At 41.4% G+C, this 126,063-nt stretch overlaps 9 protein-coding genes across 17 annotated transcripts; 5 read left to right on the top strand and 4 right to left on the bottom strand.

The window, feature by feature from the left end:
• Positions 1–9,806: 9,806 nt before the first annotated feature.
• Positions 9,807–18,056, bottom strand: ccp110 (centriolar coiled-coil protein 110). The gene is made up of 14 exons (XM_077734453.1): positions 17,906–18,056; positions 17,320–17,479; positions 16,546–16,737; positions 15,273–16,206; positions 14,718–14,839; positions 14,480–14,618; positions 13,941–14,053; positions 13,757–13,873; positions 13,170–13,271; positions 12,905–13,021; positions 12,373–12,443; positions 12,206–12,271; positions 12,026–12,082; positions 9,807–11,219 (listed from the first exon to the last, which is right to left on the bottom strand). Exons 2-14 carry the CDS (start codon positions 17,464–17,466, stop codon positions 11,144–11,146), a joined length of 2,253 nt encoding a protein of 750 aa, XP_077590579.1. The 5' UTR covers positions 17,467–17,479; positions 17,906–18,056; the 3' UTR covers positions 9,807–11,143.
• A 604-nt stretch (positions 18,057–18,660) lies between these two features.
• Positions 18,661–21,428, bottom strand: LOC144208527 (uncharacterized). Its single transcript, XM_077734428.1, has 3 exons — positions 20,855–21,428; positions 20,317–20,445; positions 18,661–20,243 (listed from the first exon to the last, which is right to left on the bottom strand). The coding sequence occupies exons 1-3, from the start codon at positions 21,416–21,418 to the stop codon at positions 19,404–19,406; spliced, it is 1,533 nt and encodes a 510-aa protein (XP_077590554.1). The 5' UTR covers positions 21,419–21,428; the 3' UTR covers positions 18,661–19,403.
• A 436-nt stretch (positions 21,429–21,864) lies between these two features.
• On the top strand, positions 21,865–24,354 carry rnps1 (RNA binding protein S1, serine-rich domain). Of its 2 annotated transcripts, none has more exons than XM_077734493.1 (7): positions 21,865–21,987; positions 22,628–22,774; positions 22,872–23,030; positions 23,109–23,226; positions 23,303–23,456; positions 23,571–23,712; positions 24,036–24,354. In XM_077734493.1, coding segments are annotated over exons 1-7 (828 nt in total). In that variant the 5' UTR covers positions 21,865–21,985; the 3' UTR covers positions 24,142–24,354. The 2 variants fall into 2 exon arrangements, with proteins under 2 accessions (XP_077590619.1, XP_077590618.1); XM_077734492.1 differs by having other exon boundaries at positions 22,869–23,030.
• Positions 24,355–24,771: 417 nt separating this feature from the next.
• On the top strand, positions 24,772–30,460 carry LOC144208512 (arf-GAP with dual PH domain-containing protein 1-like). 3 transcript variants are annotated; one of them, XM_077734411.1, is made up of 11 exons: positions 24,772–24,959; positions 25,163–25,293; positions 25,463–25,554; positions 26,332–26,414; positions 27,335–27,447; positions 28,130–28,276; positions 28,403–28,486; positions 28,562–28,624; positions 28,693–28,764; positions 29,391–29,619; positions 29,690–29,967. In XM_077734411.1, exons 1-11 carry the CDS (start codon positions 24,869–24,871, stop codon positions 29,716–29,718), a joined length of 1,134 nt encoding a protein of 377 aa, XP_077590537.1. In that variant the 5' UTR covers positions 24,772–24,868; the 3' UTR covers positions 29,719–29,967. The 3 variants fall into 3 exon arrangements, with proteins under 3 accessions (XP_077590537.1, XP_077590535.1, XP_077590536.1); XM_077734409.1 differs by lacking the exons at positions 24,772–24,959; positions 29,690–29,967 and adding an exon at positions 30,057–30,460; XM_077734410.1 differs by lacking the exon at positions 24,772–24,959.
• A 29,149-nt stretch (positions 30,461–59,609) lies between these two features.
• Positions 59,610–63,226, top strand: LOC144208830 (transcription factor Sox-8-like). Its single transcript, XM_077734854.1, has 3 exons — positions 59,610–60,174; positions 60,329–60,609; positions 61,042–63,226. Exons 1-3 carry the CDS (start codon positions 59,744–59,746, stop codon positions 61,704–61,706), a joined length of 1,377 nt encoding a protein of 458 aa, XP_077590980.1. The 5' UTR covers positions 59,610–59,743; the 3' UTR covers positions 61,707–63,226.
• A 23,155-nt stretch (positions 63,227–86,381) lies between these two features.
• Positions 86,382–88,093, top strand: LOC144208731 (dexamethasone-induced Ras-related protein 1-like). The gene is made up of 2 exons (XM_077734729.1): positions 86,382–86,734; positions 87,427–88,093. Exons 1-2 carry the CDS (start codon positions 86,464–86,466, stop codon positions 87,948–87,950), a joined length of 795 nt encoding a protein of 264 aa, XP_077590855.1. The 5' UTR covers positions 86,382–86,463; the 3' UTR covers positions 87,951–88,093.
• Positions 88,094–88,428: 335 nt separating this feature from the next.
• On the bottom strand, positions 88,429–89,188 carry med9 (mediator complex subunit 9). The gene is made up of 2 exons (XM_077734789.1): positions 89,028–89,188; positions 88,429–88,904 (listed from the first exon to the last, which is right to left on the bottom strand). Exons 1-2 carry the CDS (start codon positions 89,108–89,110, stop codon positions 88,685–88,687), a joined length of 303 nt encoding a protein of 100 aa, XP_077590915.1. The 5' UTR covers positions 89,111–89,188; the 3' UTR covers positions 88,429–88,684.
• Positions 89,189–91,373: 2,185 nt separating this feature from the next.
• LOC144208531 (ubiquitin carboxyl-terminal hydrolase 22-like) lies at positions 91,374–104,606 on the top strand. 6 transcript variants are annotated; one of them, XM_077734432.1, is made up of 14 exons: positions 91,374–91,909; positions 92,326–92,358; positions 96,499–96,631; positions 97,502–97,615; positions 98,141–98,242; positions 98,362–98,528; positions 99,399–99,558; positions 99,793–99,901; positions 100,360–100,518; positions 100,846–100,972; positions 101,611–101,702; positions 102,726–102,788; positions 102,904–103,053; positions 103,651–104,606. In XM_077734432.1, exons 1-14 carry the CDS (start codon positions 91,790–91,792, stop codon positions 103,691–103,693), a joined length of 1,572 nt encoding a protein of 523 aa, XP_077590558.1. In that variant the 5' UTR covers positions 91,374–91,789; the 3' UTR covers positions 103,694–104,606. The 6 variants fall into 6 exon arrangements, with proteins under 6 accessions (XP_077590558.1, XP_077590556.1, XP_077590557.1 ...); XM_077734430.1 differs by having other exon boundaries at positions 102,886–103,053; XM_077734431.1 differs by having other exon boundaries at positions 102,726–102,790; positions 102,900–103,053.
• Positions 104,607–107,166: 2,560 nt separating this feature from the next.
• LOC144208532 (somatostatin receptor type 2-like) lies at positions 107,167–110,090 on the bottom strand. Its single transcript, XM_077734437.1, has 2 exons — positions 110,005–110,090; positions 107,167–108,660 (listed from the first exon to the last, which is right to left on the bottom strand). Exons 1-2 carry the CDS (start codon positions 110,008–110,010, stop codon positions 107,545–107,547), a joined length of 1,122 nt encoding a protein of 373 aa, XP_077590563.1. The 5' UTR covers positions 110,011–110,090; the 3' UTR covers positions 107,167–107,544.
• Positions 110,091–126,063: the final 15,973 nt, after the last annotated feature.

Here is a 126,063-nt window from a genome sequence, read left to right as displayed (position 1 = left end):
TTGTTCCTTCCCAACACTGACACGAGGTAAAACAACTGTCTTTTCCGCCCCTGAATGCCCCATCGTGTTGCGTTCAAGGCTGGTATGCAGAGTACGCCTGCAATCTCCACAAAAACACACATGCGAGAAACCCAAGTGGAAGAAACATGATGCGTAGCGGCAGACGCCTAGGTGGTCCTCACGGAGATGGAGGGGAGACGCCGCCGTGGACGGGAGTTATGTGGGAGGGAGACTGTCAGCTTGTCTGTGTCAACAATGAGGGAATAATTGGCCTCTCACAGCCTAAGGATGGAGGAGGAGGAGGAGGAGGAGGAGGCCAGGCTGGCAGGCTGGGTGGGCGGGGCATGACACCGCCATTACGTACAATTAGGCCAACACGGGGGTCAAACGGGAGGGGCGGGGCAGATTAAAGAGCGGGCTACTGGACGGAAAGTTGGCGCTGGGGTTCTGGATAGCGTCAGTGGGGGGAAAGAAGAAGCCCCTCCCCTCCTCGCTGACCTCTCCCTAATGTGATAAACATTGCCAATCAATGGAGGAAACGGGATGGAAGTCAGCGTGACCTGGCGATGGGCTTCAAAGGGGGCGCTCATTCCATGTTTACGTCCAACACACACCTTGATCTTGTTGGACGGACCCCGCGCCCGGGGGTGGGGGGCTATGAAAGGATTCAGAGCGGACCTACCGCGGTAGGACGTCCGGTCCTTTGCAAAAAAACTAATAAGGCCAAGGACCATAACATCCAAGACAAACAGACTCGAGATCAGTTTCTTAACAAAGACATGTTACCATGCTCAATAAGAGTTGTCCACCTAAAAGGACCTAATCTGGACTATGATCCTATCTTGTACTAATACTACATTGACTGCTAACCACTTTAGCTACTTTTGGATACTATCTTATACTATAGATTGCATATTAGTTACTTATTTATATGACTTCAGCTATGACATTTTACTACAATTGTTCGACTGCGATTATAAACACAATTAAAACAATACTTATATTTAAAGGAGTATTAAGAACTAATAAAAATAGAAGCTCAAAAAGTGCTTGGTTATTGATTGCGTTCATTTTGATTATTGATTGATGATCTATTTGTTTGTTGTTGTTATTTAAAGCTTTAAATCTCATGACAATAAATTCAATTCAAAACTCCTGGACTTGAAGAATCTCATTACTCGGGGTCTCGGGATGAGACGGCCCCCTGAGGAGTGGGCGGGGCCAGCCTTCATCCATCTATCTCCCCTGTCCGTCAGGCCTTTTAAAGCCAAACTCCTGACCCCCCCCAGCGCCACCTTGACCACCCCAACCTGACAAATCCTCAACAACCAGGTTCTCCCTGTCCCCCTTATTCTGTCCACTGCCCTTCTGGTCGTCCCCTGGACAACAATCTCCGTTATCTCTGTTCCTTTTCCTGGTGTTTTTTTTTCTCTCTCTCAAAAGGTACAAAGTGTCTCCATCCATCTCCCCCGGCGGTGACCGAGCACCTGTCAACGAGCGACCTCCAACCCATGACGGATGGACGGCCGGTCCCACAAAAGAGGCCCGCTTTTTTTTTTTTGCGTCCCCGCCTCGAGTCCCGCCTCCGGTCTGCTCCGGCTAAAACGAGCTCGGAGCCAGTCGGCCAGACGCGATCCAACGTCTCGGGCAGAAAGCCGGGCCGTTTGAAGAACAGATTCTTGACACTTGGAGGCCAAATACACTACATCTCATTGTCTGTAAGGCATAACTTCTTTCTGCAAGGCCTTCCTATTGGCAGAAAAGTTGTCCAATTTGAACCAAATGGGAGATTACTCTCATTTGAGGGAATATATTCCAAAAAGTCATCCAGATTGGAGATTACTGGTTAAAACACTGGACATTTACTGGCCAGAAAATATTGATGTTGTTTCTCTACCTTCCTGACCAGATTTCTTTTTCTTGGCAACCTGCCCGGTAACACAAGTTTGGATATTGTTGTCATATGTAAGACGTAACCACAATGAGCTAGAAATCTCTTTAATAATAATTGTTATTATTATTATTATTTTAGAGGGCTGTGTGAGGACAGTCTGTTAATTTTCTGTCCTCACATGAGTCATGAGGGTGGGGGGGAAACTGGAATACCCAGATAAAACCCACTCAGCACCACAGAAAACATGGGGATGGGTCAAAAGCGACCGGGGATTGAACTTTAGTTCTCAGAACTGCGAGGCCAAACCAAAATTTAAAAAGGATACTACAAATTATAAGCGGATTTGACTGCTTTACATGTTGGTTAATTCCTCCAATGCCATTTTTCTTGTTTTTGTCCATTCTGGATGATTTGAATGCAATTATTTTGGGCCTTTTTATGAGGGTTCCAAACAGAAGGCAAGCAGGGGTGCTTCAGGCATGCTGGGGGGTGCTGATCCACGCCAGCTGGTGTTCTCTTGGGGTCCCCCGACTTCCTCATCACGTCATCCTTCATTGTCCGTCATCGTCCAGCGGTTGAGATTTAAGAAAAGAAATACCTCAGCAACGCTATCCAACTCACTCCATCTTAATCCATCCTATTTTGTCTTTGGCATCCCAGCATGCACCACTCTGACCCCTAAACTGGACATACCCAAGTTGACACCAGGCAAGACCGGACGATGAATCTATTTCTCCAATGAAATTGAACATCTAAAAACTAATAGAGTACAGGTGTCAAAGTGGCGGCCCGGGGGCCAAATCTGGCCCACCTAATCATTTTGTGCGGCCCGGGAAATTTAAAGAAAAGTCCTAATTGTCATTTTTTAATCCATTTTTCTGTGTTTTTAGTTCAAAAATAATTTTGTAAAATCTAAAAAATATGTATAAAAATCTCAAATAAACAATGTTTTAGATCTATAAAAAAATGGAATATTCCGGGCTTTTAATCCGGTTCTTTTAATCCATTTATCCAAAAAATAATCTAAATATTATATCTAAAATAGTCACCCTTTTGTCCCTAATACACCTTTAAACATACGTTTTATTTTGAAATATAAATATAGTTTAGACTAGCCGATTGAACAATTCCAAGCCGACATCATCACCGCTTAACAAAAGACGAGGAACAAAAGCGTGATTCCTTTCAAGTCAACAAGAAGAAGAAGAAGAGGCCTTTACCCCCATGCGGGCAGGGCACATGGACCCATCACTCAATCAACAACACCGGGGGTCTTTGATGTGCCCTCAAAGAACCCAGCATTGTGGCGGCGGGGTCCGTTCTCGGCAAAATGACTGAAATAAATCCACGTACACACGTTTCAGCAAAAGAAGCACCCGCATACCATCAAAAGACGAACCCGAGGGCCATGGGAAACCTTGGTGCAAGAGTGCAACCGTGGGCAGACGCTTGGGCAAGACAGGCTGGCACCGCTCATTCACCCCCGAGCGACTCCTCACGTCTGTGAGGAGGACACAAACCTCCCCTTCATCGCTTCTGTGTGAGATTGGATGCCAGTGGAGGAGCTACACTGCTAATCACATGATGGGGGATGCTAACTTGATTTAGGAGGAAGGAGGGGTCAAAATATTACGAGTACGCCACTGGTTGCAATAGTGTATTCTAAGCACTTTTTTTACACTATCTATTGCTGAAAATAATGAATGATAAAAGCACTTTGGAAATCATTCTTTTAACTTAATGGCTGGTAGAAATTGGTTGCTCGAAATGGAGTGGATGTCCAGACAGGTCATGAAGTACTGAAGTACTGAAATACTGCAAATAGTCCCAAAATAGTGCCTATATATGGACAGCACATTTACAAAAGAGTCACATTTAATGCTTCAGTACTGCAAATTCCTAAACTTAAATATAATCAAAATATTTCTCAGACTAGAAGGGAGACCCTGAGTAAAAATCACAGCATCAAAAATATGTAAAATGAAGACAAAATATATATGTATATATACATAAACACCTACTGTATTTTACGGACTATAAATCACAATTTTATCATAAATTGACTGGGCCTGCAACTTAATTCTTTTCTTTAACCACTGACCAAATGTGGATACTTTTAGACTATAGTTATCTGAAAACTTTTATGTAAACAGATGCTTATTCAGCCGTTAATATAGTTACTTTACAAAAACATACACACACATATGCACTTACGAGCAAGTTACATTTCTGTATTCTTTACGACATAGTAAAAAAAACTGCTCTAGCATACTAATTTGTCACCAGAGACTAAAACGAAACATGATACGATACAGCGATAATTATAAAATAAATATACATCTCATCGGATAACCCTTTTACAGTTTTGAAGCTAGCCTTCTCTGCTAACTCATTCACTAATAACGTCAACTAATCGTTTTTTGCCGTGCTAGGTCTACATTGTCTTTTCCTGTGTCTGTATTCTCACCCTCTCGCTACTGTGACGGTGCAATTTCCCAAATACCCGATGAATAAAGTTATTTAATCTAATCTAACGTTAGAAAAGTGCTGTTCAAGTGTTTAGAAAAGAGCGCCTAGCAGTCCCATCTTCGGTGAATGGTCGTCTCTCAGCATTGACGGCGGTTTGGAGACTTTGCTGTTTGCCCTCCAGCGGCCGCGGCTAAAAAACCGAACCCATAAGAAGCCCTCCGCCCCAGGCGCCTTTGAAGCCCCGCCCTCCCGCCGCCGGACCGCGGGTCACGGACGCCCTCGGAACCGCTAGCTCGGGTCAATATTGATTCTGGGATTATTTCTGGAAGGATGAAATCCCGGGTGGGATGACAGAAGTGGATGACATCAAATAAACGCGAGCAACTGTACACCAAAAACGCTTCGTGAATATTTAGTATTTGCTTGGTCAATAAAAAAAAAAAAATCATTTCGACGGGCTTGTTTTGGGAATAAAAACGTTAGCCCGGAATAGCGCCCGTTCCATCCGGGAGGAAGCCGACGGCGCTTTGGGGTCGGAACCGATGGTCCCGTCCCCCCCACTGGGTGGTCATAAAATAAGGATGTTGGGCGAGAGTTCAATTCCACGACGTCTCAATTATTGTTCCCAGGTGGGGGGGGGGAAGGACCTCCTGGCTGGGAGCTCAGGGAATTTCTGATTGCTTTGAAGCACTCGTAGATTAGTTACGCCATTTTCTTTCCTCTTGGATGGATTACAAGCAAGGGAACGTTGACTATATCCGACCCCCTCTCTATTTTATTTCCAACTTGTTCTATTCCTAAAATAAGACAGTAGGATTACTTGTACTTTTTTGGGGGGGATAATTTTTTGAAGTATTTGACAAAGTTTACAATTATCCAGAATCTATCAACGTGGTTAAATGTTTGGAGGCCCACTATTGAAATTTATACGACTTAACACATTTTTGGGAAAGATCTATCCACAAATATCCCTCAAAGACTAAAAAATGGCGGTACGGCAATGCTTTATGAGCAGAAATGTATTTATTGTCGAATATAAATACATAATTGTCAACTTCGGCCAATTGTTTCCCTTATTGATGAATGCAATTCCTCTTATTAAGCGATAAAAAAACGTACAAATACGGCGCATATTTATGCACTTAAAAGTCTAACTTTATCTACAAATTTGACAGTGCGCCTTGTGTATGCACTCAAAATTCTGCAGATGTCATTGTATGACGATGACATCTTAACTCTAAGGGTACATTGCTTGCTGGTGCGCTATATGTAAATAGTAAAAAGGGCAGAAGTGACTAACATTAGCAATCAACGATGAAGTTTTCGTTGGGTAACAGTGACCGAGACGAAAAGGGTCCAATCAGATTGGTTTTACAAAAAACGTACTTGAAAAAATCCTGTACAAAAGTTGTTATACGGCGTACACAGTTCGAAAACTTATAAAAACTGGAAAAATCTATAAGTTGACATGTATACAAGTAGTTGTCTTGCTATTAATTTAGCGATAAGCCACTCAGCCATACAATATCACCCGCACTATGATATGGCGCCATTTTAAACAATAAAAAATAATGTTACGTTAGATTCCGACATGGTTTTCAGTACATCTTTCTTTGGAAAGCAGAAAAACAGAATGGCCGCCTTTACAGCTAACATGTTTCTATCATTAGCTGGATGCCAACATTTGTCCTTTTACACACCGGCCAGAGTGGAAAAAGTCCAAATGGGGAAGTTGGAAAGTATAACCACAAGGATCCAATGCACAGGACGAGTATTCATACACTTTGTCTCACACACACACACACACACACACACACACACACACACACACACACACACACACACACACACACACACGTGTTTAGCGCTAGCTAGCTCGCGGCTTCAGTAGCGCTAAATTAGTACAAGCGTCCATCAGAAACCCCGTGAGTCACCAACTGGAAAACTCTCACGAGCCAAAATTGATATCCGTCAAATTTTGTCATTTTTCCGCCGCGTGGGAGCGGAATGGGAAAGCCTGGGTGACCCCCAGGTTTTTTTCGGGGTTCAGGGTAAACAACCAGTCCTTACATCTCTTCTTTAATCTCGTATTTAGTAGTAAATGCGCTCTTTTTGGTTAATGGAGAGGTCGGAATAAGGTCAAGACAAAAAGCCTTAAAGAGATGAAAGTCTGAAAATATGAAGACAACATCAAGAGACGTGCCTCGCAGTGGTTTTTGCATGTGCGGGCGAGCCGGGTGGCTTGTAGTTTTGCACACTTTATAGCTTGAAAAAGCACTAGTCGCTAATGAGTTTTTTGTAAAATAATGTTAAACTCAAAGACAGGCTGTCCAGAAATGTGGACATCATATTTTGCAGTCATTTTGGCCAAAATATTAACAATTAGAGTGGCTTACAAATGCAAAAATGTTAAAATCAACCATTTTCCAAACCACATCGTGTTGAAATTTCTGTTTAAAAATGTTTTTTATGGTCTAAAAAGACAACAACAGGCTGTTGATGCTCAGATAGACAAAAATAAATCCCATGTGAGTATTGGTCACATGCCACAAACTACTAAAAAAGACGACTTATACTCCAGAAAATACGTTTGACGAATTTACTTCTTATTGTCAAACAGGTGGACAAGTGGTGAGCGCCTTAGTCTCACATTTCTGAGCTCGAGGGATCGATCCCAGCCAAATCCTCACTTTGTGGAGTTTGCCTAATCTCGTGGGTTTTCTCCGGGTACTCCTATGTCTCAAAAAGACGCATTTTAGGCTAATTGTGAGCTAAATTGTCGCTAGGTAAGAATAATCGATTGTGCGTTGCGATTGGTTGGCCACCGAGTCAAGGTGTCCAATGTCTGGCATCTGTAGTATGCTGGGATAGGCTCCGGCACCCCCCGCGATGGTAAGAGGTTTGGGAAAATGAAGGAAATGTCGCTTTTGAAAGATTTGGTGATTGAAGCAGTAGGGCAGGTGGCTTCCTACTTATGGTTGGAGGAGCGACGGTAGCCAGAAGGATTTGTCCCAAAAGGCTCAGCCGTCCTCAAACACCTCCAGCAGATCTGCAAAGAGCATCTGGAGAGGTGATAACACCCAGAAGAAAGACGGCAAAAAGATGAAAGCGGGACCAGCTCGGCCTGCAGACATTGTTGTTTCATGCTTTTCCCATCATATCCACATTTGCGGACAGGGGTGGAGGCGGAGCCTGTGTTTTTTGGGTGAATCTTACAAGACGGAGAGTGGAACGCCAACAACGGCTCTTTTAACGGAGGAGGGAGGGAGAGATATTTCAGCGGTTTTATGCCAAACATGCAGTGACATGATCGGAGTACGAGGCCGCTTTTTGAACCCACTCCTTGCATTTTTTTTCAGTTTTTTTTCTATCTTCGTTAACTCGAAGTATATACCGACCGGTGGGCAAAAAACAAGAGGAAGACGCTAGTTTTTAGTTAGCGTACTTATGGTACCCACAATTTTTTTTTTTTAAATATCAGATGGTAACGGAGTGACAATAGTAATTGTGTCCTGAAAAATTATCAATTTGTTCGAAATATGGTTTTTAAAAGGGTCATTATTGAAAATAAGGTTGCCAGTTTTTTTTAACGTAAAAATCCAGTGTTTCCGATTTTTTAGGGCATTTTTGTTCATTTTAGGGTCATGACAGGTCATTTTCTATTTGATTAAGACACCAGGTCAAAAGAAATGCTTTCTTAAATCACGAAAAAAATCTTACAAATCTGCGAAGGAAAGACACTACAAGTATCTATGCCGAGTCATGATACTAAATACTAAATAGCCGCCATTCCGTGTGTACGTTTGTGGGTAGTGTGACCCCCCCCCCCCCCCCCAGTCATGGAGACACCAAGACAGATGGCATCGATACCAATGTGACCACACACACAAGTGACAGACACGGAATTGACCCCGCTTTTGACAGCGGCATGAAAGACGATGCACAGAAAGAGACGTGGACGTGAAGACGGGAGACCAGTTTAGCTTGTTGCCGTGCCGTTTAAAAAGCATCATTCCAATAAAAAAAATGAAAGGAAAGCCACGAGCAACAGATGATTGGAGCTTCAAGACAAGAAGGAACTTGATAGTACTTCGACTCCTCTATCCAAACTATGTGTTGGCACTGCACGAAGACGGGAGACGGGACAGGATGTTGTGTTGCGTTTGGGCGCCCTCTACGGGAAACTAAGATATGGAAACAGAGGGTTGGAATTCCAGCACGGGTTTACTAGCGTACGGGTGGCCCACAAGTTATTTTTGTCTTTTTTGCAGCTGATTTGCTTTTGCCTATAGGCGGTAAAAAGTACACACGAGAATTGCATTTTACAAGGCAACAGGCAGCGATTTAAGATCATGCTTTTCTTATGTGGTAGTGGTGGGGGTGGTAGAAGTAGTAGTAGTAGTGTTGGTGGTGGTAGTAGTAGTGTTGGTGGTGGTAGTAGTAGTAGTAGTGTTGGTAGTAGTAGTAGTAGTAGTGTTGGTAGCAATAGTAGTAGTGTTGGTAGAAATTGTAGTAGTGTTGGTAGTAATAGTAGTAGTGTTGGTAGTAATAGTAGTAGTGTTGGTGGCAGTAGTAGTAGTGTTGGTAGTAATAGTAGTAGTGTTGGTGGTGGTAGTAGTAGTAGTGTTGGTGGTGGTAGTAGTAATAGTAGTGTTGGTGGTGGTAGTAGTAATAGTAGTGGTGTTGGTGGTAGTAGTGCTAGTGTTGGTAGTAATAGTAGTAGTGTTGGTAGTAATAGTAGTAGTGTTGGTGGTGGTGGTAGTAAAAGTAGGGGAAGTATATGAGATATAATTTACTTTTATTTAATTGGATTATTATTAGTAGTAGTAGAATTTAGCAGTGTGCCTGCATGACAACTTGACTGAAAAAAACGGTTCACAATAAATAGGATAACTCCTCCATGAATACAATTGCAAATCAAGAAGAAAAAGTCATGACCAAATGGTTCAATGAAGCATCGCATTTTAAATGCAATAAAAGCTTGACAAAACAGCCAATGTGATTTGGCTTGGAGCGCTTTTGCCCTTGATTGCGCCCATAGAATGGCAGCAGATTCTTGCCTAAAAAGGCTCATGAAAGGTCGCCAGAACCGAGGGAGGGCAAGTCCAGGCCTGCGACTCTAACAAGCGGGCAGAGCAAATATTGACCAGGCGCCACGTGGAGCCCCACTTTCTCAGACCTTCTGCACGCCGACCAAAGACACGTCGGCGTCAAACCTGTTTGGTTTTCCGCCTCAACCCACCGCACTTCCTCAAAGTATCGTTCTGTTTAGGAAAAAAACTTGGGAAGACCAAAGTACCTAACACAATCGCGCTCTTCAACATCCATTTTAGCTTCTCAGCTTTGTTTGCACTTGTCAGAGACGAAAAACTACAATTTTCCGCAAAGGACGATTCTAAAGAATGATTTTGCATGTTCATCATCATTTTTTCTCCAAAATGACTTCACATCTGATTGAATCATTTATTATGATCATAGAAAACATATCAAATTGACATTTGAAAAGAACCAACCACGTCAAGATGTACACAGATTTTGTGCTAATTACGGTACAACTTCTAATTTAATGTATGCTGGAGTTTTTTCGTCACATTTACCGCATTTCTTCATAAATTATACCGGAAAATGAATTGCAAAATTAAAGCATATGCGGTATATTTATGTATTTATATTTCTTTGTCAGTTGCTAGGGAGATTAAGGCCACATAGTAAAGGAAAAGAATAAAAAAGCACTTTTTGCATGGAAAAAGGTCTTAAAATTCAGAGTAAAATAATATTTCATAAATAAAAACATCAGTGGTCAATCGATAATAAATAAGTCATAAAATTTGTCATATTTTTCTGATCTATTCCCACTCCACAACTGAAAAATCGGACTATTGCACCCTATAATAATAATATTTAAGATGCACTAAAGTGCCAGTATGTAAACAAACATTCAAATTTCATTGGGTGATAAATTAAGACATTCATAAAAGGCAAATTTAAAAGATATCAAATAGAAACAAACAGACACTTAAAGCCCTTCAAAGCTTGACATTTTCAATGTTTTTTTACCCCACACTATTTTATATGTCTACTTTGATATGAGAAATATTTACGTACCACTCAATAAAGGCATTTGTATCTTTAGGCACATTTCATATTATACTGCCATAATTCTCAAAAAGCGCTGAATATTATTCACGCAAGCCTTTTTTTTGGATAGCACACTTATTGAAATATTTGGATATCAACTTTCAACACTTGAAAATGAATTTAAAGTATGATACACAAGCGTATGGTATGATACATATTTTCATTTAAAATATTTATGGAGGTTTATGAGGATGTAGAAATAAAGCGGTACAGTATTCCCTCGAATATTGCGGTTAATGTAGGCCGCAATAATAAAAAAAAATTGTTAAGTAAGGTCACCCCTATAATAACTATTTTTGTGCTAAATCCTAGAAGCAAGAATGGCTTCTTCTTATGTGTTTCGGCATGAATTTTAACATTTTTATGACCTTTTAAACAAACTAAAACATGTATTTATATATATTTCTTCCGCTTACGAGTTTCAGCGTGGATTTTCTCATTTTTAGAAACTTTTTTTGTCAAGTTTCAATAAATAATGAGGAAAAAAATCATCGCAAAGTAGTGAATTTGCGATAATCGAGGGATTACTGTATTCTTAACATTAATATGATGCGTGATGTGTTTGAGTTCCCGATTCTAGTGAGTCTTGGGAAAAGTGGTGTCCCCCCCAAAAATGACGCGGAGTGATGTGTTTGCCACCTGTTATCCCAACGAATGTTGCTTCTTCAGGTTGTCCATCCTCTTGACTCTCGCTTCGGGTGTCTTTTTGTACCAGCTCCTGCCAGAAGATCAAGAATCAGTACCACAATCTACACTCATTTTATTCATCCACGTCCAATCTATTATTTCTTATGCACAAAGGCCTATAAAAAGTCATGGTACGCAATACTGTGGTCATCATCGGCTTGACCGGTCGCTATCAAACCTCCAAAATGGATTGGACGCCGAGCGCCGTCAAGGGCACTGAAGGACGATTAAAGGCTATTGGGGAAAAACTTTAGTGTTATTGAGAGTTATAAAAAAGGGTATTATACTGTATTTCTTCTTAATGATGAAAAAAAAAAAACAATTGTAAAAAGAAAGACATTTTTTACAGTGTAAAATGCACCAGATTACAAAGCACATCAATGTGCTGCATTGTACATTATTTTTTTGTCAAAATATTAATCCTTATCTGTTTATTATTTGCTTTTGTTTAACTTATGGGTTTGAGAAATGCATAATGCACATTGTGATCACTTCATAGGAGTATAGTATCACAAAATTGTGCTAAAAATGTCAATATTTCAGAAAAAATTAAGACTTTCATGGCTCCTTCGAGTCTGAAAATCATGGCAGGTATAGAAAACCTTAAAATGGAGGCCTACAAGAACCATATTTGGATAAACTATATGTGATTGAGCATTTAAATAAATGTAAGCCATGCCCTTAGGGCTGAAATCCATTCATTTCATTCAATGGCCCGGCTCAAAGTCAATTAAAAGCATAAAAACATGGCGAAATGATTAGCTAATGTTATGACATTATAGACACTAAAAGCTGCCATTCATCGTGGGAACGAATTGGAGGGAGACGTCAACTCACCCTTGGCGGTTGAACTGGCTCGGAACACTTTTGGGGACTTGGTTGGACTTTTGTACTCTGAGAAAAGTCAAGAAATTGGGACGGATTTTGGGGTACGGGCAAAGAAACACAAAAAACAAAGAGAAGAAAGGGTGAGTTGAAGAAGCAGCTTATTTTGAGGAGATATTTGTGGAGGATTACCTATTGGGGGTGGGACTTTTGGGCTTCTGCGCCACTTTTCGGGCCTGGCCAGGGGACTCCCCCTCCCTGAAAGGGAAGCCGTGATGATGTCATGCGTGCTTGACTTGATTATTACTAACATAAACCATTGGAGAAATGTCCCATTCAGACTTTTGTTTGTACATTACCTCTTTTTGCGGTCCAAAGATCTTAATGTGGCAGCAGACACTATTTTCTCCTTTTCCTTCTTGGCTTTTTCCTTCAGAAGGAACACATAAAAAAAGCAAGTTTACAAAAGTATCTTTGTGCGTTGCTGCTTTCAAATGGTCCCTGGTTCAACAGCCCACCTGTGTTGACTACTACTACTTATTATGTGAACTCATTTATTTAGTACAGATTGTTTGATTATTTATGTATTATTATTTTTTATTGATTATGTACAGGTTCGTTTTTGTTATTTGTTTCACTTCACTACTAATTTATGTTGTGGACTACTTATGGAACTACTTATTTATTTAGTACTTATTCATTGATTATTTTTGTCAATTTCTTATTTGTGCACTTTGTAAAGAAGCTCTAAATCTCATTATACATGTACGACGAAAATAAAAGCATTCCATTTGACTCCATTTCGACTCATTTCGACTCCAAGCGACTCAATTGAACTTAACTTTGAGAGAAGCATAACAAAATGCAAACAAAACGGCACCAATTAAATACCATATCACGTTGCCTCTTCTCAGCGCAGAGTTCCCGGTCCTGCTGCAGCAGGCCCATGCGATCCTCCAGGGGGATCTCAAAGAAGATCTGGTGGATGTCATAAAGAGCCGCACGTAACTGCAAAAAAAATAGTGTAAATTCAACCTTCGATTCTTGCCGATAGTGTATCAATCTATACTCTGGCCAGTATCACCATATATCCCGATTTCAACATATCGTCACAGACCCCTAGCGAGCACCCTTATTGCCAACGACGCGTTTTTACCTGGGCTCGAACCCTCCCTTGAAGGGAAACATCCTGAGCCGAGATGGTGGTTTTCTTCTGTGGACCTTCAGTCTGGAAGGAACCAATGAATTCTTGGGTGTCCTGAAAAAACAGAAATATGTTGGTTTAAATCACGGGTCTCAAAGAGGCGGCCCGGGGGCCAAATCTGGCCCGCTGCATCATTTTGTGCGGCCCGGGAAAGTCAATCATGAGTGGCGAATGAAAAGTATAGATGTATATTACAATTCCTGATTCGTCCCCATTTTAAATCAATAATTGTCATTTTTTATTTTTTTTTTTGTGTTTTTAGTTCAAAAATCATTTTGTAAAATCTAAAAATATATTAAAAAAGCTCAAATAAACATTGTTTTAGATCTATTTAAAAACTGAATATTCAAGGCTTTTAATCCAGTTCTTTTAATCCATTTATTAAAAAAAAATCTAAATATTATATCTACAATGGCCCACGTGAAATCAAGTTGACGTTAAAGCGGCCCCTCGAACCAACCCGACTCTGACACCCTTGGTTTAATGGATGTAAATGTGGAATTCATGCCATTTTGTATTTTCCAATGTGGCGTCCTTACCGTAACAGTCTGACGCAGATGTTGAACCTTGTGCGTTTTCAGCAGCCTCCGCACGAGGAAGCCGCGGGCGATGGCGCCCACGCGACACAATGCAAGCCGCTGTTCGCTTTTCGGAACCTGCCGACAAAAAACGCTATTGTTCAAGATGGGAACAAGGAAGGGCTTTGAGGTACAAAATCTTGACCTGGTTTAGCCTGGCTTGAGGTTTGGGAGCTGCCCACGTCGACCCTCCTCGTAGGTAGACCGGGGACTTGGCAGAAGGCGAGGTCACGTTAGGACTAACGGGACCGGGGAAACCTGGAAAAAATTATGGGAGATGGTTCATCTAAAGCAGGGGTGTCAAAGTGGCGGCCCGGGGGCCAAATCTGGCCCGTCGCATCATTTTGTGCGGTCCGGGAAAGTAAATCATGAGTGCAGACTTTCTGTTTTTGATCAAATTAAAATGAAAAGTATAGAAGTATATTAAATTTCACGATTTTCCCCCTTTTCAATCAATAATTGTCATTTTTAATTAATTTTTTTCTGTGTTTTTAGTTAAAAAATCATGTTGTAAAATCTAAAAATGTAATAAAAAAAAAGCTAAAATAAACATTGTGTTAGATCTATAAAAAACTGAATATTCAGGGATTTTAATCCAGTTATTTTAATCCATTTATAAAAAAAAATCTAAATATTATATCTAAAATGTTTAGAAGTTTAGAAGTGAGGACTCCAATGCGATACCTGTACTTTGTCCTGGTTTCGACGTGGATGGGCTCAGAACTGGAAGCAGCTGGTTGGTAGACACAGACTTCCACGTATCTTGGTTGTGGAGCTTCACATGTTCCTGTTCCCTCAGTATTCGTTCAGTCTCTTCAAGCTCCTTTAATGGGAAAAAGATGTAGTGAGCAATCAAAAGATTCTGATCCAGGAGAATTGAGGACATGTTTGGAAAGAATGTAAGGTTTCATGATGTGCTCACCGTGAGGAGGCGCCGTTGCTCTTTTTCCTGCTCGGCCAGGAGCAGCGACATTTGTAAAGCGTGTTCCTCCTGCAGACGCCTTTGCATGTCCTCCAGAAGTTGTGCTCGTCTCTGCGTCTCCTCTGTTTGCCAAAAACATCAACGCGTTAGACCAAGGATGTCGGACCATTTTAGATATATAAATATATATTTTTATAAATGGATTAAAAGAATTTAATTAAAATCCCTGAATACTTATTTTCCAATAGATCTAAAAACAATGTTTATTTGAGCTTTACTGATATATTTTTAGTTTACTAAACTATTTTTGAACTCGAAACAGAAAAAAATGATTTAAAAAATGAGAATTATTGATTTAAAAAGGGGGGAAATCTGAAAATTTAATATACATCTATACTCTGTTTTAATTTGATCCTAAAACAGAAAGTTGGCGCTCAAGATTGACTTTCTCGGGCCGCACAAAGTGATGCGGCGGACCAAATTTGGCCCCCGGGCCGCCACTTTGACACCACCCTTCGGACGCAATTTTCAGTTTTTGCTAAGCCCATCACCTACCTAGATTTCCACGTGCATCCACAAAATTTTTGAAGGAAGTCGGCGAAATCTCGTTTGGAGAACTTCGAAGATCCTTCCTAAAATTGACTTCAGGGGAAATGGAAGGCCTTTGCTGATAGGCCAATGGATTCTCGACCCTCTTTGAGTTGCACCAACTGGAAGGCCGCATGGTGACTCCGCCCATGAAACGAGGCTTTCTTTCTTGGCTGCGGTCGATCCACTCCAATTGGTCGCCATGCAACTGGCCGTCCATGGTATGGCAGCGCCTTCGAAACGCCAATGACGGACTGACAAGGCCGTGGCTTTCAGATGGACTGGATTTTTGGCTTCCAACCCTGCTAAGAAGACCAAGACCGTCGTTCGAGTCCAAGTCGAGGCAATCTGGCGATCTTGCGGCTCCAGAAAGCGCTTCTTCCCAATCGGACGACCCGGTTCCTTCTCCTAAAATTCCCGGGAACGCCATATGCATGTTCCCCGTAGAAAATGGCCGTGGTTTTCGTTTCTGAAACAAGGGACTTAACCTGGACTCTGGAGTCGGGGGTCCGATGTTCTGATCGGAAAAACTCTGGGACTGTTGTGGTGGAGGCGTGTTCAGATTTTGAGGGAATCTCATTTTAGGAGAGCCAATGGGGCTTCGGTGCAAACTGAAACCGAATTCAATGGTGTTTTTCGGACTAGATCGGTCTTTTTCCAAAATGGCTTCCGGGGATAGTTTTGGTTGTTTAAGAAGGCTGTCTGTGCTGAATTCTTCTTCGTCGCTCTTTTCTTCTATTTCAACTTCTGCCTGGTCCACTAAACCGTTGAGTATTGGATCAGTTTTCTGAAGACCAGATCCAGACTGTGTGGGAAGTCCTGGAAAGCCAGTTATCAAGGTGTAGGCAGCCAATGGTGTTGCTTGGGGACTCTTGGGCATTTCTATCGTGTCGTTGGATATCTGTTTTGGGATTAAAATTTGTAATCAGTATCCCACATTTCCTGATTTTCTCCCTTTTAAACCAATCATTGTCATTTTTTCATCCATTTTTATCTGTGTTTTTAGTTCAAAAAACAAATTTTGTAAAATCTAAAAATATTAGAAAAGCTAAAATACACATTGTTTTAGATCTATAAAAAAACTGAAAATCCAGGGATTTTAATCCATTTATAAAAGAAGAAAATCTAAATATTATATCTAATATGGTCCAGCCCAAGTGAAATCAAGTTGACGTTAGAGACGGAAGAAAAAATACTGGATGTCCACGTTCTAACTGGGACAAAGGTGAGTTGAACTTACCGTCATAGCTGGTTTGTTGCTGTCTTTGAGGTCATTATTATCCAGTGGAACCAAACCAGACCCGGTGCAATTTGTCGGTAGGTCTGGAACTTGGCCTGAAGGCTTGGTCTTCTGCCTTGTCCGCTGTCGTGTTTCCAACTGGACAGCCCTGCGCCTGAGGTCGCACATTTGTTGGCGTTGCTCTCCATTCAGCTGGAAGAGGGTTCGAATTCTAAATTCAGTCATGCCTAAAAATTTTGCATGTAAACTACAATGTTTGTTTCTCAATAGCTAGATAAATATAGATAATATCAATATAAATGCATCGACAATGTGTCAAAAAAAGCCTGATTTGACCGCCTGCAAGGAACCATTTTGGGTATGTGCCAATACCGCTAAGCATCTTGGGAAATGGTGTTCATAACAATTGATTCAATGAGTCATATACCTGGACCTTAAATATTAATTAGTACTTGGACAGTATTTGTATGTGCGAACTGGATTTTTCCTGTCATCACAGACTAGATGTGATGCTAAAATAGTTTTAAGCTAGTTTTTGGACTTATTACAAAACATTTTGTCCCTTTTCCGTACTTAAGCTGGTTGTCGAAACAAAAACTCGGTCTTCATCAACAGTTGTTCTTTCATTCCCAGCCAAGCAATGATGTGATTAAGAATTCAGAGGTCACACTTGCCACATGACTAAGCTTCGTGTCTGTCCAAATGTTTAATTCATATCAGGTATACTTTAACGTAAACAGCTATGAAGGCCCAAAATGTTTGTTTGTTTCTTACCAGAGGGGCCAAAACAGCTTTCCCACAGTAGAGGATGACGGATGAGTACGTCACGGGCGTCTCACATGTCCTTTTCTTGAATTTGCCCTCCTCCTGGAGCGTGGAAACACTTCGTATGCAGAATTTTTCATAGTTTTCCATCCACATCGCCACCGTTGGACTGAAAATAGAGTTGTTAAAGTCAATGTGGGACTGCAGAAATGACAAAAGAAGGACTGTCTGTTTTTAGTGATGTTCATCACACTCATCAAATTCCTGCCATTCCATGACTGAGGCACCGCGCATTGAATGAGAATCTGCAGGCTATTATCTGATACATTCTTTTTAAAAAAAAAAACATGGCCAAGGTCAATGATACTCAATGCCAGGTCAAACATTTCACCGTAAATCAAGTTGTATTTCGACTGATCACCATTTTCTAATTCTCATATTTACTGGAAATGTTTCAAATATTAAATGCAAACTTTAACAATCGATTTCATGAATAAAAACATCAAGTTTATAGCCATTTTAGCATGCTCATCAATGAATGATTAGTACAGATGCGCACGCATGACACGCCTGATTCACCCATGCAATTGCTTACCCATTCTAGGAAGAAACGTCGACGATGATTCTTCTTTTTGATGCAAGTTTGGTATTTGGTGATAATAACTCGGCGATTTGTGTTGGATGGGTGAAAACGAAGCGATTGTAGTTATTTAAAATCTCCCGTTTGTCTTCGTATTGCCGGTGTGTCCATCACTGGCGTCCACCTCTTCCGGGCTAAACAGCGCCTCCTGGGAACAGAATTCAGGCCGCGTTCCAATACACTGTACTCACAAATTGTCTATGTAAAAAATTAAACATTTTGCAAGTTTGGCAAATGGAATTTAAATACATTTAAAAGAGTTATACTATAAGTGTTTACTTTTCATAAATTCACATGCATGTACTACAAATTACTCTTTAAAAATACAAAAGGAGATTGGGGTTAGTAAAGAAGACAGCAAAATGGAACGCGCCGTTACCTTATCTACATGGCACAAAACACTAGGACTTAGTATATCGTATTTTAGAAATATAAAATATATTTTCATAACCAATAGCTTCGGAATATTTGTTACATCGATAAGCTTTGGTTTCTAAAAAAATAAGTTTGTTTTTATATATAAATATGAAATGACACATTTTGATTTGGATAGATACTATTTAACTATCAATATATCCCAGCTAGCTTCGACGTTTCAATGATAAACAACTATATTAAATCAATTAATGAGTATTATTTTTGGACCAACAAGGAGGGCATGTACTGCCAGTATCCATGTATACACTGGAAGAGCTTAAAAAAGACTTCATTCAGTCATCTGTTTTAATAAAAGATTAAAAACATTAGCTATGCTACATATGACTTTTCATTCAACCATAATACGCATTACAGTAGAACCTTGTAAGATTTTAGCTTTGTCCTTTCCCATCGGTACAGAAGGCACCAAAACAGCAAAGGATGGGGGTGCTTGATAACCTTGTGTATAGCAGTCAGTGTATCAATGGAAATGCCAAGAATGGAAGCCCACAATGCTCTTGTATTTACACATTTGCATGTGCCTGCTGTCCACGATAAGGACACTAAAAGCTTTAGCGCTGACTCATCCACATTTGAAGTGAATTGGACATTTATTATTGTCAACAATAGGCAATGAGTTCATTTTTAATCACTTGCTTGTCATTTTAGGATACTTACTGGTCATTTCGAATCATTTGATTTAAGGTTTTTTTTGGGGGGGGTGCTTCTTCTTCGTTTGTCAGTTCCTGCAGATTTTGAGGTATTTTGAGCCTCCTTATTAACTCATTGGCTGCCATTGAAGGCACCATTTTGGACGGCATTGATGAAAACAACATCACCTGATTTTGATCTGAATCTTTAAAAGCTCATAGGATTCCAATCTTTTAAAAACAAATGATTGGGTTGGATTTCCCATCATATCGGGGACATCCCTTATTCAATGGGTTGATTCCATCTTTTTCTAAACAAATTCCCTTAAATAAATACGTAATTTAAAAATAATAATAATAAAGGATACAAACTTGCTACAATGGGTCTAGGGTCCTTCTACCTTGATAATATTGAGGTGTTGATCCTGCGTGGACACGCTACAGTCTTGAAGATCCCTTCCCGAACAGCCGCTTTGGAAATCTGCCGTTTTAGCTCCGCCCTCTCGGAACACCTGCGCGTGCGAGCGCTCGTAAGCGGGCGCGTACGACTGGGCGTAGGGTGCAATCAGGCAGTTTTGGCGAGGGTACGCCTCCGCGTACGCCTGTTGAGTTTGTGGCGGGGTCAGAGTGAGTGGATGGTCGTCAACGGTGGCGCCGACTCCGCACGGCGGGTAGCCGTTAGGGCCCTCTGCGTTCAAAATGGGCTCCAGATTCTCCAGCGAATCGTAGGTGGGCTGCATTTGCCCACATTGGCCGAAGGTGACTTGGCCGAAGTTGAACGCGCCTTGGCCGTACGCGGAAGACGTGCTGGGAAGACAGGAAGGGGACGGAGTTTTGGGATCCTGCGCTGGCCGGGCGCAGGACCCCGCTTTGGCCGCTAGGGTTTGCAGGGTGCTGAGAATCTGCTTTTGAACATGAGTCTGCTGAGCCTGCTCCCTCTCCATGCGGCTCTGCTGCTCCGTTAGCATCTTCACCGCTAAGCCTAGCATGCGCATCTCCGAGCCCAGCGTCCGGATTTGTTCCTGGAGTCCGCCCCTCGCCTCCTCGCCGCTTGAGGGTGGGGCGCGGACGTTGGCGGGAGACGAGGAGGCTAGAGGAGGAGGCGGCGCGCGGGGGAGGAGCCGTGTACCGACTCGAGGGAGAGCGTGGAGGGAACGTGTGGAAAGACCAGTTCGCTGGGGGATGAGGCGCCTTGTTGTGCTCGCGTCTGCGTCTGGCAACCCGCTCTGCAAAAGAAGGAAAACCAGACCCGCTTATTAACCTATATTGACATCCAATGCAAAGTATCTAATTTCTTGCCTTCTCTGTGGTCAGATCATAATGTGTTGATGCTCCAGATGATGATTGTTGTTGTTGTTGTTGTTTTTGTTGTGGTGATATTCCAGCTAATTCCGATCTTTGGATATCCCGCCTCAATAATGATGTTACCTGGTGGAACAAAAACACAGGAATTTAATATGCACTCATTTTCTGAAGTGTTGATCCTCACATGGATCACATGGGTGTTGCAGCCAATCCTGGGCAAGTTTGGGCTTTAGGCGGGGCATACCTAAGATTGAGTGCCAGCCAATCACAGGGCACAATGAGACAAACCTACCTGTCAGAATTTTTTTTTTTTACTATTCCTACAGGGCCACCATTTTGTCAAATGACCTAAAATGATGTCACAAAGGTGCTGACCCAGTGATGTAAATGTCAACAAACCCATAGTTCATACCCACAGTCCATAGACATGCTAGTAAATTGCAAATATTAAATTCCCTGTTTTTATGGCGGCACAAATTACTTTTTTGTTTATTTTCTTTTACAACTGTGACAAGAAAAGATAAATCCCCACCTTCATTCTGTGGGTCAGCGCTTTATCCAAAATGCGTTTACGGGCGGCAAGCATGGAACTAGTGGCGGGGGAAGGAGTCACTCTCCTCCTGCTGAAGGCCAGGGACGCCGTTCCAGGAGAAGAAGTAGCGCTGGTTTCTGCTCGTTGCTGATTTGGCGCCAGAGATGTGACGCTCACAATCTGGACGTCGTTATCGTCGGCGCTGTTTTGCCCGCCCCCGGATGTTTTGCCGTCTGCTTCCGTGGACGCCTGTTTGGCGAACTTGGTGAAGCCGGCGCGGTGCGAGGCGTCCCGTAGCAGATTTTGCAGTCGTATGTTGCTCCAGCTTTCCTGTAGACCCCCGACTAGATTTTGCCGGGGAGCCGGGGGTGCATGGTGGCCGACCTCCAGGGGGCGGACCCTGCCCGGTCGCCTGCCTTGGAACTCCCGGAGGAATAGGTAGATAGCTTGTGCAGACACCTTGATGTTCTCCAGCTCCAACACAGCTTTTATTTTGCGGAAGCTCAGGCCGGCTTTCCTCAGCTCCACCACTTTGCGCTTGGCGGCGTCGTCCAGGCGACCCATGGCGTCAATGCTATCTGTGGAAAACAGTACATACAATGCATAGGCAATATGAGATAGGAATAATATGTCTAAAAAGTGTAAAGTCATTTAATTCATCTCTTTAAAACAATACATTATTGTTAGATTAATGCATTTACAGCTAAACAACCATGTTTCCAAACGCATTGCATATGAAAAACAAAATAACAATGAACATATATGAATTAAGGGAACAAACGTGCAATAGAAGTACGGAAATATTTACTAGTAGTACTAACAGAAAACCTTGCTTTCTTGTACAAACATCCGAAACAACGATAATTTTGCGTCACTCAACACTACAATAAGATAAAGCTCACCTTGTGGAGGAAAGAATGACTATTAATGAGTTTGGAGAGGGGTTTTGGTGGAAAATCTGCTACGGCGACAAAGCTACCGTTGTAGTTTCATCCAGGAGCGCATAAATAAACAAATGAGTTGTAAGTGGCGCTCTGTTAGGGTCGTCACTTCCGGATCAAGTCGTCATCAAAGAGCGACTCTTGAGGCCCTGCAGTCGCCCGGGATTTTTTTTCACCTGAATTTAACAAGATGTAAGTTTACAATTATTTTAAATAGTTGCATGTGATACAATAACATTATTTGCTAGTGTTTAGGGCATCCAACCATCTACCATGGAGCAGAGTGTTATATATACTTAATATGTCGAGAGTTTTTGCGATTTTACGGCAGCCCCGTGGTGTCCGCTTGCCTTAGTCGAATCGGCCCTGATGAAATCAATGAATGGCGGCGTTTTTTCCTTCTTCCAAATAACATTTTAAATCCCCATCTACTTTTGATTTCGAGGATTTCTCCACTCCATGTGATCACTGTTTACATCCGATTGGTTGTGAGAACTAAGATAACAAAACCGAATTCTGGGACAAAGTGCCGTCGTGCCGTGTTGTGAAGCTAGCTCGCAAGCTAGCACATTAGCGCCTGCCATTTATTTATGTTTAAACATTTTAAATGAATTTAAATCAACTGCTGCCTAAACACGATAACGAAATAATACTATTAATAACACTTGGTTATAATACATAGATAAGCATAACAAAAAAATATATTGTTTTCTTGGGAAGTTGTTGCCGTTTAATGCTTTCGGGGTAGATTTGGAGCTTCTATAAGAGCGACATAAAACTACAGAAATTGGAAAAATTAGGAATTTTAAGGCCAATTTCATGTTTCTTGTAGGGCTCCATCGCCCACCAAGCGAAAGGAAGAGGAGAAAACTAAAGAGCGGGGCAAGGAAAAGTCTGCAGCCAAGGATGGCGAAAAAGACAGAGGTCGGGATAAAGCCAGAAAACGCCGCAGCGCGTCCACTGGAAGCAGCAGCAGCAGGTTTGAAGTCCACAAGTTGTTTTTAGAAGGGTAGAATGGACAAAAACATCCAGATTGGCCTTGTTCAAACAATTTCTTCTGGCACATTTTCCAGCAGCAGCTCCGGTTCCAGCTCGGGCTCATCCAGCGGCTCCAGTTCTTCCGGAAGCAGCCATTCGGGCTCATCTAGCTCCAGATCTTCGTCGTCCTCCAGCTCTTCGGGCTCGCCCAGTCCTAGCCGGCGACGTCATGACAACCGCCGTCGCTCACGCTCGGCGTAAGTGGCTGTTGATCTTATGGACATGTGTTGGTTTGTGTTTTTTTTATCACTTTCTCACAATTATCAACACTTCAGGTCCAAAACACAGAAGAGGGGAGATGACAAGGATAAGGACAAGGAGAGGAGGAAGAGAACCCCCAGTCCAAAACCCACCAAAGTTCATCTGGGGAGACTGACTAGGAACGTCACCAAGGTTGGCTTCCCTTCGCCATAGATCTTCCAGTATTTGGAATCTATACAATATTTTTAACGTTTATCACCACTCGCAGGATCACATCCAAGAAATCTTCGCCACATACGGCAAAATCAAGTCGGTGGAGATGCCCATGGAGCGACAAGTGCCCCACATGTCCAAGTGCTTCGCTTATGTGGAGTATGAGAGTCCCGAGGAGGCCCAGAAGGCCCTCAAATATATGGATGGAGGTGGGTGGAGCTTGGGTTTAGGGTCTTGGGTGGGCAAACTGGTTCTCAAGGGCCAATGCGGATGCAGATTTTTGTTCCAAGCGACGTCCAATGTGCTTGGGTTTTTGTACGCAGGTCAAATTGACGGACAGGAGATCACGGCGGCCGCCGTGCTCCCCCAGAGGGTGCGTCCTCCCCCACGCCGCCTGTCTCCCCCTCGCCGGATGCCACCTCCGCCGCCCATGTGGCGACGCAGCCCACCGCGCATGAGGAGAAGGTGGGTTTTGATCAAAATCTGTTCACTGGAATTGGATAACCTGGTACTTTGGGAGGGTTAAAAATGAAAATGTTTCATTGGAATCAATGCAATTTTGGGGGAATTGCTATTATTATTTTCAGGTCACCTTTTGGTTGATAGCGGGTCAAATCATGTTACTTTTGGGGCATTTCTGTTATTTTTTTTACAGATTTTGTGGCATTTTTCAGGTGATATGTGGCAACCGGGGCAATTACTTTACAGATTTTTTAAATATATGCATTAAATGTTGCATTCAGATGATTTTATTTGTCTTTTTTTGTTTCCATCCGACTTACCACCAGGTCCCGCTCACCAAGGAGACGTTCCCCCGTCCGCCGCCGTTCCCGTTCGAGATCCACGGGGCGCAGACGTCACCGTTCCCGTTCCAGCTCCAACTCGTCCAGATAAACCACTCGGCTGTTTCCAGCACCATTTACAATTTCCATTTTCCTATAACAAATAGAAAACAATTCAAAAAGTTAACATCTTGCTGTTGTGGAAATTTTTCCCTTTTTTTTTAATGTCATTGTGAGTTTTTTTGTCATTTTTGGATACATTGGTCCTTTCGAGTCAATGTATCGACTTTTAGGTGGTTGGAAAAATAAAACTTGTTCAACATCAGCACTTTCTTTCCTTATAATTTTGTCAAATATGAAATTATTTATAGATAATTGACTGCAAAAATCATAAAGTATTGAGGTAAAATGTCCTTAAGATATACTACACCAAGGTCCTGCAATATTTAGGATACACTCAATTGAACAAATGTATAAGTATAGCACATTTTAACCTACTTCTATAACTCCAAAGCCCTTAAATTGTAACCAATACTAATTTACTATCATATTTGGCTTAATTCTTCCTTATTTTAGTCATGCAAGTGATTTTTTTTTGTTTAATTCAAACATACCACGGCGTTCCGTACAAAACGCAGCAGTCCCGTGCGCATGTAATACACCATACTGGCGCTAGGAGGCTCTGCTCCCTACGAAAATTAACTATGCAATACATTGCCATAGTGTGTGTTTCATTGCGAGTTAAATGTACCTCATCCTTCCTTCCGTCTTCCAACGCACCGAGTTCGGCGACGTCTTCTTGTCGTGCGGGACTTTGGCACGTCTTAGCTGGCAAGAAGATGTCTTTAGAGAGAGAAAAAGGCAGGAGGAGAATGATGGAACTTTTGGACAAACCCGGAAATCGAAAGTGTGCCGACTGCGGAACGACAGGTACACTCAATTGATGAATGGGAACTTATTTTTATGAATTGTGGTCCTTAACCATTTAAAAATAAAAAAACAAAACGTCCAAAAGTATTTTTCACTAGCAAATCCAATCCAATATGCCTAAAAAAAGAGCCAATTATTCTAAAGACAGCCAGTTTGGGGGTCATTTTGGCCCATTTTTAGCTGATATTTCATTTTTTTGTCAGATCCAGAATGGGCATCGTATACTCTGGGTGTTTTTGTATGCCACAACTGCTCAGGCCTTCACAGAAACATCGCACAGGTCAGCAAAGTCAAGTCTCTCCTATTGGACCCTTGGACTATGGACCAATTGGAGGTTAGAGCACTTTTTCCCCAAACCTTTTGAGCTGTGGACCACTTTTTGCATTAAAAAACACCACCAAAACGTCTCATTCCAAACTCTATCGTCTATATGTGGCGGATGGCGTGCACGGAGATAGTGTATCATTGGTAAACATCTTATTTGTCTTCCTTCCGTTGTGCAGTTTATGGACTCTGTGGGAAACCACGCCGCCAAAGCCAAATTTGAGCAGAGGGTCCCCACTTTTTACTACAAGCCCTCCCACAAAGACTGTGCGTAAGTGACCCCCAAAAATGATCATGTCTTCTACTTTAGGTTAGATTAGAACTTTATTTCATCCCGTATTTGGTATTTGTTTTGGTTGCAGTAGCAAGACAGATATGAGACACATAAGACATTGTAAACCTAGTTAGAAAACTGGAGCCAAACAAGTCTTTTTTAAATTAAATGAAAATTTAATTAATTTAATTCCATTTAATTCCACTTAATTCCATTTAATTCCATTTAATTCAATTTAATTCAATTTAATTCAATTTAATTCAATTTAATTCAATTTAATTCAATTTAATTCAATTTAATTCAATTTAATTCAATTTAATTCAATTTAATTCAATTTATTTCAATTTAATTCAATGTAAGTCAATGTAAGTCAATGTAAGTCAATGTAAGTCAATGTAAGTCAATGTAATTCAATTTAATTCAATTTATTTCAATTCAAAATTTAATTTGAAATGTAAAAATAATAGATTTTCATTGTACATACCTGTCAATCAACTTTTCCAATCGGGTGGAGTCAAACTGCAACTTTCATTTGATTGATGTCATCTCTCTGTAATCCAAGAAGGTAAAATTCTTAAAATATAACCACAATAAACAACTATTTTGATCTTTTTTAAAGACTTATTGTCAAATTTGAGGCTTTCATCACCATCTCTTTGAAATAAAACAGAAAACTTACAATACTTATAAATATTCTCTTATTTTTTCATTGAAAAACATTGGTCAAACATACACAAAAAAAACATTACATTTAATTCAATTTCCCACACACAGACTTTTGAGGGAGCAGTGGATTCGCGCCAAGTACGAAAGGAAGGAGTTCACGCCCGCGGGGGTGCAGGAGCCCTACTCGGCAGGTAACAAAAACTCACTCACGACATGCTTTTAACTATTAAAAAAAATGGGTGACATATAGTCTGGAAAATACGGTATTTTGCCAAATCCGTGACGGGTACTGCCTTCTTCTGTCAATAGAGCTTTGTTTTGTATTGTTGTGAAATGCGTCAGACAGGAAGAAAGTGCCTCTTTTGTGCCGCCATTTTTGAGTTATTAGTCGCTAGCATCATTTCCTATGCTGGGAAATGTATTTCAAATGTTATATTTTCATCTTTTTGCTGCTATTTTTCATGAAAAGGCTTCTTTTCTTTGAGGGGAAATCACATTATGATTATGGCTTATTTTATGACTTTCGTAAAAACGTGCGCCCCAAAATAAAGAACATGATAGTGTTTGTTTGTACTTTTTTTTTCTTTTTTGTTGTGTCGCCTTTTGTGGTTGAAGCTCGGGTGCGTGTTGGGCAACGATAAGGCGTCTTCCTGCAACGCAATTTCTGCTCACGGGCGGAAAGAGACCATGAGAAGAAAATAGTTTTGGTTTCATTGAGGAAATGAAATGACGTCCAAATTGTGGATAGGAAGGACAAACAAAGTTTTATCAATTTTTATCAAGTTATCAAGATTTGAGACGTCCCGGATCCGATTTGATCGGAAATCGGGTTCAATTGCGTCATTTTCGGGGCAAAAAAAATACATATATATTTAAAAAATGTATTTATTTATTTATTTTTTGAATTTTAACCCATTAATTGCCAATAGTTGGAACATAAATTGCTCTCAATGGCATTAAAACATGATCACTCAATGCAACTTCTAATATATTTTTTGTTTATGAATACAAATAAGTCACTAATCCGGAGCTATATTGCCAAAAATGTGCATTAGCTAATGTGTATGATGCTTCATTAATCCCGCCCACTTTTTGTTTCATGGTACATCAGGCTACCGGGAGGGGTTTCTATGGAAACGAGGACGGGACAACGGGCAGTACCTGAGGCGGAAGTTTGTCCTGTCCGAGAAGGAGGGGGTGCTCAAGTACTTCAACAAGCAAGACGTTAGTAGTCACTTTCTGTCTTTCTTCTGTCGTGGGGGTGTCAAACTCTTGTTTGGGGGCCGCATTCTTGCTAACTGACATCATTGGTCCTGAAAAAAGAACATCCGCATGCAGTTTTGAGTGAATTGGAAATCTGTCATAATCAATAGCTTTCATTTAAGGGTACTTACGGTCAATTTTGGATCAATTCCATTTGATTTTGCGGGACTTTCTAGTAGACGATGGCGCGGTGGTTAGGGGGTTCGCGTGTTGGCCTCGCAGTTCTGGGATTCTGGGTTCGAATCCAAGTCGGTCCACCTATGTGGAGTTTGCATGTTCTGCATTGGTTTCCTGCAGGTAGTCTGGTTTCCTCCCACATTAAAAAAACATCAGGGTGTTGTCCCTCCGCCTCAGTCATCTGGGATAGGCTCCAGCACCCCCTGCAACCCTGAGAATAAAGTGGTTTAGAAAATGAGATGAGACGAATATACACATACAGTATGATTGAGCTACATAAAGTGCCCGTTAGACAGAAAACGTTCACGGGCCGGATCGGACCACCCCAGCGGGCCACTTTCGGCCCGCCAACCCCACCTTTGACACCATTTTGTTTTTATTTCTCAGAATTTTTTTTTTTGCAAGACATTGCTTGAAAACGACAATGAAGTGATTAAAACAGTCAGGATTTTGTTTTTCTGTCCAGGCTCGAGAACCCAAAGCCATCATGGACTTGAGTACGGTAAACGCTAGTTTCCAGCCAAGCAAAATTGGCACCGCCCACGGCCTTCAGATAACTTACTTGAAGGAAAATAGCACCCGCAATATATTCGTTTACCACGAGGATGGCAAGGTGAGGCCAGGCGTATCAATATATTACATTTGAAAGCCATGGCTTGTTAAATATGAATAGAAATATGAATATCGGCAGGTCAGGTTTTTCCAAATTCTTTAGCAATTTTCATGTCTTCTCATGAAGGAAATGGTGGACTGGTTCAACGCCATTCGAGCAGCCCGGTTTCACTACCTCCAGGTGGCGTTCCCAGGAGCACCCGCAGATGTTGTAAGTCCATTTTGCGTCCTAATCGGGTCAAAAACTTCTCTATGTTGCATTTTTTTGCATCTTTCTGTTTTCCAGTTGTCGTCCAAGTTAACCAGGAACTACGTCAAGCAGGGCTTTATGGAAAAGACCGGTCCCAAGGTGACAGACGCCGCTTTGTCAGTTGTTGTGGGGTTCAAAATGGTCATGGGGCTTATCTTTTTGGACAGCAAACTCAGGGTTTTAGGAAGAGATGGTTTGTTTTGGACGAGAGGAGGCTCATGTACTTCAGAGATCCGCTGGTGAGTACTTCACAATTACTTCCTTCCTTACTAGACTGTAATACTTTGACATACGAGTGTCTCAACATATGAGAAAATGGAGATATGGGGCAAGTTCAGAGTATTTTTTTACTGTCTGTACAGAATAACGTCCCATTTTGGTATCGAAGATTATAACCACTACTACATTTGTTATTATACATAGTGAATTAGAAGTATTTTTTCCATTGTGATATCCTGTTTTTGATGTTTTTTAGAGGTTGGGAACGGAGTCATTTGTATTTACCGTATTTTTCGGATTATAAGTCGCAGTTTTTTTTTCATCTTTTAGTGCAATTTGTGTGAAATTGTTAACACTTATTATTTTTATTTGAAATTGCCTTTCAAAATGACATGTTTTGGTGTTGGATTTTATCAAATACATTTCCCCCAAAATGCGACTTATACTCCAGTGCGACTTATATACGTTTTCCCTCCTTAATTATGCATTAGTTGTTGGCTGGTGCGACTTATAGTCCAGAGAATACTCTAGTTATGTTATATGGGAAAAAAATTATTTGAGATACGAGTGATTTTTATACCCGAGCTCGTATGTCAAGGCATCACTGTATTTCTCCGACTCTTAACGTGACAAACCACCTCGCCAGGACGCCTACGCCCGAGGCGAAGTGTTCATCGGTAGCGAGGACAGCGGCTACGGCGTCCTGCCGGGCCTCCCGCCGGGAATTCAGGCCTCCCATTGGCTGTTCGGGATCACCTTAGCCACGCCGGACAGGAAGTTCCTTTTGGCGTGCGAGAGCGAGCGAGATCGGAGCGAATGGATAGCGACCTTTCAGACCGTGGTGGAGCGACCAATGCTTCCTCAAGACTACGCAGGTATTTTACCGTCGCTGTCTTTGGTGGCCACTAGGGTGCGCTAGACTGAAGGTGTTCATTCTTTCCACAGTGGAGGCCCATTTTAAGCACAAACCGTGACTTTTTGGCTTTTTTTCGAAGAATGAGTCAACTAACAACACAATTCTTCAGCTATTTTGGTTAGCAAAATGCAATTTGTCAACAATTTGTAACTACACTTTCTTGCAGTATTTCTACTCTATTGTGTTTATTTATTCAAGTATTATTTGAGGAACTGTCAACAATTTCAACAAAACGAGTTTACCAAATGCTTGAAAAAGTTTTTTTGCCAAGTATTTCTTTTTGAACAAGTATACACATTCAAATACTCTTTTGTGTTTTTCTTGTATTGTGTTTTTCTTGTACATCTTACCGTCCGAGCCCCAAAAGTTGAAGTTTGCTTGCCTAATTTTTTGCAGGTACCGCCCCAAATCATTTGCCAACCTTCCGTGGCATATCGCGAATGACAGCTGAGATTTATTTTGCCGGCTTGGGCAGCTGTCACCGCGGCAACAGCTGGACGTTTAGGAGGGAACACGTCGCCGTCTTGTCATTACGAAACGGGAGGCGCATACTTACAACTCATTTAGGATAGATAACATGTTTAACATTGGATATATTTGTTTAAATGGAACAAACCAGAAAGAAAGATTTCCAAATAATAAAGTATTAAAGTACGGAAAACATCTAAAGTACCAAAAAAATGAAATATACTTAACAATTCAACAAAATATATTTTTTAAGAAAACAAACTTCTGTCAAAGTTAAATACAACCGAATTCCCGGGGCAGCAATTCATTTGCCTACCACTAGAGGGAGACAAATGACCACACTCTCACAACTTCATCAAAATACTGTATCATATTTCCTTCACTTTCTAATGTACAATGTACAAATGTTTTTTAACCAGCTTTTGCTAAGCCGTATGCATGCAGGCCACTGGTTGGTTTACGTGGGCGGAGTCAGGTGTCCCTAAATGTTGGCTTTAGCGCCGTGCAGCCGTCTGCAACTGTTGATCTCTTGGGAGCGAGTCGCCCTTTCAGAAGCCAAGGGAACACCGCCATCCCAGCCGCTACCCCCCCTTGGCAAAAGACCGCCCTTTTCCGGACTGGTAGTGCCTGGCACTGCTTGGCTTCCCGAGGCATCAGAAAATGTGCGAGAAAAACTGCATGCTGGAAGTACTCCACGTTCACATTGGGGACACGGATTTTCCATATGGGTGCACACTATTTCTTTAGTTGGATACTATATATTTCATATTTTAGAGCATTTTGTTTTCATGTACAGTAATCCCTCGTTTTTTGCAGATAATTTAGACCAAACATGGCCACGATAATTGAAAGACAGCAAATTATTATCACTACATGGCATTTATTTTGATTTTACTTAACAATTGGACCCCCAAAAATGAAGATTTGTCTTTATTTTATTTTATTTTCTATTAAAAAATAAATAAAACTAAAAATGTATATTCATTAGCTGCCATCCCTCCCACTTCAACTGGATTGGCTGCCTGGTCATAGTCACATGACTAAAGGTAAAAATTAGCTGGTGGCTACAATCTTACATATTTACATATATATGTTCATTAACATGATTATAAATATGTTTATTAATATATGCTGACCCTTATCAAATAAATACATGAATTAATCTACTATCTAATTCAAAATTTCATACAATAAATCTCATTTGAGCTCTCAAAAATGACCCTAAATGACCCAAAAAAGTAAATAAACCACCATTGACGGCAAATGTAGAGCAAATGAAGCAATATTGATTCACTGCCAACCCTCCCACTTAATTGATTTGGACATTTACTAGCAAGAAAGTGTTCCAAAATTTCCCCGAGACCGGATTATTTTTTGGGCAATTGAATTGGTCTCACAGTATGCTCCCCATTTACGACTTGGAGTGGACGCCACGTTACGTTTCGGGCAAACGTCAATTTACCGTCAAATTACTTCGGCGTGCTGCGTTTGAGGCCTTTTTTTTTAGCCGCTGGGGACCAATCCAAAGCTCAACATTTGTCAGCACACTGAATTTTCTTAGCGGGCCGCCGTAAAAATGACAGGTTTTACGAGCGGTCGCTTTCCACACACGTCATTGCAGCATCCAAAAAGGCTCGCTCGTAAGGCTTTTAATGTCGGCGGCGTTCCTCGCCATGGGGTCCGTCGGCACTATTCAGAACTCTTGAAAATAATATGACGTTCCCGACGCTCCCCGGAGACTTCAAAACAATCCAGACGTTTGGCAGAAATGAGCTAAGCGGAGTTAGAATTGCCTAATTTGGCCTCCCTAAAACCAGCCTCCAATATCAGCCAATCATACTACACTACTTATTTACTTAATTACATTTAAATCTAAATAATAAGTTGGCATTTTCTATTGTCAACATTTTGGAAGACAAAAGGAAGAAGGATTCATTAAGATAAAGCTGCAAATGGATTTTTTTTCATACAGGAATTCTTTCTGACTCGTTTACTATCCTCTACTGGACTGGAGTGGAACTGCATTTACGTGATTTTTTAATGCTAACATGTCTGGGTTCAATTTCCGCATACGTACCGATTTTGTCGGAAGTCTTCCGATTTCCAAGCACAATCCAGATTGATTTCCCCCGATTTCCAAACGGCCTCGCAAGACTCCGCCCCCTGAAAAAAAACATCACAATAATAAATATTTAAAGTCCCAGTACATAGATATTTAAATACAATTTTTACTACATTTGTCATCTCTCTAACAAATGATACACCTTTTGGCTGAAAAACAACATTTTCCAAAACACATCTCGGAAATAATCCGCCTAATCTGCGATGTTTCACAATAGCATCAGATTGCGTTGCCGTGGCGATCATATTTATGACCTTTATGGCTCATGTTTAAAAAAAAAAAAAACTATTGACCTACACAACTGACTGAATCACTCAACCAAATTTTCGGATATACACTATTCAGCAAAATGATGGATTGGACGCCGGGTGTCAGATGGCACTTTGACAAAAAACACACACACACACACATCTCGACAAAAACACACAAATGGCAGTCGCGAGTGGGCACCAACTGGAGCCGGCCGGCCGTGGCGAGCGGGAATAGGTGTGAGCGGGAAAAAGTGGCGTGCCCGCCCGTGTACGTCCGTCCGTCCGTGCATTTGTGTGTGTGTGTGTGTGTGTGTGTTTTTGTGTGGGTGAGCGACTGTGAATGTGTGTGTTGCGTATTTGTGGAGTTGTTGCAGTTGTGACAGCTGGGATGAGGGAGTGGAGGCGGTGTGTGTGAGGGGAGGGAGGGGGGGAGGGAGGGAGGGAGGGAGGAGCTGCCAACAAGACCAAGTGTCTCTTTATTTTCACCACACGCGTCTTGTGTGAGCGAGTATGCGTGTGTGTGTGTGTGTGTGTGTGTGTGTGTGTGTGTGTGTGTGTGTGTGTGTGTGCGGGTATGCTGTACATTGCCTTACATTGTGTACATCTGTGTTTAGTGGATAGTTTATTTAGGGTCGGATCGTCTTTGGTACTATATAGAGGAGAAATCAGACTGCTGTTTTGGTGAAGCATTCCTATTGCTGGCACAAAATGTCCCAGTCAAAGTAAAATGGCCGACTTTTTACAGTTTTGTCTTGAAACGATAAACACGTAAAATCGTACTTCTACTTACAAATGGCTCTAGGTATGAAATTTTCAGGTTACAACATTTTTTATCTGCCAATGAGTGACTCGAAATATGAAAAAGATCCGTTATTATATTTAGAATTTCCTGTATTAAGCAAATAAAAACTAGAAATATGCAACATAGCACATATTTTCAAGCACACACGCACATAGGGCACACGTAAAAGGTAAAAAATGTACTACAAAGTAGATGGCTTTCAGGCTATTGCCTGGCCATCTGGCGGACAAACATGGGTATTACATAGGATTAGAAAATCATGTCAGAGTTGTCGTTTCCCGAAACACAAAGAAGGAATTAGACACTCAATCGGTTTGAAGAAGGCGAAGGAATATTTGTGGTTATTCTTAAAAAATGAGTGGTCGACTTTTTAAGAACGTTAAAACCAAAACGTGCGGTGGCGAGTCCGTCAAAAACCATCACGATCAGTGGCCTGAAATGAAGTTCCGCCTTGTGGTTCTCCTGAGGCCAAATGTGTGGTTCCGCTGACCCGCTCAGCCGACCGTATACATCTACTTCCACGCCAGATATTTTGATGGAGTAAAGTTTCCTCATTTGCACTTGAAAAAAAATCATTTCCTCCCAAAATAAAAAATGTTTCAGTTTCATGGTTAACATAAAAACTCTGCCCCAGCTTTTTGCAATTGCACTGAATTACATTGCACTTTTGTTAATGGTTAAAATAACTGGATTAAAAGCCCTGAATATTCAGTTTTTTTTATAGATCTAAAACAATGTTTATTTTAGCTTTTTAAAAATATATTTTTAGATTTTATAAAATATTTTTTAACTAAAAACAGAAAAAATGATTAAAAAATGACAATTATTGGTTTAAAAGAGGAAAAGTCAGGATATATAATATACATCTATACTTTTTATTTGAATTTGATCCTAAAACAGAAAGTCGCCACTCATGATTGACTTTCCCGGGCCGCACAAAATGATGCAACGTGCCAGATTTAGCCCCTGGGCCACCACTTTGACACATGTGGGTTAACCAGTTGTCATTTCCAAATTCCCTGTCAACCTAACATGCTTCAGTACTGGCAAAGTTTTTGGCAAAAGCAAAACATTTTGATTGGCCCAATCCAGGCGAGGTCACGCCAGCCTCGGCCGGAGCCCCGACGGCTGCGATGAGGTCATCGCGCCGAGAGGATTAAGGCGGCGACAACTGGCGCCCAAGCGAGCGGGTCGCCCTCGTTTGGGGTCGCTCCTCCTCGCTTGGCGCTCTGGTCTTCTCGCCATTGGCCGCTTTCCAGCGCGGCCAGAACCGCGGCGCGAAGCCGCAGTTGTCGTCGAGTTTTTTTTTTTCACGGGGGGTGGGGGGGTGCTTTTACTCGAGGACGAAGAGATGAGGATCGTCTTACCGCGCAAACACTCAATTATGCAATACTTTGATGATAAATGGAGATCAAATTGGGATTATTAGGCAGACAGATGCCATGTGGCAGGCGGTCAGCGGAATTATTCGGGGTCGCTTGGCCTGGCGCTCCAAACTCATCCCAAAATTGCACATTTTTCCGGTGTCTGCAAACTGTAACTTGCCTGCTGCCAGAAACGGCGACTCGTGTTCACTTACATTTCCTTTGATTAGGCCCTATATATTTAAAAAAAAATACAATATATATGTATATATATACACATACAGTGGTACCTTGAGATATATGCTTAATGTGTTCCGGGACTGAGCTCGTATGTCAAGTTACTCGTAACTCAAATGGATGTTTCCCTTAGAAATTAAATAAAAACAAAAATTAATTGGTTCCAGCACTCTAAACAAAACATGATATTGGATTGGAAAAACATATTTTTTGGTTCTAATTTGCCATCTATTAACAAAGTAACAAATAACTAGTGGTTTAATAGTACTAAAATGTGTTTAATAGTACTAAAATTAGACAGATTTGAGGGGAGGGAGATTTTTTTGCATGGCAATGCGCTTGTAACATAACAAAATTTAAATAAAGTTGAATTACGGTACAAAAAACTCAAAAATAAGTTGAATCTAACCTTGCCAGTGCCATTTGCACTGACTAACGGGGAAAAAAAAATATATTTATATATTTTGAGTTATGAGCACAGCTAGCTTGTTGGATGCAGATTTAGACAATGTGGCGCACAAGGCCGCGATTTTGAGCGACTGCTTTCCACCAAAAGATTTGTTTTCCATCACGCAGACAGAAAGATGGCCACATCGACATCCCTCACGCGGCTGCATAACATCTTCGTGACTAGCCTTCGCCTTCTTCTTCATTGGGATTTCCTTCCACGGCGGCCAAACACACAACAAGAGGCTTGGCTTCCAAAAAGGGGTGCTAAAGCTGTACCTGGAATCACTAAAAATGTTTTTTTCTGTCCATTTGGGCTGAAGAAGGAGTAGAAACCCCCCAAAAAAGGCATCCTTCATTCCTGGGGACAGGAAGGACCACGGCCAGGGGGTGCCGGGTCATTGGGCCACTTCCTGTCCGGGTCACTGAGGTCATGGGTCATTAGAGGAGCCACCTGCGTGTGATTGTCTCTCTTTTTGCTTTGGGTGAGTGCTTTAACCTCAATGGCAGCCAGGTGGGATGTTTTGTGGGAGCTCAACACAAGAAAACACAAAATGTCGTCATCACAAGAGCCAAAATGGCTGATATATTGAAGCCATATCATAATAATGGAGAATATCAGGCAGTCCTGAATTTCATATCTGTGAAAATCCTAAAAGGAAATTGTCAAACACGTGTTGGGACGCCCCCCGAAAACAACGGAAATTGTTCCATGATGCCTCGTAGGTCAAAAGGTCAAAGACAACAAGAAGTCATCAATTGGCTTAATTTTGGGAAGTCAAACGCCAGAAAAAGTCAAAGATTTGATCCAATTTTGGAGAATATTGGCTTCAAGATAAGAATGGATAAATTGTAGTCCTTCTGTGGGGACGAGTATTGGAAAATAAAATTTTAAAAAAGGATAAGTAAAAAAATATTCACCTTTGTTGACACCAAAAACTCCAAATTTGTCCTTTTTGTTTGTTTTTGACAATATAATTTATGTTCTATACTCATTTCTTTCATTTTACAAGAATATAAGAGGGTAACTTGGACTTTATAGATAAATAAAGTATTTTTGGTGGGCTGAAAATGATGAAATTTTCCTGGAAATACTTAAAATAAGGACCCCCAATAGCCAATCAAGATCTAATCTTGAAAACCTTACCCAGAATTTCCCAAAAACTTCATCTTAGTCTTGACCTTGACCCCAAAAACTTTAGTCATTTTTAACTTGAGCAAGTCTTGAGTGCAAAAAGTCTCGAACCCAGAACAGTTTGGTTCCTGTCTAATTATCCCCATTGGCATGAAGTTGAGCCATCAACGTCGACAGGCCGCCAAAGTGACAAAAAACACGTGGCCGCGTCACCTGTTCATGTCACGGCCAAATCGCCACGGGGAGTTTTCTCGTAAAATACAGTCAGAATCGTATTGAATTGTCAGACGGGAAAGCGTGAAGGAACGCATTAAGCTCGTATCTCAAGGATACCATCGTACATTTTTGCTGTCCTTTTTTGCCATTTTCTGTTTTTGTCATCACGGGCAAGTTTCTCCCGCAAAAAAATCCGAAAGAACTGGTGTGTATTTCCACATTTCACGTCTGTTCCAGTAGACGTCTTGATTTTGAAGGCTGAACCCAGTGACGTGGTTGGCTGCTTTTCCACAGCTGGAGCGTGAGACGGACGCCCCACGTCTTCAAACCGGCGCCTTTTGGGCGTCTTGCCAAACACCTTTCCACGCTAGAGGCGTTTTAGCGAACCACGTCCGTCTGTGCCCGCTGCTCCGACACCCTCAACTATGGCTTTGAGCGCGTAGTGGTTTGTTTTGGTTTGTGTCGAAATCACTTTTGTTAAAGAGACTCAGAATTCAGACTGACCATCGAAATACATTACATTTCCAAATGACAATATTGCGCAATGTTGTTTTTGACTGGAACTGGGCAATGCTGATTAAAAAATGCCCCAAAACTTTTGGCCAATGTTGTATAATATACATTAGTACTAATAGTCATATCCAAATCTGTCCTGACTTCCAACATCCAGGTTTTTGGGGAATCTTTTCAGTAAATTCAGTACTTGTAATGCTATTTATAACTAGGTAGCATAAAGTAGGTAATATACAGTATATTATATTATAGAGCACATTTTTTTTGGGCCACAATTGTCTAATATGCAGAAGAAACAGTCATCCAAATCTGTCCTGACGTCCCTTTTTTCAGAGTTTGAATGAATCTTTATGGTAAATAGTGTATTTGCAAGGCTAGTTATACTAGGGTAGCATATGACAGTTTTTTTTAGCTTTTTTGTATTGAAAAATCTATCTGAAAATCTTTTCATTTAAAACTATGTCGCCTATATTAATAATAGTCATTGTTATTAAAGTTTTTTCAGCAGGAATCATAAAAATCTCCAAAATATATATATTTTTTTGACCTAATGTGACCAAAATTTGATGTCTTCGGACCCTGAACAAAATAATGTCATGTTTTTAATCACATATTCATATTAGAAAAGAATAAGCAAGAAAATGACTGTTTCCCAATTTGAATATTATCATATTATCATCTATAATTCAAAATGCATCATGTAATTCCATTTTATTCTTATTATAATACCATCTACAACAAAAACTCTTGGCCACAGTTGTTAAAATAAACAGTAGTAATAGTCAAATCCGTCCTAACTTCCCTTTTCCAGTTTTTGGCAGAATCCTTTCGGTCAACACTACACTTGTAAAGCTACTTATAGCAAGGTAGCATATACAACAGTCATCCATACAAACATCCCACATTAAGAGAGCCTAAAATTAAAACAAAATAATAAAAATGTCAATTTGCAGAACCAAAAGAAGCGCCTCAAAAAACTTTTTTATCTATAAACGCTCATTTTTCTTCCTGGATCTACTTAACCAAACATTGAACATGTTAATAAATAAGTGCTTTTCCCAAATCTTTAAGGGTAGAAAACAATCGTCCAAGTGTAGCATTTTGCCTTCTTTTCATGATCAAAGTCAGAAAATGACGATCTGATGTCCCTGAAAACTGATCCTGGGCCATTATCTTAAAAGTGCGGGTTGTGTGTGTTTTTCGCAAGTATTTTCCTCCTGGATCTCCTCAGAAAACAGTCGGTCGGCTGCTGACAGTTGGAGATGCAGTCAGCCGGCAGTCGTCTACAATTGGGTCAAATTAGAAATTGGAGTGCTTTCCCTTGTTTCCACCAATTATCAGATGAGTCCCAAAGACTATCCTGAGAAAAGCTACAATTTTTTTTTTTAGTTTTTGGCGCCCATGTGGTGCGTCCGGCTGTCTGGTGACAAGCGCTAGCTAAAAGAGTGGTTGCCGTAGTGATGCTTGGGGGATCACCGACGCTAACGGACAAATGGACATCCGGGGAAAAAGCTATTTGGCGGTGATACTTTGGTTTTTAACTCGTTTGTTGCCATTTAGACAAAATTAGAACCAAATTCGGTTAAATGAGATGAGTAAACTCTTACTTTAGACACTTTCACTTCAAGGTTGACATCTATTTGAGTTGATTGGTTACATTTCAATCAGATATTATCTTATAAATGGGTCATTTATTTTTATACAGTCATACTTACTTTATACTCTACTTATGAATTCCTCTACTTACAAATTCCTCTACTTACGAATTCGTCTAAGTACGAATTCCTCTAAGTACGAAGATTTCAAGTTAAATTTTTTTACATCTGCTAAAATACAATATTTTATATCACCAAACTATAATTATGCATTCTTTAAAAAACAACAACTAAAAACTGACTAAAAAAGACGTAAAAACTGGAAAATGCTAAGCTATGCTACGCCAAGATGTAAATTTTTTTGAGTGCAACTTTCATAGTCATCAGTTTTTGTTAACATATCTACCAAGTACCAAAAAAATAAATTTAAAAACAACTTTTCTGTTGTTGGACCCTCCAAAAACTAAACCCTCAACTCCCATTGGCTCTTACGCAAAGTGACATTTGCGCACACCCGCCGTAAAGCTGCCAACAACAGACACCCGAGCCACCCCGCACACACATGTGCGTGTTCACGCAGCTGCACATGCTTAAGCGCCGTGCGTACATCTGTCCATAATGTATCCGTCAGTGGCGCACATCTGTGAGTCGATTGGCCTGCTGTCAACTCTCAGCTGAGCGCAACACGCTAGCTAACCTGCTGCTAACTCCTGTTTCAGGCCTAATTTTGGGGTTATTGATCCACTCGCTGCATTTGATTTGACGACAAAGCTGAGTAATTCACATTCAAATTGCTTAAGGGGTTGGGAACCTATGGCTCCAGAGCCACAAGTGGCTCTTTGGATTGGTGCATACGGCTTAACAGATGTTGTATAAAGATACCTCTACTTACGAAATTAATTAGTTCCAAGACTTTTCGTAACTTGAAAATGTTGTAAGTAGAAGTGTACTTTATATGTAAATTCTCTAATTACTCCCACAACTACCGACTAAAACTCTTCAAAATTGTTCACCTATTGCACATTAGCAATATGAATGCCACATTTTGGTTGTTTTTTAATTGGCTGAAATTTGAGCAGACTGATTCCAAACGAGTGTGAACCATTGGTTTTCTAATGATGCTTAACGGCGTACAGATTTCCAAAATGTAACACGAATCACCTATTTTTATGCCCTCTTTAAGAGGGGGAGGAGCTTGTCCTAGACAGGAAGTGATTTTACAGTCCCAGGGCAGCCTCAAGTCATTACCTGGAACCCGGCTCCGGCTCGGGCTCCGGCTCCGACTATGTCATAAACAATTACTTGGATTTCAGCGGCGTGCAGACTCATAAACACTCTTGTGGGAGACGACACCTGAAGTCGTTCTCCAGCCGCTACCTCATTGGACAATTACGTTTGCAAGACTTTTCTGCCTTTGGTAGAAGTCACATCCATTAAAAATGGCAGACACAGTCCAATTGGGGGAATTACAAACGAGTAATTTTCTACCTTAGAACGTTAGTTTTATGTCCACGATAAAATGTGACTAAAAAAAACAAAACGAGGTAGCATAACTTAAAACTTAAAGTCAATCAGTTTGACTTGTACACGTTTTCCATGTAAAAAAAGCACCACAAACTCAAAGAAATATGAAAATAATCAAAACTAACTGTGTCAAATAGAGGATTTATGTTATGTTAAGCTAACTCACCAGCAAAGGGAAGCATGAAATCCTAATTAAAATCTGTAGTTGAGTTTAAGTACATACTGTATAACTACAGATATTAAATGTATATCTATATATTTATATATACACACTCATACATACAATAGTATTACTTCAAATTTCAAGTTAGCACAATCCAACTTAAAACTACTAATCTAAAAATCATTTATAAAGTCCACACTGGCAAAGCATTTCCATCTAATTATGTCCAATAAATCTAATAATCCAAAACACAGCCGTTAGCATTTAATGGCCGCAATTTGGGGCGCACTTGCATTTTTTTCTGCTTTTACGCGTATACTGCCGTCTTTATCGACGACGACTCGGCTAATTGCGGCGGCCACCATTATTATGTCATTTGACTGTATTTAACCGCGTTATGGCCAACGGAGAAGCACGAGTATGTCATTGAATCGTCTGGTTGAGCTGATAACGTGCAATTTATGCTCAACCGCAGACAGAACATTTCAAATTTGGGAAAATGTCAAAAACTATCAAAGGGGAACTAAAAAAAAAAAGAAATAAAATAAATATCAAGCATGTCTTAAAACTTATTGGAGGCTAAAATGGAATTAATAATATTTGAAGGAGGTTGTAGTACAGAAATACATTGTGCTTCTAGTGTATTATGATGTGAGTAAAATTATGCATTAATAAATAGTATAGAAAAAGTACACTGTATTTTTTCGGACTATAAGTCGCATCTGAGTATAAGTCGCACTCTTCAAAATAAAAGGGTTCATTGTAATGTTTGATGTGAGTAAAATAATGCAGTATTTCCGAAAATAAATAGTATAGAAAATGTACACAGTTTTTTTTTCGGACTATAAGTCACACTGGAGTATAAGCTGCACTCTTCAAAATAAAAGTAAAATGATAATTTGCATTTTTTGGGGTTAAAGTCTATTTATTCATTAGAAACCAATAAGAAAAGTATTTCATAGTTTTTTAAACAACTATAGCCTAAAAACGTTGGTCAGAGTGAAAAAAATGGTAATATTGGTGGATAAAAAGACTATAATCATTAGAACTAATTGCATTTTTCAAAAATAAACAATCATTTTATACCATAATAACAATAATCAGTCACCCATTCCTCATTAGCTTTCAGTAAAGATAACTCTCATCAAAATCCAAATATTATGCAAACACTCCAAATTAATGATGAAAAGGCCTCGGGGGGGCGAAGTGAGGGCGAGCGTGACATGTGCGTAAGGTCAAGGGTCAGCCAGGGCCCCCCCCTAGGCCCTCCCATGCCGCCCCGTTGCACGCAGGAAGTCCAAGTGTCATTCCACGTGGCTTGAGCCGCTCGCTAACGGTCCCACAGCCCGCCGATGACCCGCTTCTGGAAGCCATAAATTGCGGCCCACCCAGATAGGGAGGCCAGGGGAGGCCAGGGAGGGGCGGTGGGGGGTGCACGACAACCCCACTCAAATCCATCACATGCAAATCTATAACATTATCCGACATAAATCAACAACAGGGGGTGGAACAGCTGATATGGCGGACAAACCGCCCGTTGCCGCTTTGCCTCTGCTATCAGAATGCAAATATTACCAGGAGGAAGTCATAAATTTGTCCACAACCATGTTAGGGAAAGTGGATAGTGTGTCCGCCTCACAGTTCGGGGTCTAGGGTTCAATTCCCGGTGGGTTCTGACCTTGCTATGCTAAGTTGTCTTTAGCTATGAGTGATTTTTTGGGGTCTTGGCTAGACACCAACTCAGGGTGTTTCAAGTTGGCTCCAGCACCCCCCGCGAGCCTTGTGAGGATAAGCGGGACAGATTATGAATGATTGAATGTGATTGTTATTGATTTTAATGACTTGATAAATACAAAATAGCTCTATTTTTATCATTTTTAACATATTGAAAGGCATTAGGGTTTTTTACGTATAAACTGCATCTCTACTTACAACAAAAATTCAAGTTACAAAACCTTCAAAATTCAAGTTACAGAACCTTAAAATTTCAAGTTACAAAACCTTAAAATTTCAAATTACAAAACCTTCAAAATTCAAGTTACAAAACCTCAAAAATCCATTTCTAAAAACATGAAACCACTGTAAAAAGTACTTTACAACATTTGTAAGAAATCGCTCAAGCTCCCATGACAAATGTGCCAATCTCTCAACACACCACCCTTGGAAATCACCATTTTCCACAACCAACAAATGTTCTTTCAGCTAATAAAAATGTTTATAAATGCCTTCCTTTTAGCCCCAACACTTTTTTGTCATCGCCCTTTTTTTTGTTGGGAAAAAAACAGAGTCAGGCTTATCCACCAAGACGCCTTTGGTACAGAAAAGATGCCCGTCGGGTCGTCGGCGGCGGGCAAATAACAGTACGCCGACTGTTCCCGATCCCGCCCCAGACGCCGTTAATGACCGGCGACATGGCGGCAACAAACTCGCGGGCCAATGAATGCGAGGCCCGACTTGTTGGGGCTCTGGGTTCTTTTGGCTCCCCCACAGGGGCCTTCATTTAGTGGTGGCGGGGGCCAAACAGATGTGCCAGTGGTGGCGGGCACCTGTAGCGCCCTGTCAATGGCGTGGAGGAGATAGTAGCACTTGTCTTTGCAGATGGCTGAAATAGGCAGCTGATTGTACGCACACAGCCACACAGCCAGTCACACATCATCACAAGGCGCTACGCGCACACACACCTGGAAGAAGCGGACCTGTGTTTCGGCAGCAGCTGCGCACCCGTTGGATGAATGGGCTGCTGACAAACTGCTGCCCACTGCTGACTCCCCATTTGGCCTGGACATTTTATCTTTTAGCCTTTTTGTCTCTTAATACGGCGAATCGGACTCGTGTTTTTTTTAAAGGCCGAGAATTGGCGCCGTGGTGTAGTAACGTTGTTTAATGACTAGAAATGGCACAAGCCAAAAAACGGATTCATTACTGTATCAGTTTCATTTTTGTGGGTAATATTATGTATATATATATATGTATATATGTATATATGTATATATGTATATATGTACATATGTACATATGTATATATGTATATATGTATATATGTATATGTGTATATGTGTATATGTGTAATTGTGTATATATCAATGTGTATATGTGTAATTGTGTATATATGTATATGTGTAATTGTATATATATGTATATATGTATATGTGTAATTGTGTATATATGTATGTGTATATGTGTATTTGTATATATGTATAAGTATTTGTGTATGTATATATGTATAGAAGTATTTGTTTGCGTATATGTATATATGTATAGAAGTATTTGTGTATATGTATATATATAGAAGTATTTGTGTATATGTATATATATAGAAGTATTTGTGTATGTATATATGTATAGAAGTATTTGTGTATGTGTATATGTATATATGACACATGTACATATACACATACATATACATATATACAAATATACATATAAATATATGAGTATATAATACACACTCCCCAAACAATGCAAAATAAAAGTCGCCCTGGAGTATAAGAGGCATTTTTGCGGGTAATTTAAAAGAAACCAGAGACACGTTAGAGAACTATGGACAAACCAGACAACTAAAATGCAACATATTTACAGTAAGAATGTGCAATTAAAAGGGAAAAAATGATACGTTGCTTTTTTAGGGGGTCACTTTGTTCATTTATCAGACACCAAAAACAAACATACGTTACCGTAACAGTCATGAAGACCAAAACGGGAAGTGAATGAGACCAGCTTGAAGTTTACAGTGTTACTACTCCAAAGTAGCTTAAGAAACAAACAAGCAAAGCACGGAAGTTTCCAACATGACCATTTGATCAGAAAAAAGCCCCCCTCCAACCCATCCCGGAATGGGGGGGCTCCATGGATGGCGGGCCAGTGGGAACACAGCTCCAATTATGAAAGGCGCCATTGTCCCCCCGCCTGACCGGCCACCGTGCACAAAATGAATAAATCAAAAGTGTGGAGGAGAGATCATGGGCGGAGGGGGGGGGGGGGGGGGGGGGGGGGGCGCTCGACGGTCTGGGACGCCACGGGACGGGCGCTGTCTGACATCTTAGTGAGGACCCACCTAGGATCCAACCACGGCCCTACAACTGCGAGCCAGCTATGCCAACCACATGCAAACTCCACAGTGAGGACCCACCTAGGTTCGAACCCACGACCCTACAACTGCGAGCCCATTATACCAACCACTCACTTTAAACAAGTTCAAAATGCAAAATTCAAGATTTCTTTGTATATTTTTATGTCCGGCATCGAACCCACGACCCTACAACTGTAGGCCGACTATGAAAACCACTTTAAAAAAAGTTCAAAATACAAAACTCAAGATTCCTATCTTTTTTATGGCTATGGATTTTCAATCGCATTTCTAATACTTAGCGCTCACGTCATGGAATGAATTCACCACGTATAAAACCACACACTACTCCGTCTATTAAAGTCTTCCCGAGGTCTGAAAGAAAAATATAACATTTTTGGGAAGAATGCAATCGGCCAATCGGGGACGACGTGAAACAAGGCCATGTTTTCAGCTGAGGGTGTGGGAGGGAGATATGGAATGAGAAAAGAAAAGAAAAGAAAAGAGAAGATCAGGGCTGCAGGGAATGAAGGAGGAGGAGGAGGAAAAGGCAAATGAGGATCGGGGGTGTCCAGGGGTCACGGTGTGATCCCCCTCTCCGCGACCCCCATCACCTCCACCCCCACGTCTTCCCTCTGCAAGCAGCAGGGAGGCCGATGGCGCATCTCCGCCTCGTAGAAAGAACTCCTTTCTTTCCTGCGGGCCTTCGGCTAATGCAATTGAGAGAAATTAGTATAATTATGCGTCATATCGCAGACAGCGGAGGGTGGGGGGGCACGGCGGACGTCGGCGTGGGAATTTGCTGACGGGAATAAGTAATTCATGGGCCGCTTTTGCCATTTATTAGAGTACATTCTTGCATTGACCACATTACGGTTAATCCAATGAAGAAGAGATCCTGGAATGCTCCATGTTTTGCAAATGCGATTCTGCTAATGCTAAAAAATGGCTACGCCCACTCACGGTTGGGCTAAAGAAATGTGGTGTTTTGGCAGAAAAATGGGGTATAAAAAAATGGAATGGGAACTATAGCATGAGTTGGAATGGAAGGTAATATGCAGGGCCGGTTTTTGTCATTGGCAAAGTGGCCAAGCAGCCAGGGGGAAATTTATTTAGGGGTGCAGGAGAGGCCCTCCTTCCATATTTTTTTCTATTTTTTTCTGTTATTCTTGTTTAAAAAGTACCAAAACACATCTAAAAGATGCTAAAGTTTGACCACTAATTCGTTTGTTGTTAACTATTGTAAATATTTAATCATTTTGATTAATACTTGGTGCATTTTTACATTAGTTGTTATTTAGTGGCACATTTTATAATCTAGAATTGGCTCAAAATGAGTTTTGGGTCTAAAATGATACTATATGAAATTTTGTGAAGTCAACTGCACGGCTAACATGAGAAATATTAAGATATAGTGTCCTAGCACACAATATAATAGTAAATATCGTGGTCTTAAAAATGACAAGAAGGTAAATAGCGCAACTTGTGAGGGAAGATGTTTGAAGGCCCACCAAGTGGTTCTTCTGGAGGATGGAAGCTCTGGAAGGATGTGATGACATCCAGATGAGCGTACAGCCTTGAGGGAGACCACCCCTTCCTCTCAGACCCCGCACCGCCTCGCAATGCCTTGTACCGCTTGGCCCCGCCCCTCAGGCTGAAAAGGGAGCGCGCACCCCACGGATCAGCGGGCCTACACATCTTCCTGTTTGGAGAACGTGTTCTTTTGAAAAGCATCTGCTTCACGCTCCCAGTGGCATCATCACGCATACGTTGACCCGAGCGGAAAACGCGGCCGGAAGAGGCCGGGAATCGACCATAGCAAAATTTTATCGGCAAATAATGGGAAAATTAAGAAATATGTCACTGTTATGAGGTCTCGCGACTCTTAAAAAATCTGCCCTTTCCATTACTACAACAGAAAATAGTACAGTCGTACCTCTCCAAGGCTTTTTTTAGTAAAATTTCGTAAGTAGAGGTGTACTTTATATGTAAATTATTGAAAAAATGTTTTTGGGAGTCAATTTGTTCAGATAGGGATTTTTTTTGTCTTGTCAAATGTTTTTGGACTGTGAAAATTATGGAGCTAAATCTAAGCCAAAAAAGTATTTTATACAAGTATTTTCTTTTGGGCTATCAGATTCTTTTTTATTACTATTAATCCAAAATCTGCCCCTTTATTAACTTAATACCTGTCAGTCACTATTCCCATTTTTGTTCACATTTGATGAATAAAAATTGGCAAAAATGCACAATTAGTGACCTTTTTAGGTTAAAATAATGCTAACAAGCTAACGCTAATACAAAACGAGCTAACCTTATAATGGACCTACTCGTTATAAGGCTACAAATTGTTACAAATGGCACATCGGAAAGTATGACCCTTAAAAAATATAAACCCAAATCACCCACCACCCGAAAATATGTTTGACACGTTGGCATATGGCGTAGTGCCGCCAAAAAAACGAAACCAGATGACGATTGCATTTATATGGCAGCTGTGTCGTACCTACGCCGCAAACATGGCGCTCCTCATCATCATTAAGTCATATTAATAAAACCCCAAAAAAATAAACTTACATTGGATACACAAGAGATTTGCGGTCGGGAAGTGGAATAATTTAAATTTAAAAAAAATGGTGCAGGGGCGCCAAACGGTAAAAAAAAAAACTGGTCAAGGTTGTGGAGAAAGCGTATGTTGGCCGTTAATCAGTCATTGGGAGGAGAGGCCACTCCCTCAGGAAGCAATTAGTCCAACAGGACCACTTGCTCGTAAAACACTTGGCTTACAAGCTAGCCGCAAGCTAATGGCAGTGGACCGCGCGTGTGTGCAACGGAATGGAATAGCGACTCGCTTTCTTGGACCAATCCGGCTGGCGTTAACAAAATAAAACGTCAATGCGTAAAACGGCCTTTGACGTCAATGGTATCGGTTAAAAAGTCTAACTCAGGGGTCATCTTTTTATAAACAGAGCCATAAACTATTCCTATTTTCAAATGTTATTCTTTGAGAGCCATACTCAGAATTTAAGAGTAAAATTGTGAACATTTTGTGATTTTTTTGGGGGGTCATTTTACCACTTTTAAAGTACTAAATGCTAATCAATGGGAATATCAACGCAGAAAAGTCTAATGCAAAAAAATCAACTAAATTTAAATGTTTTACACTAGTCCGATTAAATGATGTCTTTTTCTTATAATGTGGCCTCCAGATGAATTATTAATATAAGTCATGTACCCTAAAAAAAGTTTTTATAAAGGTATAATTTTAAAAATTGCCACATTAAGTCACTATAAGCTTACTAATGAATATGTATTTATATTTTTTAATTATTATATTTTATTTTTTATGTATTTTTTATATATTTTTAAAATAAATTACATATTCCAGTGGTCCGGTGGAGCAAGTGGTTAGCACATCTGCCTCGCAGCTCTGAGGTTCTGGGTTCAAATCCAGGTCAATGTCCACCCTGTGTGGAGTTTGGGCCTGTGTGGGTTTCCTCCAGGTACTCTGGTTTTCTGCCACATTCCCCTCCCCAAAAAAACCCAACATTTCCCCAATTCGGGATGAAATAAAGTACTAACCTAATCTAACCTAAAAAAACCCACTTTTACAGGTCAGGTCAGCATTTTACAAGACAAACGTCGCCTACATACTTCTGAGTACAGAACACCAAACCGTTGACTCATAGGTAAAACATTCTAACATGGCCTGACCTATTCTGGAATAAGTCAAGGATGCTCAAAGTGATGTAAAAGCGGAGCCATCAAGATACTTCAAGCAATTGAATGCTTTCTTGTGGTTTGGCAGCACCTTCAAGTGCCGCTAATATCGTCGTCGCAAGGACGGCAACAAAGACGGAAAACCCCCTTGACGGCAGCATCTGTCCGCCACCGTGCGACGACGCACTTGGCGTTTTGACGGCAAGTCGGGGGCGTGTCCACTCGCGCTGTGTGTGTGTGGTCCGGCCCGGAGAACGAACCTCACCCTTGGTCGACAGCGGCGGAAAAGGGAAGAGTCTCGGCGGACATTCTTTTTCCCAAAGAATGACTCACTCATTCGCCTTGAATGGACGGAGGAGGAGACAAGTTGGGATGTTTGGAGCAAAATATGACTCAGCGCTTTGCTTTTTCACTTGCTTGGAGAAGCTCCTTAATGAGCTCAAAGTCGGGGTTCGGTTTTTTGTACCCACTAAACTTAACGAAAGGATGTGTCATTGAAAATATATGTAGATTTTCCAAAACAAAGCCTTTTAGTATTTGTTTTTTGTTTTGTTTTTATACATTTTCTAAAAGTTTAGGAATAAACTCTCACCCCTGAGAGTTTTGACTTCAAGTTTTTAATGTTTTCTGAGGGCGCTGACTCATTAGCAATGACTGGCTAACAAATATATCCTAAAAAATGGCATGTGAGCTTTCACTATATTACAGAGATTAGTAGTATGGACATTTTTCCTGATTTTGTGGTTGTTCATTTTTGGAAATTTGAAGGGGAAATGTCATTTATAAAAGTTGCTTCGTAAAAAGTAAAATTTATTTGGAACATTGTCATCGTTAGAAGCACTTTTTTGGCATTACTTGACAGATAAAGTTACTTCAAAGTCTTTATAGAAGTCAAATAAACAAACTTTTCATGTCATTAATCTCTAAAAAAACTTTAGTTTCCACATTTTACAGTAATTATGGCAACTTCACTTATCACAAATTCATTATTTTGCGATTTTTTTCTGCTATTAATCTTTTTTTTTTTCAAAATATAAGTGACCCTACTTTGCAACTTTTCGATTATATCTGGTCTACATTAGCCGCGATATTCGAGGGATTACTGTACTAACTTACTACTACTTTTCTCTCTACATATATCATTTTTATAGCTTCTATACTTTATAGAGTATATATTATCTTATCTGAACGTACTTGCTGTAAGTTCAGATAAGATAATATATACTTTATAAAGTATAGAAGCTATAAAAAGATATATCTAGAGATAAAAGTAGTAGAAAGTTAGTACAGTAATCCCCATTTGCAATACATACACTGTTTCATCATCCCTAATTCCACCCATATCAATAAACTATTTCCATCCCAAATCCTTTTCTACCTTTGTTCCATAATCCAAATCCACTTCACATCATCTCCCACCTCTTAAAAAAAAATCCTAGAGATGAAACATAGCATCAAAAGTATCTTTTATGACACGGAATGACGTTTACGGAGCGCAAAAAGAATTTAAAAATGTCAATTTGTTGAAATATCAAAAGCCAGCGAGTGGAAGACGTAATAAATCCATCCATCAGCAAATGATCTCATAACAAAAAACACTGCCAAGTAGTTTGATGTCCAAAGAGGAGTGGCGGGGAAAAAGATCGAGGGAGCGGTCGGTGCAAGGCGTGGGAATCGAACCGGGAATTCCTTTTTTTAAACGCTAATAATCATCAATATTTTTGGACAAAACATTTCGGGTCACTTGGGAAAAACCTCCCCCACAAACTCACTTATTAAATTATTACTAAATCAATCCAGGTCGCTCAAAGTGATCAAAAAATACGGAAAAACGGAACGGAATGAGTCATTAAATCAGGAAAAAAATTGGAGTCATGTGAAGGTTACTTTGAGTTAAATAAATATAAGAAATGGGGGATGTTTCATATTTTCTTCCTAATGTAAACTCACTTGAAATGTCCAAATTGGGCACTTGGATTGAGTCAAAACGCGGCAAAGCGCTGGATTTGAAAGAGAAACGGTGGCCAGACGGCGTAATGACGTGCCAGATCTGTAAAATGGGAGCATGTTTTTCTTTTTCTTCCTTCTTTAATTGCCTGTAATTACATTGGCTCAAATCAAACTTGGGTTTGTACAGTTGTCTGCACTTAAGCAAAATGACATGCTTGGCACCACAAACTAATTCCACACAAACGTCACCAAAATAGTCAAACTCGGCCAAAATAAATTCAATAATGGAAGCAAAAAACTCTTGCTGTCACCTAAAAACAACCCCAAAATACTCCAAAATCCTCATACACCGTAAAATGCAAAGTACTAGGGGTGCTGGAGCACCCTGAATTAGCCAATCACAGCATACAAGGACACAAACAACCAATCACTTATAGCTATGCACAATTTCGAGTGCTAATTAAACCTAGCATGGATGTCATTGAAATGTAGGAGGAAACCTCACAAGAGTCAGGGGGTGCTGGAGCCCATCCCAACCAATAATGGCCCCCTGAATTTTTGGGACAGCCAATCACAGCGTACAAGGACACAAACAACCAATCACTCATTGTTACGGACAATTTCGAGCGCTAAATTAGCCTAGCATGCATGTCTTTGGACAACAATAAAGCTGCCTATACTCTATAGAGTCAGGGGGTGCTGGAGACCACCCCAGCCAATCATGGGCCCCAGGCAGGGAGCACCCTGACAGCCAATCACAGGGCACAAGGACACAAACAACCAATAACTCATAGCTATGGACAATTTAGAGCGCTAATTTAGCCTAGCATGCATGTCTTCTTTGGAATGTGGGAGGAAACCGAACTACCCAAAGAAAACCCACCCAAGCCAGGGGCAGAACATGCAAAATCCACTTCCATTGTAATACAGCTGTGTTTCGAACCCAGAATCTTAATACTGCGAGGCCGACTTGTTAACCGCTAGCCACAAATGTCAATTTTGCATCTTATTTTCCTTGCCAAATTTCAACATGGCGTAGTATGCACTTTTTGACCTTTGCATAGACAAATAACGTTTTCACCGTGGGTTTCGGGATGCAAAACGTTCGATGCCCATCGCCGTCGAAATTCCGTCGCGGTCGGACGACAAATAGGGAAATGACGGTTACGGCGTTACTTCCCCGTTTGGCCGACAGTTCTCGTTAGCCGCTCAACTGACGAGAAAAGACCACAAAGGTTTGGAAATGGTTAAAAAAAACAAAACGTGCTAAATCTTTTGTCTTGTTCTCTCGTCTTCTCCGAAGCAAACAAACAAAGTTCTTTGAGGGAACGCCGCCACTGTCAACTTCTCAACACTTCCTTTGAAAAGGGAAGATAAAAGAAGGGGAAAAAATGGTTGTGCTCACACATGGCGCTCGGGGTCCGCCGGGAACCTTCGCCGGCCCGAGACTTCCCCGTCGTTACTCCGGGAAGCAGATGTGAAAGAATGGCGGCGAGATAGGACAGAATTTATCTTTGATTCTACTATTGTGATGGTGGTGGAGTCATGGTTTAGAGCAGTGTTTCCCAACTATGGTGCCAACAAGTCATAAATTGTCACGTTTCCAGAGAGAAATGTGATATGACGAGACTTAAAATGAACGATAACCGAGAAAAAATCCAGATTTAAAAGAATTAGATCGTGATATCGCAAGATTAAAGTCGTGTTGTTAGCTAGTTTTAACGGAAAGCACTCTTTTTTGGCGACGTAAACTGATTTTTGGGTAATATTAAGAGATCAATCTCATCTAGGGGAAAAAACAAATAAAAATAAAGCAAAATGGGGGGTGCTATGAAGCAATAGGCAAAACTAATCAATGTTTCCCAATGAGTTTCCCAAACCCATTGGGAAACATGGATTAGTTTAGCCTATTACTTCATAGTTTTGCTGTTTTTTGGTCTAAATTCCAGCTAAAACGTACAGATCAAAACGTCAAATGTTAGCAAACATTGGGTGTTGTAAATGGTAATTACATGGGTGTCATTTATGCTGTGAAAATGGCTCCAAGAAAGCATGCTAGCAACACAAAAATGGGTTATCAAACTATCAAACACTAAGCTCTCCCTCCACTACAAGATTTTATACCAAAAAATGCCAATACATTAACAAGGGCTGGCTCTATAGGTGACTGTGTAGTTCCTTTCAAAAACAATGCTAAATTAGCCAATACCTGGAACTCAATAGCAATTACCATATGTCAACTCCCATCTCTGAACCTCTTGACCAATCATCTTAAAGCCAACATTTCATTAATCTTCCTTATTACACCCGTTATCTTCATCAACAATGGCTGGCTCTAGAGGTGAATGTGTAGTTCCCTTCAAAAACACTGCTAAATTAGCATAACTGGAAATCAATAGCATTTAGCATACGTATACTCCCATTGCTGAACCTCTTAACCAATCATCTTAAAGCCAACATTTCATTAATCTTCCTTATTAAACCCATTATCTTCATCATAACTAATATTGACGACTAGCAAATCATGACATACCCAACTAGCCACATGCTAATACTTGGTGTCAGACCTAAAGCTTCTTTCAAAAGCCAGAAATACATCGTTTGGAGGGAATGCCCCACATTTGCGTCCAAAACCAGTCACAGAAACATATTTTCCGCAGCTGACGGTGGCTTCCAACTCCTTGGCATCCCATTAGCATATGACTTTTGAGATTATCAAAGAAAGAGGAAACGTCCTTATTCCCGCTGGCAGTTCCCACGGAGCGTGCACATGTTGAACAAAAGTCGCGTCTCTGCACATGATTAAGCTGGATGGCCGCCACGCACCCCCATCTAAAGCCAAACAAAAACAAAAAAAAAACGGGCCAACCCGAACTTTTACCGACTTTTCAAACAAATGGAGCATAGTCTCATTTAAGACATGTTTGATAACTTTGACAAATACGGTATTATAGTCATGTGAAGATAGTTCGGTAAACTGTTAAGATAGAAGCGAGCCATTGCGTGCAGTCTTGGGGCTACAAAAAAGTTGGGAACATGTTGTTTTTTTATGATTATTTTTTGAGTAGGAGGATTGCATGACAAAAGTACAAAATCTATGAAATTATGGTGAGTCAGAGCTGGTTTTTATTTGCCATAAAGGCCCTAAAAAGGTGCCTGATTAAATTTAGACAAACAAAGGGAATTTTTTAGGCTATTTCGAAACCCATTTTTTTCTCTGTCAATATTAAATTATCTTTCATTTCGTTATTTCTATAAATGAATGACAACTTAAATCCTGCAAATTCTACTTTTAAGTCAACAATGAGCTGGATACAAAATTTGAGAAGCATTTTTTTACGAGTAAAACGGCCATTTTTTTATAGCGTAGATAGTCGGGTAAGTCTGCAAAGATTTCAAAAGGCAATATTTTTTCCTTTTCTTCAACTTCCCGATTGCCTTTCAAGGACACGGGCTACCCGCAGAGAAGGCCGTCAAAATGAAAAACATACCCGCAGCTTTCTAAAAAGTGTGTGGATCTTGCAAGAATAGCAATAAACACGTCAGTGCACCAAAGAAGCGTGTCCAGAAAACGACACTTCCATTTAGCGCCAAGATAATTGTTGCCACTTGTTTTCAAACTTCATTCATTTTCTTCACCGACCGGCTTATCCTCACAAGACAGAAAGTTCTATTGAATTGAAACAAAACTAAAAAAAAATATTTTGGGGGTGCTGGAGCCTATCCCAGTCAACTACAGGTAGTAGTTTAATTGGTTGCTAGCATATCACTTGGCATTGTTTTGACCTTTCATTCATTTTCTGTACTGCTCATTCATTTAATTAATACTGGGGGTGCTGGAGCCTATCCCATCCAACGACGGGTAGTAGGCGGGGCCTTGGTTGTCAGCCAATCACAGTGTTTTGAAACTTTTGCCTAGCCAATACTCAACTTTTGGATATTGTTTGCGTTTGCGTTACATGTGGACTTCCTACATGGGATTGTGTGCGTCTGGGGGGCGGGGCTCGGGCCTGCCGTCGCCACCGCCAACGCCGCCAACGCCGCCGCCACCGCCGCCGCTGCAGCCCGATATTCTGGGAACGGGGCGAGCGGGGTTGTTGACCCACCTGCTCCCTTCTCTCTTCAGCTGGATCTAGTCAGATTTCAGCAGCTGCATCCCTCCCTCCCGCCCGCCTCACAAAGCGCCTCTTTGTAATCTTCCCCAGGCGCGCGCCGACCACGGCACCCCGGCCGCCATTGATGCGCCGAGATGCGCGGCGAAGAAGATTCGGGGCAACAACAACAAAAAAATGATGGAAAAAAAATGACAAGTCTGATGAGCAATATGTACTCGTCAATCACTATTAGCCAGATTAGCGCCAATGCTAACATGAAAATACCATTTTATTTCAATACAAGTCATTTAGATGATTAAATATATGAATTATTTCATTATTTCTCCAAGCTGGTTATGCTCACAAGGGTGCTGAAGCCTATCCCTGATTGGAAGCTAATTGCAGGGCACCATTAAATATTATTAGCTATAGTCAATTAATATTTCACTTAATTAACAGCAAACTTTGGATTACTGCTTCCTTGCTGCCAACATATTTGGTTTTAAATCCTTTTTATACAATATGACTTTTTATTTTAACCACATTAACATATTGATTTGTATTATTTTTTTAAAGACATTTACATCAAAAACCTAATTTAAAAAATGTGCCCTTAATAAAAACATGCTTTTATTTCTTATCATAGCGCATATATAATCACCACTATAGTCTTTTTCCACAACTTTTTCCCAACAAAAACTACAACAAGTCCACCTAAGTCGAAAAACATATAAATTTACATTTCATAACATCATATGAGTCAAAGGAAAAAATAAATATAAACACCATATGGTTTTCAAGGGAACTTTGTAAATGACACCTAACGGGCAAATGCAGCCTACTTCTGTATTTAAATAAGCTGGCAACAAAGGGCAATGCAAAGTGAATTTGCAAATCACTAAAAGATATAAAATATACATCCAATAAAAAAAAAAGAAAAACCAGAGAATGTTCACAGCTAAAAAGTAGAAATCTAGTCATGTTCCCCATGGTTTTTCAACCTAGACTGACTGGTGACTGACTTAAAAAAACTAAAAAATAAAGTCATTAGAGCCGTCAAGTGTAGCAAGCGAGCGGCCTTTACAGCCGCAATAAATACACTCGTCGAAGCGCAGCTCATTATTGAACACGTTCACGTCAAAAAATGAAGGGCGGGAGTGTTTTGGCCCGACTTGTGATGGAGAAAAGTATCTTAAAAGTACTTTTTCTAAGTGCTCCAACGTGTTCTCCACCTTTCTCCGCGTTTTTTTTATTTTTTAGCCATGGCGCAATCTATTACGGGTTGTCTCGCCACTGCATCTATTCGAAAACGGGGTTGTAAATTTTTTGCTCGCTGTAACAAAATTTCTTATGATGATGTACTTAATGATAATGATTCATGTCACCCACCCAAAGCCGGAAAAGTCGGGTTTTAGGTTCCGTCCAATTGTCCAAGTGTAAAAAAAAAGGGCAATAGACATTTAAAAAGTCTGCTAAAATTTGTTTTTTTAGTTTGATTAATTAATAAACAGTCCATATTTTTCAAATTCTCGATTTTTGGGGTTCAGGGTTTGTGCATTTTACACCCAGGGTCCAAAATTGTCTTTTTCTGTGTAGCGATTAGCCACTGGAGTAGCGATTAGCCACTAGTGTAGCGATTAGCCACGATTGTAGCGATTAGCATACAAGTTTATTGACAACATCAAGTTCATCATTTCAATCCTCTTTTCAGGTATTCCAGAATTGACGATAGACAAAATTGACAGCAGGTGTGTTCCTCTTAAGCACCCCCAAAGGATGAAGAGGTCCACTTGGACTGAGACACTTCAAGCCCTCGATGCTACTCAAGTACTTGTATGTAATCCTTTTTCCCCACAGGAAACGACGGCGAACTCCCACGCGGCGTGACCCGCCGTGACCCCCGTCACCGAGCGGCTTTCCGGAAGCCAAAAAAGCAGTTTGCGTTGTGATTTGTAGGCGCGCAAAGTGGCCCCGGGCGACTCGTCTGTGGCATCGGTTGAAGAATACTGAAGTTCTGCACGGATGGCCGACCGCAAGAAACACTAGACTTCCTTATTTTCGTGCCCGGGGGGGAAGAAAACATGTGATGCTGATTGGACAAGCATGCACGATCAGGCCAAAAATGTTTGCTTGTTTTATAAAAGTATCATTCAATTGCAATTGACAGTAATGGATGGCCAATCCATTTCAACTGGAACTAGTTTAATAGTGGCTCTAGTTTTTTTTAACTAGGTCTACAATGTCTTGTGTGTCTTGTGTCGGTCATACTACTGCAATCAAGAAATTACCCGAATACGGGATGATATAAAATACAATTTAAAAAATATAAAGTACAAAAAGTACATGAAAAACTGTAGAGTATTCAAAACAAAAACTAAAACTCATGATTAGGGGATACAATATTTTGTAGTATATTTAACATACAACGGTATGCATGAATTATAGTATTAGATTTAAAAAATACAATTATTTTGAAGACATTCACTATATTATATTACATATTTGCATGTTGGGTGGCACAGTGGATAAGTGGTTAGTGAGTCTGCCTCACATTGGGAGACTTGGGTTCAGATTCGGTCAATTTAGTCCACTTTTGTGGAGTTTGCATGTTCTACCCGGGCCTTGGTGGGTTTTCTCCAGGTACTCCGGATTCCTCCCACATTCCAGATGGGTTCAAGTTTGTCATTGTAAATAAAGATGGCCACCATTGAGTTATTAATACTATTATTTTTGTTGACATGGTCCAAAATGAGCTAACACCAACAACGTCTGAGCTTTTTTTAATGGCTGATTTTTTCGTATGTGAAGTATACTATGTGCCGCATCCAATTGGCTGGCAAAGGGAAAGTGGCCATTGTGCGAATGAGGAAAAACACAAGCCTACCGCAAGTTTTATTCTGAGCATATGCTGTGAAGACGGCAGAAAGAGCGGCCAGACCAGGGGAGGCTTTGAGGGGGAAGTGTTTTGCCGATTGGAAAAAATGGAAAACGATAAACGCACACCCACGCTTCTTTGGCAAAACTCGGGGACAAGGTACGCAGCTAAAAAAGTGCCATTGGCTTCCAGGCGGAAAATAAGCCACCAGACGCTCGCTACCTGCTAGCTTCGGCGTCGGAACATTTTGCGAAACATTTTGGATTGGAAATCAAAAAGCGGCCATAAGTTTCCAGAGAGTAGAAAGGTTGGTTTGCTTGGTTGGGTTTAAGTCAGGGAAATGATTCAGACTTCCAGTTTTACGCAACTTTTGAGTCACTACATAAATACTTCATTTTAAACAATACTTTTACATGATAGTTGGAAACAACTAAGTGAACATAACTGACTGTAATGGGTTGAAAAAAAGCAACTAACCCTAACTAATTGAATAAATTAACTAAATGAATGAGTAACCATGTTAATGGGCAAAATGTTTATCAAAAAGAGCCAAATTTGCTAAGAAATAGTACCAAAAAAATGATAAAAAATTAATGTGGGACAAATTTTGGAAACCCAATTCTTCCAAAAAGTCAAGTCTAATCAATATAATATATGCTAAATACCCTTTCTTTCTCAGCTTCCTTAGCCCCGCCCACTAAAAAACACACCAGGGTAAATGATAATCAATTCTGGTTGTGATGTCACAAAGTGGGCGTTTCCAAAAGTAATGTTTTGGAAAGAACAACTACGAAACAGTTAAAAAAAAAAGACCATTTCAAGGTCTTCAAGGCAGCATTTCCAGGTCAAAGGTCAAAATTTTTCCAAGTTTTCTGGAAATCAGTATGACAAACACTGCCAAGACAGTCATTTTCTGTGGGAGTCGCGAATCCCGACATTGAGCCGCCGTCTTCAATTTGCCATTTCCCAGTCGTAGGTTGCCGCTTTCCCCACTTGTCAATTTCCTTAACAACCTTCCCAACACACGGCGACGACCCCCGACAATTTCATGCTTGGCGAACATTAAATTTTTCGTTAAAATAGAACATGGGAAAACCATCATCCCGTCGGCGTCCATTCGAAGACACCTGACGATGCGCAGATCTGGTGGCGAGCGATCCGGCTACTAAAAGGGCTTCCAAAAACTTGTTGTTCGTCCTTCTTAATTGAAAGCAACACCAAACCACTGCCAGAAAGAACCAGTTGAGAAATGGCAGACAACAATCTGGAAACACTTGAGCTCTTTTATGCTTTTGACATTAAAAAAAAAAAAAAACGGAAAAAAAAACACTATGGCCAAAGGCCAAAAACACACCCTCCAACTTTTCCCGACTAATTGTTTCCTTCAGTCCGCCACCAACCGTCCAATTGCGCCACGGACGGCTAACAGCTTTTAATAAAAGCCCGCAATTGGACCGCTAAAGCGCTCATTATGGCGTTTTAATAGGAGACGTTTTTTTAGGCGGCGACAGGGGTGAAGGGTCAACGGGAGGTCCCGGCATATGGCGGCTGTTGCTGGGGGTAGCTAGCGCTAACGCTAACCCTGATTAAAAACAGTGCAGTCAAACGTCATTGGATGGAGACTTGGCTTAGCTTGGCGCCGTTCCAAAGCCCTGTAGGATTTCCACACGGGATTGCTGGGAAAATTTCGCACCTCAACCTCAAACTACTGAATTGTGCGGTATTACATATGGACGTTTCAGGGGTCGGCGATCTTTCGGACCGAGAGAGACGAAAACTATGGCTATTTTTGTATGTTAGAATGAGGCGGATTTTAAAAATTGGCATTTTTTTTGTCATTTCAAGTATGGAAATTGAGAGAAAATGACATTGAGGAAATAAAATAAAAATAAAAAGTGGGTTCTACATATTCCATAAGAGCCAAAACTGGCTCGTGAGCCTTATTTCTCTGCTTTGTAGTGTTTAAATCAGGTGAAAATAGATTTTTTTGTTGAAAAAACGTTATTTTATACTGAATCTGGTGGAAATTTGGAAAAACATTATTTTATACTAAGACAAGACCGCTTGTTTCAATAATAAATGTATATTTTGATAGAGTCAGCCGGGTCATGACACCCCTAACATAAATCTAAACACAACCCCAAGCTTCCGAAACGTCTGATTAAATTAACTTATCCGTCTTTACAATGCAGTTAAATAGTGGCACATGACACTCACTCACGTCGTGCGCACTTCATTAAAACTGACAAAAAAAGAGGGGCGGGGCCTGAAGAAGGAGAAGTCAACAAGAACCAATAGAATCCCCGAGCGCTCGGCTCGCCTGCAACCAATAGCGGACGAGGGGGCGTGGCTAGGGAGCGTGAAGTGAAACGTCCAAATGAGATGTGCTCACTTGCGCTCGTGTTTGGAAAGCGTTCAGTCCAGGATGAATGAAAACAGACGCTGAATACGCAAGATTGACGTTTTGCTTTTTGTCGTCCACGCCGGCAGGAAGAAGGAGGCGACCTTTGACACGCCTGCCGTAAACGGGCGCACGCCATCATGTTAAAAATGGCCGAGGAGCAAGACAAGTGCACGGGTGGGCAACCCTGCAGCCCGGCGGGGACCAGTAGCTCCATGTCGCAGGACGAGTCCGACTCGGACGCGCCATCCTCGCCCGGCGGTTCCGACGGACACGCCGCCGCCGCCGCGGCTTCTTTACTGGCCGGCTTGGGAAAGAAACTGGACGCGGAGGACGACGAGCGCTTTCCGGCTTGCATCCGGGATGCCGTGTCGCAAGTGCTGAAGGGCTACGATTGGTCGCTGGTGCCCATGCCCGTGAGAGGAAACGGCGGGCTGAAGAATAAGCCGCACGTCAAGAGGCCCATGAACGCCTTCATGGTTTGGGCGCAGGCGGCCAGGAGGAAGTTGGCCGACCAGTACCCGCACCTGCATAACGCCGAACTCAGCAAAACGTTGGGAAAACTTTGGCGGTGAGTTAAAATTTTCCATTTTCGACCAATCGTGGGTTCCTATGAATTTCCAAGTCATGGACTATGTTGTTAAAAACTTTTCCTTGCCTTTAAATGAGCAAAAAAAGCATTAAAGCAGCCATTCCACTTATTTTTGGTCTCCGTTTGTCAACAGTTTGCTTTCCGAAAGCGAAAAGCGACCATTCGTGGACGAGGCCGAGCGCCTGAGAGTCCAACACAAGAAGGACCACCCGGACTACAAGTACCAACCCCGGCGGAGGAAGAACGTCAAATCGGGTCAGAGCGACTCGGACTCTGGCGCCGAGTTGGCCCAGCAACAGAATCATCATCATCCTCATCCTCCTCCTCCTCCGCCTCCTCATCATCATCACATGTACAAAGCCGAACCCGGGATGGCCGGACTCGGAGGGATGGGCGATGGCCACCACCACCCAGGTACGCTCCAACTATCAACCCTATTTTGGCATCTGTATTCTAATTAGCGTATTTTCTGGACTATAAAAAAAACGTTTTTTTTTGTCATGAATTGGCTGACAAATACTAAAGTCGGACTTTCTGACCACCAAAAGACTGTTACAATGTTTTTTTAGGTTCTGTTGCCAGAGGTTAAAAATACCAAAAAATGGCCGACCAAAAATGTCACCCTTTCTAATCACACTATTTTTTTTCCTCTTTATTGGGTCGTGCGACTTACAATTTTTCTGTATATAAAAATTCTGTATGTTAGTTTTTTTTCTCTCAATTCTATATAGTTTTACATGATTTAGTAACATTTTACATAGAATTTGCGTGGACGCAAACAGATACAAATGTCTGGTTTGAGTTTCCCGTTACGTTACGTACCACCACTTTCTTTCTTTCCACCAGGTCAACCCCACGGCCCACCCACCCCTCCCACCACCCCGAAAACGGACGGCCACCACCACGGATCCAAACACGAAGCCAAACACGACGGTCGTCGCCCGGGCGACGGCCGCCAAAACATCGACTTCAGCAACGTGGACATCTCGGAACTGAGCACGGACGTCATCAGCAACATGGAGGCCTTTGACGTGCACGAGTTCGACCAGTACCTCCCCCTGACCTCGGCGGAGCAGGCATCATACGCCGCCTCCTACGCTGGCTCGGCGTGGAGCCGCAAGAACGGCGTCCCCGTCTCCTCGCCGGCCGAGCCCCGCCTCCACATCAAAACGGAGCAGCTGAGCCCCGGCCGCTACGACGAGCACTCGCCTTCGGCGGCCGACTACAGCGCCTACGGCGGGGCGGCGGCCTGCGCGGCGGCGGCAGTGGCGGCGGCCCCCTCGCCGGCCCCCTTCCCCGCCTCCCAGTGTGACTATAGCGAGTCCCAGGCCCCCAACTACTACAACCCTTACTCGGGGTACCCCTCGGGTCTGTACCAGTACCCCTACTTCCACTCACCCCGGCGGGCCTACGGCAGCCCCGTCCTGGGCGGCCTGTCGGTGGCGCCGTCTCACGGCCCCGGCGCCTCGGGTTGGGACCAGCCCGTCTACACCACGCTGACACGCCCCTGATGTGGACGGAAGGGACGGAAAGGACGGAAGGGACGCCTGGCGCCGCCAGCAAAAAAAGAAACTGAAAAAAAGTGCCTGCTGATTTTCTACCAGAGACTTTATCTTTGCAACACTTGACTTTTTCCACCAAGAAAACGATTCCGTGAGGACGGATTAGCTCCTCCCAGCTTGTATATTGACCCCGCCCCTAACCCCAACCTTGTAATTTTTGTTTTTACAGCATGCACTTCAAGTTGAAACACTAGCCTCTTTTACACACGCGTCCGAGAACTAATAGAAAAGCCGGCGTGGTCAGAGGGAAAATTGGCCGCATTAATTTGGAGTGGGAGAGGCGGCGCCGATTATTGGAGCAGGGACCAGTTGAAATGAATTGGAGTCTAACATTGTTGAGTCTAAGATTTGAGCAATTTGACAATATGGTGGAAAATAATCGAGTCAAAACATTTGAACGTATTTATGCCATACCGTAATGCTCATAAAATGGTTCAATTTTAAAACTTGAAGCGCTCTCTAATTCGCCGTTTTGAGCAATTTTCAGAAGAAATTTGGAAATTCGCAAAGTCTTTAAATCCTATCAAATGATCAATATGCCCAAAATCGCAAACTTTAAGGCAACTTTCAACCAATTATTTATGAATACATCACTATTTGACAGCTACAAAACTTTCCGATTTCTGATTGGACGACGACAACGCTAACTTACGGCGTACAGTCGGAAACGTAACATTCCGTTCCCATTTTTTTCCAAGAACACCATTCCGTTCAACAAAACAAAATGGTGGGCAGCATAAAAGTTTTTTAAAAAGTGGCTACTAACTCATTCCTGCTACGTGAACCATTTTGAACTTCCCACACATCAAGTCTTAATTAACAGCTCTTAGCAACAGGTTTCAAACCGACAGTGTAAAAGTCTTATAATATATATTTATGTTCTTGCATTGTTGCCTTCTCTTCTAGTGGTTTATGCACATAAAATGTGTGGTTTTTATCATGTTTTTTTTTTCGATTTTGGCTTGGGTACAAAAAAGCGTCATTCCGATAAAGACAGAAAAATAAAATGTGGCATTCCTAACGACGGCGGGACGGAACAGGTGTCGGACAGTTCCGCCTGGCAAATTGCGATTCGTCATGACATCGGGTTCAAGGAAATGGGATAAAATAACACGGCTCGCTCTGAGTGACGCGTCAGCTGGGCGACACATGCTAGTTCGTGCCCGCCACGATTCTAAGCGGAAATACGCCGTCGTTTCGGAACGGGAGTCGGAACGGGAGTCGTTTCGGGAGTCGTTTTAGGAGTCGTTTCGATAGTCGGATTGGGAGTCGAATCGGAGCCTTTTTTTGGCCCGAGTGCCTTTATTTAAAAAGATTTTCTGTCAGTATTCGACCAATAATTTTTTAGGGAAACGCGATTGTTTTATTAACAGTTTTTTTCCCGTTTACGCACACGCCAAGCTAACTCATGTGCCAGCTGAATTTACCGGGTGTTTTTATTTTTTTTCTTGAATAAAATGTTCTTTGTAGTTCATATTGTCTTTCTTTCATAGTCATGTGACAAATGCGTTTTTTGTTTTTTTTTTACAAAACGCAAATGCAGTTGTTTGTTATCGTTTTCTTAATCGTATTTTTTAGCGATTTACGATACTAATCGCCAATTTATCGGATCAATCAAGGCTGTTAATAAGACGATAGCCAAAAAAAATATTATAGTTTTATTTTGCGACGGTTTTGTTGCATGGATAACGTAAAATTCTTTAAAAAATGCTGTGAAAGTACAAAAAAAAGTATTCAATTGTGGCTATAAATTTCTACAACTTTTCACTTGATTTTGTCTTTGAAAAACATTTTCCTAAGGTCAAAAGGTCAAATAATATGCCAAACAAAATAAGAATACAGTTTCTCCCATTTGTGTCCCCCCCATATTTGCCAAAAAATCCTTCTTAAAGGCATTTTTCTTATTTTCCTTCCTCTAAAATGCATATGTTTCTTATCCCAGCCCTCTAAAAAGTACATCAAAACTTCAACCAAAACAAATTCCGCCAATTTTTACACATTTTTAGCCTCATTTGATTCAATCCCACCCAGAATGAACATCTCTTAACAACGCCGACTTGGCTAACGGCTAACCCCGAGTTCTGCGTTATTATTATTCCGTTCGGAGGACGAAGAACGGGGAGGAAAGAGTCGGCTCTGGCGTGCATGCCGAGCCCAACCCGCTGCCAGGGCCGCACTGCTGAATTTTAATGATTCATTATGCCGCGGAGGGGCCTCATTGTGTCCCTTTATCCGGAGCGCTAGAAAGGAATTAATTGGACAGAAAATGGAAGGGCAAGGGGGGGAACTGACAAACCATTAACGGACTCCTGAATGGACAATTATATGCACACACGGGACCATTTCCTTCCTTCCCCCTTCTCTCACTGTCTCATATCCCCCAAAAACACCAAAAAATGACTAAAAAACATACAAAGTGTAGAATGATATGGGCGCTCATCATGGACGGGTAATAAAAGAAGATAATACCACAGCAGATGGGCTGTGGGTGGCTCAAAAAAAAAAAAAAAAAAGACTTGTTTTTCTTCCCTCAAAGTGCTTTTTTTCTTCTTTTTTTTACACTCGTGTTTGCCAAATACTTTCAGGAGAAACTCTTGAGAAAGAACAGGAGTGAATAAAAGTGAGGCAAAAAGCCTCGTCGGGGTACTCCGGGTCCAGTTTGACTGGAAGCCAGCCACTCGTTTCCGACTGGGGAAAATGCGCTGGAATGTGAAAGGTCGCGTATTTTTTGTCCATTTTTTTTTGAAGGAGAGATGGTTTGCAAATGCTTATCGGGTTGCAAATGTCTTTTTTGGGGGGAAAATTGGATAAGGATGGTGGAAAATTGTTTTTGGGGGGTTTTGTGTGACGGATTTTGGAAGAAAAACATTGACGCGTGCAGTGGAATTGAATCTGTTGTACTTTTTGGGGGATTTTTGTGCAAAGTAATGCCAACTCTTGTTGTTTGCTTTAAATAAAACACAAAAAGTGAATTTCTATTTGTTCTTTGTGGGGTTAGTGTCATTTTTATGGACAAAACCTGAGTTTTTATTCGAATGCTAGCAACAATTAGCTTTATTTTGGTAAAAAGACATTTTTGCTCCATTATTTTGCTTTAAACAATAGTTTGTACATTATTTTGTACATAAACCTTTGTTAAGACTATTTAAAGATAATTTTAAGTCAAATTAGTGGAGAAAAATATCCTTGATGGGTCCTCACAACCTCAAACACTACTTTTTTCATTTCATCTTTTTAGCAGTTAGCCGTTAGCTGTCCTGTTTTGGGTCATGTGACTTTACCCACGTTTTCTGAAAGGCTTTATCATGAGTAAAACATGTTTAAGAAGTTTTAATAACTAATTTTTATGACAAAACAGGGCCTAAACATGTCCCTATCCTTGATTATTTGAACCGTTAGCTTAGCTTAGCCTAGCCTCGTCCTAACGAATGAGCCTGGCTGACTCCAGGCTTTTTTTTCCTTTTCTTTTTAAATCTTTTTTACAGAGGGACAAAGAAACAAAAAGTGAAGAGAGAACTGTGAAATGGGGAAATTAGGAAGCTGATTTAGAATGGAAATAAAATGCTTGTTGATCTCCGCGGTAGCTTGCAGCGTTGGGCTCGGCATTCGCGTATTAAATTGTCTGGCTTGGGGAAGAATAGGCGGGCGCTCGTTTATTTTTAGTTGGCCTTCCTGCTGTTTTCACACATTAAATGTTAGTGTATAAATAACCGACTACTTTTTTTCTTATTTCACCTATTTGTTTTTCTTAGTATGGGTGAGTTCGGGATACCAGATTACACAAAAAAACATTATTTCAACATACCATAGCTAGTACTAGAGTACAAGTTTCTTTTTGGGGTGAACCAGTTTTGAAATGATAAAAAAACAGACATCAAACTATTCGTTAAAGCAATATTAAAATGACAACTGACAAAATAGGCTAAAAGTTGGTTATTTGCCTGCAAAACAACACTAAAACCAATTGAAAGCATTTATAAGCAAGCTCTCAAACTATTGGACAGAAAGCCAAAAAACACACCACTACTGTCAGATATTTAAAAAACACAAACACCAGAACTGGAACAATACTATTAAATATGCATTTACAAAATTTTCCAACACAAAGCTCCTCCCCCAACTACAAGATTTTACACCAAAAATTCCAACAGATCAACTTTGGCTGGCTCTAGAGGTGACTGTGTATTTCCCTTCAAAAACAATGCTAAATTAGCCAATACCGGGAAGTCAATAGCAATTAGCATACGTCAACTACTGTCTCTGAACCTCTTGGCCAATCAGCTTTAAGCCTGGCTGTTAGACCAAACAAAATCATCATCACTACACTGTCTAAAACTGTACTACTTGTGTATACTTTAACCTATAGAAGGGACTAAAGATGGAAATTAGCCCTCCGCTACAATCTTACATATTTATATATACATGTTCATTAGCATGAATATAAATACTATGTTCATTAATATGTTTCCAGTCCCTTATTAAATAAATCCAACTTAAACTTCAGTTAATGTAACATATCATGCATTTTTTGGTTAACTATAACTAGTTTGTTTTCAATATAATGTACCCGATGGTAATAAATAAGCATAGTTTTGACTAAAATTGATTTGCTAAATTTTTTTAAAAACTTTTCTACGCCAGATGGGGACGAAAAGACGAAATTAGATATCGGGAAAAATAATAACGTCGTGAATTTCATTTATTGTCATTTTTGTTTCAATGTGTTTGTATGAAAATGATGCACAGATTGAATGGTTTTCATTTAAGACAAAAAAAAAGTGGAGTGAAGAAACGCGCAAAAAAAAAATGCAGCAACAAATTGACATCTGGTGGCGTTGTGCTTCTCGGAACAGTTGTCCGCAGTCTTTCACTTTGTTTTTTTTTTTTGTTTTATTTCACTTCAGCTTGGCACGCGTGATTTGCAAACGGGGTGGCGACGGAGCTGCTCATCTTTTTGCCACAGCTTTTGCGTACTTGTGGACTTGGAACGACTGGCCGTCCAACAACCTTGCGCCTCCGAATCTGGACTTTCTCTCCAGGATGCCAGCGTTGTGATAGGTCGCCGCTGTTGTTCTTACAAATGTTTTTGTCTCCATTTGATTTTTTTGCCGGAGCTTATCTGGGCAATGGGTAGGGCACACTCTGAATGGGTTGCCGGACATTAGAATGAGACAAACAACCATTTGCATATACTTAGGGACAGTTTGGAGCGTCCAATCAGCTTAGCGGGCATATTTTTGCGACATGTGAAGAAAGCAGAGCACCCAAAGAAAACCCACACACCCCAGGACAGAAATATGCTCACACAGGCCAATCCACTCCCCAAAAGAAGGCCCCCCTGGGATTGAACTCTGAAACGAACGTGCTAACCGCCGAGGTCACGGTACCGCTTCCCCATAAGAAATCCATCAACAAAACACATCCATGTTTGAAAATGGATGAGCATTTAACGAGTCCACCTGCCCCAAAAAATGCTGGGTGATTCTTTTTTTTTGCATAACTGATTGAGCGCGCTCAAAAACAATACGGCTGGTCTTTGGGCTTGGCAGAGGTAAGAGCGCCATGTCAACAAGGGAATGGCTCATCATGCCAAAGTAATTAATGATCTGGAATTAGCATAGGAGCTCCCCCTCCCGTGTTCCCCCCACCCCCATCTCCGTCGCCCCACTGCTACGGCACCCCCCTCCCTTCGTCTTGCTCCCACACAAGTTGCACTCTTCTGTCACCAGCCAACCAGCGGAGAGAGAGAGCCACCAGCATGTGGCATCCCATAGGAGCCCGGAATGTGGAGTGTGGGAGGAACACTTAGCAACAAATCTTTGACGCTTGCGATGTGCCCAAACGGCGGCGGTGGCGGCGGCGGGGGGAGAAAAGACAAAAGAGGGAAAAAAAACTAAAAAAAACAAGTAGCGATGGAGTCTAAACGGACAAACCACGCCGATAAAACGGGTTCAAGTCCCGTCCCAGTTAATCCCTAAAAAATCCTGGGGTTTCCCTAGTGGAGATGGTGACCTATCACTGTTTTTTTTTATGGTGGTTTGACACAAGTGTGATGGGCCACACGTGTCCAGGGGCTCGCACGTGAGTGCTTATTGGCGCTATGTGACAATGAGCAGGGGATGTCCTCGCAGCGTGGTTCCGGAGGACCTGGAGTCCTGCCAGTCCGGTCCTCCTCCGCCGCCGCCACCACCGCCTTTGATAGTGATGGGCTTCCTTATGTAACTCAATCTATTGTCGCACAGGGGGAAGCAATATGGGGTCAACATGGTTCTTTGTCTAAGTGTGTGTGTGTGTGTGTTTGTGTGTATGTGTATGAGTATGTGTATACTAAAAAAAACTAATATTTTAATCATGTTTATGATTGTTAAATCTGTTAACTGCATGCGAGTTAACTTAAAAAAAAGTGGACCCTAATGCAAATGAAAAAAATAAAGTATATACTAAGCATAAGTGATTGGTGGTTACCATAAGAGGCATTTAGAACATTGTGTACATGTCCATGATGTGTATTTTCATTTTTGTGGGTGTGTGGTCCACACAAGTGTCACCCAGAAAGTTGTACATGTGTGTGCCTAAGCGTGTATAAATCCCCCCCTCATGTAACATTCAAACCAGTCCAAGTGTCCAACTAAAATGTGTAAGCACAAGTGATAATCCCCACTATTAAAACTGCTGATATATGGAAACGGCTGTGACTACATGCATGTACGTGAGAGAGGGAAAAAAATAAAGGGTTGCAATTCTAAAACTATGGGTATTATTATGCATAAATGTTATCTGGAGTGACAAAGATGCAATCACATTGTTAAATACTGATGGGAAGACTGTCCTTTTTCAGATGAGGCACGTAATGGTACACTTCGGCACCATTTTGGCTCTAATTTCTTTTACCAGAAATCAACCAATTGAATTTCAGAGACCGTAGGGGTCATAAACTGCACGCATTTACCACCTTAACCGACACAGTTGGCCTACCTGCGGTTTGATTTGACTACCGTGCCTTTAAATGATGCGCAATGGCAACACACACGGCGGCGTTGTTACAATCTGCCACATCGATTTGAATGAATGGAAATGAAAGGCTAGGACGGATTTCAAGTGGGACATTTTGGACATTTTTTTATGAAAGTTAGCCATTGAAGTTGGAAAAAAAGTGGACTACAATATTAGTTCATATTGTATATCAGGGGTGTCTCGGGCCGCTTTATTGTCAACTGTATTTTAGATATAATATTTAGATTATGTATTAGATTTTTTTTTAAATATAAATGGATTAAAAGAACTGGGTTAAAATCCCTGAATATTCTGTTTTTATAGATCTAAAACAATGTTTATTTGAGCTTTTTTAATCTATTTTTTAGATTTTACAAAATGATTTATGAACTAAAAACACAGAAAAAATGATTAAAAAATGACAATTATTGATTTAAAAGAGGGAAAATCAGGAAATTTAATATACGTCTATACTCTTCATTTTAATTTGATCCTAAAACAGAAATTGACTTTCCCGGGCCGCACAAAATGAGGCGGCGGGCCAGATTTGGCCCCCGGGCTGCCACTTTGACACCAGTGTATATGTTGTGAAATTGGCCATTGGCCGAGAAAAAAGCCGGTAAAGGACAACTGCCGTCGGCGCGGTAATAACTTTAGCTTTTTTTTTTTTTGTTGACAGCTGTTGGATCGGCGGTTCATAACAACAGCTGAGGCTCAAAGCTCTTCTCTGGCAACAAGCTGGGTGACACGGCTGCTTACGGCACCTTGCAAATCCCCTCGCGGGACCCCTAATCCCGTCATTGGGGATACACTTCCACAAGTTCCCGGGGCAAACGTGACTAACCGTCCATTGGAAACGTACTAAAATTAGAAGCGTCTTTTGAGCGGCCGTGAAGAAACGCCAGTTTCCGTGACCTTCTTCCCACGCGCTTCCTCTCATAGGACCGGAAGATACGGACTGCTCAATGTGGGGAATTTCAAGGTTCATTCACGTTCTGAACCGATCACATGGGTCGCGGGGGTGTTGGTGCCGATCCCAGCCGGCTTTGGACACCCTGAATCGGTGGTCGGCCAATCGCAGGGCACCAGGAGGCAAAAAGACAACCAATCGTAGCTAGGTTTAGCCATTTTAGAGTGTTCCACCAGCTAGCCTAGCATGTATTTTTTGGGCATGTGGGAGGAAACCGGAATATCCAGAAAAAAAAACTAAAAATCACTCAGGAAGTCCAGATCTGGAATCGAACCCTGGAACTCTGAACTGCAAGACCAATATACTAACCACTCATACACCAAAAAGGACAAAATACAAACCTATAGTGACCATAAAAAGTTAGAAACTAGAAATAAAGTTGATAGATTGGCCACGTCTATTCTGGGATCGAACCCTCGAACCCTGAACTGCGAGGCCATCTTGCCAACCACTCACCACCGGGTTGGTAATAGATGGTAAAATATAAACAGATGTAACCCAACAGCGACCATAAAAAGTTAGAAACTCGAAATAAAGTTGATAGATTGGCCGCGTCTATTCTGGGATCGAACCCTAGAACTGTGAACTGCAAGTCCATTTTGCTAACCACTCATCCACTGGGTTGTTAAAAAAATGATAAAATACAAGCAGATGTAGCCCAATAGCGACCACCAATAGTTTGAAACTACTAATAAAGTTGATAGATTGACCATGTCTATGAATGGAGGCATTTTTTTTCCAATGAATTCACCTCCCTTCCTCAAGACGGCACTACAGCACCTAGAAACTTGTCGCCATGCGTCACTCAGCACTCTAAAGCGGTACTGTAGCGTCACCCAGCGGAGACAAGTGCACTAAACAGTACTCTCTCAGGTTATTATATCATGAACAATCATTTATAATTCATAAAAGATTACAAATAAAACCACCTAAAGCCATTTATACTACAAATTGCCTTTTGCTTTCTAGCTATTGTTTAAAAAATATTCCTGGTCATGGAAATATATGTGTAATGATGATTTCTATAAAGTTTAAATGGCAACTACACACACAAAACACTTGTATAATATCCCCTATCCCAAAGCATGAAAAATACAATTTCAAGACCATAAATACATAAATAAATCAATTACACAAAATGGAAAATGAGGAAAAATATGAACTAAAATGGTTGGGCCACAAAAATATTCAAATCAAACAACAAAACACTGTCGTCAAGGCAACGAGCGAGCATCCAGCCAGCCAGACGGACATTTTTTGGGTCCTAAACGTGGGTATTTGCTTTGTTTTTTTTTGAAAGACGACTGGCTATTGGCCGGGAAGACCACGGTGACACTTGTAGCTTTTGTCCACTCACTCTCCAATCAAATTGGACACAAAAATGTCAAGTAAACGCACCAAAATATCTCCAAAAAATTGATAATCAGCATGTGACAATGGCTTGCGGTTTGGGGGGTTCACATGCGCTTGCACGTGGAGGACCACCACCACAACAACAACAACAACAACAAAAAAACACAAAAGACACTTACCTTTAAAAATGGTATTCTCCCTCCTTTTTAACACTTTTACTCAAACTTATCAGCAAAAAAACACCGCAATAAATCTTTTCTACTACTGGGCGGCATGTTACTATATAAAAATGATTCATGTTGACTACTACTACTTTATCTTGTGGAAAACTTATTTATTGACTTATTACTTAGTTATTGATGATTTATTATTGTTTTTCAATGATCACTTACCTGTTTGTTTTTTGTTGTTATTTATTTATGACTTATTACTTACTTTTTGATGATTTATTATTGTTTTTCAATGATCACTTACCTTTTTTGTTTGTTATTGTTATTAATGTATGGCTTTTTACTTAGTTATTGATGATTTATTGTTGTTATTCAATGATCACTTACCTTGTTTGTTGTTGTTATTAGTGCACTTTCCTATTTATTTATGCTTCTGACTACTAATGAGATGACTATTTACTTATTTATTGGTTATTGTTATTGTTTTTGGTGATTATTTCTATTTGCCTTTGTTATTTTTGCACTTTTAATTTCATTCTAGTTGTAAAATGACAATAAAAGCATTGAATTTAAAGACTAAAACTTTGAAAGGACTGAAAATCAGACTAAAAAGTCTGACAAATTTGGGTACATTTTGATTTTAAAATAGCCTTATTATATGGCTATTGTGCAGTAGTACATATAAATCATGTATTTTCTTTCCAAACATACATTACATTGACGCATTTGATTAGTTGAGGCTCTTTCCGTGCCACCCAATTTCATGGAATGCGTTACGAGCGTCTGATTTTTTCTTTTTTTTTTTTTTCTTTTTGACTGAATAGAACATTATGAGCCGGGCTGACTGATTTTTCTGGCTTCTCTTTGGTCAGACACGTGAAACGTGATTAAATGAGCATGCTAATGCAAGGCTCTTTTCCCCACACGTGCTTCACCTATTAGGACTTTCTTTCTATTTTTTTTATTCATTTTTCTGGCTAACATTTGACTGGCCACTGCCTTCTTTCATGCAAAATACTTTTTGCTTTTTAGTGAAACTACAATGCCTTCAGTTGATTTTTTTTTTTACCATAGAAAAAAATATCGTGGCCTCAACTTTAGTGGGTTTACTACATGGCAGATTTTTTTTAAAGTGCAGTGCAATGGAATATGTTATAAAAAAAATGGGACTTACCAAAGAAGATATGAAGATTTTGAAGGCTTTTTAGTGTCCTTTGATTAAGGGACACAAAATGTCACCTTGCATGACATTGTGTGTCATTGGATTGCCTGAAAAATAAAGAAATACATACATAAATAAATGTATTTAATATTTTTTATTGCTTAAATAACTAACTAGTAAGGCAATTCAGTCACCCTGAAAACAATCCCTTTTAGTTATTATTTATTTTATTTATTTTTGCATGTCTGTATTTATGTAAGGTTTTTTTTCATTATTATTTGAGTAATACAAGCACATAAAAATACAATGCAGTATTTGAAGTGTATTTTGCCTGATAGAATGAAAACTACAATAATATATTGTTTTTTGCTGAATAAAATGTCCTTTTCATTCTTTTTCTGCACTGCTTAAATATAAACAACACATAAAACTGACATTTTAGCAACAAAAACAGCATTTATTTGTCAATTATCAAAGTCAAAAGTGGTGACAGTATTACCACTTTATTTTTTTCACCTTGACACTATCAACCCAAAATTTTCATTTTTTGTGAAATCCCCATAATGTGCAAAATTTCCATTTTGATATGTATGATATTACCAAAGAGACACCAAATGAGGTATAGGTCATTGGAAGGTCACGTCAGAATCGATGGTGAAATTGCATTTGTCCCAAAAATATTGATTCTATCACTTGGGCTGAGTTTTGTGGTCCAACTCTTGATTTCCGAATAGTTCGGCGTGCTGGCGGCGAGTACAAAAGTGCCCGAAATTGGACGTGAAACATGTGCCCAAGCGTCTGTAGGCACGTGCACTCACGTGTACGCTCTTAGCAGACAATGGAAGACTGGAGAGGTGGACGAGTACTTCAAGAATATGAAGCTGGGAGCAGATTTCCATTTGGTTTGGAATGTGTTTACACCCGCTGATTGAAAAAATAGACAGTTGGAAGCACGTTATCGCCAGCGTTGGAATAAATGCTGATCGATTCCACATGATTGACGACACAAAAATGCTGTGTGGAAATGCAGGACGGGAAAAAAAATCCATACTTTTGTGTCTATTTTTTGGTCTCCAAAAGATTTGGAATTATTTTCTAAGAAAGGTTCAGTGAAGGAGTGGGTTATGTGTCGGGCTCACACTCCTGGGGTCTTGGGTTCGATCCCAAGTGGGCCCTCACTGAGTGAAAATTGAGAATATGAAGAATTATGTTCATTTTGTGGCCATGGTTTGTGTCCCCAAAATATTTGGGAAGTTTTTCTAACGCCAGTCCGGTGGAAGAGTGGGTTGTGCGTCGGCATCACACTCCTAAAGTCGTGGGTTCAATCCCGGGTGGATACTCACAGTGTGGAAATACAGAATGTGAAATTTTCATGCTTTAGTGGCCTTGGTTTTTGTCACTAAAATATTTGAGAATGTTTTTTTAGGAGTGGTCCGGTGGAGCAGTGGTTGGTGTGTCTGCATCACACTCATGGGATCTTGGGTTCGATCTCATGCTGGGGCATCACTGGGTGGAAATGGCATGTTCTCCTTCAAAACAGCCCAAATTGATCAAATGAGATCTGATTTACAAAAACAAATCCTGTACAAAACTTGTTACACGACATACACAATTTGAATTGATAAAAAAACACATAAAACATACATCAAAAACTTATAAATGATGTCGATATGATTGCTTCTTGTGGACACTCTTTTTCCTCCCAAAATATTTTGAAATATTTTCCAAATGATTGCCAATGACATAGATACAAGATGAAGGGTACATGCCCTTGGCCCGCCCGTTGCTTGGATACTAAAACGCCATCATTAGGACACCCACATCTCAGTATAAGGAATCAGAGCAATGGACCACCAAAATGGGATGAAATCAATGGCAGGTGCACCAAATTGATTGAAAAGGAAAGAAAAAAAAAGCATCTCCCAAAAAAAGAGTCCACCTCCAAATTGGATAAATGATCCTGGCGGAACACATTTTCTTCACGTCATGTGCCACTTTGGCACGTGCCGTCTTTTAAAGCAGATCCCGTACGTATTAACACCTTCCTCACGTGCCGCCAAATGGACTCTCCCGCTCGAACCTGATTGGACGAAGGGGTCTCAGGTGAAAAAGGTCTAACCTCCTTCTTGCTAAAATGACCTTTCACCTTCCATTTTGGACGGGAGCCAGAGAGGCCGTCATGAGCCAACCGTTGTTTTTTTCGATCCGCCCGCCGCGGCAAATTGAGTGTGTAGACGGTGCGTTCACGTGCGGCGGGTGTTCTCGCCGCACCTGCGTTCTCCGTTTAAGAGTTCAGTAGTGCTAGTATGTCACGGATGTGGGCCGTCTCACGTGTCGGGATGGGGGGGGGTTTGGGGGCGTCCGTCATTCCACTGTGGGATTACATTTCAAATCATGCTTAACGAGCGTTTTGTGTCAGACGGCGTCCTTTGAAATTATTGACGTAATCGGGAGAATTATGGTCACCCTAAACTGATAAGCGTCTTAATGAGAGGAGATGACGCCATGTTTGTCTTGGTCTTCCCGGACGAGGACCGGGACGGCAGTCCATGTGCGCCGGCTGAGGGATGTGCGGAGGCGGTTCTGGATTGTTTTGGGTTCTGGAAAGGACGGCCCTCTTCCATGGCAAAGCCACGCCCCCGACGTCCAAAGGAAGGCATTTATTATTCCTGGTCATCCAATGCACATTTTCATATTGTACCGATCCAATAAACTAGATTAAAAGCCCTGAATATTCCAGTTTTTTATAGATACAATGTTTATTTTAGCTTTGTTATATTTATTTTTAGATTTTACTAAATTATTTTTGAACTAAAAACAGAAAAAAATGATAAAAAAATGACAATTATTGATTTCAAGGGGGGAAAATCAGGAAATATAATATACATCTATACTCTTCATTTTGATTTGATCCTAAAACTGAAATTTGACACATGATTTACTTTCCTGGGCCGCACAATATGATGCGGCGGGCCACATTTGGCCCCCGGGCCGCCACTTTGACACCAGTGCAATAGAGGGCTACGAGAGGCGGCTTGAGTGGTTGGGGTGTCGGCTTCATGGTAGGGGATCTGGGTTTGAATCCAGGTTGGTCCACCTGTGTGGACTTTGCATATTCTCCCCGGGGCTGAGTGGGTTTTCTCCAGGGTACTCCTCCCACATTCCAAAGACATTGCATAGTAGACTGATTGGAGACTTTAAATTGCCCCTAGCTATGATTGCTTGTCCATATTTTCGTTCCCTGCGATTGGCTGGCCACCGAAGTCTGCTGGAATAGGCTCCAGCACCCCTCACGACCCTAGTGAGGATAAAGCGGTTCAGAAAATGAATGAATGAATCATTCTGCGGGGGTGATGGAGCCTTGAATTTCCATCCAGAATGTTGAACAACTGCTGAAGACGCTTTTCCATCTTGATGGGAAAAATGTTGTGTTCTTGCGGGATAATTGCTTTAAAATAGAAAAACACTTGATGGCTCCTCTTTGTGTTGCCGGGAAAAGAATGAAGATCGATCGGACACAGTTGTGATGCGCCCAGCGATTTTTCGTTTAGCTCAGCCGCCACGGCTCTCACGCGGATTCTTGCCCATGGTTAATCAAGGTGGCTTTGTGCTCCGCCTACGACCTATCGATGCTTTGGAGACGCGGACAAAGCCGCCGGCCGCCAGCCTCGTTAGGCCGCCGCGTCCAGGGATGCAATTGCCGGCGTAAACAGTAGCCGGGCGGCCCAAATGATGACTCAGCGGGAGTCCGAGCGCCGCCTCGGCGTGATGCCGCCACGTGCGTTCCCGTGCAAGCGGCCACGACGTAAACGGCAGCTCCGGCACCCCTCCCCTGCCTCCGCTTTGGTGTCCGTCTTTGGGCTGGAACGTATTCAATTAGCGTAGCTGCCAGATGCTATCTTCCATGGGCATCTACAGTATTCCCTCAAATATCGGGGTTAGTGTAGAGCAAGGGTGTCGGACTCGGGTTGGTTTGCGGGCCGCATTAATGTCAACTCGATTTTATGTGGGTCGGACCATTTTAGATATAATATTTTGATTTTTTTTGATAAATGGATTAAAAGAACCGGATTAAAAGCCCTGAATATTCAGTTATTTATACATCTAAAACAATTATTTTAGCTTTTTTGTATATATTTTCAGATTTTACAAAATGATTTTTGAACTAAAAACAGAAAAATTGGATTAAAAAATGACAATTATTGATTTAAAAGGGGAAAAATCAGGAAATTTAATATAAATCTATACTCATCATTTGAATTCGATCCAAAAATAGAAATTCGGCACACATGATTTTCTTTCTCGGGCCGCACAAAATGATGCGGCGGGCCAGATTTGGCCCCCGGGCCGCCACTTTGACACCAAAGTGATGTAGACCAAACATGGTCATGACCATTGAAAAATGGAGAAGTTGGGTCACCCCTATTATAACTATCATGATTATATTAGGTATAGGTTAGAACTTTGTTTCGTCTCGTATTTGGGAAATTTCTTGGTTGCAGTAACAAGACAGACACACTTTTAGCCCGGAAATAGCCCATCGGAAAAAAGCGTTTTGCCGGTTAGCCATCATTTTAAAAAAGCTTTTGTGCCAATAACAGTGGTCAACCTGTGCTCAATTCAAACGGGAACAAGAACAGATTGAATAAGTTGTACATGAGCATCTTAGGGTGGGGGGAACAAAAGAAGGGATAAAGGGAAAAAAGCCACAGTGCGCCAGAGGTGTAAAGACAGGTCGCCTTGGATTTGCTCTGCTTAGGGAGGAGGGAAAGAACAGCTTGTCCGATCACTATGTGTGTGTGTGTGTGTGTGTGTGTGTAATATGTGAGTGTGTGTGAGTGTGTGTATATATAAGTGTGTATTTATGTGTGTGTGTGTTTTTGTGCAACAGATCTTGTCGTCCTCTCCTCGCTAACCTTTTCCATTAGTGTTCTTTTAATTCATTTTTTATTTTGTGTGTCATGTTGGGTAAAAAAATAATGCATTTTTAAAAGGTGGCCTTGAGCCATTTTGAAAATTAATGTTTTTTTGGTGGGTGGTGGGGGGGGGGGGGGGTAAATTAGAATATTTCTATGTATAAACATTTTGGGACATGTAGACTTTAATATTGGTATTTGGTGTACTTGTTGGGCTATGTGAAGCAGTTTTGACATGTTTTGATGAAATTTTTGGTGCATTGTTTTGACCTACACTGCATTTTTATTCATAATTGTTTTTATTTTAAATGGTATTCTTATTTTTATTTGAAATGGCATTTTATGTAATTTTTCACATAATTGATAAAAAACATGAAAATAGTAGCTGTCAATGGTTCCCAGTATACCAGATTATTTTTTATAAAACCACTGATTGTGGTAAAATATGTTTTTGCATAATCCATGCTAAATTGCTCTTTTTGCAGGCGAGCTAAATCAAACAAAATTGCACTTTCAATGCAAAAAAAAGATTATATTTGGGCCAAAATGGTAATGTTTTAATCACAGCAATTTTTCATGTAGTTTAAAAATACACAAAACATGTTGAAATTTTGGGAAATCCTTGAGAGCACAAACTAGTACAAACTATCTTTAAAATCTTTAAATCAAATATCGTTTTAATAGTCTGGATTAGCCTTCAATTTAACATAATTAATTCCTCCAGACTGATTTTTTTCTGCTAATTCCAAACGGTCACATGACGAAGATGGACCAAAAGCACACTTTGTTGCGGGAGAGCTCGACAACAGATGTTGATTAAAACACAGTCCCCTTGCATTTTTAGCGAGTTATTAGTACTGCTAATTAGCATCTCTGCTGCTAATTGCTACGGTACATCATGTCCGTGCCACAAAAAAAGGGAAATTGAAAAAAATGATCACCTGGAAGAAGGACAAGTGTCGAGTGAGAATGTGTTACACAAGTGTTCAGTGTCCTGGGCTACATAGACGCATACGTCCGCCATGTTTTTTTATTTTTTAATCTATGACATAGACACAAGTACATTCCCTGCAGGACAAAATGTTGCCGCCGCATTTATTTTTATTTTTTTGGCGGTCATCAGTCAGATTTACTTTTGTGGAAAGTGGTGTGTTATTAATAATCTTTTTTTTTCTAGATAGTGATGACGTGCGTATGAAGAAAAATATTTTTGTCGGGCAGTGGCCTTTTTTTATTGCCGCTCATAACATAATATGTAATAGAAAAAGAGGGGTTTTGTAAAAGTATAGTTTGAATCACAGCAGATGAAAAGTAGTTTAAGGGATATTTAGGGAGTTAATAATTTGAAATATATGTATATTTTGAAATTTTGTTTTTCAGGTACTGTGTTTTTCAGATTATAAGCCAACTAATACACAAGTAATAGAAAAAAATAAATAGATAAATAAGATCCAATGGGTAATAACTTGCATTATCTTGGAGTGCTATTTTTCAAAATAAAATCGAGGAAAAAAAACACAGATTTAGTAACAATAGTAAAATTAAGAGCAAAATGGGAATTGTTAAGCTAACAGATAACTAAAATAAACTGAAACTAGAGCTAGCATCACTTTTTGGGTATGCTAATGCTACAAATATGAAAAAATGTGACCAACATGATCAAAAATATCAATTATAATCATATTACTTCTTTCTGGTGAACATAATATAAAATACAGAGACACGAAGCAATATAAAAGTCCGAATTTTTAGTCAAAAAACCAAATTAATTGACAAAAATTGAAAATACACTCCGATTATAACCCACAATAAAGCTCCAAAGTTGTTTTTTTTACTGTTTAACTAATAAAGTATAAATAAACATGCAATTCAATTAAACTGTGACACCTTTTTATTTCTGTGCCATTGACAATCATAGACGTCCAATCCAGTTCCAAGAATATCCTACAGGGGGCTCTTACCCCAAAATGATCCCATGAAAAGCCACTTTGTATAGTCAATGTTATGTTTTAGCCATTCCTTTTCCCTGAGGTCAGCAAACTGTGTTATTCATCCGCACCAATCTTATTGGCGGAGAGCGCCCTCCCTACCCGAAAGCTGCCGTGACGCACGGTTTGAGGTGGGAACCCGGGTCAAGAGGGTCCGCGGCGTTTTGCCTTTGCATGAGGTCTTCCCCATTCATGCGAACGGGCGCACCTGTTCACCTGCGGCCACTTCCCGCCAGGTGTCACGGCGGACTCTCCGCCTCCAACGTACAGTAACTTAAGCCAAGCATGCATAGTTAGCATCAGTCGCTAACAGCTACAAGCTATTGTGTGTTGTTTACCATGGCCATCCAAGGCCTTTTTGTCACTTCCCGCACGGAATAAAAGGTTATTTTTGGAACGAAGAATGGGAGAAAAAACACTATTTCGTCCTGCCTATCCTCCTGTAGTAATTGGAACACCGCAAAATACATTTTGTATCGTCGAAAAGCTCAAAATAGAGCACAAAAGGAGTTATTAATGCGATTGGGTGCACTGGGTTGGGTTTATAAATGTCCTCCAGAAGACAAATTTGAACTGTTGGTAGTCAGGAGGCCATCTTGGAACAGTGGATCAGTGTTATTGTCCTTTCTTGCATCTTTAATGCTTTCTATTTGTCACGTTATGGTAGGGGTATGGGAAACAATGGCTCAGGAGCCACATGTGGCTCTTTTGACGGGTGCATATGGCTCTCCACTACATTAACCATTAATAATGTGATTAGATGCACTGGGTGGGAAATATTTTGGTTTACAAATGTCCTCTACAGAGGACAAATAAGAACTATAAGTAGTCAGGAGGCCATCTTGGAACAGTGGATCATTGTTATTGTCCTTTCCTGCATCTTTAATTGCTTTATTTGCGTTATGGTAGGGGTATGGCTAAGGAGCCACATATGGCTCTTTGAAGGGTGCATATGGCTCTCCACTAACCTGTGACGTAAAATATATAGACTGCTGGCAAGAAAGTGCAGAAATAGGAGCGTGACATTGATATTATGGGATTCATACTACCTCCAGTGCCTTATAATCTTTTTTTAATCATTAAACTCTTCTGCATGATATTATCATTGATTAGCACAAATATAACAATGTTATCATAAGAATTCAGAGACATTTTGTACTTTAAATGAGGTGAAATGACATATTTTCATGCATGTTGACGTTTAAAGGCAAAGTATAGCTTTAAAGCATTAAAATTGAAAAATATCAATTGTTTATGGCACTTTGCATCGATTTATAAGGTTTATGCAGATATTCAAGCGTCAACTTTGAGAAATAAAACCGTTAGATGGCACAGAAACAAAAACATCTCCCCTGCCCCTCCATTAAAATCATTGTTTTTTCGGGAATACAAAGTTAAAAATCAGAAAAAGGATCGTCCTACCTGTAGAAAATGCTCTTTGTGGTTAAATTCCAGTCATGCACGTCCGTTTGGAGTTTGATTTAAACTTTTATAAAGAAAATAAATAGAGGAAAAAAAGCGCTGTTGACTTTGTTTGCTTGCACGGAGAAATTCACAAGGGATTCGCTCAGGTGTTTTGATTGCAGTAATCAAACGTTGCTTTTTTGTTTTGAGCAAAAATAAAACATTTTCAACACATTATCAGCCACCAGACCTTGAAATATGAACATTGAAGCTTGTATTTTGGTTCTTAATACAACGTGAGCTGACGTATAAGCTGTTTTGTTGCAGTTATTTATGTATTTATTTATTTGTTAATGTTATTTTTTTAATTACAATCATTTTTCTACGTATATTAAGTAAGCCTTTTTCATATAGTAAAATAACCGTTAAAACATTAACCATTAAATAGAAAGAAAAATATTGGTGGTAACGCCTCAACGGCTGTTGGTGTCAAAGTTGAGGTCCGCGGGCCAAATGTGGCCCGCCACCTCAATTTATGCGGTCCGAATTTTTTCTGTTTTATAATGAAATTCCAATTAAGATAATCCATGTACAAAGAATATTTCCCATGTTTTCCCTTTTTTAAAAAGCAATAATTGCAGAACATTTGGACTCATTTGAATGTCCAAATATATTTTTTTGATCAGCATGATAGGAAAAACTGTCAATTTATCAATTTATTTGTTACGTAAGCCTAGTTGGAAGATGTAACGGCCCCCCTGGGTGGAGTAGAAACGAAAAAAAAACATTAGATAAGACGGAGGCAATGTCGCTTTATGATGGAGGCTTCTATTTGTCATCAGGGTACAAAGTTGAAGAGCCTGCCTGCGAACAACGGGGGGTGCCGGCTCTCCTCACTAATTGCCTTGCCAGCTGCTGACGGCTAGCTAGCTCGCTAGATCCTGAAAAGATGGATTATCTCATACATTTGTTTAAAAACAATTGATTTAAACCCAGTTTTGCACTTTCCTACAATGGACAGATTTGAGAAGCAGGTCAAGGGTCATCTGAGGTATTTTGGGTCGTCGTGATCACCGCTTTGAACGCCGCGTCCACTTTGCGGCCCCGTCCCCACCGCATGACCGTGCACGACGGCGGATCATTACCCGTATTTTCACGTACGCCACATTAAGAGAACAGTAGGAATGTCCGTGGCGCCCGACGACCAATGATGAGTCACGCTGTGTCCAAACCGGGCGCTCATTATGTTCCGCGGATGTCAACAAAAACAAGAGCAAGTCAAAACTGTCTGTCCGTAGGATTAATACAAATTAATTTAAAAAAATAATGAAAAAATGAAACACTAAGACCAAAAAATACCACAAAAACACAGTTCAGGTACCTGGCTGAGTAGTTATGTAACCTTGCTTTCCTGGAGGGGGTGCAATTGAGGTTTTAATATTTGGTATTCAAGGTCTGCCTGCATGTTACATTATGAAATTCACATTTGTCAATCCCTCCCGATGATGCCCCTTTCAGTTTGTGCCTTTGCTTTCTTTTTAATCTCAGCACGCTGCTGCCAGACTTGCGTAATTAATAATGATGTGGGGGGCGGTGGGGGGCCTGGAACATCACATGTACTTTGTTTACAATTTTTAAGCCAACCAGACACTCATTTTTTGGCTTTTTAAGCCCACTTTTATGTTTGCCTGCTCCATTAAAATGAGATACCTCAATGCAGTGGCGGAACAATATTGTACAAGGCCCAGGGGCAATAATTGTCATTAACCCCCCTCACCCCCCTCTTCAATTAATGAGATTTTACCTTATTTTTCCTGACATGTCCCTGCTAACACCCATCGGACCATGGGGTTAAAGCAAGAGGGTTTACAATTAAGAGAAACCCCACCTAATCAAAGGGCGGGGCTTAGATACCCTTACTTACCTTCAATACAAGTACCTGAATTAAATTGAAAATATGACACGCAAACTTTTGAATTCTAGCTAATTCTGCTACTAATCACTTCCTCCATGAGCTTGGCCAGGGCTGGGCAAACTTTTGGGCCCGGGGGGCGCCACATTGACTTAAAAAAATTGACAGACAGGCCGGGTCAGCACAAGATACGATACACATAAAAAAGTGCATCCGTTAACAGTAGATATGAAACATAAATAGAAAAAAAGGACTCAAGTATTGACATACTCATCACTCATCATTAAAGTAAAAGGTATACAGTACAAAGTAAATAATAATAAAAATTGGACAACGTCGGCGGGCCGGATTAAAAAGCCTAATGGGCCGTATGTGGCCCGCGGGCCGTAGTTTGCCCATGTCTGGGCTAAGCGCTGGCTTTAATGCGGGCAACATCCAAACAATCATGTCAGACAAACGCGTAGCCTGACCCCTCGCTAAGAGAGGCCACGTAGCAAACGGCAAAAACGCCGGCGTCGCCCACCTTCCACGCATCAAACGCTGCCATTGCCATTCCCATCACGCCACTTCAACCTGGAGCGAACGCGTCAGCAACCCAGATCGGCTTGCGTGTCAGCGACGGGAACATCAAAACATGCGTGCGACGGCGGGGCCCCGAAAGCTGGACTCCGGCCAGACTGGAGCATATCGGCGAAGGCGGAGCTTGGCCTCAGCCGACACCGAGCATCAGTTAGCATCAGATAGCCTCTGGCAAAGGGCCTTCGTCAACACGCTGATATGATCTTCGTGAATGAGTAAGCGTGGAAGCTGGCTGTCAATTGTTGTTGTGTGGTTTCTGGTTACAGCCGCCTGGAACGGACCGCTGGCCGTCTTCCAACGCGCTCGCCGTTATTGCATTGGCGCATGTGGCGGTGGCGATATTACATCAGCCGGCAAAACAATCATCAATTATTATTCTAGTTATTTTTCCAACTACCATTAACTTCCAATCTGCGTCTTATTTCGTTGCCATTGACGACGATTGATGTTTATCGCTGTCAATGGTAGTTAAATCATTAAATGATATAGCATACATGGTGACTCGGTGGATGAGTGGTTCGCCGTGGGTCTCACACTTCTGGGGTTCTGGGTTCAAATCCAGGTCGGTCCACCTGTGTGGAGTTTGCATGTTCTCCTTTGTGGGTTTTCTCTGGGTACTCCAGTCTCCTCCCACATTCCAAAAGCAAGCATGCTAAGCTAATTGAACACCCTGAATTAACAGCTGGGATTGGCTCCAGCACCCCCGAGACCCTAATGAGGATAAAGCAGTTCAAAAAATGAGATGGCATGAGGTTATGGTTACTCCACTCCATTAATGTACACATTCAAACCCACATTCATTCCGGGGGTGCCGGAGCCTATCCCAGAACTGCAAGGCTAACGCGCTAACCAGAGAAATTGTACTGCATCAATGTATCTGTGATTTTCTGTCATGGCTTACATAAGAAGACAGCTTGCAACTATTGCTACATGTTAATAGATAGTACATAATCCCAGGGCGTTGAAGTACGCAGGCAAACGCCCTCATTTTGACACAGATTGACTTGCATATGTTGTTGGCAAGTACGGACGAGACTGGGCACTAAATCCCGACGCGTCGCCACGCGTGTGTCACCGGCGCGGAAGAAAATCTGTTTTTACATCTGCTGCTTTTTGACTACGCATTCCCGTTTTGTCTCTAAAACTGCAACAGAGATGGCACACATTTTTTGTTAGCTACAGCCTCATCTAGTTGATGTAGAACACAACTCCTAACCCTAACTACTACTACCACTATGACCACTACTACTACCACTACGAATACTACTACAACTACTACTACCACCACGACTACTACTACTACAGCTACTACTGCTATCACTACCACTACTACTACTACTATACCGGCTACATCAATTACTATAACTACTACTACTACTATACCTACTACAACAATTACTATTACTACTACTACTACTTCTACTGCTACTACTACACCTACTCCAACAATTACTACTACTACTAGAACTACTACAACAATTACTATTACTACTAGACCTACTACAACAATTACTACTACTATTAAACCTACTACAACAATTACTACTACTACTAGACCTGCTACAACAACTACTTCTACTACCACTACAACCACCACCACTACTACTACACTTTATAATCCAATGCATCTTATATAAGAAATCCACTTCAAGATATTCCAGTCATTGAAGTTGCACCTAATAGTCAAGAGTACTTTAAATCCAAACATTGATTTTGATTGACAAGGCCAAAGTGGCAAGGCGTGCGCTTGCAGCAGAGTCAGTAAAGCGGCTGGACGGCGGCGGACCGCCTCCGCCGCGGTTACACAAACCGGCGGCAACGAGGCAAGAACAGCCGGGCTTAAGTATTCCTATCTGATTTCATTCCTCGTAGCCTAAAGAGGGCCAAAAAAGGTCAGGGTGCTGAGGACCTTTTGCTTCAATTCAAGGTAAATACCACCGCGCACAACTTGCATAAATGCATTTTTACGGTAACAGTGTTCAGATTAAAAAGAAATAATAATTGACCAACCAATGGTCACTAGAAGTTGCATTAATAGTTGCATGAACTGCATGCTAATACATTCTAGATTTAAAACAAATTATGTGATATAACATGAGCCAAAATAAAATGGAGTCAGAAGTCACATAACACACACACACACACACACATACACACGCACAGTTATGTGAAGATGTTGTAGGCTATTGTGACAAAAATAGCAAGATGTGCAACACATGACTTGAGCCCTACCTGACTCATCCACTGCCACTAAAATGAGGGATGAAAAGTTGCTGAGTGGCCAGAGGGGGAAAAAAAAGATGAGAGGCGGGAGGAAAGTCAATGGCATTTGCACTCATGGCTCTAAATTTAGATGGGATGTTTCACCAGCTTTAATTACATATTGACAAGACACCTGGCAAAGACGACATGTTCCTTTTTTTCCATTAAGCATAATGGGAATGCATTAGAACATTAGCTATTCAATGGGACTATTCATTTATTCATTCATTTTCTGAACTGTTTATCCTCACAAGGGTCACGAGGGGTGCTGGAGCCTATCCTGACCTCACAAACCCTTAATTAATGGCCATCCAATCACATATTCATTCACATTGACAGCACTTTAAATCTCATTATACTTGTATAATGACAATAAAAGCATTCAATTTAATACTATATAAGCCTAAAATTTAATTGTACTTTTATAAAGGCAATAAACGGATTATATTCAATTAAAAAGTGAACAACAAGAAAACAACAACAGTTTATTTTGATTCTCTTATCTTAGTTCTTGTATTTCTCAAGCTGTACGCCCCCTTCTGGCCTAGCTATATACTCCAGCTGTGTATTCTTACCTAAAAAAAATATATATATCTAATTGTCATCTGCAGGAAAATGACATTATTATTTTGGATACATTTGAATTGCATTGAATTGAATGCTTTTTAGTCATTATACAAGTATAATAAGATTTTGATTTCATTTTTATATTTAATATATCCTACATTTTGAATTTTAATGTATTTTTTCTAGCCTTTATGTTCTGATGTCACGCACGCGCAAAATCCTGCACAGTAACAATTATCGCAGGGTCTGTCTGTTCCAGCTGCCTTGGAGGAGGGTGAGGGGGCTTCGGAGGGGGCGTGGCCTGCCTGACGCACACAGGAGGTGCGGCCATGTCCCCCCATAAAATCATCACACGCACCTAAGCCAGAGAGCTTCAGGTTTGCGCCTCAAAGTGGATTTCCCAACCATTCCTAATCCGGAATCCACCACCATGATCAAGAAGATGAACGCATCCGAGAATGAGTTGAACATCCCGGCCAAAAACTGCCGCAGGATGGTGGTCCTAGGCTCCACCAAAGTGGGCAAGACGGCCATCGTGTCCCGCTTTTTGAACGCCCGAGTGGACGAGCAGTACACGCCGACCATCGAGGACTTTCATAGAAAGTTCTACAGCATCCGAGGCAGTGTTTATCAGCTGGACATTTTGGACACGTCTGGGAATCATCCTTTCCCGGCCATGAGAAGGCTCTCCATTCTGACAGGTGAGGACTTGTTGCACTTAGGGGCTTTGTTTACATTTTTTCTTCTTAATGCATTCAACTTGTGATCATATTCAGTTTAGATTCATGCAAGAGATTTGGACACAGTGATTGGTTATATTGGGTTTATTGAGAATTAAGTTCATGATTGATAGGGGTTTGTTTTCCAACAAAATATGAATAGTAGTTTGATATTGTTTTTTTTTTTAAATGAGGGTAAAATAATATGTAATTGGAATGTTATACTGATGCCAGGGGAGAATTTCTAATAAGGGAAAATGTAAAATAAGCAGTTTTTTGGTGCATGGATTTACTTTTTTGCAACTGCAATGCAGTTAATTTACAATAATATTAATATTTGAATGATGGAAATGAGAACTTCCATGCAAGACCAAAAAAATGCAAAATTATCAAGTTATATCTCTTTAAAAATAGTTCCAATGCATAATTTCAAACTACTGATTTGAAATTTACCACAAAAACATATTAAAAAGGTACACAGTGCAATTTGCATCAACATCTGTCAGCAAAATTTCCAGTTAAAGTTAATAGTAATAGTTTGGTCAGATATTAAAAAAAATGTACAAAAAATTCAAATCACTTTTTTTTTACTCCCTCATAAAAGTCAATCATAGTTGACTCGCCACTTTTCAACCGACCCTAACCTTCCTTTCCCTTTTTTCTGCCCTTTATAGGAGACGTCTTCATTTTAGTCTTCAGCCTGGACAACCGAGAGTCCTTCCAAGAAGTCCAGCGCCTCAAACGTCAAATCTACGAAACCAAGTCGTGCCTAAGGAACAAGACCAAAGAGAGTGCCGATGTCCCGCTGGTGGTCTGCGGCAACAAATGCGACCGCGAGTTCAACCGCCAAGTCCAAGAGGAGGAGATCCAGCAGCTCCTGGGCGGCGAGGACGGCCGTCCCTGCGCCTACTTTGAGATCTCGGCCAAAAAGAACACTAACGTAGACCGCATGTTCCACACGCTATTCGCCGCCGCCAAGTTGCCGGACGAGATGAGCCCCGACCGCCATTGCAAAGTGTCGCTGCAGTCGTGCGAGCTGCTGCGCCGCAAGTCTTTCCGCGCCAGGAAGTGCAAGGACGCTTACGGCATCGTGGCGCCGTTCGCCCGCCGACCCAGCGTCCACAGTGACTTGATGTACATCAAGGAGAAGGCCGTGGCGGGGGCCCAGGCCAAGGAGAAAGGCTGTGTCATTTGCTGACCCCGCCCCCTTGGGAAAACTAAGACTTTGGGAACGCCCCTTTTTGTTTACAGACTGAAAAGTACGTTACGAACAAAGATGAAATGTGTATTTATCATGTGGGTCGACTTTTGCATCAAATAAATCACTTGTTACTTTCATAATTTTGCCTACGCTGGACTTTTTCTTTTCTCTTGATTGTCGAAGGAAAATAATATTTAATAAATGGTCATTTATCCACCATAAACTGGCTTCTAAAAGAGCGTCAACAAAATCGCAAGAAAGTGAGACGCTTAAATTAAGTCAGAACTTATTCATTTCTTCAAAAAAAATCTTGCAGTAAACCCAAAAAATTGATTCAACACATTTTTTATGATTGCATGCTAAAGCCTGTTAGCTTAGCTTTAAAATAATTCGACCATAACACAGCTCGACAATAAAATAGTGTTTTTTAAGCCCTTCATTGGTAGTTACTCAAAATTAACCAACACTGTTATTGTTCTGAATGATTTTATTTCAAAATATACGAATAACTTGTACAAAATAACAAATACTAACACACGACATTAGCTATTACCTGACAAAACCCTACAATCGGGTCTTGTCAAAAGTCCATTCATCGTCCTCCATCCATGGGTGAAAAAATGTCTCGTAGGCCACCGTAGCGTTCCTTGATAGGTAAACAAAGTGTCTCTGTACATAACTCGCGTGTCCGAAGTTCTTCCAGTCTGAGAAGAAGTCCTCAATTTGTGTCTTCAAGACGCTTTGGGTACGTCAAACATGCACAGGCTCTTGTATTTCTGCAGAAGCTGGTTCTTGGTGCGTACTTGCTCCCGCAGGGTCGCCAGATGCTGCTGCTGCTCCGCCGGGCTGCTCTCGATGCCGGGCATGGTGGAGATCTGCTCCCGGGCCTCCTGGATCTTCGCTTTTAGCTTGCTCAGTTCCTGGTGAACGTCCTGGCTCTCCTTGTCCATGCTTAAATACACAACAGCCAAGTTAGCTTAGCTCCAAGTTAGCGCTGGCTAACAGATCGAGACGAAACTGTTTTAAGATGAAATTTTATTTGACGGTGGCGTCAGCCTTTATTGTTTAACTTACCACTTGATGATATCGTGAACCAAAGGCAGCAGAGAGCAGTCTTCATCTTCCTTCGCCTGCTTGGGCTGCGGAACCGCCATCATAGCTTTCTGTTCTGTCGTCGCAGAACATCTACGTCATTGACTGAACGCGCTTCCTCATGACGACACTGTAAACTTTGGGTTTTTATCATTTTGAACCGAACAAAATACAGCGTCAAATACACGATAACGCTTTAAAATTTTAACACTAAATATTTATCCTAGTCCATAATAAGGTAAAATAAAGCTAATTGAATTCAGGCAATCAAATTTAGGTCCCAAAGGACACACTAAAGTCGTTTTTTTTAAATATCATAATATTTAACTCTACGTTAATTGTCTTATGTATAGATTAAGGTAAAATGTGGGTTTTACCATTTGTTGTTGCCAACAAATCACAGCATATTACCAGAATAGGAACAAAATCAGAACCGATACCATCACTTGTCCATCAACCGTGGTGTATGTTTACTGAATGAACACGCTTAGTACATCATAGAAAAAACTGTATTTATCCAATCTATCTACACACAACAGGTTTGTTCTGTGCAATTGGTGTACTGATAACGTCGCTTCAGGGATATTGTCCATTGACCATGGTGATGTATGTTTGGCCAATGGCTACGCATACTACATTATAGAATAGGCTCTATTTGCCCAATCTAACTAACTAACACACAACAGGCTTGTTCTCCTGAATTGGATTTGCTCGACTGACCTTCAAAAAGCACACTGACCTATTTATCTCCACCAGTATTCTCTCACCTCCCAGATCGCGGAATACACACTTTCCGTGTAGCGACGGTAATTAAACATAATGCCGCTAAACCCTTTCCAGGTAACACATGCATACTGAGTGTGTTCTTTGATTATGACCCACATTTCAGTTTGTAGGCCATATAATTGTAATATTGTGGTTTATATTTGCATTTAAAACTCGGGGATATGTGGGTCACATCTCACTTAAATATGCCATTTTGTATTTTGAAGAAATATCCGGTCGGGTCACCTTGCATTCGTTAATGTCATGGCAGTACTACATAAAACATAAATCATTTAGATGGTGTTCTCTTTCAGTTTGAGCCAGCGTTGCTGTTTTGAGTCTTTTTCCTTTATTAGCTCAAACACAATTGCAAAAACAATGGAATAAAAATGTTAAACTTGACAATATTAGTTGTCAAATAAATACTACATAAGCCCAGCTAATATTTGTCCCCCCCCCCCCCCCCCCCCCCCTGCAGTCCGGCATGTTATTATTCTATTGTTGTTATCCCCCGCTAGCTGCCAGTTTCTTTTTTTTTTCATTTTACCCATTAATGCTGTGGGTTTCAGGAGACATTTTTGTTTTCCATTAGGTCCAAAAATATACCACATGAATGAAACACATTCATATCTCGATCATAGAGTGTCAGAGGGGAGCTGAAATGCTCTTATTTTTCATCTGGCAAGCTTGGACAAAACATTTTAGGTTTATAAAACTCATTCAGTGAGTGATTGGGATTGAATCTATAGTGTTATATGACCATGTTAATCTTGACATTTTTTATAGTTATATGTTACTTATAAGGCTCATGTCTGGTTCTGATCTCAGTTGTAACAGTAAAAAAACAGCTTTTCCTTTTTGTTTCTCTTATTTTTTGTAAGAAATGGGACGTTTTAGGATACTATTCCTCTTTTATCTGACAATTTGTGTCAGTACTGCAAAGTCCTGCAAGTAGCCACCCATGGAACACATTTGTTCATTACATACAGGTCATTCAAGTTATCACAAAGCCTAACAATCCCCATTTTTCTCCATTCATGCATTCACAACATCATGACGTCAAAGTCTTGGCAATTAAGATTTTGCACGCCTCATTACATCAAGGTGTGTGCTATTGATTGATATCACTTGTGTCTAATAGCCACTAGATGGCAGACTTAATGTAAGTGTGAACTTGGAGTTTAAATAACTTTTTTGGCACAAAGTTTAGAATTTTAAACGTATGAATGTGATATATCATTGACATGTAGTATAATGCTATTTATGTGTTTAGATTTCACACAGTATTTGTTTACATGGCAATGGTGGCATTAAATTTTACATATGTAACTGTTTGATCTAGCATAAAATTACTTTAATAAATATTTTTGGTAGTCTTTGTTTGTTTATTATTGCTATCATTATTATTTTTAATACACGCAATGATAAAAAGCGTAAGGAAATATTTTAGACTCCGCCACCGCCTTTTTGGCGCAACTCGGTGCTCAAAACGAGCATTACCAAAACACTCGTCGAATTTAGCGTAGTGACGTCCCCCTTTGTTTTGACCAATCATCGCGCGCGTTGGCCGGGGCATTGTGAAGCAGTGAGTTGACGCGTTAGCAGCCAGGCTAAAGTGGAGAAAGAAAAAGCTAACAAACCGTGAGAGTGCAAGCGGTGCCGGCTTAAAATAAAACCAAAAAAGGGCTCATGGGAAAAAAAGTTGTCAACACGGCAGCGGCTACTGCACTCCGCGATCACTCGGTGATCATGTTTTTACGGTGCTAACGTGCGCGAAGGAGCTTGTCAGATGCCAGGGGAGAGCGTTTTTGGATACTACATCGCTTGTCCCGTTTCCAAGCGGAAACCATTTGTGGACAGGATACTTTGGGGGCTGGGGGGGCAGCACCGTGTGCTAGCTGGCTAGCCCAAACCAACCCTCCCCGGAGACTTATTGACGCTGTCAGCCGGCGGACTCCAAGGCGAATGTTTTGTCTGTCATGAGTCCGGCCGGGTGCTCCCATGTGAACGGTTATAAGGTGGACAACTGGAAGCAAAATCTCCGCGTCATCTACCAATGCTTTGTTTGGAGTAGCACTGCCGAAACCAGGAGACGAAAGGTAAACAACAACAACGGAAATCGTCTTTGCAGCCCTTTTCTGTCATTTCCTGTCAAGTTACCCTGGCACAAAGGGGCTGCGAAATGACGCGCGGCCACTACCAAAGAATCAGTGCACGATATCGATCATGAGCTCACTTAGCTGCGAGGCCATAAAGTCGGGATCACGAGAGGTGTAGTCGTCCGGGGACACTGGGTGAACATTAACATATGAAATGGAGCCTGGCCATTGTGTGGTTGGCGCATGCAAAAGAGACAATGCAGCAAGCGGTCACAACGTGGCTCACTTTGGTCCGTCCCTCTGTTTATTTGGCCGCTCCAGCACCCCCCGCGCCCGTCATTGATGTTTTGATGCCTCAACTTGTACTGTGCAGACTTTTAAGTGTCACACGTTTGTATTTTGTTGTGATAAAATAGGTGCTTCACGGTGATGCGGGATGGACGGAGCCGGTGAGTTGATGCTTTATCCTCCTCTTCCTCCTCCTCCTCCTCCTCCTCCTCCTCCTCTTCTTCTTCTTCTTCCTCCTCCTCCTCCAACTCATCCTCTTTTCCCTATCTATCATCTTTTGGTATCTGAAACGACTTGGAGTTGGATTGCTTGTTCTCTCATTCCTACCTGTGTGCCTCTGGGTAATCACCAAGAAACTAACCTATTCGCTTTATGTTGGAGGCGGGGCTAGGGATGTCCCCGGAATCGGGCCCGATTGCATCGTTTTTAGAAGATCGGAATCGTGTTTTTATTTTCAAAAACTGGCTTCTTATAATATATTTATTTTTTATTTTCAAGTTTGATCTCATTGAAGGTTAAAGATGTCCCGCCCATTTTGGACAATCCTCCAGTCAAAGTGGATGGGACGTCTGTTAGCATCAACAGTTAGCCTTCTCAATTTAAATACATTTATGTTCTCACGTGATTGGAATTCGGGCCTGAATGCCTCATTTTTTTTCTTTTTAAAGGGCTACAAATTAAAATTCACAAGGTTGTTGTAAAAAAAAACAATGTTTTTTTTTAATTGTCATTGTACGAGTGCAACAAAAAAATGTCAAAAGTTTTTTTGTATTTCTATTGTCCCTAATTCCTATTTTTTTCTTCTTCTTCCTTTCCGACATTTTCTTTCTTTGTTTTTGTCTATATGTGTCTCAGTAGTAAATCATTTCACAGCCCATTTGCTCAAATAGGTAGCAAAGATGTCACCTTTTCTACCCGCACAATCGTTAACTCCCGCGGGGTGAAAACCAAGGGCGGAACAAATGCCGGAATCGGACTGCGGCACATCGTGGGATTTGAATATTTCGTCTCGGGACCGCGTTTACATCCACGCGTTGAAACCTCATAGGCCACTAGCTCAGTTTTATGAGCCTGGCAATTTACGGCCCACAAACCCGTCCCGTTCTTTCTTTCTTTTGCAGCCGAGCGAGCTCCATTACGTCGCTGTTATTAATAATGTATACATATTGTGAATTGGGATGCCGGTGAAGCGTTTGCATGAATATTCACGAGGTCATGGTTATTTATGGTGTATGTGCGCCCGCATATAGCATCTATAGAGAGCTATGGAAGAAGAAAATATAGGAGTGCCACGCACTTTTAAAATCCATTTCAAATCAGTGTCAAATGGAGAATTCAATGTCAACAAGATGAAAAGACGTCATGTTGCGTGAAAGCTCCATTTTTGTCTGTTTTTTTAATGAATTGTTAATCACAAGAGACTACCAAAAAGCTCGGTTGCTCCTAATTTGATCCAATTTTGATGATGGAAATGTACTGGGAGACATTTCTTGTGTTTTTTATTGTATAACGTGACTTCTGGTTAGCACGTAGCTTTGCATGATCTCGCTTATGTTTGGTTAAATTGTAATTATGACCTGTTTAGCTATGCCCCAACCACCATCTTCGTTTTTTTAAAACGATTCTGAGAAGGTGAGTTGTACAGTAATCCCTCAAATATCGCGGTTTCACTATATTGCAGATTTTTCTTTCTGTAATAATTTCATTGGACTATTTTTTTTTGTTAAATTCATAAAAAATGTGAAAATCCATGCTGAAACTCACAAGCGGAAGCCACTCCCCTCTCTTCCGCTTGTTGCGCAGATGTAAGCTAGAAATGATTTTTTTCCAGCTAAAAATCCAGTGTGAGTCATTGCTCTCATATATCGGCGGCGGTCTGCACCGTATTGACTTTATCCTCGCACCCTCCCTCCCTCCCTGCCACCCCTCCCCGATCTGTTCTTTGCGGCAGAAGTGTGCGCTATCGAGCCAAACCTTTGTCCGCATCTTTTATAGTCCTTGTCACCCTACCGCCTCCGGCCGGCTCTGGTTGCGAACGCCGCCACCGCCATGTTAGCGGAGATGCTAGGATCTTCGCTTAGATGTGAAGAATGCGGCTTGCCTGATCCTTTTGACCCGGCTTTTCGTCTGGTTAATTAGCAGCCTACATCTGCTCTTCAATCAGTCGGCGGCGTTTTTTCTTTTTTCCCCTGAATGCACCATGGGCATTGCTTTGGACAGTGGCCAAAGAGCAGAGCTCCAGATGGAAGATGTGGTCCAGCAGCTTGCAAACATGAGCCCCCCCTTCCCGCCCGCCCCCGCGCCCGCTACCTTGCCCCAACGCTTGTTGCAGTCATCTGAGCCACTGGCTGATCAATAGCTTCTCTAATAGAACATTACAAGATCCGCGTAGCGCTCGGCTCTCGGCTGACGATGTCCATGAGATACATCGCTCGATTACCGCCAGAGTAAATTAACCCGAGTGATGGGGGGGCTCGGGACATGACATGACAGTATAGTACAGTGGTACCTCAAGATAAGAGATTAATGAGCTCATATGCCGATTTACTTGTAACTTAAATGATTTTTTTCCATAGAAATGAACTAAAAACAACAAATATTTGGTTCCATCCTTCTGAAAAAACACCCAAAACAGGATAGTGAATTGGAAAAACATTTTTATTTGTTCTAAATTGCCATCTATTAACAAAGTAAGAAATAACTAGTGGTTTAATAGTACTAAAATGTGTTTAATAGTACTAAAATTAGACAGATTTGAGGGAAGAGACTTTTTGGCATGGCAACGCGCTCGTAACATAACAAAATTTAAATAAAGTTGAATTACGGTGCAAAAAACTCAAAAATAAGTTGTATCTAACCTTACACTAAACTTAATTTTAATATAGTTAGACATTTTGATACCTTTCTTCTGGCTCTATTGGCCCCACCTCCACCCTGACTCTAAAATACAATCTATCGAGGGTTGTTTGCTTTTGTTCTCCCTTCAAAATATTCACAAAATAATGCACAAAAATGTCCTCACAATAGTATAATGCACAACCACTTGCCAACGTAAAGTAGAATATACTCCTCGTATTTAGCAAAATAGCAAAATAAAACACTGAAAAAAATGCTAGGCTCCGCCCAGTGCTCATAGAAACATTACACTCGGGAGTTAGTTTACTTGACTACTGCGTGGGGTGAAATATGATTTGAATTTGCAATCTTTTATCTTTTTGGCCTACACTCACTCCCTGTCCTTCCCAAACCAGTCCCAGCCAGTTAGCTATCTGTACCTTTTTGGATAGAAAATACAAAGCTTAGCGTCTGCTAGCTAAAATAGCCTCACAACCCCATTGTCATCATTATTAAGTCGCAGTCAAAACATTAACCGGATGACTTTTATGCGCCTCTCTGACAGTCCATGTGGAAATGCACCCATTTTGTAAAAACATGGAGAATATTTGATTTTTTTCTGTACTTTCTGCCCACTTCTTTACAGAAAGGCCTCCTTTTTCACACCCATCCACGGGTGTACATTTTTCCAATTTCCAAAGCACCACCCACTCGCTCAGATGAGCCATTCCAACGCTCTGCTATTTTGGTTTTTTTTTAAACACGGTGCTGTTAATCCATGCATTTCTAAACGTCATTTAACATTCAAGGCAATCTTAGTGCACTCTCAACATGACCTCCGGTAACTCATTGAGTGGAATAGACTCATTTAATATTTTAATCTTGTATTTTTAAGGCACCCCTCGCATACCAACCACATCAAACCTTCATCAAAACCCTTGTTTTTTTTTTCTGGCGCGTGGGAGTGCGCGTCTGTGTTATGATGTCGTTTCTTTCACACGGCCCACCGGGAACCGAAACCTTGTCAAAGTCTGCTGCCGTCCTCCGATCGCACCGTCGTGGTTGCAGTTTTCCTCCCGAATTTTTCTTCTTCCTCAAGCACCTGGAGCTCTTCTATTGGATGCCCCAGATTTGCCATAATAGCCTTTTGTTTACCCAGCATTTGCTAAATCGGGGGGTATTTATAGAAACTGTTTTAAGGGCAGAATTGTACAATTACAGATGGAAAAATGCAGTGTACAATGTATTTGTTTTGAAGCAGTTTTCTCAATAGAGTACAGATTTGTCTTGAGTTTACCTTCTTTATAAAAATAGAAATCGCAGGTTCAAGGCTAATTAGATTAGATTAGTTAATTTTTGACAACTTCAAGTTCTGTTCCGCTGCTCTCACTTGCATTTTTTTGGGGAAAGTCCTCTCAGTTTTGGCCTAACCACAATTCTTTTTGTGTCCCCTTTTTTTTCCTCAGGCCAAGTCGTGTATCTGTCACATGTGCGGTGCCCACCTGAACAGACTGCATTCTTGTCTCTACTGTGTCTTTTTTGGCTGTTTTAGCAAGAAACACATCCACGAGCACGCCAAGAGCAAGAGGCACAATTTAGGTAAGATTTTTTTCTCCAGATAATTCTCCAGATTTTTCTTGAGATTTTTCTTGAGATTTTTCTTGAGATTTTTCTTGAGATTTTTCTTGAGATTTTTCTTGAGATTTTTCTTGAGATTTTTCTTGAGATTTTTCTTGAGATTTTTCTTGAGATTTTTCTTGAGATTTTTCTTGAGATTTTTCTTGAGATTTTTCTTGGGATTTTTCTTGGGATTTTTCTTGGGATTTTTCTTGGGATTTTTCTTGAGATTCTTCTTGAGATTCTTCCTGAGATTTTTCCTGAGCTTTTTCCTGAGATTTTTCTAGAGATTCTTTTTGAAATTTTCCTGAGATTTATCTTGAGATTTTCTCTTCAAAGTTTCATCTATATGAAAGTGAAAACTGAATCCAGGGCGCGGTTTATACGCGAGAAATTGTAAAATTCAACCATTTTAAGGCCATTTTAAGGGTACATACTTATAAACAGGAAAAAATACGGTATTATGAAATCGACTGAATAACTCTAAATATCTTTTTTGTTACCCAATTATCCGTTACCTCCAAAAATGACAGCATGGCGCCCGATTTCCGATCCAATTTGTTATGGGGGGGGGGACATCCCTATAGGCAACATTAGCTCATTTTCCCAGCGTGCGCCACGGCCAGAATGTAAAGATTGTGGTGGACTAAAAATAAGTTGTCATGGCAACAGAGCCAGAGAGCTATTGTTTGAGAACGGAGGAGCCCGCAAACGCCTCTTCCGACGATTCCGTTCGCCCAGACCGGAAGATCGGGCCTACTAATAGTCGTCGAAAGACGGCGTCTCGTCCCCACGTCCCACGGCCCAATGATGGCGCCATCTCTCTCTTTCTCTCCCTCCTCTTGTCTGCAGCGATAGATTTATTATACGGCGGAGTGTATTGTTTTGTGTGTCAAGACTACATCTACGACAAAGATATGGAGCAGATTGCCAAAGAGGAACAGAGGAAAGCCTGGAAATTACAAGGTACGCCATCTTGGATTTTTGTTTGTTACTAGGGAGTTACTTAGGCTAACAATAATGACGTCCTGTTGTCAAAGTTTTGGGATTATACAGGTTGACCCCCCCCAAAAATGTGAATTTTTCAAGTATTGGCAGACATGAGCAAGAAGCAAAACACTACAAGTAAACATTGCGTCATTTTTGTTGCCATGGTGATTTCGGAGTAAAGTTGAATCTCCAGAGAAGATTTTTTTTTAAAGAATGTATTCGTACAGAATGGACGCCATTTTGAAAAAATGAATGTTCCTTCATTATTTCTTAAACGGAACGTTTAAAAGGTTTCATTTTCTAGGAACAAATTTTTTTTTTTTCACTTTGAAAGTTTTTCCCTTCATATAATTCATTTAAAATAGAATATTTGAATTATTTGAAATACACAATCCCACTAGGGTGTGGACGTCCAATCCATTTGGACCAAGAGTCCTTCAGATTGGACGCCCTGGAAATGATTAATGCGCTAAAAAACTCATTATTTCCTCCTATTGACAGGCATAGGCGAGAAATACACCACGTGGGAGCCCACCAAGCGAGAGCTGGAGTTATTACGACACAATCCAAAGCGGAGAAAAATCACAATGAACTGCACCATAGGTGAGCAGTCAGCAAAGTCCCACAAATTCACCACTAAAAACCCAAAATAAATGGACAGCGCTCTTCATTGGAGGGATGTAAATTCTCTGTACGTTGCTTGTTTTGTTTCCCCCCGGCAGGTTTACGAGGGTTAATAAATCTGGGCAACACGTGTTTCATGAACTGCATCGTGCAAGCCCTTACGCACACGCCACTGCTGCGGGATTTCTTCCTGTCCGACAGGCACAAGTGCGAGATGCAATCCAACTCCTGTCTGGTGTGCGAGATGTCGCAGCTCTTCCAGGAGGTACCCCAAAAAATAAGCCTCCCTCTTTGGCATACCCTACAATTTTATTCATTGGTTCATTTTCTGGACAAGCAATGGTCCTTCTCATTTTTTATATGTTTGGGTGGACCTCCCTGAGCACACTCACACCAGTATCACATGTCTGCTACCCCTAAAAAACTCTAGTCATAATAAAATTGAAGGATTAATATGTATAAGTAAAATATCGTAATTAATGTCACAAGAATATGCACAAAATTGACTTAAATTTGACCTTATTTTTCACGTTTACACAAGTAAACACATGACGGGAACCGCATCATATCTTTGGCTGGACAATGTTGGTCATAGTTTTATCTGAAATTAGCTTTTGTTGTTATTTGTTAGCAACAAGCTTGCGTTGCAAAAATGGCCAAGAAAAGAAAAATGAAAAAAATTCTAACATGCAACCTTGATATAGCCAGGACCGACATGATATCGAACCCGAGACCCCAAAACTGCGAGGCAGGCGCGCTAAATCACTTATCCACGCCTCCGTTTTTTGGATCGATACCGTCTATACAGCTTCACAGATGGCAAGTGTCGCTAGAATGATTTGAGTCACTACTGCCTCCTCTTCCTCACTTTTCACACACACACACACACACAGACACTGAACACACACACAAGCAATCCCCCGCCTGGTCTCACTCGGTCGAGTCGTAATCCGTCGCCATGGCCCAAGGCGTGCGGCACACACTGATTGAGTATCGAACCGCGCCCGTCTTCCACAAAATACACACACTTGCACACTTTTCAATAAATACAGTATAGTTCCAAAGTCTTCAATGTTGACCAAAAGTCAACAAAGTTACAAATGATGATGTTTTTTCTGGTCCTTGTGGTCCACAGTTTTACTCGGGCCATCGTTCGCCTCACATTCCTTTCCGTCTGCTGCACCTGGTGTGGACGCACGCGCGTCACCTGGCCGGCTACGAGCAGCAGGACGCCCACGAGTTTCTCATCGCCGCCTTGGACGTTTTGCACCGGCATTGCAAAGGAGACGCCATGAGTGAGTTGGGGCTCCGGAAAGGAGGGGGGGGCAAAGGTCACCGCTGGCTTTGACCTGAGTCAATTGAGTTTGCAAAACAGTCCATTCTCAAGGTGACACGGCTTATATGCGAGAAAAACATACTCCCTCCACAAAACGTACACAATTTGAAATAGGTGCAAAGTGTTGGTAGATATGTTATTATTAACCTGCAGTGTACTGCATTTAAAGCTGCCGCCTCTCTGTGCTGGGCAGGAGACAACGACAACGGGAAGAAGGCCAGCAATCCCAACCACTGTAACTGCATCATCGACCAAATATTTACGGGGGGGCTACAGTCCGACGTCACCTGTCAGGTTTGCCAGTAAGTTCATAGCAGGTTGGATTGGATTGGATAACTTTATTCATCCCGTATTTGGGAAATTTCAATGTCACAGTAGCAAGAGGGGGAGAATACAGACACAGTAAAAGACATTTTAGACATAAATAGATAGGTCATAAGTAAGTTAATAAATACATGAATAAATAAGCATGTTACATACATATACATATACATATACATATATATATATACACATATACATATACATATGCATATACATATATATATATACACATATACATATACATATACATATACATATACATATAAATATACATATACATACATATATATGTTTACATATATACAGGCATACCTATTTATAAAGAAGGTTTGGTTTGTGGGACACATTAATGCCAACTACATGTTGTCGGTTCCTGCTGATTTTTTGGACATTTTTAGGTTCTTTATTAACTGTCCTCCCTCTTTCTCTCGCTCAGCGGCGTTTCCACGACGATAGATCCCTTCTGGGACATCAGTCTGGACCTGCCCGGATCGTCCACCCCGTTCTGGCCTCTCAGTCCCGGTGGCGACGGCGGCACGGTCAACGGAGAAAGCCACCTATCGGGGTCCACCACGCTCACGGACTGCCTGCGAAGGTAGGCATGCGTATATTCTTCATCCTCCGCGTCAAATGAACAAGCTTATCATCCCCTCTTCACCTTATCACATTTTGCACCCTAATTATTATTTTTTGTGTTCTCCCTCTCCTCTTTACAATTTACCTTTTTCCCCTCCCCTCCACCGCGCAACTCCGCAAACCCGCTCAGCCGCAGTAAAGTCTTTTAAAGCTACAGGGGCCGTTGCCGTGGTGACGCAGCCGTTGGCAACAGCGGCGAGGCTGAGCGGGCGGCTTGGGGTTGTACTGACATGCAACGCAATGCAATGATGATTTTTTTTTCTATTCATGACTTCCCCCCCCGAAGGTTTACACGACCCGAGCATCTGGGAAGTAGTGCCAAAATCAAGTGTGGCAGTTGCCATAGTTACCAGGAGTCCACGAAACAGCTGACCATGAAGAAGCTGCCCATTGTGGCATGTTTTCACCTCAAAGTGAGTCCACACGCCCACTCGTTTGTGATCCTGGAATTAGTTTGAACCATTTTAGATCTAATATCTCGATTTTTATTTTTCATTTTCTAAATTGGATTATAAGAACTGGATCAAAAGCCCTAAATAGTCATTTTTTATAGCTCTAAAACTGTTTATTTTAGCTTTTTTTTTCATTTTTTTATTTCAAATGGAAACAAAATATGTTTTAGTGGAAATCTGAAAATATTTGTATTTCTTTATTTTTAGATTTTATAAAATCCTTTTTGAACTAAAAACATACCAAAAAAATGGATTCAAAAACTGCAATGATTGATTTTGAAAAGGGGAAAATCAGGAAATTTATCTGACATGGTGTCTAATATACCCGTGTATATTAAATGGGGGGGGGGGTGTATATTAAACAGCAAAATACGGTATAATATTTTTTTTTTTCTTCCATTGAACTTTTTTTTAGAGCAGCCATGTTGGAAAACAAGCTGTGGCGTAATATGGATGAGCTAAAAATTGAGCATGTTTTGTGTGTGTTCCCACTCCCATCCCCCCACTTTCTCCATCTTGCCTTCCCCCAACCTCCCCATTTCTCTCTCTCTCCCCCTCCCCCCATCACTCTCTCTCTCTCTCTCTCTGGCCATCCCCAGCGGTTCGAACACTCGGCCAAACTGCGGCGGAAGATCACGACGTACGTTTCCTTCCCTCTGGAATTGGACATGACGCCCTTCATGGCATCCAGGTATGGGCTGGAAGAACAGGCAAAATGGCACCTACTCCACCACGCCTTTCAGTGGTACAAGTAACACAGAAAATCCTTGACTTTCATGCACTCTCCTCCTGCCATCCTTAATGAAATATTCCACCAAACAAACCATTCATATACAGCAAGGATACTCATTAGCACTAATAACTGTTAGATCAAGGGCGCATTAACGTCAACTCCATTTCATGTGGACCATTTTAGATATAATATTTCGATTTTTTTTTTTATAAATGGATTAAAAGAACTGGATTAAAAGCCCTGAATATTCAGTTTTTTATAGATCTAAAACAATGTTTATTTGAGCTTTTTTTAATATATTTTTAGATTTTACTAAATGATTTTTGAACTGAAAACACTGGAAAATTTGACTAAAAAAATGACAATGATTGATTTAAAAGGGGTAAAATCAAGAAATGTAATATACATCTATACTTTTCATTTTAATTTGATCCTAAAACAGAAAGTCATGATTTATTTTCTCGGGCCGCACAAAATGATGCGGCGGGCCAGATTTGGCCCCCCGGGCCACCACTTTGACACCATGTGCATTATATGAATTGAATTTCTATACTTTTCAATACATGTCCCAGTTATGCAACCATTATATTCGTATTACAAGTTACATAATGATATCTTAATGTGGTCATGAATTTTTTATATTTTTTTACAGAACCTATTTTTTTGTTAACATATTAATACACAAGAGAAACAGTTATCAATACCGAACGGTTCATACGTACATGACGATAATAGTGTTATATGAATATGAATATGCATATTAATACATGAGTGTAACATGCAGTAGTGTGCAGCCCCACCCTGCACGACGTAGTCCATTCATCTCTTGTGACACGTGACAACAACAACACAAAAAATCATAAAGAGCGCCTTTCATATTGCTACAATGGCGCCGCTCTGTGTATATTTTGCCAAACTGCAGGATCCCTTTTGGGCACTTATTCATTCACGCATTAATGCTTTTTTTTGTCTCTTCCGCAGCAAAGAGAGCAGAATGAACGGCCAGTATCAACAAACCGTGGACGTCTTAAACAATGACAATAAGTAAGTATACTTGGTGGTTTCTGGAGAAAGATTTTTGGGACAGAAAAATGCGGTCATTGTGGAATTGTAATCTGGCGGCGCGTACTTAGGAGCCAAGTTGTCTTTGTATGTCCAGGTATTCCTTGTTCGCGGTGGTCAACCACCAGGGAACGCTAGAGAGCGGCCATTACACCAGCTTCATCCGCCAGCACAAGGACCAGTGGTTCAAATGCGACGACGCCATCATCACCAAGGCCAGCATTCAGGATGTGCTTGATAGCGAAGGGTGAGTCACAAGCATTCTTTTTAGGGAGAGAGGCTTTAAACAAGACAAAATTGACTACTTGACTTATAGTGTTTATATAGATTATATTAATACACTGCAGTATCAATGTGATTTTTCTACATTGCGGATTTCACTTATTGCCGTTTATTATTGGAACTGAATGCCCGCAATAAATGAGGGACTACTGTCGTAAATTTGGATTGGATTGGATAACTTTATTCATCCCGTATTTGGGAAATTTCATTGTTACTGTAGCGAGAGTCTGAGAATACAGACACAGTAAAATACATTTTAGACATAAATAGATAGGTAATAGGTAAGTTTATGAATTAATAAATACATAAATAACTATAAATAAATAGGCGTGTTGCTGAAATATAAATATGTACATATAGGCATACATACATGTAGTACATACATATATATACATATATACACATAGATGCACATATATACATATTCACATACATACACATAGATGTATATATATAGATATACGCATACATACATATACAAACATACACATATACGAAAAAAAATTGTTGATCACATTAGTACACATTTAAATGATTTTTAACCTTCCCCTCTTTTTTGTAGGTATCTCTTATTCTACCACAAGCAATTCCTGGAATACGAGTAGTCTCCTCCTCCTTTGTCATCTCCACCGCTGACCCTGAAGACCCATTTTTTTTGGAAAGTTGGCAACACACACTCACACACTCACACACACACACATGCACATGCACACAAGCCTACCTGAACTACCTGAGTGACTATTTAAAAAGAATAGGCTTTGCCTTCCAAGACGGAGGACAACAACAACAAAAAAGACGGTGTATGGCATCATGCAACCTTTAAAAAAAAAAAAAAAAAAGAAGCACTGAGCTATTTTTTGGCATCTACTTGACAAAACGAATGAAGAGGAGACGTCTCTGGGCACATTTTTTAGTGCAGTATTCCCGGCCCCGCCCCCCTCAGCTCCCCAAAAACCACGAAAAAAAAACCCGAACTTTCCTCCCAAGGTGCTCTCGTCTCATCTGACCAAGCATTTAAACTCTGAAGGCCGCCATTATGGATCATGGGGAAAAAAATGGAACTGACGAGAGCAGTTTTATGGCCACCGTGTCAATCTATGAACGGATCTATATTTTCAATTTTTCTGGCCATTTTTATTTTTGTTCTCAGAAGAGCCCAGAAACATTTGCCCGCCGGGCCTTGTTGCTAAGGCCAGTGTTACCATGGAAACGCTTTGGACCATCAGTGCGCTCCCTCATCATTGTTTTCAAATCTGCTCCATGGCAGGGACCTTCTTTTCTTTCTTTTCTATTTTTTTTCGAGGACGTATTTTCTGTTTATTATTGTTATTATTTTTTTAAAAGTTCATTTTCAATACACAAGTCATAACGTATGTCCTTTGCTGTTCCCGTGACTGGAAATATCTTTGGACGTATTTATGCTACTTTCATTCTTGTGGAATTGTTGCTATCTGGTGATGATGATGATGATGACTATGATGATGATGATGGTGCTGATTAAAAAGGACGCTCACCTTTTTTTATTTATTTTATTTTATTTTAAATGAGCAAAAGACGACCTGCGTGCATAGACACTCGACTCTATTTCCTAACGACTCCCTAGTTGTTAATTTAGTGTAGTGTGGCCCTATAAAGTGAAACCCATTGCTTGCTCTCGCCCCCGAGTCTCAACGGGCGTGTGTCGCATTGCGGAGAAACAAATATGGCGCTTAACATAAACAAGCTACGCCAGGATAGACTACAGATCTGTTGTGATGGATTACACCTTCATCAGAAGTTTTCAGATAAGGCCCAAAGCAATATTCAAAGCTAATCAAAAGAATACTCGCATGGTTTGTAGTGACCCCCAATGGCCTTGTCAGGAACTGCAACCCAGAAGTGCAGTTATCCTCAAGAATCAAGTTTATTTCCACATTTCTCATATTTTTCTACACTAAAATGTCTCTGTTTGTAATAATTTCCTTGTATTTTATTCATTTACATTTTTTTAATCCATTTATTTTTGTTGATGATACAAATGCAAATTTGTTTTGTCCTCAGGAAACGACAGTTTGTGCAAGAACGACAAAAACTTTGGACCGTCAGCCATTCAGAGGACAGAAACCATCACAGCAGTTGGAAATCCCCCCAAAAAAGAAGTTTAAAGGTGCAACTAAATTTAAAATATTTTCCACTTTTTTATTTTCTCTTCATTTTAAATGGCAAAGTTGGCACATGTTGATGAAAGAATAATAAATAAGTCTCTAAAATTGCCCCCAGAAGCATTACGACACATAAAAATGCGAAGTGGACAAAAATTTGATTAGTCATCCCGCAGTGTTTTTGTATCACGAGGCTGCCAATGTTTTATTCAGAAGGAACAAGCAACATTTATAGTCACTGTTGATATGGAACTATAAAACAAAGCAATGTGGCTTCTTTCATCAGCAATAAGATGCACTCTCATACAACAATATTGTACTTTTTGCAGTAGTCATGTTAGCATGTCGGGTAATACTTAAAGTACATGCTAAAAATTCACGTGGAAAAAAAGTATACTGTATTTTCTGGCGTATAAGCTGTATTTGTTGCTTAAAAAAGAGTGAATCGAGGGTGAGGCTTATATGCGCATAAATTGGACTTGGCAGGCACAAAACTGCAAAGTGACAAAGACGGGGGTGGCTTATACGAGAGAAAATACGGTATTTAAGTCAGGTAGACCTTCTCAAATTCATATTAGGAAAACAAATGAGGAAAATACTGTACATTTAAATACAATCAGTCCTATTAACAGCCATTGAAAATCATGCAAGTAAAGTTAAGATAAGTTATTCAGTCAACATGCCTCATGAATTCAAAATTTAGAAGGAATTATTATCGTAATGTAGAATTCTGGAAAAATAGATTATACATTGAGAAAAATTAAATTAATTCATCAAATGTCAAATCTGATTCTTGAGGAAATTATTACAAATCGCCTATAGTTCTTTTTACCATAATAATTAGTATTTTATGATACAAAAATAGGTTGTGTATTTTCTACCTGCAAAATTATAAGCGATCTGAATCCCTTCACAAAAGAAAACCTGAATTTTAACTCCCTCAATCTGACCAAATAGACTCTAAAAAGCCACAAATATAATATATAATATATTTAACCAATCTCATGCTTTTAACTTGCGCATTTCTTCCCTTCTGCTGAATCGTACCACAGAATAAATAACATAAAAGTACAATAATTAGCCAGCAAGAACCCGAAAGTCCATTTAAAATGACATTTCCATGTTTCTGTCACTTTATATTATGTCAAATGTTCCATAAAACAATTGTAGTGCCATCTTGGACTTTGAAATGGACTGTAAAGTCATATTTACACAAAACTATGGCAACGTGCTTCATGCAAATCATTCAGTAGCTTTGAGGAAGTCACTTTATGTGTTTGAATGTGTGCCTCATTCGCATGAGAGATCATTTCTCAAACGTCAATATGCCGAGAAGCAGCAAAAAACTGTAGATTTATAGCGCTTTGTCAATATTTGCAAGGGGAGTTAGTTTGAGGACAATCAATCTGCTTTCCTTCGTTCATTTTATGGTCACAGTTGTGTTTGGAAGGATGAAATTGTGGTAAGGTGGCGTATCCAAAACGTTTTTTGTTGAGTTTTGGTGAAGCGGAGTTGAGTAGAGTGAGGCTGGACCTAGCTACAAAAAGTTGGTGGTGCTTTTAGGGCGGTGTGAAGAGAAATTGACGGACTCTGGTGAGGATCAAATGGTTGAACTGAGATCTGGGCAGAGATAGAGAGGTGGTCTGGGGTCTGTAGTGACTTTGGCTAGATGTGGGAGAGAAAAATTCTGGAGTTATGCCACGAAATAAACCTCTGTAACCACGGAAAATAGTGTTAAGTTAGCGGTACTTTGGCAAACATGAGTCGAGGTTGAGATTGGAGTTTGTACTTGAGATTTTGGTAGACACCTACATAAAAAACGAGGTTGTAACATACACATAAAGATGCTTGTGTAGAGGTTTAGGACTGGGATGATGAAGAAGTTGGAGCTCCATGATTGTTTACTTGCGTCTTTTAGCCCACTCTGGACCATTTATAGGTTTGTCGTCCAATCTCATGACGATTCCTTCTCTTTCTGAATCTTGTGATAATTGCCATGTCATAATGGACCAAAACAGAAAGTATCTTGTATTTTGGTCCAGACCAAAGAATGTAAACACTGAACTTTTCTGGCATGAATACACCAAAAAGTCTTAGCCGCTTAGCTTGGGTCACCAAGTAAGCATGACGCACACCACTGGCAATGACCTCTGCTGACCTCCATGGCGCTGTGTTCTGAAAGAGCCATATTTCAACAGCTGATAAAAACCAGGGCGGAACATCTAGAGGCCATTCAAGCATCTTTGCCCACACTTTGCCCCATGGGGTTCCTCGTGGTACTACTACTTGGATTTTCCCGACCCTTAAAAAGCCCATCAGATCCCAGTCTGTAGATCCCCGCTTAGCAGGGTACTCTGCGTCTCGGTGGCGTCGGCCATGTTCCTCGACTCGTCCCGGCGACTATCGCTACGCTCGGCGTCGTCCAACCCGCCGGTCTTCTTCAGACACAACACGTTCTGGAAGCTCTTCTTGAAGTTCTCCGACAGGAAAGCGTAGAGGATGGGGTTGGCGCAGCTGTTAGCGTAGCCTAGCACCACCACGAAGGCGAAGGTGCCACGTAACGCCGGCGTGGTGCTCAGGGTCCCCGTCACCGAGGTCACGTTGAAGACGTAAAAGGGCAACCAACACAGGACGAAAACGGCCACCACCACCGACACCATGCGGGTCACCTTCCTCTCCGAACGCCGACGCTTGGACGAAGCGCCCACGCGGACACCCGACGACTTGACCTTGACTACGATGAGGAGGTAACACAGGCAGATGACCAGTAGGGGTAAGAAGAAACCCAGGATGAAGGTGTAGAACATAAAAGCCGTGTAGTAGGCTTCTTGAGGTTCGGGCCAGACGATGGTACAGAAGCAGCCATCGTGTTTGCTGACCACGCCCCCGTAGACTACAATGGGTAGGTTGACCAGTAGCGAGGCGCCCCAAACTGCCAAGTTGACCGTCTTGGCTACGCGGGGTTTGCGCCACCCGGTGGAGCGGATGGGGTGTACCACGGCTAGGTAGCGGTCCACGCTCATCACCGTCAGGCAGAAGATGGAAGTGAACTGGTTTAGCGAATCTACCGTCATGACCACGCGGCACAACGCCGGTCCGAAGGGCCAGTGGACCAACGCCAGTTGGATGGCGATGAAGGGAAGGCCCAGCATGAAGAGCACGTCGGCCACCGCCAAGTTGAGGATGTAGATGTTGGTGACCGTCTTCATCTTGGCGTAGCGCAGGATTACGTAGATGACCAAGGCGTTGCCGCATAGGCCCACGCCGCAGACAAGGAAGTACAGGCAGGTGATGAGCGACGTGCCGTCAAAGCCATGATCGACGTTAGCGGGGAGACGGTACGATTCGTTCGGAGCCGGGAAGTACGTCTCGTTGGGGAAGGGTATCCAGGAATCCATGATGCCGGCCTTGGTGGAATTATAACGTCCTACCTGGGATGGAAAAGAAGAATCTGTCAATTATTTTCTAACTGCGCCGTGACCAATGACCTTGGTTGCGGTGTCGTGGAGACATCTTTCTTTTAGTCAATGGGAGAAATCAAATGTAGTATTTTGTAAGTAGAAGCATTTGTGCTTCTCACTCTTGTGCAGTTACCGGGTAGATTTCAGTGTTGAAATCAAGCATTTATATTTTCCTCACTCTTACAGCAGGTGGAGTTAAAAAAATAAAAATAAAAAAGTGATTCCCGTTCCAGTAAACAACTCCCAAACTTGAAATTGCCGCTCCAGAATGTGTATTTTTAATCGGGTTGTAATCCGATAGCAGCGCACATCACATCAGCGTTCATCTCCAACCCGTGACGACACGGGAACTCTCCGGGGAATGGGCGCCGTTCACTACCCGCCACGGATTATGCGCCGAAGAGGTTCGGGGCCCGCCTGGGGAAATCACTTGTTACAATATCTGGAATTGTATAGGACCGCTGGGGAGGCTCCGCCGCGCTCTCCACAACCATCAACGCTTGACGGCTACAGTCTGTACAGACACATTCTTCCAGTAGAAGCGGTTGGGGGAGGGATTCGGTGGGGCGGGGGCTGTTATTAGTGGGAGAGCGTGCATGTAAATGAGCTCAAGTTAATTGAATGAAGGAGAAGATCTCTGTTTTCGTCAGATTGCCCACGAGAGTCGCACAATGACGTCCAATTGCACCGTGGGGGGGCCTCGCCATGGCTTAGAATTCATTATGTGAGAAGCATTTTTATGTGAATGTGATTGTATTTGTGGGCCGGACCATTTTGCATAGAATATTTAGATAAATGTATTAAAAGAACAGTATAAGTAGCTTTTGAAAGTACACACTTTTGTATATACTTCCATACCATCAAAATATTCACATTTTTTTATTCATTTTCAACACCGCACGACACCCTTGACTGGTCGCCAGTCCTTCATAGTGCGCACATTGCGATAGACAACCATTCGCACTCACAATCACATTGCCACTAAGCGGGAATTGATCCCGCACAACAGAACCACTGTACCATCATTTGCACACACACACACACACTTATACATAGAAATAGATATATATATAGTACATTCAGATACTGTATATACATATATATATAGTACAACATTCAGAGACTGTATAGCCCTCCATTTATATCCATATACACAAAGATACACATAGTGATAAAGTTGTCATAGCATGTATTATTTAAAGATCTAACTTTAAAGTCAACATATGTACTTCAATATCATATCGGCAATCCAAATGCAAGATGTCAAAAAAATAGCAGGAATAGCCCTAATAATAATGACCATAAATGGCTTACCGGCATGCCAAAACATGACTTTTGGGGGAGAAGTAGTCGTTATTTTCTCTAGGCGTTCATTTGCGAGAGAATGGCTGGAAAAAAAGGAAGCGTGATCCGCACGCCTATTGCGCGCACTCTGGAGTGAATCTTGCCGGAGAGCGCCGAGACGTTTGAGGATGCGCCGGCACGGGTTGGGGGAGATTTGGGGGGAGATTTTTGAGGGGAGGAGCCTTCGTTCTTTTACATTGCACACCTGTTAATGTTACAAAGGTAGATTACATTTTGATTGCATGTTATCTTCCATTGGATGACTGTATTACTTCCATGCGTAGTGACTAGTAGAGTTTGTGTTTATTATGTGTTCGTTTCTCCTATCTGAGATTTAAAGGGATTCTGGACATGGAAAAAAAGTGAATTTTGTGAGATAGTTGACTTTAAAGGCTGTATTTTTCCTGAATTGGGTAGGTTGGACTTTGCTGAGCTGAAAACCTTGGTTAGAAAATAGTTGACAGTCACTTCTTGTTGATTTGGGGTCATTTTTAGGTCAATTTCTGTTGGTTTTGCAGCACTTTTCCAGAATAAACAAAGCATAGCTATGCCGATATCGAAGAAAAAGCCAAAAAAAAGCTACTTTATCAAGTCCTTCCTAATCTCTCGCTAGCTTACCTGTCATTAATAATAACAATAATAATAATAATGGGACATAGGCTTTGTCATCATCATTAACTCGGCAAAAGCCTAATGGTCATCATACCCAGAAACTGCATTAAAACCAGATCAGAGTTGATAAAAAGTCAACTTAGTTCCGATTCCCAATTGGATTTAAACAGTTGTCACCCAATGCTGCAAAAAACGTAAAGATTTAAATATGGTTTTTCCTCATTTAGTGTCTGTTTATGTGAAGAAATTGATCTAGAAATGTTCTGTTAGTTCTATTTATATTCATTCTCATGTGTTGCAGCTTCTAATTTTCCTAAAAAAATACACTTTGTACTTTTTTGGTCAACATCTGTTCAAGTTTGACTCACTTAGCCGTCGTCTCGAAATTAGCGAGCGTGTAAGGAGACACACAAAATGAAATGTCAGTCTGCGGCCCACGCGTTTCCCCCCCCCCCCCCACCGAGACCTTTTATTTTCTGCCATTTTTAAAAACACGCTTAAACCGCATCTGGTTGCCGAGATAACGGCGAGCGGACGTGATGGCGACCACTCGTTGCTGACTTGCTTTTGCCTGAACAAAAACATTGCAGTTTTTTATGGGCCTTTTTTCCGATCATTCCAATAAATCGTGTGGCTTAATTGTGCAGGATTTGCAACGTTTTCAATCGATTTGAAAAGCTCGTTAGCATTTTTTTGCGTTCACGTTCTTGTGATTAATGAGATACTTTGGAAGATAAAATTGCCCCTTCAAAGTACTAAAATCTAACTTTATCATTATTGCCAGCCGCTTTTAGTATTTTTAAGACGTTATTTTTCTTCTGGCAGCATCTTGGTCGAGTGGTTAACGCATTCGGCTCGACGGATTTGAGGTCGAGGGTTCGATTCCCAGATTAATTCTCTGCGATAGATTGTTTTTTTTTCTCGGTATTTTGGTTGAACTGAAAAGAAAAACAAGTTTTTTAAGCAGTTAATAGTGGGAAAAAATCGCAAAGTAGTAAATAAGTGAAGACGCGGTAATCGAGGGATTACTGTAGCGTGTATTATTTAGCTCCCACATTTTTTTTCTAATGGCTTTTGGACTTCTGGCTAGCGTGTTAATAAGCCTCAGATTGTTTTGTAGCCTGCGGTGCACCACAATGGCTATAAAAGCAGCGCCTCTCGCTCCAGAGCATTATACTGGTGTCCCTTTTAATAAGCTTCATGAAACAACCTGCTGGAAGTCTCCATTTTCGCCGCTTTGTCTGTCTTTGACTCCTGCTGACAAAAGACGGACATCACTGCCATTGTGTTCGGACCAAAACAACAATGCTCTATTTTTAAGTCTATTTTAAGGGTGTCGGACTCGGAGGGTTGGTTTGCGGGTCGCTTTAACGTCGACTTGATTTCATTTGGACCATTTTAGATATATTAGTATTTACATTTTTTTATATAAATGGATTAAAAGAACTGGATTAAAAGCCCTGAATATTCAGTTTTTATAGGTCTAAAACAATGTTTATTTTAGCTTTTTAAAATATTTTTTTTAGATTTTACAAAATGATTTTTGAACTAAAAACAGAAAAAACTGATTTAAAAATGACAATTTTTGATTTAAAAGGGGGGAAATCAGGTAATTTAATATACATCTATACTCTTCGTCTTAATTTGATCCTAAAACAGAAAGTCAGCACTCATGATTGACTGGGCCGCACAAAATTATACCGTAGGCCAGATTTGGCCCCCGGGCCGCCACTTTGACACCAGTTGACTCTATTTGTTAGAAATGTAGTTTACAATCAGATATTTTGATGTGGGGCATTAATTTACTAAAATCCCCAAATGTTTTGAGTTTCCATTAATTTTGACTTAGCTCCAATGTCGTCTTTGTTTCAGGTTCTCGGATTGGACGCTTGGAGGCAATTGGCCAGATCCATGGACGTCAAAGGTACGTCTAATGTGTCCGATACAAAAGCCATTAACAAAGAAGCCCAGATGCCAGCCAGGAATATTATGAGGCGGCAGCTGCTGCTTTCTGGTGTCAATAGAGAGCCGTCAGACTTTCTTAATGAATGCTGAATATTTAAGCAAGCCGGGCGGCCGGGCGGGGCGTATTTATTTACTACGTGGCCGACGTGCCGGCGAGTGCCTAATGGCACATTTGGAAACGTTCAGGGCTGTTGAAATATAAATGAGGCGGGATTGAAGCAGACTCACTGTGGATGATTACGTCCAGTTGCTAACGATCTCCCGCCGCCGCGCCGTTTGGCCTAGCCGCCGGCCAGCTGACTTATTTGCCTTTTAGTACTCCGAAACCAGTAGTAATTACTTTGTTTTTGGGCTTCTCGTTCTTCTTACTACTTGACATTATATGCTTTATCTTTCTATTCTATTTTTGGGATTTTGTATACTTTTTTAAAGCATTTTTAAAGGGGAAAGGGTAGAATTTGGGATTTTAGAATGAGTTGGAATGAAGTAAAGCTTTTTTAAAAGCGCCTTTTTATGAAAAATGCAAGTTACGAAAGCGTTTCTGGAAAGTTTGTAAGTAGAGGTAGCATAGTTAAGCCGTCTCTACTTACAATATATGCAAGCACTTCTGGAAAGTGTGTTAGTAGAGGTAACACTTTTATTTTAAGTACTAGTATACTATACTATATAAAGGTTTTTAAGGCGTCTCTACTTACAAAATATGCAACTTTTGCAAACACTTCTGGAAATTTTTTAAAATTTGTAAGTAGAGGTACCACTGTTTCTGAATAAAGTACTAGTATATTGTACTATATGCTCCAAACTGGGTAAAAAAAACAACCCTAGGAATATAATAAAGCAATGAATATATATATATATTTCTGCATGTGAGCGACATACTCCTCCCCATCTGCCACAATCTCAGCGGAGAGCCAAAGCGTCGCCATGGCAATGCAATAACCTAGGTTTTGTCTATATTTTTATCCATACATATATATAAAAAAGCAAGCATGGCACAGGAGAGCGTGAAAATATAATGGAGCTGACACCGTCGCCATCCAGCCGTGACCCGCCGCGCCTCGTCAGAGCCCAGGTGTCAAAAGCGGCGGCGGCGGCGGCGGCGGCTCCTCCACGTGCCGCCGAGACGGGAATTTCTTCTTGCCAAATACCAATTAGGAAGCGGCGACTTTAAAGTGCTCGTCGTCACGGTGACGGCCGCCGTGTAAAATCATCTCCAATTCAGAACACGATCGAATCATAAAAGATAAGAGCGGACCGTACGTTTGCGGCTTGGGCCTTTAAAGGCCACTCAATGCTATAGGCCACAGGTGTCAAAGTGGCGGCCCGGGGGCCAAATCTGGCCCGCCGCATCATTTTTTGCGGCCCGGGAAAGTCAATCATGAACGCCGACTCTCTGTGTTAGGATCAAATTAAAATGATAGATATATATTAAATTTCTAGATTTTGCTTTATCGTCACTAGGGTCGCGGGGGTGCTGGAGCCTCTCCCAGCTGACTTTTGGCCAGAGGCGGGGGACACCACGGAAATTTAATGCTCCATCACCCCCACAAACCCCCTAGTGATGATATGCAGAATGAATCATTCATTTTCTGAACTGATTTATCATCACTAGGGTCGCGGGGGGTGCTGTATTTTCCGGACTATAGCCCGCATTTCCACTCATTTATGCTAGTTATGTTGTTGTTGATGTTAACAAATGCATTTTCCCATTTGACTGTCATTGAGGTAAATGAGAAACAACACATTTTCCCTCCCGATGGATATGATTGGTCGCCCATTGAGAAATCTGACTGGCGCACCTGTTGCAATTTCTTTGTTGGCGCCTGCTTTTGGGAAGCTTCCCCTTTTTCATTTCCAACTCTTTGTCTCCGTCTCCATGGGATTAGTTGTTTGTCGTTTGTTGTTTTTGTGCGATTGGTACACCGGGCGGGCGGTTTGGGAGCAGTTGGCTGGCTGGCACGGAATCTTCTCACCTCCCTTTTTTCGTCAGGCCGCCCGTCGTTCGCTATCTGGCTGGCGGGAGAGACCATACTGCGTGTACCCGAGGCAACTTGACACTTTTCAAAGCACACTACATCGTTGTTTACCCGATTTTTTTCAAATCAAATGTTGGGAAAAACAATCATACAAAAATCCAATTTGTGGGCTAGAAATTTTATTTATTCACAGACCAAAAACACAGGTAAAACAGTAATACTTTGAGATACGAGCTGGGTTGGCATTGTGTTAAATAAATATGACATCATCAGAGAGTATTTTTGTTTGGATTCATCTTCATGCTCCATATTTTTTATTCAACTTGTCCTTCCTTGTCAGGGTTGAAGGGTGCCGGAGCCTATCCCACAACCCAGGTCGCCAGTCAATGGTTGACAGACAACCATCACGCCGCCGAGTGGGAATCGATCCCAAGCTGTCCGCACTCAATTCAGGCAAAAGAACCACTGCTCCACCAGGTCAGTTTCATACTCATTTTTATTATTTTTATTATTATCATTATTATTATTTAATAGTCACATCCAATCCAGGGCAGCTGAGTGGTTATTGCGTCTGTGTGAAGTTTGCATGTTCTCTCCGGGCTTGCGTGGTTTTTTCTGGTTACTCCCACATTCAAAAACAAATGGATGCTAGGCTAAATCTAAATTGCCCAACCCTAGCTATGATTGGTTCCACCTTTGTATCCTCTTGCCCACCTGATGCCCAAAGTCAATTGGGATAGGCTCCAGCACCCCCATCAGGATAAGCAGTTCCTAAAAATGACTGAAAGAATGTTGTGATCGTACTATTTAACGACTTTTGTCACGGTTGAGCCACTCCAATGAAAAGGAATGGACGCCCTCGTCAGCCTTATCGCTCGTCTCGGGTGACGTGGCGACGTGGCGGCGGCGGCGTGACGGCGGCTCCTTCCGAAACGCCGCCGTTCACCTTATCTACGTCGGGCGTGCGTCCTTTGACAAACGGGGACAAATAAAGGTCCTGGAAGATAGCGAGCGGTCGCGCGCGATAAGATGGGCAATATCCTTCAACATTTGGCACTGGAGATGTCAGGGATGAAAGATTTATGAGTATGGACACTTTCTTTTTGTAATTCATTGGACGCCAGTCAAGTGTGACCTCATATTTCTGCCAAAATGTTTTTTTTTCCTAAAGAAAATGGCCGTCAAAAGGTCACATGACCCCGTCTGGGAGGCCTCTCGTCATTATGACATGCGATGAGGAAAATGTTCATATTTTTTGGAGGTTTTGCTTAATTTTTTTAATGATTTTTGAAGGAACAAAAAGTTTTTGAGCCATTTTTTTTGGCTGTAAAAGTTCAAAGCGGAGGAACTTGTGTGATGAATATTTTATGGATGTGAATTCAATTTGAGGTGTTAATCCATCCTTGATTGCCTTTCTGTGATTTATGTATTCATATTTCTTTTTCATCTTTTTTGTGGCTTATTCTATCCCCCAATTCATACATCACTATTATTTTGTAGGAGGGAAACTTTTAAGTCTTGTGTTGTGAATTCCTGGGAGTTACTGCCGTCTATTGGTAGCAATGATGTACTACACCTTGGTGTTTTTTTTTCAAAATTTAGTTCAAGATTTTAGCTTCACTTTTTCTTTCTTTTTTTGTGACGTCACAACCAGAATGCATGAAAAATAATTTGACGTTCCCTGATGCAGTATTTTTGGGTAAAATAACTATGAAAAATATCAAAAATATATATGCTATAGTGCCATATTTGTGTAAAATTGAAAAAAATGTTTTTTTTTAAATCATGGCAACAAGTTGGTTCATCCACTCCGACATCCCATAAACAATGGCGTTTGCGTTAGTGGAGTGCGGTGGCACATGGCGTCGTCGTTACCCACGGCGGCAAGAATGGAGTCTTTGTGGCGGGCGGCGGCGTTTAAAGCCAGTCACACGGCCCACCTTGTGCCAAAAAAGACCTGCTCGTTTATACCAGCGCATTCTTGGATCGTGCGCTCAGACCACATAAGGTTGCGCGAGGGGGGCGGAGCCAAGAGTCGACGGGCCGAGGGATATTATTTTTCCCTCATGAATGAAAGAATATGATTGGGCAGTTTAGTTATAACGTATTCAATCTGACTGAAGCAGCACGGTGGAATAGTGGTTACCATGTTGGCCCCACAGTGCGTGGGTTTTCTCTGGGTACTCCCTTTCCCTCCCACGTCCCCAAAAGTTGCATGCTAGGCTATTTAAACACTCGACAATGCTTGTGATTGGTTGTTTGTTTCATTCCAAAATGGCTGGAATACTGCCCAATGTTTTCTGGGGTTGCTCCAGCACCCCCGTGAGCCTTGTGTTTGAAAAATGAATGTAAGAATATGACTGGGCTTTTTAGTTTGAAGTAATCAATTGGAGTTAGGTAGCACAGTGGAATAGTGGTTTCCACGTAGGACTGGGATGGGCTCCGGCACCCCCGTGAGCAGTTTGAAAAATGAACGACAAATCTGGCCGGAAATTGGTCATAAGATATCAACCTATTTAGCTCAAGGCATAAAAAGAAAAAGTCCCCCAAAAAACATTCCACCAGGTATTATAAGTATTATGAACGGTCCATCCATCAATCACGTGTTTATGATGACATTGAAGGCAACGTGCCTGACCTCTGCGTCAACCCGCGGCCAAGCCAGTGACCCCAACTTCCCGGGTTGACAACCTTCAATCTAAATGTTATTCTTGGGAGTCCTCAAAGGCCACATTGTGCCGGGCCGGGATCCACCAGGACACCGCCGCCAGTCAAAGAGGCTCTTTCTTGTTGGTTTTTTTTGCCTCCGGCGCCCCCTCCCAGTCCCTCCCCGTCCCTCCCCAGTCCCTCCCAGTCCCTCCCCGGGACAGCCCGTCTCTCTCCGACAACAGCTGCCGAGCCCAGACATCTGTAGGCCTCGACCGCGGACAACTTTTTTCCCTCCTAAAGTATGGAAAAAAGCCGCCATTCCTCCAGTCTGGAGACGGCCGACATTTCCGACCACGTTTTTACGCTGGTGGGAAATGGCAAAGTCATTAAAGGTCACGGCCGGGTGGCGGTTCGAGTCCGAAGACGGCTTAATTGAGGGAGACGGAAGTGCGCTGACCTGGCTTTGACTGGCGCTTCCGTCTAATTACGAGCGTCTTTGAAAAAAAGGCAAATCGTGGATGGCGCGATGGCGCGTCCCCCCACGGCCCACCCGGCAGTCCCTCCCCCCGTGTGAGTTTTACCTCCTCACCCTGAGAACGGGGCATTCCAGCGCGGAGGACTTGGTGCCCTATGTTCACAAAGGGATCGACTGAGGGAGGCTAGAGCAGCAGAACAGAGATCCTTTGTACCCCATGAATGCGCCCCGTGAGAAGTTTGGGAACGTCGCCGTTTGAGAAACATTGGACTTTTTACCAAAAGGCCCCTACCGCCGACCGACCGACAGAAATTCCGACGCGCGCGCGTCTTTCCGACTTAACGGCATGGGAACGACGGCCACCGAGGCCAAAGGGCCAAAGAGCAAGCTGATTGGCACAAAGTCAAATAATAATAATAATAAAAACATCTAGCCCGTTTGGTTCTCCAGCTCAGGTAATCTGGACCATGGCCCATTTTTTTCAGTTGGGATTCCGTCATATAACAGACAGAAACCGTAATTTTGGTTATCCACATTTTTACCTAACGAGTAGTACACGTGACATGCATTATTTTTAGAATAAGGACACCAAAATGCTCATAGAAAAGCCAAAATTTTATCTTCACTGAGCCGCTAATTGGAACTATTTAACATCTAAGTTGTGAGTGAAGTTGCATTTGAGCTGGATGGTAAAAACACGCAAACATACCCACACGCACATCCACACCGGACTTGTCTACTCATCTGCTTACGATTAGTGACGACGCGGCCATGCCAAATGGGAGATATGGATCTGGTTCCTGGCTAGACAAAGCCTTATTCATGGGTGGAAAAGTCAGATGAGGGAAGACCATTCCGACAGCTCGCCCTCCAAACCCCCCCCCCCCCAACCTCCCCCCTCTTTGCTTCTGGCTCTCATTTTCAACCTTGCGCAAACACGCGCTTGGACGAATTGAAAGATGGGACGGCGGGAATGTTTACCCAGCAATCTTGTCCAACTTAAGTAGGCCAACGTTTCTTTTCCATTAGCCGTCGCTAAGAATGAAGAAAAAAAGCCATTGTTGTGCAAAAAAACATCCGTCAAAGTCACTTTTTGGGACGAGAACTTTGACCTTGTAACGTAAACACGCCCAATCGGAAAGGCTTCTTCCCGGCGAAAACGTCTCAACTTTAGGTGTCAATGTGCAGTTCCACCACTGTCCATTGGTGGCAGTAATGAGCAATACTTTTCGCTACATCGTTAGAATTAATTTGGTCAGCCAGATTGTCAGAACACACCATGATATCTTTTAGCTTCCGTTTGGGACACACCTGAAACAACAGGTGCCACGTTTTGGTATGTTAGCTTTATAGCTTAGCATGAGTTCCCACCGTAGTAGAGTCAAACAGGAACTTAATCTTAATCAAATCCAAGTACAGCAAGTACTACAAGGTTCTCCGTAATCTATAAAAACAAACTCAATGTAACGGGCTTCCTCTTTTGGGATTTCCAGCAACCCCCCCTTTTTTTCCTCCACCAACGCAAGGAGACGGGTTCATTTGAAAAGCGCTGTTTGTTAAGGCCTTAGCGGTTAGTAAGTGCTTTCTTTGTGTGGCGGGAGCGCCGAGACGGGGGGTTCATATCTCCCGGGGAGTGCGTACAAAGAGGGCCTTCAGCTCGCGGGGGCGGCCACATGAAGGAGGCCAGTTACCGGCGAGGGCGCCGGAGGGGAAGGATGTTTTAGGGGAAGGTGTCCGTGGGAGGTCGGAGAAAAATGTTGGGGTCAACTTGGCCCGGCGTCCTGAGATGATGGAGGTCACCGTAAGTCGTGAGTGAGGGGAACCAGAAGGCGGAGCTTCTTAAAGGGGATGTGAGGGGCTGATTGGCTGCGAGTGGGATTGATGCTTCATGTTATTGATGGAAATGACCAATTCTTTGTCAATTTATTCCCAATTGATCCACGGTCCTTTTGGTAAACAGCACTGATTGTTCATTATTGATCAAAAATGGTAGTAAAAAGCAACATTTGTTTCCCTCATCAATGAAGCGTGTGTTGGACGGACATAATGCCGCCAGTGATTCACGGACCGTTGCATGTCGGCCCTTTTGTTGCTGTTACAATTTCCTTTTCTTTGGAGGGAGGGCAGCGAGGAAGCCAGAGAGAGACATGTCTACTACTACCGCTACTGCCTCCTCTCTTCCCACGGAACAAATATTGCATTCCCGCTGTGTCGTGGCCAAACCAATGGTCTCTTTGTGCCCGCCCGGCCTGTCCGTCCGACTTCCTCTGCCCGCAAACACTGGCCTCTCTGTGAGCCACTAGCTAGCGATGCTAGCTAGCGCTGCCATTGGGACGCAACCAAAATATGGCGATCTACTGGCTCGGCTGCCGTCTAATGTTGAGTTGATGTTTTTTTCATTCATTTTCAGAACCGCTTCATTCAAGGGGGTGCTGGAGCCTATCCCAGCTGACTTTTGGGAAGGGAGCAGCCAATCAGGAGGGCAAAAAGTGACAAACAGCTAATTATTTGGAGCTGGTGGTAATTTTGCTTAGCATGCATGTTTTTGTGAATGTGGGAGGAAATCAGAGTACTCGGAGAAAACCCATGGAAGCCTGGGGAAAACTCCACACAGGTGGATCAATCTGGAATTGAACCCAGAACCCAAGAATCATGAAGCCAAAATGCTAACCGCTTAGCCGACAAGCAATGAGTTGATTTATTTTAAAAATATATTGAATCCAGAACCCTAGAACCACGAGGCCGACCCATTAACCACTTATCCAACGACCCGTGAATTGATTTAAAAAAATGGAAGGATCAAGTACGTGTAGAAATTGGCCCGAAGAAATGTTGATATTGTAATGGAAGGCAATCTGGGCTCAATAAAGTGCTGTTGACAGGCAGCATTTCCCATTTCCAATGTAGTACTATTTAATCCACATAGATGTTCATCTATTGGCTTCCCTTTGAGACCTGTTGTCGATCCCTTTGTCATGATCCGCCTCTTCCAAACACCCGCACGGCGACTCTTTGGCTGCTTTTTTTGTCATGTCGTGACTAGTTGTCATTAATCTTGTGGATGTTGACGGCGTGCCAGAAAGTCATCTCGCTAAGCCAAGTCAACCGCACCGACCGCCGTTATTGTTTGTCTAATGACGCCCTCGGGGCAGAGCGTCACCTCAGCTGGGATTTGTTTCGGGCTCACAAAATTCGATTTGGGACCCCCAACTTTTGCCTTGATTTCATCTGACAGGTGTTTTGTTGTTGTTGTTGTCCTGGTTAGCGCATAGTTGTCAAATTATGTTTTCCCCGTATTTTTTATATCTTTTTTGGATCATTTTAAATTGTACACCATATAACAACTTTGTACGGATTTTTTTTAGTACATTTTTTTGTAAAACCGAAATCGTTTTACTCATTTTGGCTCTAAACCGGGTCATATCGGTCACTGCTAGCAGACAAAAACGTCATTTTTGATTGCTAATGTTGTCATGCTTTGACATGTCAGTCACTTTCGCCATTTTCACTTTGTAAATATAGCGTGTCAGTAAGCAATGTCCCCAAAAGTCAAGCTGTCAGTGTTATACAGCGACATCTACAGAATCTTGAATTTATTGCATACTGATTGGGCACTACGTCCACTTTGGATACATTTTTAAGACTTAAGTGCGTAAATATGTGCCACATTTGTACATTTTTCTAAAAATTGCTTAATAAGGGGAATTGCAATTATTAATAAGGGGAGCAATTGACTGGCATGTTGTTTTCATTGCCACAAAATCTCATTAAAATGTTGTCTTAAGTATTTTTAGGGGCAAATCTGGAAACAATACGTTGAATTAGTGTCCATTTAGAGAGGAACAAAAGCTTTTTGGCTGTTGCCACGTTGTCATAATATTCCTGCTCTGGTGTTGTTCAGTAACCCTCGGCGTCCTCCTTAGTGCGTTGGCAGCGGACTCTGGACTTTGTCTCACACGTACAAAAAAAATAAAAAAATAAAACAATGGAGAATGCCACAGCTGACCCCCATAAAATTAAAATCATAAAAAGCCGCTGGAGAATTTTTAGTGCCAGCCTTGCTTGATGTAAAACAGATTGGAAAAAAACACAAAGAAGCCATTTGTCATGACGTTTGAGAATAATATCGTCATATCGTCATGACGTTGGAACAAAAGTGAAGTTTACGCGCGATGCCTTTGAAGCGAACGTGCCGCCTCGGGGCGTGCGCTTACTGGGTTCGAGATCTCCGTGCCTCCGGTGGGGGTGAAAGGAATTGCGGAAGGGAGTTTCTTAACTCGTCGGCGCTGTCACGCTAGCTTGTGGTTAAGCTAGTTGACGGCTTTTGAGAAAAGGCCACAACATGGGAATTGCCTTGAAGTGGTTGTGGTTTGACACGCGTGTGCACTTTAATACAAATGAGCCATTTATATTCTCGAAAAATTGGATTTAATGGAAACAAAATTAGCTAACAGTTCTTAGGAAGTGGTTTTCTTCTCAGCCATACAAAGTGTCACACAGATTCTGTTTTATATATTTTTTTGGGGAGCCCTAATGGATGGCGCCCTGGGCGGTCGCCCAAATTGCCTATAGGGGAAAACCAGCCCTGCCCGGAGCAAGTTTTTATTTAATGTGGGTTAATTGGATGTGTAGCATGTCGTGGAAACCGAGCTAACCCGATGCTAGTCTGCTAACCTGCCCTTTTAGCCCACATGTGTCAAAGTGGCGGCCCGGGGGCCAAATCTGGCCCGCCGCATCATTTTGTGCGGCCCGGGAAAGTCAATCTTGAGTGACTTTCTGTTTTAGGATGAAATTCAAATGAAGAGTATCGATGTATATTATTTTCCTGATATTCCCCCTTTTAAATCAATAATTGTAATTTTTTAATCAATTTTTCTGTGTTTTTAGTTCAAAAATCATTTAATAAAATCAAAAAAATATTTTGAAAAAGCTCCAATTAACATTGTTTTAGATCTATAAAAAAATAATATTCAGGGATTTTAATCCAGCTCTTTTAATGTATTTAAAAAAAAAAAATCTAAATATTATATCTAAAATAGTCCGGATCACATAAAATCCAGTCTAACCGTTACCGGGGGTCGGATGGCATGGACTGTACCAGACGGGTTATATTTGGGTAACTGTAAAATGTTTGATTTGAAGGCAGTGGCGGGTGAGTCTGAAGATTGCAAGGGCTCGACGTCCCCGATGAAACGGCGCCTTTGTCTCGGGGGAGTTTCATCGGAGCGGAGTGGAACAGAGCGGCGTATTGACGCCACGCAGACAGATTATCTCCTTTCAATGGCTTTTCCACAGCGCCAGAAAGGCCACGCTAACAATAGCTAACTTGTTATAGGCACAACAAATCTAATATTCCTTTAACGTGGCCCGTGTAAGGGTGGCGGTGGTGGCAGCGGTGGTGGTCCGGGATTGGGGGGCTTTGTTTGGTACAGTAAGTGTTTGTGTTTTGCACAATGTCCCTCCCACCTCAGCAGGGCCGCTAATTGGGCCGCTCGGACGCCGCCAAAATCCCTCCGATGAAAGGCCGCTCTGGACGGCGGTTGTGGCGGGAGACACAACAATGCGGGGATTGAATTAATCTCTTGTTTTGTCCTTCAGCGCAGACGGACAATCGATGGGAAGGACCGAGCCGTGTGTGGCTTGCCAGCGATGGATGGCCGGCTAGCTTAGCGCTGGCCAAAGAGCTCATTTAGCATCAATGTTAAGGAGATGGATGGATAAGAAGTCGTTGATTCCTTGGAAATGGTGGGTATGTTTTACAATTGATGTTTAGGAATGCACATTTTTTTAAAAAAGTTTGTTTTTTGAAGTTTCAAGGATGTATGGTTGAAGCTGATTGGATCCTGCAGTCTCCAAAAGTATCCAATCACAGCGCAAGTGAGTAAAATTGCCAAACTAAGAGATCCACTTTGACTCAGAACCGGTTTTCAGTAAAGTTAAATTTGGATTTGTCATCTGGATTATGTGGGTGAGAATGGCATTTTAACCATGAGCAAATTATTGTTTAATTGGGTTGCGGAAAAAGATGCTCCATTCTAAACATCTTATATTTTTTATTACAAAAAAATTCAGCTTTTAACCTTTCCACGACCAGATCTGGCATCCATATTCATGGAGGTCAAGGGTCAAATTTGTTTCCCCAGTCAAATGTCTCAACAATACCATAATGGAATAATCATTCATTTTCCATTCCACCTCTCCTCACGAGGGTGCCGGAGCCCATCCCAGCCAAAAACAGGCAGTAAACAGAATAGGCCGTCAGCCAATCAAAGGGCACGATTAAACAAACTACCCATCTACCCTTTACACAGTGTCGAATTAGCCTAGTGACATGATTTCAGCCATATGGGAGCAAACTAAAGTACCCGCAGAAAACCCACACAATCACTTTATACCGCAGAAAATTTCTAGTAGAAACCTTTTTCGGGAATCGGGTGCTGAGTCAGGTATGAGGACTGGAATGCCAAAAAAAAAAATGGAGAAGGAAGAACACTGTGTGTGTAAGACTTGGAAGAAAAAAAAAAGGTAGAGCTGAGAACAAGGGGCGGAGTCTGTTGGGAGATTGCGTGCGGACATCAAATGTTTACCTGTAGCAAAAGAAAGAGGAAGGTGCAAGAGAGAAAGAAAGAAAAAAAGTTTACAGGGGTGGGTGGGGACCCACAGCCCAGAGCGGGAGCTTCGCACGCAACTTTTAACAATACCACCTTTATGGAGAGAGAGCTGCCTGCCTGCTTGCGTTAGTCACACACACACACACACACACACACACACATTTACTCGTCAATCTCATAGCAACGTGATGATGACACCGCATTCGTCCCTATCAAGCCAAGTAAAGCAGGAAAGATTTTTAAAAAATATATTCTTATGAAAAGTTAAATATGAAGCAAGTTTCTGATAATTAACAGAAAGCAAAAAGATCATTTTATTTTGTAGTGTTTGGTTGATGAAGTGACCCTTGTCTGACTTGCTTTGTCTTCTTGTGCTCTTCTTATCTTTACTCTTTGCCGCTTATCTCTCTAAAGACAAAACTTCGGGGATAAAGTGGACTCGTTACACGTAACAAAAGACGTGTCACCATTTTTTTTTTCAGAGTCAGTGCTTTCTGAAAGACAATGCAGTTATTTAAAAACCAAGCCAATGCAAATTTGCCATAAGAGTATATGATATTGTTTCGGCAAATGGAATGGAACTGAGGGTTGTTAAAGGGAATGATAGGAGACACTCTGATTAGCTGCGGGTGGAATTTATGACGAATGGAAATTGAATGGAACTCAGCATGAAATTGTTAAAGTGGACGAAATTTCATTGGGTTTTTCGTCTCCTTGTGTAATGGCTATTTGTGCAAATGTCACACAAACCATTGGGCCCTTAGGTCAAAAGGTCAAATCAAATTAAGACGACCTTTAGAGTTTGTAGTCATTTTAGCTTAAGTCAAAGCATGAAATTGTTAAAGTGGATGATAGGAGACGCTCTGATTAGCTGCGAGTTGAATTGACAATTTACAGCCACACACACGAACAGCTTTTTCCGAACTGCCACCGTTCAGAAAACGATTCAACTCTTGTTCCAAAGAACGCATCAGACTTTTCCATCTTTTTTTTCCCATTGGCATGTGTGAGTGGCAGCCGGGATTTAGCCGGCGGGCGCCTGCGGTCAGCGTCATTGCGCATACTATAAATAATTTGCCCGTGTCATTGAGCGTGCGTGCGTGCGACGCTATTGCGCGGGGGTTCCTCCCGTGCGAGCGTCTGCCGGCGTCTTGGCCTCGGCACAATAGCGAGCATTGTTGGGCGGACGGGCCCGTGCCTGCCCGAGCGCCTCCTCCTACCTGAGCGAGCAGACAGGTGTATTGGTCCCAGTCACGCATAGGCCGGCCGCGCACCCTCACCGACTTGGCGTGCCGTGCATACCTTTTCAAGGGAGGGCGGGACTTTGAAAGTTGGAGGCCAATTATATACAATAATGTAAAAACAATTACAGTATTTTCTTGCATAGTTGTAGATTCCACGTATAAGCCATACCATTAAAATTGCCTTAAAATGGCTTTTAATTGCCTTATAATGGCCTTAAATTGCCTTGGAATTGCCTTTAAATTTCCTTAAAATTGCCTTTAAAATGGCCTTAAAATTACCTTAAAATAGCCTTAAAATTACCTTAAAATAGCCTTGAAATAGCCTTGAAATAGCCTTGAAATAGCCTTGAAATAGCCTTGAAATAGCCTTGAAATAGCCTTGAAATAGCCTTGAAATTGCCTTAAAATCATTGAATTTGAAGAAAGTGAGTTTTTCAATTTTTTTAATGCAAGATATGGTTTATATTTTTGTTGAATTTCATATATACATGTCAAGA

The sequence above is a fragment of the Stigmatopora nigra genome, chromosome 15 (genome assembly GCF_051989575.1).
Source record: "Stigmatopora nigra isolate UIUO_SnigA chromosome 15, RoL_Snig_1.1, whole genome shotgun sequence".
Taxonomy (NCBI): domain Eukaryota; kingdom Metazoa; phylum Chordata; class Actinopteri; order Syngnathiformes; family Syngnathidae; genus Stigmatopora; species Stigmatopora nigra.
The sequence above is the reverse complement of the archived record's forward strand: the minus strand, read 5'-3'. Positions and strand labels throughout refer to the sequence as shown.

Excerpts from the sequence above, each read along its gene's own strand:
- ccp110 (XM_077734453.1), bottom strand. The coding sequence starts at position 17,466 with ATGTGGATGGAAAACTATGAAAAATTCTGCATACGAAGTGTTTCCACG. Across the intron at positions 16,207-16,545 it reads GCAACAAACCAGCTATGACG|ATATCCAACGACACGATAGA; the intron begins GTAAGTTCAACT and ends ATCCCAAAACAG. Across the intron at positions 11,220-12,025 it reads AGCCAGTTCAACCGCCAAGG|GAGCTGGTACAAAAAGACAC; the intron begins GTGAGTTGACGT and ends ATCTTCTGGCAG.
- LOC144208527 (XM_077734428.1), bottom strand. The coding sequence starts at position 21,418 with ATGGGTCGCCTGGACGACGCCGCCAAGCGCAAAGTGGTGGAGCTGAGG. Across the intron at positions 20,446-20,854 it reads CGCTGACCCACAGAATGAAG|GTAACATCATTATTGAGGCG; the intron begins GTGGGGATTTAT and ends TTGTTCCACCAG. Across the intron at positions 20,244-20,316 it reads ATGATCTGACCACAGAGAAG|AGCGGGTTGCCAGACGCAGA; the intron begins GCAAGAAATTAG and ends CTTCTTTTGCAG.
- rnps1 (XM_077734492.1), top strand. Across the intron at positions 23,031-23,108 it reads CGCCGTCGCTCACGCTCGGC|GTCCAAAACACAGAAGAGGG; the intron begins GTAAGTGGCTGT and ends TCAACACTTCAG. Across the intron at positions 23,457-23,570 it reads CCTCAAATATATGGATGGAG|GTCAAATTGACGGACAGGAG; the intron begins GTGGGTGGAGCT and ends TTTTGTACGCAG.
- LOC144208512 (XM_077734411.1), top strand. The coding sequence starts at position 24,869 with ATGTCTTTAGAGAGAGAAAAAGGCAGGAGGAGAATGATGGAACTTTTG. Across the intron at positions 25,294-25,462 it reads GGACTATGGACCAATTGGAG|TTTATGGACTCTGTGGGAAA; the intron begins GTTAGAGCACTT and ends TCCGTTGTGCAG. Across the intron at positions 26,415-27,334 it reads GCAGGAGCCCTACTCGGCAG|GCTACCGGGAGGGGTTTCTA; the intron begins GTAACAAAAACT and ends ATGGTACATCAG.
- LOC144208830 (XM_077734854.1), top strand. The coding sequence starts at position 59,744 with ATGTTAAAAATGGCCGAGGAGCAAGACAAGTGCACGGGTGGGCAACCC. Across the intron at positions 60,175-60,328 it reads ACGTTGGGAAAACTTTGGCG|TTTGCTTTCCGAAAGCGAAA; the intron begins GTGAGTTAAAAT and ends GTTTGTCAACAG. Across the intron at positions 60,610-61,041 it reads CGATGGCCACCACCACCCAG|GTCAACCCCACGGCCCACCC; the intron begins GTACGCTCCAAC and ends TCTTTCCACCAG.
- LOC144208731 (XM_077734729.1), top strand. The coding sequence starts at position 86,464 with ATGATCAAGAAGATGAACGCATCCGAGAATGAGTTGAACATCCCGGCC. Across the intron at positions 86,735-87,426 it reads AAGGCTCTCCATTCTGACAG|GAGACGTCTTCATTTTAGTC; the intron begins GTGAGGACTTGT and ends TGCCCTTTATAG.
- med9 (XM_077734789.1), bottom strand. The coding sequence starts at position 89,110 with ATGATGGCGGTTCCGCAGCCCAAGCAGGCGAAGGAAGATGAAGACTGC. Across the intron at positions 88,905-89,027 it reads GTTCACGATATCATCAAGTG|CATGGACAAGGAGAGCCAGG; the intron begins GTAAGTTAAACA and ends TGTGTATTTAAG.
- LOC144208531 (XM_077734430.1), top strand. The coding sequence starts at position 91,790 with ATGAGTCCGGCCGGGTGCTCCCATGTGAACGGTTATAAGGTGGACAAC. Across the intron at positions 96,632-97,501 it reads GAGCAAGAGGCACAATTTAG|CGATAGATTTATTATACGGC; the intron begins GTAAGATTTTTT and ends TCTTGTCTGCAG. Across the intron at positions 99,559-99,792 it reads TTGCAAAGGAGACGCCATGA|GAGACAACGACAACGGGAAG; the intron begins GTGAGTTGGGGC and ends TGTGCTGGGCAG.